The 105,379-nt window shown below is 35.9% G+C and overlaps 1 protein-coding gene across 3 annotated transcripts; it reads right to left on the bottom strand.

The window, feature by feature from the left end:
- Positions 1 to 3,136: 3,136 nt before the first annotated feature.
- PPP1R12A (protein phosphatase 1 regulatory subunit 12A) lies at positions 3,137 to 77,121 on the bottom strand. Of its 3 annotated transcripts, none has more exons than XM_026863583.1 (24): positions 76,995 to 77,121; positions 60,418 to 60,536; positions 51,708 to 51,867; positions 49,699 to 49,843; positions 47,015 to 47,089; positions 46,415 to 46,503; positions 46,127 to 46,284; positions 42,995 to 43,122; positions 39,487 to 39,702; positions 38,636 to 38,730; positions 35,535 to 35,657; positions 33,836 to 33,997; positions 33,213 to 33,389; positions 29,524 to 29,614; positions 27,712 to 27,909; positions 27,365 to 27,533; positions 25,210 to 25,328; positions 24,508 to 24,567; positions 19,300 to 19,316; positions 17,974 to 18,115; positions 17,211 to 17,315; positions 16,259 to 16,306; positions 11,642 to 11,692; positions 3,137 to 5,287 (listed from the first exon to the last, which is right to left on the bottom strand). In XM_026863583.1, the coding sequence occupies exons 1-24, from the start codon at positions 77,099 to 77,101 to the stop codon at positions 5,201 to 5,203; spliced, it is 2,841 nt and encodes a 946-aa protein (XP_026719384.1). In that variant the 5' UTR covers positions 77,102 to 77,121; the 3' UTR covers positions 3,137 to 5,200. The 3 variants fall into 3 exon arrangements, with proteins under 3 accessions (XP_026719384.1, XP_026719391.1, XP_026719398.1); XM_026863597.1 differs by lacking the exon at positions 3,137 to 5,287 and adding an exon at positions 9,422 to 9,975; XM_026863590.1 differs by lacking the exon at positions 33,213 to 33,389.
- Between the last annotated feature and the right edge of the window lie 28,258 nt (positions 77,122 to 105,379).

Genomic DNA, 105,379 nt, shown 5'->3' with positions numbered 1-105,379 from the left:
CAAAGCCGAGCCCTTTTTTTTTTTTTTTTTTCTCCAGCAAATAAAACGAAGGGAGAAGACCACACTGGAAGATGAATTGTGCTGTCTTGGCTAAGTACTGCTAAGCTTTAACAGGTTTGCAGAACAGACATGTAAAACCCAGGTAAGGTGGGTGAAATAATTAAGAGTTGGAATGTGGGGCTTTTGTCCCAGCTGTAATTATCCCTGGGCTAGATCAGAAACATTAGACATCCAACAGGTGATGTTTTCAGAGAAAAAAATGAACAGTTCCTCCTTTCTCTAAAGGCTACATACTTTTCCTATCTAATCAGTAATACAAAATGGGGAGGTGCTGACACAAGCAAGAATAGCTGATGACTTCATCAGTGTGGCAGCAGCTTTCCCTTTAAAGTGTGAGCAATTCATTGGTGATTTGGGAAAGCTTTGGTTTGTTTCGGTTTGAATTCTGTCTTCTATGCAGGAACCTGCAGTCACCTTCAGGACTGTTCTAGTCTTACTTTAAATCTGTGCAGAGGCAGAGCACAATACTCTTAACAAATGCCAACCGCTGCTCTTGCAATCAAAACAGATGTAAAGCAAATGGGTCCAGTCACGAGCAATTTTTACCCCTACTAGTGGCTTTGACCTAAGAACTCGAGGAAGCTGAATCACCATAGCAAAATGTTAACATTGTATGCATGACCAAGAGCAGCAAGGACTTCTGAAAAGCTTAAGCAAATCGTTTCTTCTGTCCCCCAACAGAGAGTAGCTATTCCTGCATGGGGAACTGTAATTTCACACAGGTGACCAGCAGAGCTGCCACAAAAGTATTCCAAGATTTAAAGTAGGTGGGAAAGTAACCCTCTACAAGGCAGTTACAACTGTTTCTCCACCCTCTTTAAAAACAGGCTTCACAAAAAATTCTGTAATGTGCATGAGGCTGTGGGGTTTTTCTTTGTTAAACTGTACGTTCTGTCATGAATTTGTGAGGTGTTTTGCTGTGACAGTCCTTCAGATTGTAGTTGGAAATTAATCTATAAAATTTTCTAACTTCCCAGTTGCACATTTAAAGTGTCAAAATTATTTACTGCCCACACTGCATCATGTCAAGTTAGAGAAGCTGGAGCTACCATGAAAAGGGGAAAAGTTACACTGAAAGTCACTAGAAATGTGGCTGCTGACACCTTCCATACTGGACAGGCTTGAGGCCAAAGCTGCCAAGAGCCCTCGGCACCCCTCACCCCACGGAGGGCCTGGGCTGCCAAAAGAGCACAAGCAACACAACAGAGACAAAAGGATGCATGTTCCTTTCCAGAGGAGCTGGTGTGCTACACAGGTGAGCAAAACCTCAAGATACCCATCCATAAGGAACTGCAAAGTGCCAGCTGTGAAGAGTCAAGCCACTTCCACGATCACCCAGATCAAGTACAAGTCAGTGTAATTATTATTTTCACAATCACTTCATTGAAAAATAAATTAATACTGGCTCTGAGCAGTATTACAAGCCAGCGGCAAAGCACAATTCATACTGTTGGTAGCTTTGGCCAGTATTTCTGTTCAGGAGTTTGGATGTTATGGCACTCTGAACTCTGACTTCAGACCAGTTTTGTTCTGATGTGTCTGTCCCCTGCCTTTCTCCATGTGAACTGTTATTTTTCTGACATGGTGTTGCCTTTCCATGTCTGGCATCGTGGCATACTTCCTCCTTACCACCTGCTCTTCTTTGTGTAGATTTCCTGTCTACTGTCACATGGATGTTTTTGGCATTAAGTGCTGCCCTCACTCTTGATTAGAAACCTCATGGTTAGGTCAGCTAGCAAGAGTAGGAGCCATCTTGTATGGAGCCCATTTCTGTATGGTAAAGGAAATAATTAAAATTTCTTCCTTGATGCACATGTCCTAAATCAGGTATCTGAATTCAGGTACTCAAAAGCATCCCTTTTTCCTCTTCAATGTCACGTGAATAGTTACCCTTTCTAAAAAAAGAAACAAGAGGACTCTTGTTCTATGACAACATATTTGCTCTTAAAAGACCACCAAATGGACAGTAGCCAGGAATATTGAACAGGTAAGATTAATACTCGTTGGTTTAATGTTCATCTGAGCACAAAGATATTTCTAAAGGAGAGAAACACCAAGACTCATGTTTTGTACTTGGTGCTTAGCAAACAAATGCACCAACCTACACAATGTGAATTATAATTGCTCCTTTTGGAATCTGGCAAGGAAATAGCGAAAGTCTGAAAGTGGTATGTAGTAGGAACTAGGGAGGTCCATAGGGAATTGTTTACCATGGAGATGAGGTGGGAAAAAAATTAAGTTCCAGCTTCTGAGGCTTTTCTTCCAGGTAACTGCTACTATCTGAAGCCCTTAAGGTCAGGCAGTCCTTACACACCATGCTGCCTCCACCCTTCCTGCACTCTGCTGCCTGGGCTGCTCTCCCACCTGCAGTCACTCCTCTTTCCCTGGTTACAGCTTCCTTCATGGCTGGGGCTGCTTCTGGGCATGACCATTGCCTCTAAGCTCTCCAGCACCAGCTACTTTCATGCCTCAGTGTGTATTGGATGTTAATTCTGGGACATAAAGATCCCTTTCCACACTGTGGCAAGTCTAAGTTGCTCTTTGAATTAGTTGCTTAAGCCATTAGTTGCTTAAGGAAGCTTGCCAGAGTCAGCAACCAGCCATAATATATTTCTTATACGCAGACTCCTAAATAATAAAATAGTCCCCCCCTACCCATTTTCTCTGGGTTAGCTGGATTTTCTGGGGATGTGTTTGATCTGCAACGTGATTAGTACGGTAAGACGGTGACACAAGTTTAGCAACTGCTTTCTGAGATTCAGTATCACATAAAAAATGGTTCTCAGATTCTGCACACAGACAGGTTTATGTAAAATATATAAACATTTGTCCAAGTTGTTACAGATTGCATAAATATGGCATTTTTTTACTGTTGCATTTACAGATGTGCGTGTACAATGATGTGCAAATAATCACAATTTGATTACAATCTATGAAAGGTATTTGAAACTTGCAACCAAGTAACGCAATGAATGAAAAATGCCCACCAAAGAATTTAAATAACAAACTTATAACATGGTTTAAAATTCATAACAAATTTCAATGTCTTCTCAGTAAAACTTTCACACATTTAAAATAGTTTGTATTCATTTTATTTGTATATGTCAAAATACATTTTTTTTTTCCAAAATAGTGGGTTTTGCAACTAGTTTCATGCAGATACAAGGTCTGCTCAGTACTACCAATAAAATCAATATAGCACAGTAGCCATTCATTTTTTTAGATATAAAGAATAAATAACCTAAATATAAAACACTAAAATATTAGAAACACGTATTTAATCATTCACAGGCACCCAAACTTTACCAAATATAATCCAGAATATGCCTAACTGTCTTGTAACAGAACTCAGTATGTTGCACCCATTCAATTCTTTATTTTATGTTAGCCTAAGTCAATGGAAGTCCTTATGGTTCAGACCCACCTCTCATACAGATCAATTACAATAAGATATCTCAAACTATCTGTGTACCTTTAAAATCAAGAATCCTGAGCTTGGTAGTAAGAGCATAACCTTACATCTTCAAAAAACCAATCAACAGAGAGAGGACATCATGTCTTCCTTACCAAAACATATCCCACCCCCATAAAACTAATCCCCACCCCCCAAGTAGGCAGTAGAACACAATGACCTTTTTAAATGAAGGGGTACAAATTCACATTTAATATAGTATACAATATAATCAATAATACAATAGCTACTACAAGCTTTACAATGTACAATTTGTTTTAATGGCTGATCTGTTCAGTGGTTTTAGGCAATAAACTATGTGCCAATAGGATGTCGTATTTTGAATGGTTTAGTGAAAATATAAAAGCTGTTTCTAACAAAAGCGATCTTCACTTAAGTACTTTTTTTGTTTTTAAAGGCCACTGAAATGTATAAAATGGTCTGACATGATGGTGTTATCAAATTGGATGCCTTCTCACATGGCAACAACAGTGCATATAAACATTAATGTGAGTGTAATGGGTTATATTTTTCAAATGATTTAGTACATTACTTTGGCTAGCACAACAGTTTTGGACAGCACTCAGATAAATACAGGTATGTGAAATGTAGTGAAGCAGTTATATTTATGCAATTTTTTATTATGGTGAACACTATCAAATGAAAAAAAAAAATGGGAGGAAAAGAGAATAAAGTATTTTATATAGTTTAGAACTTTTGTAAAGATAGGGCTCCATACAATGTACAATGTCTAAATTCTTTATACCATAAAAATTAATGAACTTTGTTAAACACACTATTCTGGAATAGCCTAATTTGCATTAACAGACATTTGCAATAGGGAAATATATTCAAGCATGCCACGTGGTGGTCTGAAAAATCAAACCGGTACACATTTATATATACAGCATCACTCAGTACCTGCTCAAATGAATGTGACGATTACAGGATCTAACATCTTTCACTACAAACTTCTTTTTTTTTTTTTTTTTAAAGTGACCAATAAAGGCAGAAAACAGGACTCTTAAAATATTCTAGTTTCAACTGACTTTTAAAGCATTTTGTATAGGAAATAAATGCATATTGCACAAACAGTGAAAGCAAATGTTCCACCAAACATCTCTGTTCCAGGTGGTTGGACAATACAACTCTAGGTAGCTACACAAATATGTAATTTAAAAGGGTGTGTGGTGTCTGCAAATGGTAAAGCTGTGAAAACACTGTACAAGCAAATCTGGTACATGAATAATTAGAATGGAAAAAAGAAATCCAAACTTAAGATTTAAGGAAAAACTGAGTATAGAAAAAACCTGGGAACTGTGGCACAACAAAAACATTATTGAGTAACTGTCTTCTGTGAGAGCTGAAAGCTTTTGTTGATGTAAAAGTGTTTATGTACAACTAAGGCTTACTGGTTAAATATCTGAGGCGTATCTGGCCTTGAACACTTTCCTTATTATGCTGTAGCTGTAAACAAGATTTCTCAGTCATTTTATCTTCTCAGCAGCTGCATTTTAACAGAAACAATGATCTTGATACAAAAAAACACAGGTAAGAGGGCGTTTGGCAGGATATCTGAAAATTACAGTCTCCAAGGGATCTTCCCACACTTCCAGTGACTGCCATACTATGGTCCACTGGAGTTACTAGTGATGTGCAATACCATTACTTGCTGCTGCAGTAAACCCTTTATTTGGAAAGTTTGCTTATAACTCTGATCAAGGCCCCATTTTCATCTTTTAGCCTCTGGTTGTCTGCCTTCAGGTCTGGTAGCATCTATGAAAAATGAAACATGATGGTTATTTGCTATTATACCCCAAGTAAAAGCAGCAAGACTAGACAAGCACTGAGATAAAAATCTTTATTCAGCTTAAGCATCTTGGCAGTTCTCCCCCTCCACGTCAGCAGTTCAGAAAAATCTCACCTTCTAGCATGATACTGTTAAGAGTTATAGATTAGTTTTCATTTGCTTGGACTAGGTGCACTAAAGCTTGGTGGTGCAGATGACAAGCCTCTAACAAAAGCATTTATAGTAGTGTGAGGAAAATAATGAAATGCTTCAAATCTCAGTGCAAAAGAAAAAAAATGCTAATTACCAACAATTTAAAGAGCTTGTCTATACTGCACTTGCACATTTTCAAGAAAACATGCTGTGGCTAAGCATATCTACCACTGTGCTCTTGGATGACTTAATCCTGATCAGATAGTGTGGTTCAGTTTGTTAGCTCATAGCATTAATCTTCCAACCACTTCCAAACCCGTGTTGAAGCACACATCCTATAATTTGAGATCATATCGCTGAACAGCATAGTTCACACAAGATCAGATCATTGAAAGAGATCACTGAAACACCAGGCTGCATACTCAGGCATTCAAGTTAGGAGATGGCAAGTTAAGGTTGCCACAGGAGACGGGTGACACACCACAAAAGCTGGAAGGCAGAAGCCAAGTGAGGTGAGAGTTGGACAGGATCAGACATGAAAGGAGGACAAGTCAGTACACAGAGGTTTGTACTAGAAGAATTTAACTTGCCAGAGAAACCAGAAGTAACTCAGCAGTTCCCTGTATCTACAGTCACACACTGATGACAAACCACCTATAATACTCATGGCTAAATTACATGTATGGTTTCTAGCAGGAGGTTTACACAGGAGTTAACAGCCTATTCCTGTACAGCAGTTACTCAGTAACCTCAAGTGCAAGTGCATGCAAGAGGTCTAAGTCCAGCTAGTGACCTATGTTAACAACTGCTACATAATTTTTCAGGATGAAATTTGCTTGCCACTTTGCTTGCCAGAAAATTTTCTTGAATGAAAGCAAAACTATACTTCCAATTCCATTATATTCAGAACATTATTATGGAAAAGAAAGAACTGAGAAGATTAAAAATGCAGGGTTAATGAACTGTGCATTACATTAAAGGCTTCATTTACACATCTCCTCTAAAGGATTCCAGTCCACACTCAGTTCACCAAACAGCAGACCCTCTCACAGAGTGAAACAATGGATGCCCGAGGTTATAGGATCTCTAGTTTATCTACTCACAAATACCAGAGTATGTGAAAGGAAGATGACAATAGTTTTAAAGAGGAAAAAAGGTGGTCCCTACAATTAGAGTAAATAAAAATCATTCTGCTAGCCTGGATTCCAGCTCTGCTCCATGGTGGAACTTAGGGCAAGCCACCTACACTGAGCTCTTCACAGAGTCAGAGGGAAGCTTCCATGATAGTCAAGTGAGAGCTGTGCTCTCAACAGAAAGCATTATAAAATGCTGATTACTTTCAAAAATCACATCAAGGTGTTTGGGCAACACTAGTAATCATTTGGCAATTTTCAAGTATTATCTGTGTTAAGTTCTCTAAGCTGTAAAAAACAACTACTGTTTTCTGAGAAACACATGCTAGGGGTTATATCCAGATAACAGGCACATGTACCATGCATTTGTGCATGCACCTGTAATACTAGGATAAATTTGGCGTTGTTCTATGACCTGTATCTGCAAACAATGAAACAGCCATTTGTTCAGACAGAGCAACTAAAACCTCTCCTTCCTCCTTCTCATTCTGTTATGGACTTCATAACAAAAATCCCGGGTGAAACCAGAACAGCCTTCATCTAGCCATGCACAAGGAAGCAAAGCAGTCTGGTTTTGTTCTTTTTAAGTGGGTACCTCAACAAGTGTTGCGTATGCTTTCCAATTAAACCTCAGAGTTAACTCCAGGAATGTCACAGTCCTCATTCAACTTACTGACTAGGGAGCTGCAGCCCATAATGCTTCATTACATACAGGGAGACCCAGAACAGTATATTTTCTGAAGAAATATTTTAACAAAAAAGCTGCTATTCAAGTTCAGAGCTTTAACATAATTCAGTACCATTATATGTCTGCAAATCTCTGTAGATAAGATTTTAATCCTGATTAAACTAATAGGTAGAATAGGTATTAAGAAAATATTTTTTCTTTTGTTGTGAGTCTGCTAAAGAAAAGGGGAGGACTAGTAGGAAACAAAAGCAGTTATGAATAACAGGAGATTGATCACGAAGGATAAGCTCAAGTAACCTAGATTACTTACGCTTCTCGTCTATACTAATCCCTACATACTTTAAACCTAACCAAAGACATTTATACAATTGTCTTGGAGCAGTACATTCCTATCGTACTCAAACTTCTCATGAGGTGACACCACACACCTTTAATGTGCAGAGGCAGGGAAAAAAAGCTTTGCAGTAAATTCAGTAAAATTACAGGTACATACTGTACTTAACACTTTGAATTCCAATTTGCTTCCCACTAAAAGAGCAAAGTATCTTCCTGTGATGAGATTCTTGAATAAGACTGCAAATGCCTACCTGTATTATATACCTAGCTAGTAACTTTACAGTGCTGTTGTTGATCTCCTAACAAATGTGGAGCCAACTCAGATCGGTACAGTAGTAATAATGTCTGTTTTTGCTGGAGGATTTAACAGTTTTTACATACAAAAAAGCTCTGTAAATTAAGATTACAAAAAGCTCATGAACTGTTAAGGTACCTGTTCAGATTAATCAGGCACACTGCTGTGGTTAAACTACCATCATTATGTCAAGCCTCCCTGTGTGTTTTCATTGCTCTTCTTTTGCTAGCCAGGGTCCTCAAGCTCAATGATCTCCTATTGAAAACTCCCCCCTACAAAAAGGAATACTGAATAGTTTTCTGTGGGTTAACACTCTGAACTGGCTTACCATGGTTCTTTAAAGGAATGCCAGTGCTAGCAAAAAAGATGGTATGGACATGTGGCTGTGGACAGCAGTCATTAGATTAGCTCAACTGTGCTGAAAAACCACACTGTTAGCTGAAGCTGATGTAAGACAGGCTGCCCTAGAGGGACAGCTCTCCCTCCTCACGCAGTAGTATGCTCCTGCTGCTTTATGCCTGTTAGTTTGGCGATTCAATAATGCTGGGGTGAGATGGATCAAGTAATATAATGAATAAAGAGATTTGTTTTCAGCCAGGTCAGTGAGCTGACTTAACTCACTCAGCAAGGGTTAACAGAAGGGAACATTGAGGAATGCAGGCCTGGACCAGGAACAACCTTTCTATCCACATCCTATTGTTAGATCAACTCTAGGAAGACAATTCTCTTTATTTCATGCCTCTTAGTGGGGAAAACCTGAGACTGGACTCTGAGCAGAATGAAAAAATGTACACTTGTTGCCTTGCTTCTATGTGGGAAGGGGGGTAGGCAAGGGGAAGCAGTTCAGCAAGAGTCACTGTGCAGAAGGAAAAATATTTTTTTTCACCTGTACATCTTAAAAGCTCACTGAAACCTCCACTCTATTCAGCTGTTATATAGGAGGAAGAAGAAAGGCATACAGATTTGGTGTGGAATGAAACCACCACATTTTGTTCCTCATAGAAATTTTGAATCTTCAGTGTGTTTCTGAAACAGCCCTGCAATAACACTAAGGACAACAAGCTGGTATTTTTTTCCAAGATGAAACTCAGAACAGTTCATACCTTTAACAGAAGGGAGCTGAAACAGATGACCTAGTAATTATGAACCAATCTGACACACTAGGCAGGGTTATTTTGTGTCTGTGTTTGTACAGTCCATGCATTATAGGATTCTGGTCCATAACTACATATATAGCAATAAAAAAATCAATAATCTTAATTCAGTGCTAAAATTGTGTATTTTAACTTGTTTAGATAAAGATAAGGATTGGCCAGAAGCACATGGGAAGTTGACATGTGAAAATATTTATCATCTGAAATTCCAATACATTTATGAAAGAAAAGACTTTGGTCCCCTCCAAACACTAAAACACACAAATATAAGAAATAAAGTTGCTAATGCAACTGTTCAGGAATGCACAGTACTGAAACCAGTTCTCAAACATTCTTTAGTTGAGACTAGATTTGTATCAACTCTATGCACTTGAATTATACTGCAGTAAGAAAGCTCAGTTCTTAATTTCAATTTCTTAGAAAACTAGACGCAAATCTATCTACTTGAGCATTTACTCAAACATCAAAACAAGGAACTGACTTCAGTGTATCCTAGTGCTAACTCAAATCCTTTCAACTGTTGCTAAGGTTTTAACATGTCAAAGGTCTCCTGGACTATTGCCAATTCACATAAGCTTCAGTGCTAGTAAGGACAATACCACACCATACCAACACATCTGCCATACCTGTAGTTGGTACACAAGAAACATGCTTTAGCCACACTTCCATAACCGAGCAGCAGTAAGTCAGTTTCTGACACACAAGTGTTAACAGTAAAATTCCACCCAAGCACAAACGGAATGTCAACACCTGCCTCGCTACACAAAGGAGAAGGAAGAAATTACAAGTCCACAGAGCGCAGTTGCCTACAGGACCCTGAGAGCTTGGCAACCACTCGGGTCAAGGCCCTATTCTCAGTCACCAGTCGCTCATTTATGTGTCTCAAAGATTGAATCTGCTTTATTTGTTGCAGGTTCTGCAGGAATCAAAGAAATAGGAGTGAAAATGAGGAAAAAAAGCCATGTACATTATGTTTAAAAGAACTAGAGATGAGCAGAATTGAAAGAAAACTTAGAAGAGACAGTCCTGTTTAAAGTTAGATAAGCTGCCATGAAAGGAAAATATCAAACAAGTGGCACATTCTTGGAAAGCAATCTCAGAACCAGCAGTGATTAGTCACAGCTTTCCAAAACAGTTCAGGATACATTAACAATGAGAGCTATTCCTGGAATTCTTTACTTAACATCCTAATTGCACAAACTAAATCTCCTATTCAAAAGTCTGTAAATAATGACACACTTATACTTTTACAAGGTGGTGCAACAAATGACAGGAAGAGTATTTAATCTTTAATTCAGAACTTTTACATATTGCTTATTGAAAGTAAGCTTTTGAAAAAAGGCAATATATTTGCATTCTCTATTTTTCTCAGAAGCCCAGCCTTCCCTAACAGGAATTCACAGGTTGATGATAGAAGCTCACATCCTGTCTTCCGCTATTAGACACAATTATTTTCCTCTACTATAGTTTGCTTTCTACATATTTCACTTCTAAAGACCCCTCAAGGAACCACAGACATTGTGTCCGCCCTTACAGCAAACTATCTTGGGCTGAATCCAAGGGAGCTAGAAGCATTGTGTTTGCCTTCTGCCTAAATCTGCCTGTCAGCTTCAATTATTTCAACAAAACTTCATGCATGTATTTTAATGAAAAGTATTTGGAAATTAATGCCATTTCCAAGCACCAGAGGGAGCTCAAAAATGAGCTTGAAAGCAAACTTTTTATTAATTGATGACAAGAATCAAATGTCAAAACAGCGGTACCTCTTTAAAATTTTGGAGTGCAAAAATGTTTTCCATTTCATCATGTTCCACTACTTTTCTAGTCAAATTTTCATATCCAAGGACATAATATGAAATAAACTTGCCACATTTCTCACCCCTCTTAATCGTATCAGAGGACTTAACACTGATAAACCAGAAAATAAGGAAAGTCATACTATGACTGGTTAAAAAAAAAGCCAGAAATGTACTAATAAAGTATTTTCTTTCTCAGATTCAGTTTACACATAGTTGAAAAACTTGGACATCAGTGCATGTGGTAAATGTTACTTTATCAATGTCTGAAATCTATCTACTTGTTTTTGGTAACTAAAACCTGACTATTATTCACTCTACATTTAAAAGCTCTTCTTTTGGTATTGGTAGCATGCTGTCTAAGACATAATTTAAAGAGCATGAGATAAAGGCTGAAGTAACATTTAATGCTTAATTATCTATGGAATTATATGCTAACATTATTTTTAAGTTAATAAAACACAGGGTATCATATCAAAATCATAGCAATTGGATCTTTACTAGATCAAGATATGTTTCACTCTATCCCTGAATGTTTCTTGTTAGCTAATATGTTATAGAAGTGTAAGTCTCAGTGATGCCTTAGAAGTCCTACATGTATGACTACTTATGCTGGCCTAACAGCTTCACTACAAGCTATATGACATGTATGATTCTTGAAACGCAGCTATAACTTAGTTATTTTCTAATCAAAGTATAGAGCCAATAATTCTGCCAGACTACATGTTGCACTGCCATAGTCATATACTTTGTTATTAATAGTTTAACATGTAATAGTTTACTTACTTTCAGTTCCTCTTCCATTTCAGATATCCTTCTTTCTAGAGCTCTTCTTTCCTAAATCAAAAGATATGTGTTAACACTGAACAATACATTTTTTTAAAAAAATTACGGCTTGTAAATACTGTGGTAACAGTGAAATACTTCAGGTTTCAAAAACCATACAACCAAAAGCACAGTGTGGACAGGAAACTTGTGATGGCAGTGATACACAGAAATTTTGTCAATATGAAATTTTAATATTTGAGGAGGAAGAGATATAGAAATTTACGTTTAAGTCCTATAAAATATACCCCTTCCTTTAGGCAAATTTAGACAGGTTGTAAGTACCATTTGTTTAGATTTATTTTTCATGAGCTAGGCTTCTGTAATAGCTTAATATACAAGAAATGCAGAAAATTATCAGAAACAAACAAGAATATTAAAAGAAACAAGCACAAAAGCATAAGCTTTCATAGACAAGCAAACGTAGCTGAAACATCTGTCTCAGCTCATTGGGATCTGTCCACACGATAAACTGCAACGTAGTCTAGATACACCCAAATTTACATTAAAGGAGTTCAGCTGAGTACCAAAGAAGTCTAGCTACGTAGACCACCTGCTTCTTGAGTAAATGTTTTCTGTATATTTTCTGCGTTTCTAGTATAGTCCTATTTCCCTTTTTTTTCCTTTTTTTCTTTTTTTTTTTTTCTTTCTTTTTACCAGAGAAGCAGGAGAAATTATCCTTTGTAGAGAACTTCAGTTTGTTTTGATTACACTGATTACAGTACCCAAGCTAGCTTATTGAAAGTTAGCTTAGGGTTCTCTATACTATGCTGCAGTCTGCAGTGCAGACACACTACCATATTTCTAAATGACATTACTTCATTTAAACCTAGTTTTCAACACATCTGACAGATGAATGGCTACTGCAATAGACTTCAGGGGTTTATAGCTTGATTGCTTGCTTTCCTGTGTCAGACAATGCAGTGTGTCTCATTTAAAAGCAGCTGCGATTATCAGTACTCTACATTCATATTTTTCCAGAGTGTGAAAGGCAAAAGCAACAGATTATTGCAAAGTGGACATATGCATCTGCATACAACAGTGTTACGCAAACAGCAAGCAGCATTGACTGAGGTGTGTAAAACTTTGGTTAGATCATACCGCCCAGTAGATACTGACTCTTGCCGGCCACCTTTCAGATATAAATCATTTGAATTTAGTTTAATCATAGTGCAGTTATACCCCAACATTTTTGCAAACAACTTTAAAGGTTATCAAAGTAATACATTACTGCAGTTGTTAGTACTTAATGTACTTAACTACTTCAAGTGAAGACTTCTCCCATAATGATACTGGCTTGACAGTAATGGGCATAGTAAGTACCAGCAAGTTAACTGCAGTAAGCGACTAACAAAAAACCCACGCCATCTTACATTACTTAGAATCTTATCAGTTACCTACTAACTTTGTAGAATAACATGTATTATCAGTGTTCTTATAGTAAGCAATACTTGACAATTCCTGTGACTAACAAGACATGAATGATCAAATAAATCTCAACATTTCAGATGGTTAGAAATTGTTAGTCCTTTTGATGCATTTGTTTAACTAGCATGTTGAGTTTCTCTACGAATAACTACTAGCAATAAAAACCAATTAAATAAAATCCTGGTTTCATTAACTTTTATACTTCACATTATAGAAAAGAAACATTTAAATGCACTGGCCTAGATATAAGATTTTTTGTAAAAACATATTGTTCTGATTAGGTGAAGCGATGTTTCTCTTTTTCCTAAACTGCTTATTCTTTTATGAACTGGTTTGAGGAATGCCAACAAAATAACACACTGCAGTTTCACTGAGAAGATTTGCGAGTGTTATTTGATTAGTCCCTGGACTCAAAGAAAGGATTTGAAATTGTGCAGTCTAAAATTTTATTATATACTTCAACAACTCTATAAGGTACACCAAGGCACATTTGTAACCCTCAAAATGAAAAAAATACATGCTAGTCTCTGAGATTATAAAATACAACAGCTCATTTGCATTTATCAAAGCAACTAGGAACCACAGGCTTGGTGCAGTGAGATTTAGGTAAGGGAAAATAATACACAGGAGAAAAATGGACACAGAGTTTTAAAATTACTAGGAAGAAAAAACAGATGTATATACCTACATATATTTGTGTATCAAGTAACACAAAAAAATACACTTCTCCACAACCCAAATTCCCAGCTGATGAATTCTAAATTTGAGGGAAAACAGTTAAGGGTACCTAGAATTCTGAATTCTAATCCAGACTGAAACTTGACAGTTTGAGTTTTATTATCACATCAGATGAAATTCTGCAAAAGACTTTTAGCATACTTTTCAGAGTGACAGGTTGTTAATGAAACCCTAATTTTTCCCTATGTATTGCTAGGACCTTCATCTGTGATACAATCAAATACCCATGGCAATAGCCCCTTTCTGGTAAACGGTACTCAAATGAACAATATTGACAATGCATCACCAAATCACACCATGGAAACTCACTTCTGAAGACTGAGTTCAAATAAAATTAAAGGGCAGAATTTTCTACCTTTTACTACTGTGCAATTCTAGGTTTAATAAATGTTCATATCTTCCTTAATCATAAGGTATGTTTCAGCTTGAAAATGTCATAGTTCAAAGATACCTTCAGGTTTTTCTCTAGCAGCCTTTTATTTCTTCCAATTTATTCTCACCATTTTACTTTTCCCCTCCAGTTTTCTCTATGCAATTTATATAAACATTTTCAATTTCATATTTTATTTTAGTGAAGTCATATACTTGGGGAAGTGTACTTAGAAAAGCTCTACAATTTGTTTCTACTTTTAAAGTTTATTTTGTTATGTTACACACTAAAAAAGTGTCTTTAAAATTATTCTTAAATTCTGAATTTGGCAAGCTTGTTTCTAGAGATTAGCTATTGATGACTAGCAGCTGAGAATCCTGCTTGATTCACTTCCAAAGTGAAAGTAACTCCAGATTTTAACAAGGGAAATACAATCACAAGTAAATTCCTGTTTTAAATTCTTGTCTGAAAAGAAGCTTAAAATTGTAAAACACAAGGAGCATCTCCTAAATTTTACGTAAATCATGTTGCAGCCATACAGCATTATCACTATATGGTTTTATCTGCTAGCTTTAATACTAATACATTTAGGAAGAGTAACAATTCTGAAAGACATTTTGCTGTTGGATTAAATGTCTTTACAAAAAAAAATATAGCCAATTGTTTTAATGCAATGGCCTATTTTGAGAAAAAGCAAAGCAATAATTTAAAACTGAAATAATGTCTAGCTATGCAGTACTGACTGCTCTGCAGTATGGAACCTATATGGTAATGGATGCAGCTAAAACTATGAAATAATTAAATGTTTACTTGTGCGGCCACAATAGCAAGCAAGAAACCAATTAAAGCTGCTGCTGAAACTCTTCCACTGATGAAATCCCTGCCTATAGCAGGATGACAAAAAGTCAAGGAAAAATAGGTGCTAAAAGGCTGCTGCAATTATCTGGAGAGATGATTAAAATAAAGATAGTGCAATTTCAGGAAGCACACAAGAGTATTTCTGTGTCTCCATGTGCTCCTATAAAAATATACCGTGTTTGTTTAGACACCGACAGGTTTGTAGAACTAAAAATTGCTTCCTAAACCTCAAATTCTGGAAAGTAAACATAAAAGGCCAGTGAATGTGAAGTTTAGCAGGGATAAATAAAGGTATACCATATCACTTACTACTGTCAAAGTCCATTCAATTTTCTTCCCACTTAATGTGTCTAATGTGTCACTCAAGGATCAGGGGAGGAGAAAGGAACATGTGGCCAGGGTCACGAAGGAAGCCAGGACCACAACAAAACCAATGTAGTTTGCTTTACATTGCTATGGAACTAAACTTTTATAGGGATGGATTTTAAACTAGCATGAAACTACAGCCTAAAAATATAATGTGTCCAACTTCTGAAATAATTCCTGTAGTCCATCTCACATATTTATTACATGACTCCTTTCCCATTCAATCTAGGGGTGTCTCTGTCCCTGATGCCCCTCTTCCCACCCTGCTTATTTATTCCTCCCCCCGGCCCCAGTATCATATTCTCACTGGAAAAAGCTACAGTACAAGGAAAGAGACAGATTATGATTAATTTTATATCATTAGCGGGTTTAAGGTCTCATGTCTGTGAGGTAGAAACAGCTACTTCATTACCAACAATAGCTGGTAAAAGAACACACATGCCTGTGGAAAGCTCCAAGGAAATTAAAGTCTCTGAATCTTGGAAATGCATTAGAAGATGAGACGCTCTGAATCTGCTTAACATCTGGAGTGCCAACATTGTTTTGGATGAGATGGAACAAGTGGCAGATCCTTGGAGGGCAGTGGGGTTTAGAAAATGGTTACCGTGAACCAACAGACAACCTGAAGGCAATTCTTAAAAGTAATCCATCTCATATTCATTACCACTTTGAAACCTAAAATCCCCACATCTTCTAAAAAATGCAAGTTATAAGAAAGGCTTTTGTTCCCACTGAAATATATCCAAGCCAGGGGTTGCAAAACAAACTAAAACAAAGCCTGAATTGGAGTACTTAACAGATCTTTGGCAGAAACTCACCCTTTTCTCCATTTCCAAGAGTGATCTGTCAGCAAATCTTTCTTGTCTCTGAAACACAAAATTAATGAAGAGATTGATATTGTTCTTAAACATAAAACATAAAACTGAGGAAAAACAATTCAATTTGACATTTTAGTATTCTGTCTGAAGCAGGTTTTCAAAACCATTTTAAAGTATGTTTAAAGTATGTTCAGGGAAGTAAAACCGAAATCAAGAATAAAGAAGGACCTGGATTTATCACGCACTTCCTCTCTGACCATCCCTAAGCAATTTAATCACTACATAGCCTTTGGCAAATAGGAGTAATACAGTATTTCTATCTAAAAGCCTTACAAACAAATATCTTTTTAATGTACTTCACCGATTTATGAGGTAGACATGGAAGACACTTAAGTACAGGTACATTGTGGAAAATATGATCTGAGAATAAGAAACACTTCCTGCAGCAATTTAAGACAAATTTAATTTTGTGAATGTATTTGGTATTACTGCAACACTGTTATCTGACAACAGTTACCTGTAACTGGAGTGCACTATTTAGTCTTCAGTTCTAAGATAAAGCTATCTAACCAAGCCAGGAAGAACTGGGAGGCTAGGCCAATCCACCAGCAGGTTTATGAATTAATCAATCAATCCTAACTGACAGTTTTGCATATAAGCTTAACAGTGTAGAAAGTGTTTATCCCCACCCTGCAAAACGTTCCAGACATGCTAGCAAGAACCACTATTACTTAAATAGGCAGGAAGCGGACTCACATATTTTGTTCACAGCTAAGACCAGAATTCTGTGCTCTTTTTCTCTTCAGAAACAGAGAGGTACTCTTCTTCACCCCCATCTCCAGATAAGAAACGAAGCTGATGCCTAGTAAAGAGCAGCCCATAGCCTGGGCTGCTTCTAGTTTGCTATCTACTTTGTCAGTTAAGTACTTTTTTTTTGTTGTTTTATACAAACCTGAGTAGTCTTCTCCAACTGTAGCTTAAGATCTGTAAGTTCCATGTTGGTATCATGTAACTGTGCTTTCAGTTTTTCATTTTCAGCTAGAATCTGTTCATAAAGCTAAGAGAAAATATTCATTTAAAAAAACACCGAATAATAAGAGATTAGCTGAAAAAATTAAAAAGCACGATTGAGCTGCATGTAAAATGAACAAATACATTAAGTCTAAGAAGTAAAAATAAGTTATATGTTTTAAAGATGTTGAGAATTAGCAAGCACTTTAAAGAACTGTTAGCAAATATTTCTAGAAACAACTTTGCATAGAGAGCACATAACTTACCTTACACGTATTAAAAAAATACTTGCCATTTTTTTATTCAGACTTCACAGATTAGACACCACAGTGAACTTTTCAACAAACTCCTCCTCTATTTTAAAGCAAGATCTAAACAAATTTTTACATTATACATATGTAAGCTAGCAAACATCTAAAATAAAAGGCTTCACATAGGTGTACAGCAGTTTTACCAATACAATCAACCAAAAAATAATACAATAGTATTTGTCAACAAATGGATCTTGGCTCCCCTGGATTTATCCCTTGCCTTGAAGAGAGAAGTGCAGAAGCCAGAAGTTGTTTTGTAATGTGCATTTTCTCCTCCACTCAGCTGAGTTGCTTTAAGCATCATTTTTGATGCAATGTGAGATTATTTCCATACAACTTATGAAAAACGGTAGTAAAGTTCTATTTTGTCACTAAAAATACTGGATCAAATACCTTCTTAAAATCAGTGCTATCTTCCTTTTCTAGTCTACTGCAGTACGGTTTTCGATCTTCAAGGTAACTCTGTGACCCGGATCGTCCCTGTGCTGAATCGTAACGATCACCTGAAGACATGCTGAGGGATCCTGTATCATATCTGTAAAAGAAAATTATTTTCTTTGCCTTTGCGTTCAAACTGAGACCACTCACTGTATCAAATGTTGTGAGTTTGCCATTACCCAACTGAAAACACCAAAATGTAATTATGTATTTTAGTTAAGCCACTGTTTTCTAATTTGATGCAAATTTAATTTTTACACTCCCCCAATACTTCAAGATTCTGTGCGAAAATGTTTTCAAATTGCTCAGTCTGCCAAGTAAGTGCCTGCCTTGTAGGCAGAGAAATCTTTAAAGTTAATTAAAATATTTAATTCAAACAAATATTTACATGTCTTAAAGGACTTTGTATTAGCTTAGATAATTTAATTTTTCATTTATAAAGAAGACCTATTTTTAAAAAATGTATTACTTTAATTGAAGGGTTTTAAGAAAGTAATCTCTAAAATATCAGCCTAGATGAATTTTCCAGGTTTTATTAGAGAAACCAAGGAGACTTCAAAACTATTTGTTGTGAATTCTAGTATTTCAACAGCAGCAGTTTATGAAACAAATCTTCAGCAAAGTCTTTATTGTGTTAATCACTAAATTACAACCAGTATTAATAAAGTTTAGAATAATTTCACACTGTTCAATCTTCAGTGATCATGTGAGGTAGTTCTATTTAACAGATTTTCAGCACAGACAGAATATAGTAAAATCCAATAATTCTAAACAATCCAAATATTCTAAATAAAAATCCAAATAGTCTAAATAATAATTCTAAATAATTAATTCTAAAGGTCTAAAACCAAATGAAAACTTTTAAAAAAATAATTGTAGTACTTTTCTTGAGATTCCTTAGAATATTTTCAGTAGAGTATTCTCAAAGAGGGGCAACAAGAACCTGTCTTCTTTGGAAAAGCTGTCTTCATACTGAAAAATCTGTAGGGAATGGTACTGTATCCACTGTGTTCAACAAAATGCACAGCCTGCCTTCAGAGCAGTACAGAGCCCAATATATTCCCCAGAATGGAGTACCCCACCCCTACATGAAAAAAAAAAATAAATTCAGTATTTTAGCTTTACAATCGTATTTCATATGTATGTTAAATATCATTAACACCTTTTAAAGCTCAACCCAGCTGATTACTGGGGTTAAACTGAGTTCTTACATAAAGAAAATGAGAATATGTGAACACAAAGTGTTACAATTTTAAATTAAATTGTTTAAATTGCACATACCTTGAAAGACTATCACTCTGAGGTGGGGAAGGGTAAAAAGAGAGAAAAAGAATAGATCAAGTCAATAATTTAATAATATACATAACAATCAAGCATACCTAAACAGTTATGTTAAATGCACATGCTATCCAACAGTATATATTATCTGAACATTGTCAAGCTTCAATTTTTGTTATGTCTAGAACAGAAAAGAAATATGTGCTAGAGTGTGCTTGCCAAAATATGATTTATAAGTACATTAACATTACACTCCAGAAGTTTGGACTGTACTAAACACTGGAGTCATTTCAGCAGTCAGTGCATTCTGCGATTTGCCTGCCTGTTATCAAAGGCATCAGAACTGTGTTCCCTGAATTCCCTACTCCTTCTTCCTCTTCTGTAACATTAGCAGTAATGTTTTGGAAAGTCAGCATAATAATGACTTCATCTCAAAATAATAATATAAGCTACAAGATCATAGTTTCAACATAGCTTAATGGGAAACAAGCTACTATACCAACAAAATAAGGAAGTACTTATTAGACTTAATTTAAATGACATAATTTCATTTTTTATATTACTTTAATTAATTCATTCATTCCAGGTGAATCCACAGGCACAAAATTCACTCATTTTACTTGACAAGCAAAATCTAATTATAAGTGATGTCTTAAGAGTGAGGGTGTGACCTCTAAGCATTACATCAGTCATTCAAACCTTTTTCCCCTCTGGGTGGTCAATACACATTCATCATTTATTCCAATTGTAGTAACAATCTTGAGTTAAGACCTTTCAGTCAAGAAACTCTACTGATATTCTCATCACCTGGACATCCTCCAACATTATTCACCTAGCAGTGGCTGAAGCCTTTGCCATAGGTGGATTTTTTGGGGGGTGGTGTGATTTGTTTGGTTTCATTTTTAGAAAGGAACTGTATTTTTTTCAACGTACATAGAGAAAAACAGCCACATTTTCCACAATACATTCAATTTCCCCTATGACACCTTGAAATGCATTTACTACACATAGGATATCAAAAGTACGTGCTGTAACCTAACCACTCCTAATAAAACACTGTTATTTTCAGTTAATAGCATGAATGCTGAGAACTTAAGAGATTTTGTAGAAAATATCAGTTAGGTGGCACACTTCTATACATGAATAGATTTTAAGCAACTGGCCACAAGAAGATTAACTTCCACCTAAGTATGAGTCTTATTTTGCATTATAGTATGTTTAAGTACAATCAGTGTGAGAATACAGAATCCCACCATGTAATTAACAACCTACAAAAATCTCTTCTCCACTGCTTCCTTCTCACCTCAGCAAACAGAGGAAGCTTTGACCATGAAGACTTTAGGTTTCTCTTTTTACCTTGAAGGAATGTTGTATGCAGAAAAATGCTAAGCTGGTCCTTTTAATCTTTACCTACAATGTAGGACAGCCACTACAAGGAAGTAAACCATTCCTGCATTATTTCTTAACAAATACACTTTCTAAAGGCTGTTTTTCTCTGCTTCTAGTGGACTCCCCATGGTGCCGTGGGAATGTGAGAGCCTCCCAGTTCTCCATTCCCCTGCTGCATTATAGCTTCCCGAATGAAAAGGCAAGTTATTAAGTCACACACAGACCATCTAGAAAAAAGACTCTGCAGCTACATAGCAGACAACAAATTAACTGGTGATACAAGAGTAGTAATTACAAGAGGGAGGAAAACACAGATGGAGCCCATTCCCATTCTCCTGGCTGAGACTGTGAACCTGAGAAGCCTGACAAGGATGCCATAATCTTCAGAAAACTGTACATCAGTGGTTTCTGTTCCCTGAAAGCTGTGAAGCCCTGCTCCTGATGCTCAAGCACCATCCAGCCTCCACACCTCACTGAAAGAACCTCACATTTCTCAAGCACATGCCTGTTCTTGTTCCCCTCACTTGTCATAAAACATGTTTGGGGTATTTTTAGTGGTCTTAGCTATTTATTTTCTTCTTCAAATTCTGTCAGTTCAGTTCAGTCAGTTTTTGACACCTGACAAAAAAAATGTGAAAAGGTGTAACTGTGAGTCTACAAACTTTGAAAAAGCTTGTCTGAGGACAAATGATGCAAAAAAAAAGATATCCCTGTGCATCCGAATCACAGGGGATGGATGTTCTTTGTACAGTCACAGAACTGAGCAGACTGAGCAGCCACAGTTACATTGGCAGCACACAAGCAGTGACAAAAAATTAAAACATACATATCCTTATCTACACAACCTGAAAAAATACTTACTTCTTACCGTATGCCATCAGTCCATACAGACCATAAAGGTGTCCCAAAAGAAACCATGTATTTATAAACGTACACCAAGCTTCTAGATAGCACATGACATTTTAGTGAGGTTAGGATAATTACCAGTAATGGAAATAAAAAACCAGTCAGGTGGAATTTTCTGTATCTATATATGAGTGTTTCTGTAAAACTGCCACAGCAGTGAAACTGAGAAACAAAATTTGAGCTGTTAATCAACACTATTAATGACAGTTTCTCATGTTTACTCCCACAGAATTTGAAGACCTAATGACATTTATTATCCTAATATTGCTAGCTTTTACCTGTCAGAAGTCACATGCTTTCACCTTTCAGAAGTCACATACCTGATCTCTCGCTAAAATAAAATTTCAGTCCATTTAATTATAACCTAGTCACAGCTGCAGTACCTATATATTTTCTAATTAATCATAGTGAAAAACAGGCTTCACAAAACCACTTTTTTCCTTAGAATCCTTCAGCTGCCAAAGTGATCTTCCAACTTCCTTATTTTCAAATGGCTATCTTACAACTTAGTTCTAAGACTATCCTTCTAGCAGGAACCCTATTTCCTCTAAGTAACACAGCATTTTTTGTGCGAATTGAAGAAATTCACGCAAATTCTCATTAGAACAACCTCCAACTGTCAAAGTGCTTAGCAAAATCTGACTTCCCTTTAATACGCAAATGTCCTTTATGGATCAGCTAAGAAGTCAAAAGACAATTCTGAAGAACTGAAGAACAAGAAATCACAAACTGAAAAATACACAAGACAGTTATCTCAGAGACCTCTGAAATGATTTTTTCTGATTCCTTAAAGATTTCAGGCTAGAAATGATTTTGTCTAAGGTCCTTTAATTTTCTTTGCAGCATGCACCCATGTGCAAGACTTGTTCTTGACCTCCTCTCTTTAGTTTAAATTCTTAAGTTATGGTCAAAGCCTTTGGAAGTTGATAGTTACCATCTTCTACCTCTGGCTTAAAAACCAACAGCAGAACCACATAAGGGTTAGTAACAGAGAATTTCAGTATTTCCAAAGTTTCTGTCTCCTGAATAGCAGTACCTCAAATAATCAGCAGAACTGAAAAAGTGTAACTATTTTCTGAATGTCTCTCATTGTAATTCTAGTTTATTCATGTCTCTTTTATCTTTCTAGAACAGAAAAGGATTTATAAGCAAATAATGATGACTTTCTACAATAAAGCATGCAAGATTTGTATCAAAGTGAAAGATTTATCAACAAAAAGGAAAAAGCCATTTCATTAGGTATGTAAAAAAATTTTTAAAATACTCTTTTTGCCATGGATTTGGGAACATATTGCCTATTAGAATATTCACTATCTATTCCATTGTTATTTTTCTAAGGTGATAAACCAGTGCATTGTCAAAAGTAATATGTTTAGTTCTCAGTTTATCACTGATAAGTGCTGAATACTTGTTTATCAAAGAGACAAAGTTACTTGACATCTAAATAATATTTTAAATCTCTGATAAACTATATGTATGCAAAGGAAAAAAACATCTTAACATGAAAACAATGAAATTATATACATACTTTAAGATATCTCACAGTTAACAGGATTATAATAATTACAAGACTAGGACATTTTCTGCAATTTTGATTTTGACTGGAAATTCCATACTAGGTTTGACAAAATTTGAAAAGAAAACTTAAAACCACATGAAATACTTATTTATTTCAGAGTTATCCATGAACTCAAATATGATATTATATTGATTTATAATGAAACCAAACTACCAAAGTCTTTGTAGGAAGTATAAAGGCTAGGAGAATGTTTTGACTCCTAAGCCAAGCTATGATTAGTCAACCAATTCTACACTTTTCCACCATCCCACCCCAACACATCCACCCTTTTAATCATAGATCATATTAGTAATTTACCTTATTTGCCATTATTATGTAGTTTTATATGAGTCTAATTCTATCAGAAGCACCACACTCACATTCTACTAAAATAAATTTCTAAAGAACAGAATACGGAGTAATTACAGATCTAAGGATAACGATGTGTACTATTGGGATGAAAGGAAACAGGACTGTGAATTTATGTTGATGTGACATGGAAATAAAAAATACAGCAAACCAAAACGGCACAGAATAAATCTATTTAAGGACTGTGTAATGGAAGCTTTTACAGAAAGGAGAGAAATATCACTTGAGTTTTATTCCCCAGTAATGAACCTGATTCTGTAGTATGTTACTCCAGGGTTTATGCCAAAAGAAATACATTCTGCTATATTATTTCATAGTTCATCTTAAGTTACTACTTCTCTTTTAACCCCTCTTCATTCCAGTGTCACACACCATTCAGTTTATAAGGACTTTTTTCATCAAATCAAGCCTATTACACTGTTTTCCACTGTTTTTTTAATGACATAGTACTTAATTAGGCCATTCAGAAATCTGTTTTTTTCAATGGAAAAATCAGGTCCATTGTGCTCCCCAACTTTCTATGCTTCATTGTAGTAACTTCTCATATTATTTGTTAATTACACTACTGACAGCACTGGGTTGAATTTTAAAAGGTTTTAATTAGTGTGCACAAGTTACTGGACATCACTTATCTGAAAATAACAGAGCAGATGGAACCAAGATTTTTTAAGGTAGAAACTGAAAGCTCCCTCCAGTAACCTGCTGCAACATGTCCATGACCTAAGTGTCAGTGGATTTTCTGGATGCTAATTTTATATAATCAGAATGGAAGAGAAAAACATCAGTTTTAGCCATTGTTAATATGTTAAGAATTGTTATTAAAGCCTGCAAAAGAAATGGCACTGAACCATAGCCACAAATTATGAATCAGAAAGCACTTGTAAGAACTCTACCGTATGTACTCTTGTAATTGTATCTAACTGCAACAGAAATTTTACGATCAAAATGCACCTGTTTGAAAGTTAATAAACATTATCTTTTAAAATTACCTGAGTTTCCTTTTTATTTGTTCCTTCTTCTGAATCAGACTGGTGTTCATTTTCATCACTCTAGTGAAAGAGGTGGGAGAGTAAAAACAAAATGTTGAAAGCTTACTGAGATTTTAGGCATTCTAGATTTTTCATATGAAAACCTAGGAGCAGTAGAATTCTACCTAACTAAAATGCATAGAGAATATAGGGGACATATGATGAAAATTTTCAAACAAGTAAATGCTTTCAGTTTTCAGAAGGAGAGGAAACAGAACTTTGCATTTGGCACATGAAAATCTTGCTTTTATAAAATTACCTACTGATCCCATGACAAAGGAAAGAGGAATGGTATCAGCAGAAAAATCAACTATAACCCTTCTAATCTGAAGGCAGTCTCATTCTTACAGCTTTGGTATGCATGCAATAGAAAAGGATTGTTCAATGATTATTTTTCCCTAGATTATGATTAATTCTTATTAAATTACGGTTATTACAGTATTCCAGAATTCTTTCTAGCATTATCAACATAACTTTGACTTAATTTTGATTTTGCTCATGAAAGCTTCAAAACAGAGAGAGAATACATAACTTGAACAAGCACCAGTTTTTCCAGAACAATTCATTATATACTGTATTACTCTAAACTCTAAACTGTTTTAAGAATACACCATACACATTCCATATTGCTACAAGCATCAGTAGTAGCAGTCATTTACTTACATCCTGAATCCAGTAAGAAACTCCTGTAGATCGTCGTTTTTCTCTTGGACGCCGCCTTTCCCTTATAGACTTAGGCTGTGACTTATCTTCTTCCTTTTCTTCCTCTTTTTTGCCTCCTTCTGTTAATAACATCTTTCTTATTCATTTAAGTATGATAGAATCTAGTTTTCTGAAAATTTTCTCAGTCTTTAAAATGCTTACATTTAGTTCTTTTACCTGAAATAAATTTACTAAAGAGCTTCTTACCACATACAGAGTTTGCTGTAATACACATTCCTCAGAATATAGCTCTAAAATACTGTAAATATTGTTCCAATTCTTGATGAGCAACAGCAAAATACTAATTCCATCTCAGACACCTAAACAAAATGTTTCAATTTAACACTAATAGACTACAAAATGGACTTAAAATTCAATTTTGAAAACTGTCACATATTTCAAACATCTGTGTCAGTAGATGTATAAAAGTACAAAATAATTCTTCACCATTCTTCATCAAACAAGGTTTTTTTGCTTACATCAAGAATTTGATATTAAAAAAACACCCTTGTAATAGTCTGTGAGGTCCTCCTTAAGAGTCCCCCTTTTCATCACAGTCCTCTCCATTTTTGCTCTAAGGAAGAATAAAATGGGATGTCCTGGATTAGATTAATACTGTATTACAGATTTCCTTTTTCTTTAAAAGAAATGCAATTGCAATTCAAAACTGACATTCTACCTCAGGATAGTGTTTGCTGTCCTATATGTTTACAAGTAATTAAAAAAAAAACCCCAAACCAAACCTGCCCAAACCAACATTATTTACCTATTGTCATGCAGTCTGCTGTTCTTTCATTAAAGAAAGAAATCACCGATTTGAGTTCAGCTACAATCATCACTAATAATTTCACTTTACTATCACTAGTCTTCAGAGGTAAATAAACATTTTAGCGTGAAGCAAAAATTAAACAGAAAAGAAGGAAATACAAATATTCATGGTGAACATATACCTTTCCTAATTAAGTAAATGATGATTTTATCTCTGGGCTTTCAGACGGTAATTTATTTCTCCTTCTAAAGTGATAATTTGAAAAAAAACCCCTACTGTAGCTAATATTTACCCATAAAAATCTTCTCCACAGAACAGTCTAGAAAGAGTTTCCTCATGCATTACTGAAGAATCTTAATCCAAATTTAAGTACATGTTAGGACAAAGGGGAAAAAATCAGAAAGCATATCCCTGAAGATTAGCCCAAATAACTTCCTTAGAAAACACCAGTTTAGGGAACATGGCAGTACTGCTATATAGTTTATGGAGATTTGATCAATGGATCATTTAATCTGATCCTTTGTATAACAAAATTGTCAATTTCAATCAGTAATCCTATTCAAGTTACTGATCAGTAACCTTTCTCCTACATCAACTGTGGCATGCCTCCAAGAGAGGACAGGAGATCATACTGTATGGCAACAGCCTCCTCCTCTGACAGGCAACTAATCAGGCACAAAATCTCTTGACAATTACAGCAGGTGATTCACCTCTGAAATGAGGGCAAAAACTCTGTGACTTCAGAGAAAAGCTTTTTTCTGACCTCTGAATCATGCATCTGATCCTCCACTTAAGATTACATAAACCAGTTAAGTATCTAGAATTATGGTTCCATTAAATATTCTGAACTACCTCTGGAAATACCCCTTTCCCTTTGTTTTCAGCTGTTCATGAAACCCTGAGAGAGCCTTAAAGCATCATTTCAATCCTTCACTGTGGAAGGACTGAAATAAAACCTCTTATTTAGCAATTATTTAATGAAGTAAAATTCCTTCTCAATACCTGCAAGTATTTAAGTTCTGAAATGTGGTATTTTATTATAGTTGCTATGTTAAAGCAGAAATGAAAGCATTAGGTGGATACTGATGGCAGTATATTTGATGTTTCTATGACCCACCAATGGAAAACACAGATTCACATACTAAACAGCTAAAGACAGTACCCAGTACAGAAAAATCTTTTTTCCTCTCTATATCCAAGTTCCAGAATTTCTTACAGAAAATGGGAGTAAGATAAATCCCCAGTGGTCTTACATATGACATCCCATTTTGAACTATCTTTTGAAACATAAGCTGTCCTTTGTCAACTAAGACAAAAAAAACACCCATTCACAAACAGCACTCCTACCTCTCTCACTTTCCTTTGTTCCACTCCGGGAATAGGCAGAAGTTATACCTATAAGGCTGTTTGGTCTGTTTAGTTGACTTGAAGTTGAAAGAGAGCTAGTGGAGGTGGAGAGCGAAGAGGTGGATGATGAAGAAGTTGAAGTTGAAGTTGGTCTATAGCGATGATATGGCTATTCAGCAGAAAAATGTCAAAATTAATTTACCAAGGTTAAACAAATATAAACCACAGGATATTAAAACATTTCAATATATAAACAATTCTTAGTATAGTACCAAAATTAAAATATTACAGTTGGAGTTAAAGATTCATATAATTTCTCTACCTAAAGACACCCATCATGAAAATACCTCTTCAACAGTTCGGGAATATCTTTGCCTATAATCATCATCTTTAGTTTCAGATTCCTTCTTTTCCTCTTGTTTTTCTTTGTCTTGCTTTTCTTTCTCTTCTTTTTCTTTTTCTTCATTCTCCTGTTCTCTGGTTCGCGTGGGACGACTTCTTCCTATAGTTTTTTCAGCTTCTTGAAGATCTGTCAGTGTTACGCCCTGAGAAAACAGCAGTCAGGAAACAATGTTTCAATATATCGTTCATATTAATGCAGATGATCACATTACATAAACACATATTTTAAAGACAAAATTCAGCTTAATAAAATTAATTCTATCTATTAAGAAATAAATTTTACCTATATATTCCACCTATAAGATTTTCTTTCGAATCTGGGAACCAAGCATCCCTTTTTTAATAGTGGCAAGTGTTTGCTGTAATGTGATCTAACACAGATTATCCAGAAACACAATTTTCAGTTTAACTAATACACAAATCACAAAGAAAATCAAATAGAAATCATTTAAGAGCCCACTAGATCCTTTTAATATCATCATAAGCATACTAAATATTTTTGAAAGAACCCTAAAACCACAATAATTATAAAATTTTCAGAAATGTTCATACTTTACAAATTCACTCACTGTAACTGGATTTTTAAGGCAACAACACATAAAAAATTGCATTGACAGCACCAGAGGAAGTTGCAACTGCCTTCTTATTTCCTTATTATTCTGAGGCTAAAAATTAGTTTTTCAATAAGGTCAGAAAACAATTTTTTGAAGACAGCTTTTCTCTACTGTACTTTTCAGCTGATGTATCTTGCTGAGATACTGCTCAAGACACTTCATAACCTATTCTTCAAAGCCAACTTTGGATCTTATCGGTTATTTAATTGATTTTTGTGTTAATAATGTTTTAGTACAGTAACTCCTGGTAACTTCTTCACTGTAAAGATTCAACAATAGTTGGCCTGTGGTTCGACCATCTCTTGGGGGTCTGAATTAGTATCAAGAGATAAAAAAAAACTCCAGTAAGATAAAGTTGTATCAAGCAGTGTGGGTGTCTCAATAGGAAAGGTCACCAGACATATTTGAAGGCTTTAAAACTGCAGCGATTTGAATGTAACATCAGTAAACAATACAGAGTTGGCCTTAAAGTAGGTAAGAACAATGGCTAGAGTATTTATTTGTGCTGTTTTATCAAGGGACTATTTGGTGATTATTCTCAGTTTGTCAGCAGACACAAGAAGAGATGGTCAGACACACTCCTTTGGATGGTGGTTGGTAATCGCTCCACTGCCTAAAGATTGTTCAAGTACAATTTAGAGATATAATCTATTTTGCTACTGTCACATCCTTCCATATGTTAGGACTGCACTGGCTGCAATTCAGTAAAGGGAGTGCTAATAGAAAATGGGAAGAACCACCACATATATCAGCATGTAAACTCAGAGAAAAGCTGAAAGGAGACGTGCAGTTATGATTCAAGATTATTATCAAGTAATAAAAACCTCTTCCTTAGTACTCTTCCCTGTCCACAGAAACTAGGTTGAATGTATTTTTTTCTATGCCATGGATCTTACGAGCTATATGTAAGTTGGTCAGTTCAATCACATTATCTTCAATAGCCCATGCACAGAAAAAGATTTAGAAATGGAAGTAAATACAGTATGCTATGCCTATTTTTCAAGTATTTTCTTCAGCCAGAAGCATACAGCTGTTAGCTCTTGAAGAATTTGAAGTCTTATATTTAAACATCTGCATTCCACTGTACTCAGGGAGCTACATGGGTATGTTTCCATAATTGTAGAAGCTTTAATAAACCTGTACCTGCGTAGATCTTCTAGACTGTCTTGCTTGCCTGGATCTAGCTTTTCTTTGGGACTCTGACTCTTCATCCCGTACAGGAGTGAGGTATGATCTAAAGAGTTAATTACAAACAAAATTGGCAAATGATAATTTTTGTACAAATGTACTAAATGGTCAGGAAAATACCCCACAACATGATATGACTGAAAACCAAAGCAGTTAGAAGAAAATCTTTAACTATAAACCAGATCACATTTTAGACAGTTTATTCATATCATAATGATCTATTCATAAAGATAGCAGCCTTAGAAGTCAATAAAAATACATGTTTCCCTACTTAACTTAGATTTCTTTCTACCATTTTCTCTAAACTTTCTTGGTATTTCACTAGTCTGCTAACATAAGAGTAGAAGACCTCAGAGATTCAGCCAGTTACACATTTATACACAAAATATGTGTGTGTGTATGAACTTTTAACATAACTTGTAGGCTTTTAGAAAAAGCTAAATGTACTGCTAGTGCAGAGAACATAACTATATAATCTACTGCACCAGAGATTAAAAATCCTTGAAGAGGTAGTTACCATACTTTCACATTAATCATCCACGCTTTGAGTAATTCAACTCCCTTTAAAAAAACTGTGCTTAATAATAAATGCTCATGAAACCCACAAAAATCCTGCAGAGTAAGCAGGTTACTATAGTAGACATACAAGATCTGGACTCTTTAAAGAAATTCTCTAATCCAGGTAACCGGGGTAAAAAAAAACCAACCCAAAAACCAGAGATACATATACATGCATGAATGTATGTATCTGTATGTATCTGTATGTATGTAACATGTATATATATATATGTATGTATATAAAACCACAAATAAATAACTCAAAAGTTTTTAATGAATTTGTTGATTTTCTATTACAGATTATTCTGGGAATTTTGTTATAATTTTACATTTTAAAAAAATCCTTAGATCAGTGAAAAATTAGAAAAATTAGAAAAAGCAAAATCAGAAGGCTGATAAAAGGTTGCTTAGAACACAAAACCTGAGCTTATTTAGATGATAAAATTAGCTACATTAAAAATAGTAGTCAGATTCTGTAATACTTTCTGATTGTCATTAGTTAAGAATAATTGGCCAATGATTTAATAATTGACTAGTGATTATGTTTAAAAAGCCATCACCTATTTACACTTAAATCATTTATCTATGGAAAGAGCAGTTCTTTGGTCACCTAATATACATGTTAGCCTTAGCAAACACTAAAAATAATTCTAAATTTAAAAAATAAATTTATTTTACACAGACATATGGATTACTACCTATGTTCTACCTTTATTAAACAAATTACCCCCAAAACACACAAAAATATTTATCATTAGTTTCTATACTTACAAATGTAGAAGCATCTCCTACCTTATGACACATCTTAAAAATCCTAATACATTAATTTGATTTCCCCACCCTGTTCTCTTGCAAACAGCAGTTTTCATAGTCTTTCCATTTTCCTAGAGTCCTAGGCCCTATCTATATTAGGAAAAGGGTGCCCATTATGTGCTTTAGCTAACATGACCTGAAATACTACCTATCTAGGAGGTTTTGATTGCAGAGCAGGTGTAATTGTTAGATCTTGTAAACTGTTGCAAATTACTCCATATAACTTGCACTTTAGTAGCTGGTGTACATACTCCTACCCTCCAATAATTCTGAAATACTTTAAACCTCACTGAGGGAAAATGAAAACTCAATTTGCCAGGTGCACACTATAGCTACTCTCAAGAGTAAAAAGTGCCCCTGTCTAGCATCCCCTGCATATGCCACTCAGGTTACCTATGCAGTATTATTAATAATACCAAGATATAAAGATTCAAGTTTGTAATTTTCTTCTCTGTTTCTCTAAACCAATCTAAAAATCAGATAAAGATACAGTTTCTTCAGCTATTCCAAAAGGCTGAACCATCACATGCTTCATTACTAAAAGTAGTTTATGCATTTACTTTTCATATATTCTTTGAAATACTATTTTAAACATACTTTCTAAATACACACTTTGTCTATAAATATGGATCAACCAACTTCATTTCTTAAGAAAACATTCAGCATATTTCATATACAGACAAGTTTTCCGTATGTATAAACATATATACACACATGCACATATATATCTGTACATATACAGATAGATATGCATGTGCTGATATTTAGAGCACTACCTTCTCACATGCATGCAATAATTAAACCAGTTTTGCTGATTTCTAAGATATAATGGACTTTAATATGCCATCAGGAATGCATCTGCAACAGTATATTACACAATCGGCCCACAGACAGATAAAAACAAGGAATTTCAGGCCAACTGCAGTTATCTAAAGCATATGTAGTATATGTGCATTAGTATACACACACTAGTGAGAGCAAATGAGACAGCAAAAGCCTTAATTCTAAATTTCCTTGCTTTTCTAGCTCATATGAGACTGAAATAGCATTTGCATTTTAAAAAATGGAATTGTTTTTGAAAAAAAATGCATTTTGTTGGTTTTGATTTGTTGGTTTCAGTCAAATTTAGCTATGGAAAATGCAGGTTCCAACTACACCTGTGGGCATCTCCTCAGTTATGGTGGGGAAGAAAAAAATAATCCCCACTGTACAGAAGTTATTTCATCACAGTTTTGAGTATGAAAGAAAGACTATGGACAACAGACTACCCTAAACAGGCCTAAAGCTATGAGGAATCTTGAAATGTTGTTGCTGTCTTAAGTGAACCAAAAGAATTCAAGTTTCTCCTGTAACAACAAATAGCTTCATCACTTCTGTGAGCATACAGAAATACACACATCTGGCACTGATACAGGAGTTACATTTCAAAACTACTACAGGAGCAACACAGAAATCTAAACCTGCATTTCACTGGAAGGGTTAAAGGATAAACATTTATACATATCCATAAGAACCACCTAAGGAAAGCTAACAGGAATTAAGAACCTTGTGAAATCTTATTTTTGCTTCCATAAATAGCAGGTAACAGCTCTTTATGGAAACATAAATATGCCCCAATCTTAACTCATCCTCCATGTAACAGAAAAAACACAATATTCTTCAGGTAAGATTTATATCAGCTTCTTCCTCATGCTTCATCCTGAATAGCTCTTAAACCATTGCATTTACAACTGGATATTATGCTTCAAGCAGAGAGACCCTAAATGATGCAATGAAACAAACAGAATGTGTTGAGTTCAGTACTCTTTTCTCAGTAGAGCCAGGCATACAAAATTAACTGAAAAAATGCTACATTAGCATACCACCAGTAGAGCAGTAGCTCAGTCAGCAGCAACGTACTCCTAGTAAGTAAGTAATTATCGATTTCCTTATTTTTAATTAAGTGATTTTACATAGTTCCATTATGGGTATTTTTAGGAGGACTCATTTAATCTACTAACAGAAACACAAATATGAAAATTCCACATACAAAATGAGAATCCAAGGCCAGTAAAAAATACACAATATCAAAGTTTAAATTTCATGAATGGTCTCTACCAGTACTAAGCTCTTACATAAACTGAGTCACGTTGCTAGTTGTTTTAATAGCAAGTGAATAAGACTGCTTTATGTACTATACTATCCAAATTTGCGGTAACCAACACATTCCTTCAAATAAGAAAAAAATATAACTTTTGTAAAAGAGCGACATTACTCTTAGGACCTTTACACACCTCCGTCTCTCCCTGACCTCTGATGTTGAGGACACAGTGCCAGAAGTAGCGGTAGTCATGGCTGTGGTAGTGGCTGTAGCATTTACAACAGATGGTGCAACAGGAACGGTCACTGCTGTAGGAACACTGTCCTTTTCTTTCTCAGTACTATCCTCAGCCCACAAACGATTTGAGGTACTACAGCATAACAAGCAGCAACACAAAAAAAGAGAAAAGGAAACAGCTAAACAATGAAAGCACTTTACTAAACAACTAGTAACATGTAAATTGAGGGATGGATTTTTTTTAATGGCAAACTGAGAAATGTCTCTACTATGAAAGCTCAACCTGAGCTATTAAAATTGAATAAATTGAGAATAGAGCAGTTCACAATAATTGAAATTTTATTCTTCATACCCTTCTAACATCGGATTTATTCTTTTATACCAACATGGCTGTCACTTTACAGCAGAAAGCCATTCACAATTTTTGAGCCAGATTGTATAAAGTCAAAACAAATTTAACAGGAAAGTGAAAAAATCCAGAGCCCCAGGATCTACTAAACAAGAACGCATGCACATACATAAGCACACAGTAGACCTGACAAAAAAAAAGGAAACAAAGAAGTGTGCTGGTACCATTACCTGCTTTGTACACCTGCTGAAGTAGAACCCGTTGTACTCTTTGTAGTAGTGTTTGCGCTGGCAGGCAGTGTTTTCTGTAGACCAGCAGAAGAGGTAACTGTTGATGCAGTACTTGGAACATTCGAACTAATCAAATCATCTTGTCTTCTACCAAAGGAGCCACTGAAGGAGAGACAAGTACAATGGATGTATCTTTTGTCATTAAAATATCACAAAGCTGTGAATGATCCATTAAATTCCTGCCCATGTATTCTGTGTCTCAGCTGAGCCTCAGAAACTTCTGGGGCAAAAGAAGTATTTTCTTCACTATTTCCTTGACTGGGACTTTTAATTTATGACTTCAGAGGGAAGCAGAAATGTCCCTTAGTCCTGACCATTCCTCCACAGGAAGAGAAGATAAAGAATGGAATCTCACTGGTTTATCTACGACTGTCTTGATCTCATCTACTGCAGTATTCATATAGGGCTCCCAATGTCCCATTTTTAAACTGCTGTTTCACCCACAATGAATACCACAGAAAATCCAGATTTTTATTCCACAGATGGTCAGAAAATGTCATCAATATCACTCCTCTTCTAATTTTCAATCAATTAAATGTACTGCTTTTTTTAAAAAAAAACACTTTAATCATTCCCAGAAAGATTATTCCCACTCAGGCTCATTTCTTCCTCTTCAAGTTGTAAAGAAGATCCAGTGGTTTTCACATTTTTATCCATTGGTTCCAGCTGAATAAATTTTCCAAAAGCTAACATGGAAAGATTCTTCTCATATATCAACTGTTGATATTTTTTATCCAGAACAGGAAATCTGTGCAACATCTTTCCTAAACCTTGTTTTCTTTTTAAGGCAGGAAGTTAACAAAGATGTTTTGTGCTGCATGCAGCAACCTGACTACATGCCACTGACAACATCAAGACTAAAAAGGTAAGCTAAGTACCCATCACTTTGTACATACTAATATGCAGCTTAGCTACCTGAATCTTTTCCTTTCATCTATAGTTTTAGGTATTTATTGCTCCACTAATTCTAATGAAGAACTTTACTCAAATAGTTACATTGAAACTACACAATGGAGCAAAGTTAATCATGTATATATTTGCATATTATGATTCCTTCTGAGAAAATCCTGCAAGATAGGAACCATGCACACCTGAAAATTATTTTCATATTAATCATAATTTACTTTGCATTCAATTTAATTTTATGTATGTATTCTGTGATGCTGATACTCAGTGTAGGTATGGCTATAATCTACTATTATGGAGAGCAGCCCAAGACCTCTGATACTGTCATGCAAAGACCGAAATTCAACAGAGACAGTATTTTTCCCCTTTTCATTTCAGATACCAAGCAGAATTACTTCTATTCCAACATTTAAAATAGGTGGGTTTGGCTACTGAACTAAGCTGGAAAGAGTCAAATGAACCTCAAACTGAAATAAATAATAGGAAAAAGGAAGCAGATAATTTCAATTATACAGCAGTTGCTGCAACACTCAAAGCTAGTAAAAATGGTGTAGCTTTAAAATCAGCATGAGCATTGCATCAACATAAGTACATACTTTGCAATTCTTATGAACATTTCAACATGTCACTGTTCAATTTTAAACTGTCCTTACGAAGTGATTCAGTACTTGATTTGTTTCTTTAAATGTATACGCTTATTTTGATTAAAAATAGATAACAGAAAATCCCACACCTTCTTTGATAACTTGTATTTAATGATGTAGGACCTTCATTCAAACTGTTCTTCTTGACATCTTCCTCCCATTTTCTCCTAGTGTATGAACTGCCACCACGTATTGAACTAGCAGACAAGTCCCTGTAAAAAAGATTTTAGTTTAGCAAACTCATATTAAACAAGGTTGTCCTTGATGTGAACTGTGAAGAAGTTTCAGATTAAAGATTAAAACCCTAGATAACACACTTAAAGTAAAAATAACTGTGCAGAACAGGAATAAAATTTCCTTTATGAACAATCATTTTCAAACTCCTGTGAAAAAATACTACATTAATACTAACACTGTTAGAAATATAATAGCAAAGTATCATCAAAAGAAAAACTGCTAAAGAGGATTTAATCAATATGAAATTAATCATCAGCTTTTATCTATGGCCATTGCTGGCTTTTTTCTTCTCAAAAAAGGAACAAGAGGCTTTTCTGTTTGCTCCTGAGATTATCCAGTGCAGTAAAGGGAAAACAACACAGGTTTTTTAGAAATTAATTTAATGGGACTTTTCATTCTTGGATGTTATAAGAAGAGTTCAAAAGCTGACTATCCTTCAGAACTCACAATACTGTAGACTAGTGTAAACAGTTCTGCAGTAGCCATTCCTGAGTGGCCTGCTGGGTATCACTAATTGACATTAGTCATAAGGAATTTTCAGCCTGTTGTTGCAGTTTATAGCAGCAGGAAACAACCTTGCAAAAATCTACTTTGTGAAATTACCCTGAAAATGGATACTGACATGCACAAAACTGAATTTCTAAAAAAAATGTCAGCTAAAGATTTGAAGTAAATTTCGGCTACAAGGAAAAAAACAATGTTTCAAAAAATTATACATAAAAGGCAACCAGGAGTGCAAGGGAAAATAAAAGTTTTGTAAAGATGTATCTTCTGTTGAGATAGCTTTGGCCTTCAGATAGTACCTCTTTTGCACAAAAATTTATGCTAGCACTTCTGCGGTCAGAAACAACTCTAGAAAATTATCAAACACAGGCCAATGCAGTGTTATTTCTTACCACCACAGAGAAGCACAAATTCTGAAATATCATCTACCACAGAAAGGTCCGGCCACATGACAAATTCTTCTAAATTACTGAAGGTTTCACTTTGCCAAGACACTACAGACTTCAGCACTTTTGCTGTAGCATTGGCTACTTGACTGAAGCTGGATGTCTCAGATTTGCTAAGCTAAAATCCAGCTGGGATTAATCTTGAAGTCCTTTTCATTACTCACAGTAAAATGTTAGCTAGATTACACTACATCATCAATAAGCTAGACAAGCAGGTGTTCAGAAAGGTGGAACAAGAACACAGCCTTAAGCTAAGCAACAAGGATCTGGGATAAAGGCAGAAACCTTAATAATTTATTAAGGTACCTGCAGGCAGACGGTTAAATTCTACACATAAAGAAGGTCAGACTCAATGTCAAAAATCTCTTATGGCTTTAAATAAACTGGGTTGTCCACCACATCATACACTAGGCAAAATACTGGTGCCTAAATAGGATGGCCTAAAAGCAGGCTTCATCTCTGGTACACCAAGGAATACAGGAAGTTTGCAGCTCAACTGGCTGGTCAGCACTGGGACTAATGCAACTGACGACCCCAGTTCACCCAATGCATATGAGGAAAAACATGCTATCGCTGATACCTACTTCTGGAACTGAGTCTGTGAATGAGCCATGATGGTTAAAGGACACAAATAAACCTCAAAACTGAAGCAAAATTTAATCTCTTTGTTACAAGCAATAACAGCTTCTAAGAAATAAAATTGCAATGAAATATCTACCCCAATCTTAAGATATCATCTAGTTAAGACACTTCTGGAGAACAAGAGCTTTTGAGAAGATCTCAAAAGAAAAAAAAATAATCTTACTTATAATCTCTTATAAACAAACAAAAACCTACAAACTCAGCTTCAAAGCATATGGTACCTCAGAGAATGATAAGCACAAGCAGAAACTCCAAACTACCCCGTTATAGACATACAGATTTAAAAAATTTGGCCAACTAAAGTAAGAGATGATAACAAACTAAGCTGAATTTAGGGGAGTGTGAGAACTGGAATATCCCTGCTTCGAAACACAATTTGTCACCCAGAGACTAAATTTAGACAACAGTATTCTGCAAGTACAGGAAAAGCCAGTATTTATCTTGTGTTTGTGCTGAAATGAACCATTCTCAAGAGCAGCAACAAACAAGTTCCTCTTCAGACATAAGGAAATTTATCAGTCTTATAGACTTATAGAGTATAATAGCACATTCTGAGCAATGACAGGATTTTCAGTTCAGGTCATCCAACATTCAGCTATCTAGATACAATCCAAGAAACAAGACATTAGGAAGACTTAAAAGTTTTGTACTATGCATTCTATAATAACTCAAGAAAATGTCCGAGTAGAACCTCAACACAGGAGAGAACTGAAAAATGGGAAGGTTCTAATAATGTAAATATGCCATGGAAGTACCTCAAATTCTAACAGGTAAGAAGCCTATGAACCTAAACCTTTTTTGGTTTTTTATACTGAAAGCTACAGAAAAAATATCAGCAAAGAAAGTAAAAATCTCCAAAAGAAGGTCAACATGTAAAGACAAAAAAAAAAAAGAAATGCTTTTGTAACTTAACTATGATTTTTGTAAATCATTGATGCTGCACAATATAGTTTTAAGCAAAGACTGTAAGAAACACAGCATTTTTGTTATTAACAAAAGTAATAATGGAGCCCAGTAGCACTACTCCATGGCTCAAGACAATGCAGTAAAATTCTTTTAGCATCCATCAGTAGCTTCAAGTTTAGGACTTTGTATTTTGTATTTTATATATTTTATCCCCCAAGAACACAAGACTCATTGCCCACTTCTGCTCTTTTCATATAATAATTTGGATTTTTAAAAGGGTCATTATAATTTACAAGATCAAAAATCTTCAGATACTGGATTGTCCTACAGATAAGCATAATCCATAGAGCAGGATAATGCTACAAATTAGCATTGTCTTAAAACCTGTAAGGTTGTCAGCCACTTTGAAAATCAAGTCATGTTATATTTAACGGAAATTTTAACTTCAGAGTCACCTGTTTTCTTTTTCATCAATGTCAGAGGTACTGGCCAGTCGTCTTGGTATTGTAGGTGCAACATATGCAAGCCGAGTTCCTTTTCCATCTTTCTCCTGAAAGACATGTATTTTTTATTATTATTATTATTATTACTTATACTGCTAATGGCTGGAAAATCATTATTATGACAACTTCATCTGTATTTATTGTAACCCAATTATACTAATGAGTTATATGATTTAGTTAAATATCGTAAGGATTACAATAGGAAAAGGAAACTGTTTTCATTCTAGTGATGCAAATTACTTGATTTCTCTTTTTTCTGCTTTGGTGCAGTATAATTTCAACAATGATTACTGAAAGCAACCATTTTAGTATTTTTTATATAGCATAGCATTATTCCTAATCTTGAAAATATTTACTCATTTGTACTTGAAACAAAACTGGAAGTTTTATGCTGTTAAGTTTCCTGGTTGAGTTAGTCCTTCACTTTGTTCAGTGCATCCATGTGTAATTACAGAACTAAATTTTTGTAAATAAAAAAAGAGTCCTTTTTTATGAGTCTTTCAACATCACTCTCCAAGTGATGCCGAAACTATCAAACTCTGATCTCCCTTAATTGTAAAAACTACTAATAGCATTGCAAATCTCAAAAAGGGAAAGCCCCAGACTTACATACCAGGTCATCAGACAATAAAGGTGCATACTACACTTATAAAGAGACTACAAAGAAGCTGCATAATTTAACTTTTCAGAATTTTGTTATAGAACAGATATGTAGTACAATCTTACTTCTACAATACATTATAAATATCTATACTAAGGTAGATCAGTTCCTCAAAGTGTTGTTTCACACTGAAAACTATTACCTTTTCTTTGTTGTCCAATGAAGAGGAAAGTCTAGGACTTGAAGCAGAACGCATAACACCTGCAGAGTCCTTTTCTTTCTGAGCTTCTTTGGAAGCAGTAATCTCTGCAAGTGCACCATAACTACCAGTTTTTCTAAGACCTAACCTCCATGAAGCAGGAGATTCATCTTTCCTCTCTTCTTCTTTGGGAGAAACCTTTGTTGTAGATGTTGGAAACTATAAAACACACGTAAATGAATTTATATTATTAATTCATGTTATCTGAGGTAATTCATGCTCCTTGTGGAGATCTGAGAACACAACTGTTTTTTAATAATCAGACATATTGAATTTGTAGGGAGGTTGTGGTGAGAGACAACCTACACACTCTTCTCTTAAATTAGTTAATGAGATGAGAAACATAAGACTCATCAAGGTATACTACTCCTCTAAAAGTTAGCTTAGAAAAACCCACACTTTGTAATACACACTGTGATCATAAGATGCAAACTTAGAAACATGCAAATCCACTATCAACATTTTGATTAAATATGTTATTTTGCAACCTGTACACAAACCTGTGCACACCAGAACCTCACCATAGATTTTTCACCCTTATTGGGCACAAGAACAATGCCAGTTTTGCGCAAGCCCTGCCTCCATGATGCAGGATCTACTGACTCCACCACAGGCATGATAGGAGGAATGAAATCATACTGAAGCCAATTAAGACAAGACAAAGATGAAGATTGAAAGAATGGAAGATAGAAACAAAGTTTTTTTTAAAACCACATTGTTTGTTCCTACATTTATGTTTTATAGCTCTTAATTACAGCACAAAATACTAAAAGGCAGTAAAAGACTTAAAACCTTAGTAACAGATACTTATTAAACACAACACAGCATGTATAGCTAATTCAGAGACAGAACTACAGTTTGCATAAAAGAAGACAGCAAAGCCTGTTGATCTAACAGGGTCCATGGCCTAAATCCTCATATGGTCGAGAATACTAGAAGATTCACACTATCTTATCATATTACATTCATATCCCTTAATCACATCCCATGCTAGCTGTTACCAGACCCATACCTTCATTCCCAAACCGGCCCTCAGTCAGAAAGCATTACTGAATGCCATACAGACTGAAGAAAACCCAAATTCAAGCTTAGTACACAGCATCTGCACCACTTGTGAGCAACATACGGTTTGGCCGTCTATGGTATAAAAGTAGATGAGTAGCTGCAGTAGCACAGATGGGGCAAACCTGAACAGGCAGGTGCAAGAGTAGGTGCAAGATCACACATACAGTGCTGTTTTACAGTTTACAGCCTTTTTGTTCATTGGTATGAGCTGTAGCTTCTTCTCTAGATCACACATACGTGCTGTTACAAGAGAATCAGCCTTAATATAAATGTGCATTTATTTTGTAGTTACAGAAGGTCCTGAATTTTTCACATATATTATTAGAAAGATAACTAGTTTACTTTTAACCTGCACCTTTTACCTTCAAGGCCAAAAGATAAGCCATTAATTACTGCATAATAAAATTAGAACAAACTATATGCCAGTGCATTAACGCTTTAAGAAATGTTATCATTCCGCTTAAAAACATACTTATTTCTTCTTCTTATAAAAAAGCCCCCTGTCCCACATACATTGTCATACCAAAAAATTATGTCTATTTGATCACTCAACTTTGGAATACCACACACCAGTTAGCAACAATTAGGTAATGTCCTATTTCTGAAGGTCATGTAGCTTAGAAGGCTTTTGCATAATATGAAATAAATTGATTGGAAGGAACAAGCTAGGAAACTTTTGACTTCAAGATGAAGTTCAGACAATTACAAGAAAAATGAAGTGTTTGAAGTGTTAGATATCTTAGAATCTCCAGTGTGCAAAGATAATTAAGCGCAGTAAAAAAACTGGGCGGATGGCACATCAGCTAAAATGCTCAATTGTCACAAATGCTTGTATTACTGAAGTGATTTCAAACAATAAAATATATAAAGTAGGCCTATTTCCTTGCAGTAAAATTCACACTATATATTTGAATTCATTCCAGTTAGGCGCAGTCAGCAAAACAGCAAATACTCACAATATCTTCCCTCCTTCACACATTTGCTACAGTTTTTGTGGAGAACTTGTGGCTCTTGAGTTCTGCACTGCTCCTGAGCAATGCAAATGCAGCTCCCACGCTAGGGAACAGTAATTCCTTAAAGAGCCAGCAGGAACTGTTTAGATTAATGTCACAAGATCACCCTGGAATCTAGCTGCCTGCCTAGCCACAAAGCTCAGTGAGGGGAAACTGCAGTCATTACTGTCGGTGAGCCATGCCCACATTATCTTTATATTTGGTGATAAATCTTGGGGACATCAGTCACAATTATTTTTGTAAAGTAAAAAAAAAAGGAAGGTTGGCCCAACCCTATAGTAGGGTATCACATAATATGATACAGTTGGGCAACACATTCCCCATATCTGTTACATTAAAGTATACTTTGTAAAATGAATCATCATTAGGTTCTATTGCAAACATGAAAATAACTCAGATAAGCTCCTGGGAGCTAAATACAATACATACTATTTGCCCAGCAGTACATGTCTCTCTACTGTAGCTTCAGTATATCATGGCTATCATTTCCCCTGAACATGCTTTTCAGAAGCATCACTTTGATTATGATGTGTATGGAACAGTTGTAATGATTGACAAAGGAAGTTTTATTGACTTACTATCCAGTTCACTTTGATATTTTAAAAGTTTGACCCGTATATCACCTTCTGACTATGTACTACTATCTACTGTAATTATTTCTCCAGGTATACATATCTTCCCTTTGACAGGCAAAACTAAAATTCATTCCAATTAACTTTTCACATCAAGCTGTAAAAAGCTTCCTGCACGCAATATGGTTTTATTGGGTGTGTCTTTGAGCTATGCATTGAATAAATCATGTGTCCCAATTCTCTAGCTCTTCCATGAGGTCTTAAGTATATTAAAATCAAGGCTGGGACACACAGTACTTTCTACTTCTTATTTCAGGTATCATTTTCAACTTCTGCACTTAAGCATGAGCCGAATGCTTCTAAGGACTCCTGAAAGTATTTTAGTCACACCTGCCTCCCTTAAGTGGATCACAAATCCAGGCACAGAGAGACACTAGAACTGTAGTTTCTAAAAATTTTGGAGGAGTCTGGCATAGAAAACACTTTCCAAAGATGAAGTTTATCTTCAGAAAAAAAAGAACTCCACTCACTGTGCAACAGATTTTTGCTTTTTTAAAAGGATCTTCTGTTCTGCTGGTTTCTAGTTCTGTATTTTAGATCCTTATTTATAATCAAAACCATACAAAATTTTTTAAAAATGAACACAGTTTCTGCAGAAAAACACAAACTATTTTAGGAACCTGTGCATATTTTCATTAATTCACTGGATAACCCAATCCACTTTTTATACAAGAATCAAAAAATGCCTGCTTACATGTAAGAACAGAAATCTGAAATCATAAGAAAGGTATTTAATTTTACCTTCTTAACAGGTGATGTAGGTGCCCCTTGGCCACCGGCTACTGAAGGCACTGTCACAGCTACTGATGCTGATTGTGTACTTGTGGTATTTGCATTATTAGTTACAGCTGCCAAGGTTTTGGTCTTATCTGCAAAATATTTAGAAGATTTTAATTTTCATTTTTAATTCAGAATTTATTCACTTCTACAAAACAGAGTTGAATTTCATTTGAACAGCATTTTATTATCTATTTCTGTGTTTTCCCCCTCACTCCCAAACTGTATCTTAGGTCCACCTTTTCTCCATAATGGTCATGCATGTGACCTTTTTTTTATCATTCAGCAAGTGTTAAACACTTAGAGATGAAGAGATAGAACCACAGAATCATGTGCTCCCACCTCGGGAGGTCACTTAATTCAACCTCCTGCTCATAGCAGGGTCAACATTGCCCAGGGCTTTGATGAATCAGGTCTTGAAAACATCTACAGACAGATTCCACTGCCTCCCCAAACAGCCAGTATTTTAGTAGATGGCTAATGACCATAAAAATTTAACAGTAGGAGGTATGTTGGCATATAATAGTCATTTTGAACTACAGAAGATGCTAATTCAAAGTAAAACATTTATTCTTGGATAACTGTGCATGTTGAATACAGAAAACTAACTGCACAGGGAACCCAGCCAGGGATTGTGGTCATTAGAATGAGCCAAAGCAGGGATTTGCCTTCCAAAGGACTTCCAGGGACTTCCCATTTGCTTCATTCCTTCTCTGTCCCTTGTTCTTCCTACCTAAGTTTCACTGTCTACCTACTTAACACTCTTCTATTTCATCCTTCCTGCCCACATTTCTTTCTCTGTCCTTCATCTGTGTACCTTAACCCCTCTTACACAAACATACAGAAAATGTCATGATTGTGATACAATTGCTGTCACTGTGCTTGCTTGAGCTTCATACTCTTAAACCTCCCTTCTATTTCACCTATTCAAATTGCACGTGCTTTGGAGTGGGATGCTACATCCTATCTGTGCAGTATGGAGCAACACGGGTTTCAGTCCCCATTGCTTTTGGCCCTACTATAAATACACCTTTATGTCTACACTACCCATATAGTATAGAGCAGTTAATTTAGAAAGCACACAATGTTTTCATAGTGTTCTGACATCTAATGTTCAAATTCAACAAAGTAGCAATCTGTGATTGGAAATCATATAATTAATGGTACTGGTGTTACACACTTGTCTTAGTTATGGACAGAGTTGAATAGATGTTTTGAATAATTACTTATGCAGTACACAAATACAAATATTAAAAAAAAAAGCTTACATGACTAACTGCACTTAATGGAAAGTTCTCTTAAACACAAGTGAAAATGATCTGCTGGAAATCTGCAAATGAGTAATAGATCTTTAAAATATACAGAAAAAGTTATCAGAAGTAAAAGCATGGAGGAAGAAAAATGGAGAAAAATGGATTTTTCACAATTCTGAAATTATTTCACGCTTCATATTCATATTTCCCTTCTTGGTCTTATGGATGGAAATGTATTTATTTTAAAACTGTATTCTCACATAATCAGTGAAACAGACTAAATTTTAGGAACATATCAAATATCCCAATGGATTAGAAATCAGATTTTACAGTATTTCAGAATATTGAGCACTGTTAAAATATTTTACAATCATAATGCTCCTTATAATCTTAAGAATTTTCACTAGACAACTACCTTAAGCTGAATAATGGGAAAAAAGGGAAAGTACAGGCTTGGAATTTAGAGATGCAGCACTACAGGGAAAAGCTTAAGTCTAGCTTGCCAAATAAAGTATGATAAAGACTTGTTGATATTAAAACCCCCAAAGTTTACATAAATTAACTCGTGTCACAGTCAGATTTTCCTGGCACAAACCATCTTCTGTTAATGAAGAAAACACAGTTATCAGAGTCATAAAGTTCAGAAGACATTACAGTTAGCTCAGTGACTGAGAAATTACTACGTTATACATGACAAGTGTTTATCAAAGCTCAGTATCTGTAAATATGGGATGCAAGTATACTAAGGTGAAAGACTAATTACAGAGCTTGACAGACGTTTTTCCAACCTAACACTGAAATTCTAGTTTATTTCAAAATAAAAAAATAACTAAACCACAATAGACAGTTTGGTTTTGCATTTTATATTTCGGCCTACATTAAGTATTTATGATATAATAGCTCTAAAATCCCTCCTTAGTCTAACCTTTTCAGGTTAAAAAATCAGAAAGGATGTTGTAAAATGAGAACTGATAGCTTACCAAAAAGGGTTACTTATTTTAAAAAGTTTAAGCATAAAATATTAACAAGGTATTTCTGGTGACATTATTGTCTATGTATTGTATTTCTGCACTGTGGTTCTAGAATTCTTTATTAGGATTGAACATACATCTTTAAACACTGATTGCCTGACATATGCTTTCTAATTTGAAAGAAAAAGATGCTATTCTGTTCTTACATTACTACTTGAAGACTCTAATTGTTCAAGAAAAAATCCTGCATAAATTCCATAGAAAAGTATAGAGTTTCTTTGCATACAACTCCAAACTTTTCAAAGAATATTCCTCTTGAAATGAGGCTGCATATGAAGTAACTGTTAACATTAATATAGTACTTCAAAAGTTTATTTCAGTACACACTGAAAATACATGCACTATTTCTTTATGAATATCCAAGCCAAGATTGCCAGATCAATTGGTAATTACTTCAAAATGGCAAGAACAAATGAAAATGTTTGCACTTCTGCTGTTCCAACCTCTATGTCAGCTCCACAACCAAACACTGCTATGAAGCCTTCATTTCTGATCTGAAGTTCTAACTTCTTCAAAGTTTTCTGATGTGTTACTTAAGGCTTATATTATACCAACTGTTTAATTAAAAGTATAAATTGTTAAGTAGTCAATCAAATAAGTAGGTTAATAGCTTTAACCTAAATAGCCACCAATAAAGATATGTTTGATCTCTCTGTTATGACATGACTTTAGACATACATAAACTTGCTTTAAAATAATTGGAAGCCTAGTGAAATGCTTAAGAATAATTGAAACTTAAGTCTGTACCATGTGATATTAAATAAGTAAATTTATAAAGTAAAAACTTAAAGACAATAGTGCAAATAATGTACCTGTCTCTGCTTCAGATTCTGAGTCATCATCCTCTTCCTCTTCACTAGAACAACTGGATTCATCCTTCTTTCCCTCTTCTTCTTCATCTGCTTTTTCTTGCTCCAAAGACTCTATGCTAGATGCATTCTTTTCTTGCTCCATAATCAGTGTCTCCTTACTGAGTTTGAAAAGAAAAATACTTACTAAGTTCTGAAAAATTTACTAAAGCCTGTCAAGTAGGGCTTTGTGACAGCTTTCAAAGTTATCTTTTTTTATAAAGAGCTTACCATTTTTCCTAGTATACTTACTTTTTGAATGTTTTCTGTGTCTGGTTATTATCCATGTTGGCTGTGGATTCAATTAGGGGAGATTTCTTTTCCCGTTTTTCACTATGAAGCTTCAAAACATATAGAAAAATGCAGTTAAACTGATAGAATAGTATCAGTGTGACAAAATTACAAATAGAGGGAAATCTTCTCTAACTAATATAAACACTAGAATGTGTATAAGCTTTCAAAGTGTTAAAGTTCGAAATTCTAAAATCTCAGAAACTGTTATTCCAAGTAAGTTGCTCATTTTCAGTGCTTCAGATCATGAAGTGCCCACGGGACAAGGCAAGCAGATAAGCACCTTCTTACTTCCAAGGCTTTCTGGTCACCATAATTGATCAAGTAAGGGCATAAAAGATCATTTGAGATGACTGTGAAATTACTTGAATTGAAGACCCAAATCAAACCTTCCATTATTCATATATACACTGATCTGAGCTGTATAGCATAATCATATGCATAATAAATTATAACATACATATCTATCTATCTATCTATCTATCTATCTATCTATCTATCTATCTATCTATCTATCTATCTCCATATATCTATCTTTCTCTTTATGTGAAAAAGGCCTACCAGATTCTGCTTCTTTTGTAACTCTTCTAAATATCCTAGAATATCTTCATCTGCCACATCAAACGCTGTCTGCCCCTGGAGAATGGGAAGAAGTAAAACACCATAATTGTACAGCAGAATTTAAATACAACAGATTACGATACCTTATCATATGATGATGTAGTTAAGGAGTACATTCAGAAAGAGAAATTAGAAAGTATAAGCCCAAGCTCTATTACAAACTGTTAGTCTGTCAGTAGTTAAAACCAGTATTGCAATGTTACTTTTTCTGGGTAACTTAAACAGAAACATCTATACCTGATGAGTAAACATATTTAAGAGACAAAAACATGACTTCAAAAAAATTTTGCTGTCATGTGAAGGAAAAAAAAAACTACCAAGAACAGCAGATTGAAAGAATAGGATTCTTACAATAGGAGTTACAAACAACTCTTCCAATAGCAGTTGTATGGATGGATCCTGAGCAGTTCAGTATCCTGTCCAGTGTAAAACCACCATACACAGCTTGATTTTTTTAAATGCTTAAATTATTTAAGCAAGCTAATATTAAACTAGTCATGCTTTCACATTTTTAGAGTAAAACTGTATTTTACATTTTACATTCCATTTTAGAAAAGATCTGCTACAACCATTTGTTCTTATTGTACCACTTCCATGGATCATGCACTTGAATAAATAGATCTTCATGTGATTCATTAACACAGAGTAATGCTGTCAGCTGGGAATTCTTCAGTTTGCCATATCTTACATCTACACAGTCACTGCAATTCTTGACCAGATGCCCACAGGATGTGAGATTGTATCTTTAAGGTCTGAATTGGTAAGGATTTCAAAAATTTCCTTTCTTCATTTCTACTTGAAGATGAGAAGGACTGAAGCTCACACAGTTTCACACAGGAAGCCTAACTTACTCTGATACTGCAATACAATGTTTTGTATTTGGAAGTTTGAATTCAAATACAAGAAGGATGAAATCCAGGCAAAGTCCTAGATCCGCTGGTATAAATGCAGCTGCATCAACGTGCTGGGTGGACATACCGAAATTTTGGGAGGATCATGACAAGATCAGTCAAGTTAAGTAATTCTGTACAATTACCAGCAATAAGAAAATTAAAGGTGTTCATATTTGTCTCTGCAAATTTCAGTTTCTCAAAATGTTAACTAGAAGCAAACATACTCCTAATTACACTGTGATGGCTACCTTAATTGGTTAGAAAGGATGGACCTCCAAACAACTAATTTTCATATCCATAAAACTTCTGACCATACAGCAGAAGCCCGTGCACCTTTCAACAGCCATTACCCAAAACTGCTTGACATCCTCTGACATTTGAACTATTCTATTTTGTGTAACACAGCACTAACCTGGAAACTAAACAACAAAATTCTATCAAGTTTGTATTTTCATTATGACTACAGTTTTTAATCTGGCCTTCTATTTTTAGGTAGCTATTAAGTGGGTTTATTTCAAAAAAATATGAGTTAGACCTACCTTGATCACAAAACATAATCAAATAAACAAGCTTATATCCCTCTGTACCTTCTTTATTCTTATTCCCCGGTTGAGTTGAACATACTTTCATGAGACTGCTCTCTGGAATACCATCCTCCACATTTTCACAGCCCCAGTAAAAAGTCTAACAGACAACTTGATAAACTGGCTTCAATTAATTGCATCAGCTTGTGATTACCTGATACAAAATACAGTTACACAGCTGATATTTAGAAGCTTTATAAGCATTATACAGAAACAGAGTTGAAGCTATTTGAAATTTAATTTCAGATTTCATTGATTTTATTATAAGCAACCTCAATTTCTAAGAAAGAAAAAGTTGACAAAGACTAAGAATATTAAGCAGCAGTAGTTTTGCTCTTATATAAACACTTACTGGTTCATGATGTGTGTCTGAATGTTTCCCTAAGCTATTTTAAAAAGTTTATGAAAAAAATTAAATGAAGAATCCATCTTAAAACTTGAGCAGGTAATTTACGTATACAGTATTGACAGAAATTGGAAGCAGATCAGAACTGATCTGCAAAATGTACTGCAAAGAGCTTCAGCACTATCACAGTTGAACAAAAAGTTTTGGATCCCTGTGATGCCTATGTGAATCATGAATATATTTATATCTGTCGAGAGCAAGATCTTGCAAAGCCACAAAGATATGCAGGCCTTTGCATAAGTTGAGGAAATACAGCTTAGGAAGAATTCAAGTTATGTATAGGGGAGTCCAGAGATGCCTACAAGTTTCTTCCAGCACGCTCAAACCAGCACATAGTGATAACTCGTCAGTATGCGAACACAAGTTGATTTTATGAGTTAAAACACTACCCAAATGCATCATCAATGTCTTCAGTGATCAAATGAAAACCTGTATGCAAGCCATCAAGTCACTAATTTTGTATCTCTAAAATGTCAGTAAACCCATTTTATTTCATTTCCGTGTCAAAGATTACATGGATCTTTTAATATAGAACTAAGCATAAAGTGGGCTTAGAAATTAATTTAGACAATTAGAGAATTTAGTTTTGAACACAAACATGCTGTTTTGACAAAACATGCATTATATAAAGCTCCACGTACAGTAAACAGCAGTTTATCATCACTTTTCTTACCCTGGCTTCTAAAGTCACTTTAGAGACCAGAACTTTGTATCTTGACAAGGATTACATAAAAATCCTACCACTTTGTTGACAGCCTCCATATCACATAGGTTTTCCACTAAAATGCGACATGCTTCTTCTTTACCCCAGTGAGCAGCAGCATGAAGTGGTGTCCAGCCATCATAATCTTTAATATTTACATCGTAGCGAGCCTGTATTAAAAGCCTAAAGAAATTAAAAGAATTAGATCTTGACACTGCTGACAGGGATAAATAAATTGTTGCAAAATTATAATATTAGTCTACAATAATATCTTTCTTCCTTTTTATCATACATATTATAGTTGGACTATTAACAATTGATTAATTTTATTTTCTCACAGAAACATTTCTCTTTTCATTGTTCAGTAGGTATATGTATTTTAATGGAAAATTCAAGAAAAATAGCCTCTTCCATTTTCTTCTTTACTCATTTGCTATTCAAAGTCCTATAAAGTTACATATTTTTCTCTACATACGCAGTAATAGAGAAAAACCCTTTTAAGGGAAGGAGAGCTGTAAAATGACAAAATTGTTAGATACAGTGTTCTTACCTAGTAAATTATTAAAACCTCTTCCTATTGTATTATGAGTTGTTTGAAACTTTCATTTCCTATGTCGTTAACATTTCATGTTGTAAAAATCTAGCGTTTATGTGCTTCAATTGCTCTCTGAGATGAAGCACAGATCCTCAAATAGAGAATCTGCTTTTCAGCCTGCATTCAACACTTAGACTCAGCATGGTTCTGACGTGAGTGTCAAAGTGACAACAGACACTTAACCTGACAGTTTTGTGTAAAAGGCTACCAGCTCTCTGAAACACTGTCCATAATTATTTAAAAACATATAATGGTGAAGTACTCTCAAAAAATTCTCTCTGCTTCTCAAGAGTCAATATACTTATGATAATATCATACATTGAGTCAACTTTCACACAAACTCAGCTGCAAAGTTTTGCAGTCATATATGCTACAGAGAGCACACATTTCTGATAATTTGAAGCTATCATGAAAGATTTCTGCATGTATTTTTCTCCTCCTAGGAAAAGTGTATGGACTGGACTACAAAAAAGACACTAACTGAGAGCTATAGATAAAATTCCGTTACAGACAAATGCTATTCCAAACCAAAAATTATTCTTTTCCAACAGAGTAATTTCTTTTCATGTTGAAGAATCAGTGTTTTTTGAGGCAGAACTCCCATTCAGTAAATTGCATGTAATGGTTATAACGATTAAAAAAGCTCTGTCACTCAACTTACATGTTGACAAAGCATTACTAGGATTGGCAGACCTCAAAGGTAGCAACACTTGAACAGTCAGGGTGTGTGCTTATTTTCATTCATGTTACAATATATAGCTAACTGTTCCTAGTACTGCTGAAGCAGTCAAAAACATTTACAATCACAGTAAAGTGATGTATTATTAAGTATGCTTTACTTCAATAAAAGCAGAGCTTTGATGAAAACCATATTAAACCTGTGTTATAATATACAGTTGTATTGTACTGATGAAAATCTACCTGTCATATAGGGGACACCAAAAGCTTGAAGCTTTCCAGAAAAGATTTCAAGAGTCATGATTTTCAACCACAAAATCAAAAAACCAAAATTAAATTCTCTGTTCTTTAGGTCTAAAAACCTTCAGGCTGGATTACAAACTGTTTTATGTATGCAAATAAATATGGTGTCTTAAAAATACACATCAACCAGAATGCTAGCTGGCATTATAAAAAGGCATTAGGCTTGTTTACACAGTTGGCTTTAGAAAACAGGGCAAGTTTTTTGTCAACTTCTTTCAAATAAGTATTCAGGCTCAATATGTACACTGTGTTCTTATTTTGAATGACAATGAGAAAGCTAACAGTGATTTATTCGTGATTTATGAGTGCTTGAAAACACAAAATCAAGCTTTGAGGAAAAGATAGTTCTAGAGATTGTTATTTTTCAAAATACAACCCCTAAAAATACAGAAGTGTCCAATCCTGTCAATTCCAAGCAACGTTACATCAAGACAATCAAACATAAAATATTTCCATTTAAACCACACTTACTTTAAGACTTCTGTATAGCCCTTAGCAGCAGCTACATGAAGTGCTGTGCCACCAGATTTTGCATGCCTGACATCATTTATATGGCCGCTGTTGAGCCATTGTCTAGCATCTCTTAGCATTATTCGTTCTTCTTCTTTTCGAGCTGCCTCTATATCAACCCCTAATTCAAATATGGAGGGTGATAGGGGAAGAGAGGACAAAAAATATTTTAGTTCAAATACTTCAATTATGTAACAAATCTTCTAACATATTTATGTAATGCAATAAAGTAACAGCTAAACAATATGAATAATGTTCACGGTTAGATATGAATATCTTTTTGAAGATAAATCCCAAGAGCTTATGGAAACATCCATTATTGGATATATACCTTGTATGCATAATGCATTTTTTTTTCCCAAAGGAAAAAAAACAAACAAAAAAACCAAGAAAGCTACTAAAACTGTCTCTTCAATTTTAAGAATGTCTACCATTACAGTAATAATTACTGAAGTGACCTATTAAAAAAAGAGAAAAAATTATATTTTAACCTTCTAAGCACCAAAATATCAGTCAGGTTATAGGTATCTGTAGAAAGTAGAAAACAGGTACAATTTTTTTACAATGATAACATCTATGGGAAGAGGAACAGCCTAGCTTCTCAATATTGATGATAAAAAAGATGGAGCTATCATTTTTATACTTTCTAAAGAATTTCTGGTTTGCCTTCTATCATTGTGAAACACAAAACTTACACTCAAATAACAAAGCCTTTGTAAATCTTCCTTCATATCTCGGGTAAAAAACATGAATACCACCAAAAATTTATATAATACATCTCACAAAAACTTATCTCACACTGATGAAAACAGAGAAACACAATGCAACATTTACACATCAGGTTAAATAGATTGAAAAAACCTCCAGACCTGGAATGGGCAAAACAAAGCATGTATTTGCAAGCATTTCTTAATTACTAACACATGGAGTGACCTACTAAACATAGTAGGAAAAGGGTCTTAAAGAGAACTATGCATGAGCATTGCGCTCTCTATGCTGACTGAACAGTGACATATTTGTGAGGAAAAGGGATTCAGGAATTGCAGTCAAAAGCACAAATTGTATCTGGGTTGAACTCTAACAGAAAATCAGTGGGCCAACCTTCCTTCAGCGAAATTATTTTATGTGTATGATTTGCCTAACTTTAGACACTGGTATGCAGGGGCGCCGGAAATATATACTGTTCTTCTGTATTCTCATTGTTTAATTTCTCGTGGAGCAAAAAAGCATTGACTTAATAAATACATAATAAAACCAAGTGAAATCTAGAAACAGGTACTGATTTACTAGATAAAACCACAAACCTTAGGAGTAGTCCTTATGGCCTATAAAGTAGAAGCCAAGATGATTTTTATAACACTTAAGAGGTAGATGCTCCTTGACTCAGATCTATTTCTGCCTTCTTTCAGTATTTCCTGCTGAAACTTCATCTGTCCCCAAACTGATTTTCTCCAGCGAACTTGTTCCTATCGCAACTGTCCAACTAACCAAAGTACAACAATATAAAGCAGACCACTAGACTGTGCAAAGCTAGAACATCTCTTTTCAAAACTACTCTACATAATTAATTTCAAATTCATTTTCAAAGTCTTTATAATGAGCAGCAATTTCAGGCACTAATGTCTTCAAAGAAGCTGTGAGCTATTAACCCTTTACAGGATGAATGAATCTCTAGAATATGGAAACCAAATGAAATCTAACTTGATCATTGTCCATTTAGACATGCAGCAGAAACTGGGATAAAGAGGCCTTCATTAAGGAAATTATTAATATCACAAAATTAAAAGACACAGAATACAGAGATGATCATATGTACTTCAATGGATCATTCTGCTGTGTAAAACATGACAAAACAGATTATAACAGAACAGACTCATCAAGCCTTTATCGATCCACTGGCAACTAAAAAGCCAGAGCAACTGGCACTGCTTAAATACGCTTAAGGCAGTGGATAGCACACTGATACACCTATTGCATTACGTATGAATTGGTATTTCACAGATACAGCAATTCCCCTATTACAGAGCAAGAAACCCCTTGAAAATGACATGTCCAAATCAAAATTTCCTGAAATGCAGAAAGAAGGAATGTAATTATGACATGCTTTTGGAAACATAACATGTCATTTGTTTGGTTTGCGGTAGCATATGACAATGCTACAACAGTGTTCACTTCTTTTTTGTTCTTCTTCTGTCAATTCACACCACAACAGATAAAAATAACTAAATAATTTAATTAAAAAAACAAAACACAAAGAAAGATCAGTTGGAGAAAATAAGTAAAAATGGTAAAACTTTATGGTAAGGACAGATGAAAAGAAAAAACTTTATGAAGTATCATAAAATAACTGACGAGGGTTATACATTAAGTGTTCTGAGCAGTGGACTGAACTACTAGACTCATCCACCTAATTGACTAACAATAATTTCAATCTTGGCAATTTAATAAAAATTAATAGAATTACATTTCATCAGAAATTGATGAAAACCCAGAAACTGTCAGAGTTATAAAGATTATTAGATATAAATTTTAATCTCTGTTCAGATATGAAGAAAGAAAACCAGGAACTTTCAAATCAATAACATATTGATAATAACATATTCCCACTCCTCCAGAAGGCTCCTACATATTGATGTGTGAACTACTCTAAACAGTAACTTCCTTGGGCCTTCACATCTGCTTGCCTTTCAGAATGACACAGCAGTGCACATCAGCAGATCCTGGGAAAATAATTCCCTAGAGTACACTCATTTACATGACAGTGTTGCCTGCAAAACACTACTACACAAATAAATAGTTCATATATCATCTGCTAGTCACATTTACGTCCATGCACTTTTTGCACGCCTGAGGTCTAACTGTGAATCCTTGTAAGCATGCGTAACCTTCTCCACCTGAAGAATCCAACGTAAACTCCTATCAGTGTAAAATTGCTCATGTGTGTGGCTGGTTGTTTTGAGGCACTTTTGTATAAAGAAAAACAGAAACAGAAAAAAAGTTTGTCCCAAACCCTGATATTGAACTTCTGACGATTAATGTTTAAGCACACCTTCCTGGTATGTCTAAAGAGAATTATGTCAAACTAGGAATGCTTTTGCAAGAAAAGTAACTAATACTGAGTATTGACTTCTATCAGTACTACGAATGATTGCATTTCTAAAGCCCAAACAAGATATGAAAGCTGCAGAGGACTAATGACAGCATCAATACATTATTTTACAAGACAGTAAATTTCTAAATATATTTCAATGGAAGTAAGTACAATAATCTTATCAACTTGAATAAAACATCACACATTAATAACTGCTATGGAATTAAACTTCGTTCATAGAAAAAAAACCTGCTCTCTGAGATAAGCTAAATACAATTCCCATTAATAACTACATTAAACAGGATGTAAACAGTCTGTATTACACCTTGTACGGACCTTTCTCCTTGCTTTTGTTTTCCAGACTGTGTTAAGATATCAGGGAAAAAGAAAACGCTCCCTTTCAAACACCTTCTCCATATGGCCCGTAGATGGCAATGTGCTGCCTCCTAGCTCAACTTCAGCGGGAGGACTCGCTCACACCACCAGTACACATTTTATGTCTCTGGCAGTCTAACAACTTCTTAAATCATTAATAATTTATTGCTAAATACTTTAGTTTTTTCTGATCAACAACTGTTATTTAACAGTTCTAAACAGGTTTGAAAACAGTGTGCTATTCAGTGAGCTTTTAATAAAATTCTGCATAAATTTAAATGCTGAATCATTGTTTTAGAACTCCTCAGCCATATAAAGGCATGTTTTATAGATACTGCAGAAGATCAACCCACTTTTTATTTCACTTAGTGAATGTTTATATACAAATGTAATAGCTCACATTTTATCCACATGAACAAAGCTGAGTTAAGCAATACATCTGAGAGCATCTTCTTACACCTACCTGTAATTAAGAATGAGGAACATTTGCTTCTCCTTGGAAAAGAAGTAAGTTCTCCAATAGTTACTGAATAGCTACCATGCCGTATCATGAACTGATTCACCTTACATCACCCCCTTTCCCCCCTAACTCACCTCCCAAGAATGTTTCCCATCATTCAAAATAACTGCTTAAGCAGTTAAAAATAATTTTAAGAGGACATCTTATGATAAACAGCTAAAAAATTATTTCAAACCATTGCACTTAACCCTACGCGATACTTGCAGAGAGGCAGTATTTAAAACTGGCCCGGGGTTGGCCATAACTAAAGCCAGATCTCTTCCAAGTCTGATAGTTTTCACCAGTGCCCATGAAAACTCTACACTACTGGCAACAGGCCACTTCCACAACTATGAAGCACTGAACCACTGCAGAGTAGAAACATAAGGGATCATATCGAGAAACTGTAAATAATAATATTTTTAACGAAGATTAAAAAAAAATATGTGGATTGCAGTGGCACCTATATACATGGGATTGGCCCATGATAAAGATATTAATATATGGAGAAACAAGAAAGCAGGTCCTAAGAGAAGTTTTTTGTATAACACACAAAATAGTTAGAACATATGGTGTGCAAAGAGTATAGTTATTCAACACTACTTTGGAATAATTCCCATAAAACATCTAGTTTTGCTATTTGTGAAGGTTTTGTAACTGTCACAAAATCTTTATACTTTACATAAGCACGTATGTAATTTATCTTCTCACAAGCTATGGCTTCACTTATAGGATAGCTAGTCCATTAGTTCAGAATTACTGCATAGTCCATTATACCACCAGGGTCCTGCTGTATGCTCACCTCACACAGGTGGCCTGGTCTGGGGATTTACGACCCACACAGTAGGACACAGGAAAAGACACCTGAATCAAGGGTCAAAATTTAGAAGTGTCACATATGGAGATCAGAGTAACTGAAGAGAGACACTGGATAATAATACTGTAAAAACGATCTTCTTTCATGTCTAACACTCTTTACAACAGAACTTCTAAACCAAGATTAATTTGGATCACTGACCATCTCTTCTCTAGACAGGTCAGATTTTGGAGTCTGAATGCTAAAATAGGGTGAACAAACACTGCAGATCCTTCTTTCTATTAAGCCTGTAATATCACACAGAGCTGAACTGTGTTATTTTCTAGAATTTATTTCTGTGATTTTAATGGCTCCAGAGGCTCCCTTTTTTTCCTGTAGTTAGACATGTCCTTAAAAAATAATTCAATACCTGTAAAAATTGGGCATAAGTACAAACAAACTAATGATCTGTAGAAGGCTGAACAGTTTCCTATAAAGACTGAAAGTCTGAAAAGGCAGCAAAAAGGGTGAGCTAATATAGTGATTCTCCTCAGATTCCTACTGGAAACAAACATCAAATGTCATTACTTAAACATATCTGAAATCACAATTGAACCTGACTGATCTCTCCAGGCAATCTTTTGCCACCAAACACTCTGATTGCTGACGTCAGTGTGTAGGAAGTCATACTCACAGCATTAACTAGGCAACACAAAAAGGAAACTATCATGAATGGAGGAATGAATACACATAAAAAGGTTGTGAGGCAAGAATGTTACAGAAAATGTTTACTTAATTTTCACACTGCACGTTTTACCTACACAGAGGTAAGATTTTCTGGCACTCAGGTTTGTTTATTTTCAAAATAAATAGGCTGATCTTCTGTTACTGGTAACACTTAGAAAAGGCTGATCTGATCATTCCACAGACCCCATAGTTAACTCGCATTACCAAAACTGCAACACTGCTTTACTTTATATGAGGAGCAATGCTAAAGCTGGAGGAATAACTACATTCAGCCAGATGTACAGTCAAAGATGAAACTGTCACAATGCGTCACTGTTAATTCCACATTAAGATAAACAATTAAGTTCCTATTTTAGAGCTATCAACTTCTCTAACCACAACATACAAACAATTAGGCACTTTCCAAGTGATCATGATAATGGCTAAATAATCATTCTGTACATAATATTAACTTTAAATGCAAGTTAAGGATGCTGTCAAAAGCACATGATTAAAACCTTACTGCTGAGACAACTGTCTCATGATTTAGTAAGGTATATGCTACAAGTTCATACCCAGATTCATATCCTTTCCATTCTATTGCCATCCACAATCACTAGATATTTCCTATGATTTCACCCCGGAGGTAAAAGCCCTTAGTTCTTACACCTTCAGACACAAATTCAGGAGGAGGGATGCTGTATGAGTTCTTCCTTGCTTCTGTGAAACTGCAACTATTAAGTGGCCTAACAGCAAAAGAAGCTAGGTAGAATACATATATATATATATATAAAAATAAATGCATTCACATATGTGTATGTGTAAATAATATATATATATATATATATATATATATATATAAAATATAGTCTATCTAGCTATATCTATATATCACCATAGGCGTTAGTGTCCTGTTACAATCAGGAAGGCAGAAATGCTGTCAGGGATGTTCATAGCGTGGTCGCTCTTCAGGACAGAACCTTCCAGTTCCTGTTCGCCACAGAGGGAGGTGAAACCACTCTGAAGCACAGCCCTAGCAAGCTTTTTCTCACCTGATCTCAGTCAAACAATGTATTTTTCAAATCACCTGAGAAAGACCAATCTTTTCAAAATCCTTTAGCTAGTCAGCAAGCCAACTGACATAAAAATGTAAGAGGAATGCTTGGAAAACAGGTTTTCCATAGCAAGTGAAATTTAGTATTTTAAAACAACCTGAATTATCCCCTTAGAAGCTAACAGCTGCAGTGTGGAAACATAAACATTCTTAGACTTATAAAGACAGTACCATAGATAGTTTACTGTAAACTTTAAATATGAAATATGCAAACCACACTGAAATTTTCAATGAATTATGGCATTTAGTTTAGGTTGCCAATGTTAATTTTACTACTGGGCTGTTCAAAATAACTAAACCTGCAAAAGAATAAAAATTAGCATGTAATCTTGAATCTCTGCATTGTAAAAATGTACATAAAATCCCCAAGCAGTAACATACAAATAAGAGATTTTGAAAGAGGAGTTCCCCAAGTAACATCAATTTTACGAAGTGTGTATAGCACATAAGTAAAGACAAATGTTTCAAAAACAACCTTAAAGAACTTAATTTAGGCTGAGGCACATTCCAGAAACAACCCTCCAGCAAAGATTGACAGTAATGCTAGAAAACACAACTTTATTTTTCCCGAATTAATTAAAATAGTCAAATGGTAGCACAGACCAAAAAAAAAAAAATCTTCACAACTACCTAATCTGAGATTCTTTGTGTGCTAACTATAAGAACGGTTAATCAAAATTCCATTAATGCTACCAAATAATTGAATCAAAGCCTCTGTCAAATCTACAGTCTACTTCTGTGTATCAGCAGGTATCTCTTTATTTCCCTGCATATCATGTCATCTACTTTCTTTTTACCATTTGCTTTGGGCATGAAAAGGGAATTAAATCAGGGCAAAGCCTGAAGCAATTACTAGTTTACTGTTATATTATGTAAATCTGTCAGATATAAATTCAACACTACAAAATAAGTAACATTTTCAAGGAGGAGGAACCCTTTCGAGAGGTAGATGGGGTATAGAAGTAATGGAAATGTAGTCCCCTAGCACACCCCCCACAAAGGCTCCATCTTCACTCTGAATATCATCTTCTTTCAACACATAATGTAACTCCGACCACATCATTCCAGTTCTTGTACTGGGAGTTCTGGGATAGCAAAGCATTTCTACTGGACTCAAGACAGTCAGTCTGCAACTGAATATTCTTTCCTCTGTGGAATGGAAACCCCAGAAACTTTCAAAGACCTCTCACTGGAAAACCCACCTGAAGACTGGAACATGGAAAATAGCAGTGTAAGGAAAGGAAAAAAAGAAGGGAAAAGTGAAACAATATGCTTTTTTCAAAGGCTAATTTCTCTTACAAAGACACCACTGCCAGTACTAGCAATTTATACAGCAGCAAGGTGCATAAATTTAGAGTATATATTGAGGTAAGATATATATTTAGGGTAAAACTCGATATCTATTTAACTGTTATATGAATGCTCACCTATATAGTGCTCTCAGAAGAGTACACAAAACTGGGAGGAGCTTAAAGGTTCACGATAGGTTCTCAGGCCTAAAACAAGTGCAATCTAAAACTCCTTCTCCCACGGAATAGTTTCAGACACTTGGCATTGTAGAAGACCATTCAAAGTTCAGAACTAGACACAAAGGGTGATTTATGGGATACAGTATAGTTGTTTTCTCTTGTTTTAGTTATTCTAGGTTTTCTTGTAGTCAACAGAAAGAAACAGTTACCTCAGGGATGAATTCACACCATCCTAAAACTGACATGTGAGTCATCTCAGACGTGCCTATTTCTCTCCTCAATAAGGCAGGAATCTCTTCAGATGTAGTCTAGAGCTGGGATATAGAAGTCTATATCCCAGATGCACTGAATACCACCTAAATTCTGTTAAGTGAATGCAGGAATCCAATCAACAATTGGGTTCATTACTTCTAACCTCTTTCTTCACAATAGGCTGGGCTGAGTAACAACACCTGGAAGACAGCTTGAGCACTGTATGTTGTACTGACAATTTTCTTTAGAAAATAAATTGAGTGACTTTAAAATACCTAATTAAGCATAAGTTTTCAAAAATATATTTAGTGTCCAATAAACAAAACCACCCTTCCATATTCAAAATTACCTTGTCTATTTACTTCATTCTGAAGCAGCTCTTCCATTGCCTCTTCTTCAGCAATATCTAATGGAGTGTCTCCTTCACTATTTACAGCTCCTACATGTGCTCCTTGACTAATTAAATACCTGCCAATACAAGAAGAAAAAGAAACTGTAAGCAACACAGTAAACCTGATGCAAAAAAAACCAGCAGCCGGATATCATATACAATAGGTACATACATGCACACGTACAATTAATAATTAATGACACCAAGTTGGTGGGAGTGATGATGTGCTCGAGGGTAGGGAGGCTCTGCAGAGAGACCTGGACAGGCTGGAGCCATGGGCTGAGGCCAACTGGAGGAGTTTCCTTAAGGCCAAATGCCGGGGGCTGCCCTTGGGCCACAACAACCCCCAGCAGCGCTACAGGCTTGGGGAGGAGTGGCCGGAGAGCTGCCAGTCAGAGAGGGACCTGGGGGTGTTGATTGACAGCCGGCTGAACAGGAGCCAGCAGTGTGCCCAGGGGGCCAAGAAGGCCAATGGCATCCTGGCTTGTGTCAGCAATAGCGTGGCCAGCAGGGACAGGGAAGGGATCTGATCCCTGGACTCGGCACTGGTGAGGCCGCCCCTCGATTCCTGTGTTCAGTTTTGGGCCCCTCACTACAAAAAGGACATTGAATGACTCGAGTGTGTCCAGAGAAGGGCAACGAAGCTGGTGCAGGGTCTGGAGCACAGGTCGTAGGGGAGCGGCTGAGGGAACTGGGGGTGTTTAGTCTGGAGAAGAGGAGGCTGAGGGGAGACCTCATCGCCCTCTACAGCTCCCTGAAAGGAGGTTGCAGAGAGCTGGAGATGAGTTTCTTTAACCAAGTAATAAGCAACAGGACCAGAGGGAATGGCCTCAAGCTGCACCAGGGAAGGTTTAGACTAGATATTAGGAAGCATTTCTTTCCAGAAGGGGTTGTTAGGCGTTGGAATGGGCTGCCCAGGGAGGTGATGGAGTCCCCATCCCTGGAGGTGTTTAAGAGTCGGGCTGACATAGCGCTGAGGGATGTGGTGTAGTTGGGAACTGTCAGTGTGAGGTTAATGGTTGGACTAGGTGATATTCAAGGTCCTTTCCAATATAGTTGATTCTGTGTAATAGAAACAACTATATTGGGTATAAGTAAAAAACCTCATGACTGTCTACAATCCCTGAAAACTTGCATGTCTTTTCATCATACTACCCATTAATGCATCAGTTTGCCACAAAGACTCTTGACGTGTTTAGACACATATTTGCAAGAATTGAAAGAAGAAAATGGTTAGATGGTGAACAAAAACAAACACAAGGTGAACAGGGATTGAAGCACCTATTCCCACGAGCTCCCCATATTAAGCCACTCTTCCTAGAACTTCCAAATGCACATTATGTTTCTATACTTTGTCAGAATGATGACTCCTGGTCTCTGAGGCAGCTTCACAGAGTTAATAAAACCAGAAATTACCTCTGCTCCTAAGTACTCATAAAGTCAGCTTTTGGTGGGGAAAAAGGCAAGGGGAAGAAAGGAAGCCGTAGTTTACACTATTCCAACCTCACTAAGTGTTTTCTTACTTAAAGTACTACTGTCTGAAGAGTCAACAATCCAGAGTCAGTGGAATTTATTTCTGAATTTCCAATTAAGTCAAATGGATCAATTCCAACAATAAGTCACAAAAGGATTAAGTTATTTCATTGTATTAAACCATAACCCGATAAAGTTACTGAGAACCTACAATTTTATATATAGTCTGTTTCTAAGTAGACAATGAACAATAAAGCATTAATACAGACCAGTCTTACACCTTCTGACCATAACATTTCCACTTCCCTAACAAACCCATCTGTTTGAGCCATGATAGGACTCAACACAAGCAAAAAATTGCAAACATACCTCCTGCCTTGCAGAGCTTAATTTATACTTTCCATATATTTGCAAAGAAAAAAAAAATAAAATCAGAAAATAATCAGACCTAAAGAACTAGTTGTCCATTTGGTAACAGGTATATGAAATCAAAAGTGCTTTCTTGGCCTCTCTACTGCAGAATGACAAATTATGCAGGAGCCAATCACAACATTAATCCAAAATTAATACAAATGCTTTAAAGTATTTCTGCTTAACAACTACCAATTAACAGCAACAGATTCCAGATCTAGGATGTTTTCCTTATCTTTATTCAGTAATTCAACATCTAGTACTCTTGTACATTTCTATTTTTTAATGTATGATTTAAATAGCACTTGTTATTAGATCTCTGTAATTATGTCAAGAAGAGGCAAGAATTGACAAATCACAAAATGGAAATTAATTCCCAAAAGTGTAACCATAACTCTTGGGATATGCATCATCAGTTGCCACCACTAACTCTGATGCCAGTATGCAGTGCTGGTTTTATGCTGTTCCTCTTAAAAGAGTGCTGCTGTGACTCATCTCTCTCCACCTTAAAGATTTAACTTTTGTAGCAATGAAAAATTAATCAAAGTAACAAAATTTCTCAACAATACCAGTTTTACCATTTTAACAGCAACACAGCTTTCCAGGTTACAGACCAGATAAATGCTATGCAGGTTTTCTGCTAAACAGGCAAAAACACCAGTGGGAAAACTAACTTTCTTATAAAGTCAAAATGTTGATTCAAAATTAAAATCAACCACGGACTAAAATATCTTTATAAAAAAATCCCAAGTCAACATTCATGTTCTTTCAACCTGTTTTGTTTTGTTTTGTTTTAATTTTAATATAGACATGAAAAAAGTGATGTTCAAAAAACCTGACTTTTACCTGTTTCCACATAATACCTACAGGGAAAAATGAAGCTGCTTTTGTAAGGAAAATATGTATCTCATTGAAGTAGTTGTAGTTGGTCATCTAGGTCAATAACTTATAGACATAAGGAGTAATATGTAAGAAAGTGTAGGGAATGAACAAAAGGCTACAGTAGCATTCCAGAAAGTTATTATTTAGATACATGAACAACTTCATGGTCAAATGATCCTTTAAAGTAGACTCCAAAAACGAAGCTGATTACAGACCAAAATCAGATCAGCAGAGCTAAAGGGATTTGCAAGGCTGGAGAAGTAGAGTTATGTGAGTTCCCCTTTGCACGTGCTTACAGGACTTTAGTTTTCCTGGGTCAGCAAAGGAAGGATGAGTGAACCTGTGCCAAGTTCACAGAATTTAAAGGGGTAGGAGAAACAGAAGAAAGATGAAAGGCAATACATTCCTCTCCAGGGAAGTGAGAATGGTCCTTTCCCAACCTGCCTTCTACCACTCCAAGCAATACTCAGTTTAAACCAAATTCCAAATCCAACTATTTTAAAGATACCTTTTAAGCCTGGTAATGAAATCCATGTTTGTTCTGCTTTCCTCATCATTCAGTAATAGATGACCCTGTCCTGAAAAATTTTTATGCATTTGCTTATCTTCATTTACAGTAAAACAGCTTCAGCAAAGCAGTGACAGGGCTCAGATGGTGCATGAAGTCACCCTGGTGCCTAGAGGATTGTACATTTTCTTAGGAAATCTAGCGCTACCAAGAGAAAGGACAGCAACCTTTTCAGATGTGTAGGTAACTTGACTATGCATCACATACAGAAAGGGAACAGATTTGGCAAACAAGACCAAGAGACCAATGCTCTGAGTTTGTAAGGCGTAGCTGAGCAGAAACAAGCACCAGAATAATCCTAAAAATCAGAAAGCTCTGTTGGGTTGTTTTTATTTTTTGGATTTTTTTTGTTTGTTTTTTGTTGGGTTTTTTTGTTTGTTTTTTTTTTTTTAGCTTATAGTATGACTTCAAATATCGGTGTATTTGACATTACAGTTATTCTGGTACCATATACTGAATTCTTTGCGTGAACAGTCTATTATTGTGTGTAGGTGTGTATGCATATTTTAAAAATCATACATGTTTTGAAAAAAAAGAAAACAACCAACACAAATAATTGCTTTTATTTTATCTTTTAAGTAGGTTACCTTCACCTTGAAATTTCATCTTTCTAAAGCAAGTAAACATAACTTCCACTTCCTCAGCTAATATCTGATACAGTTGCATGTATGCAGTGACAAAGAAATCAGAGCTGTGTAATAAAATGTCCAGAACCATGCTCTTTAATACCATGTCCAGAAAAAGGCTCTTTTTGCACACTTGGATGCAGCAGTAAAGTAAAAAAAAAAAAAAATAAAGGACTTCCACCATCACCTACTTATAAAACCTTTTGGCACAGCACTTAAATCTGTGTCTTTTGTAATCCACTTATTGCAAAATGGCCATGCTGAACGGACAGCTGCAGAAAAGTAATTCAGAAAATCCAATGATAATTTATATAATGTTCTGGTACGTGCTTATTCAAAATGTAAATAAATGAGAAGGAAACAGTAGCTTGATCCATACCATGCTTATTTTCGAAGCTAAAGCTTTCAAGTGTTGATCTTCAAGTTAAAGGTACCTCTTTTAAACAGTCTTGTGGTCTAAGTATAGAGAATTACAAGTATCCCAGGAATACTAGGAAAGATAAGAGCAGGAAAATGAAAAAAAATCATTCCTGATACTTTTGCCCTTACAAGCATTATGTAGTCCGGGTAAGACTGGAAGAACAAGTTTGCTTTGTGATACCATTTTTTATGTTGGAAAAAATACTTTTATTTGAAATTTGCTTTTTAGGAATCACTGCTGTGTATTCCTCAATAGCTACTACAGACTGAAATTAACAACCTTCAAAAAAACATGAAATATTTTTTCTGTAATTATCATGAAACTGAGATTCTCTCCCTTCATTTTATGAAAAATACATTTTAATACCTTTCATAAAAGTTTGGAATCTCAGTATCTCTGAGACAATAAATAACATCTTCTGAGATTACCATACAAAAGCCAAACAGTCCACACCAAAACCAAGCTCAGGAACTGGAAGTTAAAAATTTTAACTAGCAACTTGGCCTACATTCTGATTTAAAAAAAAAAAACCCCAAACCACCAAACAAACCAACAAAAAAGGCTTTACAGCTGTGTGTGTAAGTCTATTAACAAATGCATATACAGACACAAAGTAAACAGAGAAGAAGACACCTCTTTCTAAAGGCAGTAATACAAACTTGAGTCTTATTTGTGAATTTAAAATTTAAGAATCTGGAAGACACTCAAACATTGGCTTTCCTAAACTTTGTCAGCTGCAGACAACAAAACATGCTGCAGATAACATTTTAGTATTATTTATCTCAGCAACAGAGAGGCATCTATTTACCTTCAAACCTTGTCCCAGTTCACAGTATCTGGAAACAAGTTTGCAAAGTCATTAGGGATATAATGAACTTTAAGTACTCGCTGAACCTGAAGGTCACCAGCATGGTGGCAAGCACAAGGCAGGGCAGAGAAGCGGCCACTGAATTGATTCGGTTCATTAAACACTGCTTATTGAGCTCACTGGAGACTCCCTAATGAAACCAAGAGGTCCTTTCAGACTAGTCAGAAGACTGCAGTCTCCAACTCCTAAAACGTGAGGAAGAGGGACTCTCCTAAAAAATCTCTTGCTAAATAGAGGTTCAACATATTGTATATACATTTAAAATAAACATGTTTCAGTGTGGCCTTCCCGGGAAACATGGCTTAATTGGTAGTGGTGGCACCAAACAACAGCACAACCCGTCTCCCAACAGCTTTTAACTAATTAGCAATTTCGGCTTGACCTAGCTGTTTTTTTAAAAATCCATAGATGGTGGAGTTCAAATTAATTCCATGTCTTAAATGGATGATAATAGGGAGCCAAAGACAGAAAAAGTGTCACTGTGTTCATGCAGCTGTGCAAGCTGTCATTTGAAGAAACAATGAAAAAAATATCTGCCCCACAGTCCACAGGATGTAAAACCAAATTAAAAACTTACACACCCTTGGAATATGCATTTTAATTGACTTATTTTAAAATGCCTTTCAGAATTACTTCACTGATTTTTAAAACATATAAAGTATCAATACACTTTTAGAAGTACATCTTTGTAAATCATTCAAATTACTAATAAAAAGACATTATGTAAAATTTTAACATTGCTGTTTGCAATTTTTTTCTTAAAGTTCAATTACAGTAAAACAGATCTTCTATTGGTTTCAGTGTATGGGAATATTTCTTTAAATATTTTCTCACTGCAGAAGAGTCTTATTTTGAATTTAAATTCTTAATAATGTTGTTACTAACTCAGACAGACGTAGAAATGCTCTGTGAAGCTCCCTAACACTTCTCAAAAGTGGTTTTGGTTTGGGTCTGCTTTCGGGTTTGGTTTTTTTTGGTGTTTGTTTGGTTTTGTTGTTTGGTTGTTTTTTTTAATTTTCAGAAAAAAATAATACTTAAAAGCCAGGCAAGCAAAGTATATCTACCTGCATACTGCATCTTGGACAGACACGCGTCTTTGCTTCAAAATTGTCAAATACTCCCAAAGCTATCAAAGTTGTATGTCACAGAGATAAGAAAATAATTCTCCCTACATAAACAGCACTATCAATTCTGAATACTGTACCTAGATGATAAACATATTTATGTTTATGAAGTCAACACTCCACAATGTTCCAACACACCACTGCACTCTGCACGTATCTGGCTGTCCCTAGCCTTTACTGCAACTTGCCCAGGGAAGCACAGTAACTAGAATCACATCTGTTTTCCTTCTTGGTATGCAGGAACATAGAACAAACAGTGTAGATAACAGTATCTGGTTAGTCTTAGTCCTCCTGTGTTCCAAGAAACCTCTGAAAAAAGCCAGCAATAAGCTCTAGAAATATTTGTACGTAGGTGGCCACCTAAACATTAACAGTGCAAAGATGGAAGAAGAAAAATTCCTACTTGCAGCATATGAAAAGCAACTACGCCTTCATATTTTACCATATCCATATAGAGGAAAGTCATATGAGAGGTGGCAGAGCAATGTTTAAGTGAAAGTAAACAGTGACTGAGAAGAGGAAAGTAGGAAACATGAAGAAAGCTTTACAGGGAAACATATGCTGTATCATATTTACCAAAAAAAAACCCAAAACCAAACCCCAAAAAAACAAAGAAAGAAAAAAAAAATTCCTGGAGCCTGGTAATTCCAGGATGAATACGGGGCAAATATTCAGCAGAAAATAAATAAAACAACAAGTATTTTTAAAGTGCGTATCAAATGTTCATTTCACTATGTACTTTGTGAATAAGTGTTTCTCTCCTTTACTTTGAAGTCTGTATGCTATAGTGCAAAAATGAAGGCTGAGTTTGAAAAATATCTTGTTGCAGCTGCAGAAGAGTACATACAACTAGCTCACAACACCGTGTTCAGGATGCTTTCCTGTAGCAAGATTCCAAGCATTTGTTGTGATTCATGGAAGTGTTATCAAGGTGAGTATTTGGGATTGAGTTGCACTGCTTGAAAAGAAGAGGTAACAATAGCATGGAGGCAGAAAAGTAGGAGGAAGAAGGAAAACCATGCTGCTGCCCACCATCCTCAGCAACAAGAGGTGATCGCACCACTAGCTCGCTCTCCCTCCTGTCTTGTTCCAAAAGTAGCATTGCTATATTTGGTTATAGTAGCACCACAAATTCTGATTTTTAACTGCTGCTTTCTATTTCAGTGGAATTTATGAGTACGGACCTAACTTAACAAGCTTCTTTTCCTCCAGTAGCAACGTGTTGGCATTTGTATCAGAAAAATTATAACCAAGATCAATTCTTTTACTGTGCTTTAACAGATAATAGTATAGATATAATCACTACATCACAGAACTTATCATGTTTATTAATGAACAAATCTCTCTACGAAGCAGTACTACTATCACAGAGCAGCTTTTAGCATCACTTGGTCTGACACCTTGTTAGATATCAGCAATCTGCAATTCACAGCAGTTGTTTACCTGTCCAGTCCACTTTGAACTTCCTTGGAAACACACTGCTTCCAAAAGAAATTCTTACTCCTTCTTCAAAACTGATAAGCAGTACCTCATCTGTAATCAATAGGTGTCAATTCATTTTTTATACTTTTTTTCCTGTCACACCTGCTGTTTATAAAAAACCCCTACATTTTCGTGTCTTAGTATCTGAATTGTACCCAAATAACTCACCCACATCAATGCATAGCAGCCTTATGTCTCTAGAAATACACTGTATTTACAGATTTCAGAAAAATTCAAGCAGCTTTTATCCTGCCTCAGTCAGGGATAAGACTAGAAAAACACACACAGATTAGGATTATTTGCACTAAAATGATCTAGTTTAGGATATCCAACAAAAGACACAGCTCTAAGAAAGGATAAGTAGGCCATAAGTTGCTTTAGCATCATTAGAAAGTCTACTGTATGTGGCAGAATAGGGTCAAACACAATAGAGAAAAACGCTCAAGTAAAAACTGGAAGGAAATAAAAACTGAGATGCATAGAAGTGACAATTACACCACACCCATGTATTCTCCTACAAAACAACACTCAAATCCAACTTTACTGTCAATCAAATTTTATATCAGATAACTGAATAAATACTATATTAAATGTTTAACAGCACCAACAATTCAATAGATTCCACAGTCTTAAAAATCTATCACTGCCTCTCTCCAAAACAGGGATTTTGAATTAGTTGATGAGGCCCTCACGGGGTGACAGTACACCATACTTACCAAGCACTTGCTCAATTCAAAACCTGGTTGCTCATGCATCCAGAGCTGCTCTCCCATGTTCCAGTCACACCTAGAAAATAGGAGTCGATCGGTGGCAACAGGCAGTTACAAGCCATCTTCCAGGGGGGACCTGATGTGTTATTCTCAGAAGTCTACCCGAGCTCCCAGGCTTCCATATGTATCATTTTCTGTATGTCTTCTCTTCCATATGTATCCCATCAACTTCAGAATTCATAGGTAAGATATCTACTCTAAATTGTTCTCAGGATACCAACAAAACCAATGCTTTGTGATAAACAAGATCTTTCCTATGCACAACACTTCTCAAAGCAGGATGGTTTTTTTAGACATGACCTGCACTTTCAAATTCTTCTTCAGCCAAAAATTAAGAGTGCTCTGAGCTTTACACTGGGCATCAGTCCCTTGACTTTTCATTAGATCCAATGAACTGCTAGAGCATATTAAAAGAAAAAAGATACTTTCCACTAAATCATATGTTCCTGAAGAAGATATCTCTGAACTTAAAAGTCTAGTAGATTTACTTTTAGATGAACAGAAACACAATATACTTACTAATAAATATTTAGGGTCACAAGTGGAGATGCACACAGCAATCCAATCTGAAGCAAGCAGTTACAGAGCACACACTGTCTGTGTGCATCCTAGAGTTACCAGCTCTCATAGACTCCTTCAGCTGAACAACAGGTATCAAATCAGTTAGATCCTATAATTTCCTCTAACCCATCAACCATATCTTACTGTGTATTTCTGCCAGTTGTTTTTTATCCAAACATCAGATCACAGCTACACATTAGAAAAAATTAAAGCCTACCACATAATGATACTATTTTAAAAAAGGAATTTCACCATCAACACAAACAAGTTAATTAGTGTTTCATTATTCTTAGGACATACATACATGCAGCAAAAACATGTTGAAAACAGTACAGAGCCACTGTACATCTTCATAGAAGAAAATGCCAACTGATACAGCTCACTGTTCTCCAAGTTTCTCCATTATTTTTTGAATGGAATTTAGCTTTATCCTTGTAGCTACCTAATACAAGTTTGGAGGAGGAGGAACTTCTATGTTGCACTTTGATTTGGGGCAGGGGGAAGAGACTATCATACTAGCCTATTTTCTCTCCCATTTTTTCCTAATCTGTTCTTTCAGAAACAAACAAGGCAGCAAACAAAAATTAATTAACTGAAACAATCTTCCAAACCCTGCAGTGACCTTTTCCCGGCTCACAAAACAAAGACTGCATCTTTACCAGTGTCAACTTGTAAGAAGTCAGTCATTCTTCTAGAAGAGCTGTTCTTTGGCTGGGGATAAATCTTCTCATTTTCTGAGTGGGTTGTATCAAGTTTTATCTTTGGTCCTTTTTTCCCCTAATTATACTCCTCCAGTTAACTTTTCCTTGTGTCATTTAAATTAACAGCTTGAACCTTGACAAAAACATTTATTGACCTCGTAGCATCTCTGTCAGACCAAACCCCATATCAGTTTGCATAATCAGTTTGCATGTGGTTTACATCAGACCACCAACTTTGTCTTGACATTCACAAATCCAAACTTCTGATTATCCCCCAAAGATCCATTTCTGAATGTATCGTTAATAACACCATTTCATACTCGGTTAGTTAAAACAACTGGGAACAAAGCTAAAGGAGATGGAAGCCATCCCTGACATTTTTATCAGTCTGCTTTGCTTAAATAATATCTTGCTCTTCTAGAATTATAATGGGTTGTGGCAAAAGAGTTGAGATTAAAAACACTCCAGTAATATTTCCAGATGATCAAGTTATTGAAACCCAGAGAGAAATGGATTAGAAAGAGCTGTTTTGAAACATATTTTGCAGCAGCACCACCCTCAGATATTGTGGAAGAACATTCAACAGTACCAGCCGGGTCAGACTCAAGAGGTGGGGGATGAAGGAGAGGACTCCACCTCAGCACAGGCAGCTCTCCACAGCCAGGCTTCTGATCAGAGGTAAAAGCTATGTCTGAAACAGTGCCCAGACTTATTTTTTTTTTAATACCTGCATATCTATGCCAACTGCTACTGGCAAGCCAGATCAGCTCAGTGATTGAAAAGAGAATAAACCCTTCAAACCTCTTGAAGGCTAGACTTCTGCTAATAGTTCCCACACTGTATGATTAGGTAACGCAAGAGAGGGGGTAAGAGTCAGTGGAGGAGGGAAAACCAAGGAGAGAAGGGAATGATTGCCTATTTCTGTGCAGGTCTCAAGTTAGGTCACCTTAAGCATGTGAAACTGCACTGAATTCCCCCTTCACTAACTGTTGCCAGAAGAGCACTTGTCCTGTCTTTGTGCCATGGGCACGAAGCACCACCACCCAGCAGCTGCAGCAGTCCCCAGAAGGCAATTAGAGCTGTAAGTAAACCACCTATCACTGAACATTTGTATATTCAACTACAGGTTTACAGGACTGTCTCTCTGCCATATATCAGACAATGATCACTCACTGAGTCTTAATGGACTGTTACTAAAACAGAGAGATCCTGGGACAATGGCTTGCTGAGGCTTCAGCAAACTAGTTTTGGCTGGGTTCACTTTCAGGTGTCAGGAATCTGGAAAAACAGATGGGTGTCAGCAGCAAGGCAGTGGTTACACATGAGCCTTTTAAAAGAGGGGATAAAATACAGGAAAACTTTAGGCAGGAAGGAAAGTGAGTGAGCTGGGGTTTAAAGCAGCAAGTTGGTCACTCTGATAGTCTCTTCCTAAATGAACTGAGTGAGGAGGCTCGGAACTTAAGAAGTTGTTCTCTCTCTGTAATCATACACTTCAGCCTTTAAAACCTGTAAAATAAAGGTGTGTTTTGAAACGGTGCTGAGTCTTAGCATCTTTATGTGTAACTACATGAACCAAACATGCCTCCCAAACATAAAAGCAACCATACGGAGTTAGACCCAACATCCATTTAACATCTAGCCTGTCTCTGAAAGTGAGCACATCTTCAAGAAGAATAAAAATGGGGCAAATACATGCTACTTTTCCTGTAATATCTTTCCAGTCTCCAACTAGTTTCATGGATTTTCTGAACAAGATTCCATTTGTATGTATGTATTCTGCATTTGTATTTTATGTCTTCACCCTCAGTGGATTTCTCATCCCTTGAACCCATGAGAAATTTTAGTACCTACAGTAACATTTGGCAAACTGTTACTCATACGTAGCACCCACTGCATTGGAGGTATAAAAACCCTATTCTCCATTCAGGAGACATCTCCCTCCCCCTCTTTTTTTTTTTTTTTTTCCCCACAAAAGTGTAACTGGCATTGACTTCAAAGTTATTTTTGAAAAATGCTTTTCTTACACTTTTAGGAAGATGTACATTCTTTCAATCTGGGGAAGATGAAAAAGAATTCCTACTTAAGTAGTAAAACTGTACTGTAGTCTCTAAATAGTTGCAAAGAAGATTCAAAATACATCAACTACTCACAACTCGACATAGTACAAAGCCCCCAAGAAAATACCTTTTAACCACAAACTTTAATTCTTGAACAGAAAGGAAATTTCTACCATTTCAGATTTATTTTACATTAATCTGGTACAATGCAAAGCATTATTTCACATTAATCTGGTACAATGCAAAGCAGAGAGCAAAAAAGTAATCTTTTAAAAATAGTTACTTAAATGCCACTTTTTTCTCTATTACATTTTTTTTTTCTCTATTACAAATGCCAGTATCTTTCTCTACTACATTTTTTGCATTCTAAAAAGGAATTTGTTTATTCCCTGCTACTGAAACACTATACAAGCTTTTAAACAACAGATCAGATTTTAAAAAATTCATTATATATAGCCAAATAGTTTTACAAGTTTTACAAAGGTAAACTAAAGGGTCCTACCCCTTAAATACCATCTTGAAGAATGCACACAAAATTTCTCTTTAAGTTCTCCTGCACTAAAGTATGTTTCCACATAACTATAATTTTTCAAAACATTTGATGTTGACTTTTCAATTCATAGTAACACATTGTAGACAAAAAGGGGTCCTTTGTGTAATGCCTTCCATATATGAAAAAAATGGAGAAGAATAGCAAAAGAGAACATGCTATACAAATCCATTTATTTTGGCAATTTTGAAGAATTTTAGTTTAAAACATATTCACATTACAACTACTTGTAAGCTAATTCACATGATCATAAACTAGATGAACACTAACTTAAGTAGGCAATTCTAAAATTACACTATTCAAAGAATTTACAGTAAGCTGAAGCACTCCCAGCATTTACAGATCTCAGAAACAACAATGGAAAGAAAGGGAGCAGTTGCCTTCCATGGCAGAGTTTTTGCTTTTATAGCACAACTTTCCATCTGCAACCACCTGACACTTTATTTCACACTATGTTCTCTTGCTGTATTTCACCTGAAGTAGGCTTCTACAAGACTAATATTTCTTAAACTGGAAGATGCATTTTTTAAAGGAGATGGGAAGCATATTCAAGAGAAGGTGGCTGTTCCAAAGGAGAAGAAAATTGAAATGGAACAGGAGATAATGCTGGGAGAAGATGCCACAGGATTGGCGAACACAGTAGAGGATAACAGAGACAGGGAATACATCTGCAGTGACAAACCCACTGGCCAGACAGTGTAGTTAGTGAAAGCAAAACACAAACCCCAACAAGTGAGTGCCGTGCCACAAATTCACTCAGCCCATTAGCAATTAGCATGCAATCAGCACCAAAACATGCCTGAAGTGGTGGGTCCCCAAGATACCCAGAGTTTTTTCAGAGAAGCTCCCTACCACCTACATATCCTGTGCTTCTCCCAGATCTCTGGAACATGGGTGCATTCACTCAGGAACATCTGAGTAGCAGCAGGCACTACTTAAGAAGAAAGTGTACATAAGAGAGACATCAAGAGCATCAGATGTTCAGCAAAAGCACAACGAGATGGGAAGGTTCCTTCATTGATCCAACAGGCAGGCACCATTCTGTATTAACCCAGACTGACTCCCAGACATTCCCATTTACTGTACATAATAGGAAATGGGTGTTGTTAGCAAATGGATGGAACACACAGAAAGAACAGGTGAACTGTGAGATAATCTGTATACTAATTCAATAATAAAAGCAGTCTGAACAGAAACCTTTCTCACTCCAAAAGAAAGTAAATTAACCACCCCAAATATAATCCCATCAGGAAAAGAAAAACTACAATAGACTGTACTATAAAGGTTTGTAATGATTATACTTAAAAAAAAAAAATAAATTAAAGAACCAACATACCCCACCTCAGTTACGTTTCATAGACTCTAATCCTAGTGATGAATCATGCAGGATTTATCATGCAGTGTTAACAGAACTTCTGCTTTCTTTCCCCCTCTTTTAAGCCTAGAGGGTGATGTACACACATACATGAAGAACGTTAAAGTTGAAAGGTGAACATAGTCAACATACAGAGGACATACCTAGTGCTAAAAAGTCCCTAAATTACACTCTAAACATAGAAATGCATTTTATAACAGAAACTTATCTCCATCTCCTAGCTGTTTCTTTCTTGAACATAATTTTAGATTTTGAGACATGAAAACCTGAAGTAATTACAGTATGCTACCATGTCACATTTTTCTTATGAATTGTAAAAATATAAGCGCTGTAAACACAATCAATATATTAACTATATTTGCATATTTTGAGGATTTTACAGATTGTGCTATTTAAAGAGAAATAAATTCCAGCTATTTACATCTGAAGGAAGCCCTAAGAAGACTTAAGATGGCAGTAGAGGAAGCAGAAATTGATCGCCGAGTCTTCCAACTGGAGAAGCTCCACAAAGGTGTGCAACAGGCAGTTGCACAGGAGGAGAAAGGGAAGCACTGGTCAGACTCTCACCAGCCCTTCATTAACAAAGCTAGGAAACACCAGAACCCATTCTATAACTCCCTTCTCTCTTGCACTTTGCAAGAAAATAGGAAATGAACAGAAGATGTTCTGAACAAAAATGCCAGTACATATACAGGACAGAAGGATGACAGGCTATTAGCTGCAATCTTTTCAGAACTATATATATAAGCTCCACAATTTACCCAAATTAAGCTCACTTCCATGAACCAGAAAATTTAGTGCTAAAAATGAAACATAACAGATTCAGTCACAGACTCACACCAACACATCTTCTCATGCTTCCCAAGAAAGATGCATCCTCACTAAAGTAGATGCTGGACCCAGCATGTACTATGGGGTAAATCTAATTTCTAACCTCTGGTAATTTATTGTATCATCCTTTCGTATTCCCCCTGTTTTGCCTCAGCTGCAAATTCTGCTGTCAATTTTGTAAATATTTGAAGTTGAGCTCCTAGGAAAGCAGTCTGAAGAAAAGCTAAACTATATGGACCTCTTCAGATATAAATATTGCCCCATTCAGGTCAGGTTACCCTTCTCATCTCTATGTGGAAATCTGTTTCAACAGCTTATCTTCAAAACTCCTTGCACCTTAAAAACACTGCTCTTCCTACAGTTTAGATGTCCCACACCCCACAGGATTATACTCCAATAATGTCATTTCTTTAAAGGATATCTATAGAAAATATGCAGACAGGTCCTGTCCCAGTCTGAGACAATAAACAGATTAGAGTCTTCAGCAATATTACATATTTCAGATACTGAAGCCTATAGTCAAAAAACTGTCCTGCGGACAAGGGACATCACTCTTTCTTCCCTGAACATCTGCCTATATTAGGCTGCAATGCCAAACCAAGACCATTTATTCAACTTTTTCCTACAGGGGGAAAAAAAGGCAGGTGTTTTACCTCAACTAAACAGAAGAAAGGCTTACATTATCTCAGTTTGTAAGGAAATTCTTGTCATAGTACAGCCAACAAGTAAACACTTCCAGCGTGCATGCAAGGGACATTACAGACTCAAACATGTGTAGTGCAGAAAGGCAGATTACAGAAATTAGCAGTCATACAGTGTCCCAGTTATTAAAAGGATATACAAAACACTTCAGTCTATGAACAGCCCCCCCCCCCCATACAAGAGTCTCCAGAATTTTTTCTCAACATACAAACAATTAAACCTCTCAAACTCACAAAACAGAACATCAATAAACAATCCCCTAAACTTGTAATGTCCATCTTTCACCATTATAATTTGTACAGTAACATAATTACATGACTTTATATTTTATCCAAGTCTTACACTGGAACAGACATCACACAGAGTTTAGCAGAATTAATGAAGTTTGTGTTTACCCAAAGGGTCTTTAGAAAGACATTATTACCTTCTTTATTGAAAGAACAGCGTGCTGAACAACATATCCCACACATTTTCTCAAATCAATCATTACTCCATCTTAAAACAGACAGCCTATATAAAAATTTGATTTTAGCATATCTTTAGTGGCCCTCAAAAGGCTTCAAGAATAACAACAAAACCACTCCTGGAATTTAGTACTGAGTAAGCTTTAACTAATACCATAACAGGCATCGAAATTCAACTGCAAGATTTTGCTCCACGACCAAAATAACTAGTAAAAGTCACCGCTTCATACCACACCTGAAAAACAAAAGTTTCAAGACTGCAAATGCAATTGCAAAATTAATCTCCTACACATAGGCTTATCTCAGGATAATAATGTTTCAGCCCACTAATAAAATACAAATTTGAACTTTCTTGCCATGCTTCCCTCCATAACAACCTTCCTACAGAAGAAAATAATTAAAAAAATAGACAGTCATGGATAGTTTTAAATGTTTACATCTTACAACTGCTGAAGATGCAATGTAAGAAAGTTAGAAAGAGAAAATGCAACGCACAGCTATGCACACAGTGTACTTCACAACCAACACACAATAGAAAAGTATTCTCTTTCACTATATGACCCAGAGGCAACTAAAAGGACAATTTATGAATGCCATCTGCTTCTAGTGCCCCTCTAACAATGTATTAGCAAAATATACGTATTTCAAAAGTAGAGGAAAAAGTCTTACTCTGCTATATCAAGATATCCACAGGAAGCAGCTGCATGTAGCGGTATCCAGCCTTCATTATCTGGTTGATTAATATTTGCTCCATTTTCCACCAGAAATTTCACCATATCTACGTTATCATCTATACAAGCCTATAAAGAAAGAAAGATTTAAGAAGTAAGTTTTTATTAAAGCTGTTCTACAATACTGTGAATATTTAAGCAACATCTTCAGGAAAAAAAGTATTTTCGGGTCTGATGAAGGAGTAGGGTTCATTTGTTGGGTTTTGACAGCCAGACGGGAAGAATTTGAGAGAAAAGAAGCAGGTGTTACCTATTTGTAAAAAAATCCTTAAATAAACGAATTCAAACAGAGTTTAACAAAACCCAGCAAATATAATTTCCTCGGGCTAATCTGTCCTCATTTTCTGAGAAGCTATTTACAATCCCCACTGCAACCTTGTTCTCTAGTACAAAGTAGTTCCCTTTAGAAAGCCCGCAGGCCCTTGCTCCATCCCATGCCCAGCTCAGCCACTTGAGTGGATATTACAGTTGAATGAACAGCTATGACATGAAGTAGAATTATTTAGATCAAGAGATGGGGAGCAGTCTGGAAAACAATACTATAACGTGGGTTTAATAATACAGTGGAGACTAAGAGGTATGGAAGGGTATGCTACGTTGTATTTCAACACCTCCTGATGTTTTCTAATGCAGCATATTCTATACCACCATACATCTTTTAACAGTGCCTTAATCACTGATGTTTATAAACTTACTTGAGTATCAATTCAGCACACTGCAAAAATATTATCATTTGTGTGCAACTCTTAATTACCAAGCAAACAGTGTCGCCCAGATGCAGAACTACTGCTGTTCTTTCTCTAGATCTCCATCTTGACTGGCCCCTATTTTGCCTTTCTTCTCTGTGTTTGAGTATTTTTCTCACAGGGTGCTCAGTGAGTTCTCTTGCCAACTTCCATAGTGCTGCCCTTAAAAGGGAAGAGCAACAGAGAGAAAAGTCCCTCTGCATTTCAGGACAGCAAGGACTTAAAACAGCTAGACCCCACAAGACTAGTATTAACTTTTTAGCTTAATAAATCAACAATACTATATAACCAGAAAGTTGAAATGAGAACGTCACTACTGGGCCCCTAAATCCTTCTGGAGAATTATGCCTCTAATTAAATGCAATTAAGGTATAAATTTTACTTTTCAGAATACTTTTACAGCAATAAAGACTGAAAACAATATACTGCTTTATTATGGCAAAACCCCTGAGATTTCCTTATCTGAGCAATTGTGCCTTCCAAGATGAATCCTCAAACTTTCCTCCATTCTGTAGAGCTGAGGCAACAGCTACAGTGTGAGCAAGATGAGCTGCTGCCCGGTTTAACCAGTCAAACAAAACCAGCACCAAATTATACCTTTTTGACCCTATCTGCTTCACTTAGGTACAAACTGAAGGCTTTGTTTAGAATGCAAGACAGAACTCTTTTAACAATGAATCTCATCTGAACTTTTTCATCCATAAACTTGCAGCTAGACTGCAACTAGACTACAGTACAATGCTTGTATTATTTGTTTTTCAATTAAAACCAGAAACACATTCTTGAGTGAAAACATTCATAAACCTTCCTACCTTTTCAGGTATTCTTGAAAACTGCCTTGCAAAAGGATTTTTTTGAATTATCTTTTTAGTCATATCCACCCTAAAATCAGCAATTCTTGTATGAATAATTTATGGACTTACTCCAACAAGACTACAAATTCCTCAGGCATACTGTCTTCGATTTCTTTCAGTTATCATTAGTGTACAATGACTATATACTAGTAACAAGCTCTGAAAGAAAAAAAATTGCCTCTCTTTGCAAGGCATTTTGTTACCTGAATGAAAAGGAACTAAATACAAGACATCGTAACTCAGTTCAGAAGGAAAGCAAATTAAAGAAACAGATGTTTACACTTAGCAGCCATATTTCACACATGCCATATATGCAGTTTTCTCAATATCCAATTTGCTTGACCATTGATATCCTATGTATAACATAATATTCACCAGTTTATTATAAGGTAAAGAATTTATATCAGAAAACTTTGAAATTACCTAAGCATTTTAAGTATAGATCTTTAAATATTACATTTCAATATACTGCATAATCATGTGTCTTAAAATCCTCTAAAATTCATAATCTGAAAACAGGGTATCTTAAAATGGATTAGCACTATTAAAAAAAAAAAAAAGCCAGACCACCTGATTGTGAAACATTGTGAAACATTGACCATTTTTCAAGTATACATAAGAAAACCTGGCAAGACATACTCATAAAAATACTGTTGCTAAGTAAATCAAAAGCTTACATATGCAGCACATTAAAAGACATATGACTAAGTGGCTAAAAATATTTGACCAAATTTGGGCAGTTTATTGTGCCATACATGGCAAGAAACAGGAGAGCTCAAATACACTTCTCATGTATTATCAGAGATTGCACATTCATGGCAAGGAAAGATAAACAATCTGTGAGATTATATATATTAGGATGATAGAAGAGTAACTATTAAGGTAATAAAAGAATTTACTTGCATATGCAAATGGCAGAGTACTGGCATTACTGGTAATCACATTTGTGAGGTTTAAACAATGTTCCTCATAACTGATTATATAATCTGAACAACTGTTCTAACAATTTTATTTTGGAACAACAGGAGCCACAGAAACTGAAGTTGATGAAATGGAAGACAGTTGTATAATTTAAAAAATATTACCCTTGAGCTTCCTTAAACAAAGATTACTTAAAAATGAGCCTTGTACCTGAAATATTTTATAGAAAACCCACTGTGGCATCCAAGAAGGTTATTACCTATCTTAAAGTGAAGAAAAGCAAGTGCAATTGATCCTATTGCTGAAGAACATGTATATAATACATCCTGCTTCTCCTTGTCCCCTTTTCCCCCTTAACAGCACTGCAGGCAGGTGTTTGACCGACCCTCTCACTCTCGGCACTTTCCATATGACAGACACTTCTGACTACCACACAGGTACCTTAAATCAGAAAGCCAAGAAAAGAAATTTTATCTCAACGTTTTTTCCATTTCAACTCTGCTTGTCATTGTGCTATCTTCATAGTCACTTCTAAAAGCAATATTTATCAAGTGCCACAAGTGTCTCTGTTGTTAAAGACTGATGTCTCAACCCCCAAACCAAAGCCTGTCAGAACAGAATGATAAATTTAAAGCAACAGCCTCCAAAAAGCCTGCTCTTCTAGACCTCAGACTGAAAGTTATCACAAAAGCATAAAGCAATGTATATGCAAGATGTAAATAATAAGAGTTTCACTGATGTTACAGTGACTCAAAAAGTTAAATTTCCATGATGACTTCTGTCCCAGACTCTGCACAGAGGATAGATAGCCACAGGCCCTACTCTTCCATGTCTGCTACAAGCCTTCTAGGATTAATCTTGGTTCTTGGCATCCATCTCCCCATCCCCAGACGCTCCCTTCACAGTCCTTAGTTCCCACCTATAGCCTCAGTTACCACTTGTGAAACAACAGGTCGTCCTAAAGCTTCTTCTGAGTGCTTGCTATTCACCACATCTGCAGAGCACACACACCAGCCAGCTCCTGGGGCAAGCAGAAGAGCATGGGAGCTCATGCTGAAGATTCCCTTTATTCCATGCACTGGTTCTGTCTCAATCCCACACCCAGCCTCTGCAAACTGGTAAAGAGGCAGCATTTCTGCATGTAGCACTCACTACCCTAACAAATTTGATGGAAGTTAGCCAGCTGGCCCCAAACAGAACAACAGCTGGATGGTGCAATCATATAAACCTCATTTCCTTTGGGAAGTGATTTAGAAAGTGGGCTAATTAGTCATAAAGGAAGCAAACCAAAGCAAAATTGATAATACAAAGACTGGTTACCTTTTCTGATAAGAACAGAGATCAAATCTCAAACGAATTATATTAAGGCCCAGGACAGAGAACCGCTTTCTATTTGTACAACAACCTGAAACCTGGACTGCCAAGACCAGTAAGGATCAACAGCGCCTGACCCCCACACAGATAGACCAAGCCTCGGTAGGTCCAACTTGTCCTGGAAACAACGTTTTAAACTTTTCCCAGAAATACTTTCCGATCACTTGGAAAGGGATAATCAGATGCCTGATGAACATGGACATTTTAACTGCATTCACCATGACTTCATATCTCAGTGCAAGTGGCATGTGGTCTAGCTGGCTCTTGTTACTATCAGGTGTTAAGTACATAGGTGAAGGGTACACCTAAGTTAGTTAAGTAACCTTAAAAATAGATAGCTTTATATCTAGAGTTCTTGGTCCCTCACTGAGTAACCACCCAAAGAATTCAGAAGACAGTACTCCTCCCCAAAAGACAGGAAAAACAAGTCCGTATTAAAAAAACCCAACATATCTTGTAGGGGAAGAGGCAATCAATCAGTCTACTGTCCCATGTACACACAGCAAAGCTATACAGTATCTACCCTACACTGGACTACATTTTTATTGTCTTTCATCAATTATGAGATCTGATGAGGTCATGCCATCTAATGAGGTTTAGATGTTTGATTTTTTTTTACCAGTATTTTTCTAGAGAGAGATATTAAAACCTACCTTTAACTGCTAGCTGATTAGTATCCTGATCTACTCCACAAATTAAGATGTTTTGCCTCTAATAGGAGAAAATATACATTGTATATTTAACTTCTGTCATTTATTCTTAGTATGGAAAGCAGTCAAAAATATGAACATGGAAAGCAGTCAAAAATATCAACATGGAATAATTCATTAAGGGATAAAACAAACCAACCAACGATTTTGAATTCTTGTGAGAATCCTGGAAACAGTAGAAAGACCTCATTCAATGGCCTGGAGAATAGTTTATTCCTTCCTTTGATTTATCTAGTGAACCAAGTCCAGTGAGTCCAGTGGAAATAAGCAGGACATTAACATCTTTGTTAACATATCCAGCAATCAAATTAAGAGAGGGCATCACACCTAGGAGCAGAGCTGATTAAAGGCAGTTCCAGTTCTCTTCACCTCAGATTGCTTGTTCCCTCTGCCATCACAGACCACACCCTTACAGCTACGCTGACATACTTTGCTGAACTTGATGTAAAGTGGACAAGAAAAGCAATCAGAATTTAAAATAAAATAAAAATAAGAAAAGGACAGTAATATACTACTATTTTTATCTGATTAAAGCAGAATTATTCGCTTTGATTGTATCTTTTTTTATATTCAGAGAAGCCTTGTTCTGAAATTCATCTTCATGTCCTAATTCTACTATCAGAGATACAAAATCTTATTTTACAGTGAAATTTCACCCATTACAAATCCTGTGTTAAACCTTATTGTTTCAAATGGAAACTTTTCAAAGAACACATTTCTAAATTTGCAACCACTTCTACCACCCAAACTTTTAAATTTACAACACATTTTATCCTATTCTCTCATTTGTACAGACTTCTCTGTCCTGCCTCCCTCAGCAATTTCAACTGAAATTTGAGACAGGAATGGAGGTTGAAGATAATTCACTACTTGTCATGAAAAGGTCGTTAAAGGATGAGTCCTCTGCTATAGCGCTGCCACAGAGCAGTTCACAGTGTGAACTCAACAATCACCACTTCTATCTGGGTCCTCTTGCTGGCCCTCCAGTGAGCTCAGAACCACCAGATAATCCCCACAGTTTGAACACTGGTCTCAATCTGCAATGATTTTTGCCCTTATGAAGAAATGATTTTTTAGGATAGAGAACATTACAGTTCACAAGTCACACTGTTTATGAACATCTTCTAGTCATCTTCACTCTCCTTGTACAAAAAAAAAAAGAACAAGCTTACACATTGCAATTTTTTTTTCTTTCAATAAACTAATAACTGAGAAGGTATCAAAAGAAATTTGGTCAAAAGATCCAAAACAAGTTTGAGCAGTGCTTTTCACTTTCAGTAGGTCACATATTTATGCTGCACATTAATTAACAAGGGAACACAAACAAGTGAAGTGGAAGTAAGGTGTATGAAATGAAAACATAAGCCTTACCTAACTTCCAAGCTACAGATTCAAGGTAACCTGGCAGTTACAGGCACTAGAACAAAGGAGGATATTTTTTTGCACCTTAAATTTGTTTGTAGGTCATTAATCCAATGTTTTCATTCAAAGTATAACATCTTAAGAGTCTAGTATTAGTAATGACAATGTCCTAAGACTCACTGAATATTTGGGAACGCTATGAGGGTAAAGGGTAATAAGAATGACCAACAACTTAGGTCAAGAAATATTACTATCTAAGAAATCACTAGAAAACCATGTATTTTACATTTGCTGAGTATTCTTTTTAATATAGTACATACAGAGTGGAAAAGCTGCTGTTGATGTTCACATTTATCGCAAGAAACAGGACAGTTTTGCTGTTGTAACAGAACTTCAGGCATTAATCTATTATTACAGATGACAAATGTTACTCAATTATTAAATAATTAAGTATAATCTTTCCAGTGTTCATTAAACCAACCCACATGTCACAGCTTCTATTTTTCAGTGAGCTGGAGTAATACCGGTTATCTCCATATTGGAAAAATCTAGTTTTAGGATTGAATATTTTACTTTTTTAAAGCATGCTACAGTACAAATGCAATATTTCACCATGCAAATATTCCTCATCCACTAGTAATATTACCCTTTTGCTACACTAATGTTATTTTAATTTGTTTGTAAATACTGTGTGTATGATGCACGTGTGTGTTATTTTCAGTTAAGTTAAAATCAGTTTCAATTAAAATCCTGGAGAGCTGGCCCACACAAAATTGTTAAAATGATAGCTGCCATAACCAGTAACTCAAATTAACAAATAATTTCAAGAGCGTCTCATTACTTCTGTAAGTTCTGGCAGTTTCAAGTTCATTGTTTGTATTTCTCTCACCCCAGAAAATGAGTCAATCTTGGCTTAAACTTCAATATCAAACCCTTTCCCGCACTGCAAGGCAGCAAACTTTTCTCCAGAGAAATTTCTTGGAAATGTTTTACTTGTAAGTGCAAAGAATGTCCTTTTAGACACCTGCAAAAGCAGGTGGGCAAGACACTTTCTCCTAGGGAGAAAACACTACTTGAGGCTGATGCAACATTTCATGCCTATTCAAGTCTCATGGGGAAGGCATGCAGAGACTACTGAAACTGAGCACCCACTGACCATCATTACTTAATTCTAATGCTGCAGAGCTGTCAAACATTGACAAAAGGAGACAAACCATTCCAGAACTCAGATTTCTCTAGTTATTAATTCCACTTCATGTAAACACCTTGTCATATGCATGAGTATATCTCAACAGAAGTTTATTTAGATTTTATTTCAGTTCCAAGAGGTGGATAGAAACAGAAACTACATGAAATTGATAACTGTTTAGCTCAAATATTCAGTAAGAGCATAACGTAATTTCTGTACTACAATTTTGCCTTGGCTGTTACACTGAGCTACTAAGTTAATTACATACTCTTAAACTTTGCTAGGTTGTAATTTATAGTTAACCCTATGAATTTAATTAAGGGCATAATTCATGATAAACACTAAAATCTATCACTGTTGAGACTGATATAATCTACGTGTTATACAACTGATTTCATAGGGACTTTCCACTATTTAAACCCTAATGAATGCTTAATCATTGTTCTTAATCAGGACTGTAATAGAATACATATATTCAAGTGGTTTTAGCATTAGTTTTCAAGCAGAGATAGAATTATTCTTGTCCTCTAACCTCTGTCAGGATAAATAGGGGGAATAGGAGAGTTGGCCACAACATGTTAGTTACTATAACCAGAGATGGTACCATTCCTGTTAGCAATCCTAGTAATGGATTAAAACTCACTGATAGATGTTACATGGACAAAACAACCCAATCTAACATCTGCTTTCCCATTTTTGCTGACACACCCCACCCCCCTAACTTTTCCAGGCTACCTAGTATTAGACAAAAATTTACTTTCAAATCAATATTTGGGGTTTTAGCTGTGTGCAAATCTATTTTCAAGAACACGAAATTCCTAGACTAAAAGTTCTCTCAATTAAAACTACCATATTACAAGTTTAGTATTAAACTTTAACAGTATTCATTTATTTCAACTTAAAGAAAAATCTCCAGACAGCCTGCCAAAAAAATACCTGGAAGAAGCCTGCCAAAAACCCACAAACAATCTTGGAAAAATAAGATGTCATGGAAAAAACACTAGTCCTTACAAAATTATTTTAGAAGACACCAAACCAAACAGCATTCAAGGCCTAAAATACTGATACTGAAACAGATCTATTTGCCTGAATGTCCTTTTATCTCCTGAAGTTTGTGAAGATACTGGACATGAAGGACTCTATGAAGCAACCATTGCCTAAACTTCACACAATTGAGGCTCTCCCTTAAATTCATATGGCATCTAAGAAATAACTTCTGCTGTTCCTTCTGGTTACTTTCAATTTAAAACAAAACTAGTACATTCTGTGGAACAAGAGAACTTGCTTTTAAATGTAGATTCACATTTCTTAGCTTTATAACCACACTGCAGATGAAAGAGCCTGAGTTCACTGGACAAAACGGAGAAATGGAGATCCCTGATATTACCCTGAAGGCTTGGGCAGGTAGGTAGGTATGTACAAATCACATATGTCAGATTCTCATTTTAGCTCTATGTCGTTGAAAACTATACAATTTGTCCAGCAGCACCAAATCAGTGAATTTGGGAGTTAAATTCAGAACCGAATTTCAGACTAATTCATTTAAAAAACGGCTTTCTCACTCTTCTGGCCCATGCCTTCACTGTTTACTTTCTGAGGCAATCTCAACAGCTGTGGCTGGTGCACCATGCTGAGTAGGACACAGACATACAAGTCTCCACATCTACCTCCTGACAGGTATGGAAGCAGTCTTTATTCATTGAAAATACATGGTCTTTAAGAGTAAACAGAATTTTCATACTGTAAAAATACAATGCCATTATGCAGGTATGCCTTCATTAGGCATTTATTATTAAAAATTTGGCAGATAGTTACTAGGTTTCACAGTCAAACAAGGTGTAAATATTAAATTTGAGAAGTTAGTGACATATAGTATATGTATTTCTGTCCCAGTCAAATTTTCCAAGAATATGACAATCATATTTCAAATACTTTTTTTTTCCCCCCCAGAAGTAAACATAATCTGCTTTTAGCATATGAGCAACTAAACAAGTTCATGCACCAAAGCAGCTTTTCAACTTAAAATACCTAACATACTGATACCCTTTAATACACATTCTTAACCAAATTAATCATCTAGCAAAACAAAAAGGCACCAAGAAAATTTGCTAGAAGAATCTGTTTACATAAACAAACAGGTTCACTTTCATGTTCCTTGGAGTACATTTAAACCACCTGTGCCAAGTTTCCCTTTTTTCCTCTGCTTCTGACTATCACCTCTGCACAGCTGAGTTCTTTGGAGAGGAAAACTGCCACACCTTGGAAGAAAGCAAGCAAGACAATATCAGTACTCCATTGTGAGCTCTTACAGGCTACATTAGTGATCTACTTGTGAAATGACATTTCATCTTCTGCTTTAGCAGGATCTAGGGGAAGTTTTCATTCCTTTCTAATTTTAGCCAAGTGAAGGGGCAAAGCTGAGTAGAATAAAAGTAGTATCACTGAATTTAATAAAGTCAATGATAACCCTTCATCTCATCAAGGGGAAAAAAAAAGTGTTCATAGAGCATACTAAACTAACCAAGACAAACTTTCTGTGGGCTCCCTCTCCTACTACACACTACTGCTGATGGTAAAAAGCACCTTTAACAGAAGAAACCAAAACTACAGGTACAAACAGGCAGTAAGACACTCAAATTTGCAACTACACACCTATGAATGCTTCACTCAATTAGCACTTGCCATGTGTGGTTTTATGCTCAACATCATCCAATATATCAGTACTAAAGCATATTTTTAATAAGATGATAAGGCTGCTATCATACAGGGCCTTTTTCCTCCTTAAGTAGGGAATGCATGTAAATAAACAAGTAATTTGTATAACTCAATTTAACATAATAGAATAAAAAGTACATCTGAAGTATCAATGATGTTAGATTTATATATATTTTACATGTAAAAAATTAATATAATCATGTTGTACCTGGATGAAAACAAGAATTAAATTAGGAGTAAAAGTGGCATTTTGAATTACTTAGACATTAATCAAATTATCTTAAATGTGGTAAAAGTATTAGTTTATCAAAACTGCATTTTGTACACAAAACCAATTAAACAAAGACTTCATATAAACAGGAAACAACTAATTGTTTCTCTTCATTTTCAATTTTTAAGAAAAGAATATATTACTACTACTTTCTGTTCCTAGAATGGGAAAAGAAAAGCTATCCTTCTCTAATATAAATCCCAGTAATTTTTTCTATTTATGATCAAACTTGTGATTCACTGAATTGACTAGATAAATTGGAAAGCATTTTCAACTCTTCAGAAATACTACTGTCTTGAAGCTGATGTAGGTTGGGAATCAGCAGGTTCATGATGAAAGTGAAGTATTCTAACATTCTCACTAAAATTTTAGCAGAAAACCAAGGACTGTCTAAAAGCCAATTAAATAGAGTTTTAGTGAAATTATCCAAAAGGAAATTAGCTGAACTTGTTACAGTAAATATCAGAGTTGCTCCTTCTTAAAACTGTATTTTTTAAAATAGATTTTGTCTATTCAGACAGTAACAAGGTGAGAAACTTCAGCTTCCTGTCCCCGAAATCCTGCAAGTGTCAGACAACACTTTTACCAAGTGTACCAAAAATAACACCCCAATGCTCCTCAGGGCAGTTCTAGCTCCGAAGCAGGGCAATACAGACATGTTGATAAGCCTCCACGATAATCCTGTTAGCTACACTAAAGACAGAACAGCACAATGTGTTTTACACTCATCAGTAATGTGTATGTATTTTAACTTCAGTTTTCAACTGCTCTGTGATTTTCCTTTCTAGTGAAGACTGGCTGTGGTACACACATATATACATAACTACCTTTTAAAATAGCTCAATTTATTTCTGACTTCAGAAATATATTCAGCACAAAACCTAAGTAAACTGGGACCTGGTTTGCCTTCTGATCTGCTGAAGGTTTGAAGGAATTACCCAGGGGAGCACATAAGGTATAGACAATGCTAAAAGATTTGGTGTCAGATAATTTCCATATACATTTTCATATTCCACATTGTACATAAACTCATAGCATCACTTGGAACAACCTGTCCAAAGCCTTTATTTTTCATTTAATCTGCACAAAGAAATGTCACTGTGATCCCCAAAAGATAAGGTACTTGTAACAGACAAGGGTCACCAAGACTCAAATAAATCCTCTGCAAGAATAAAATAAACTCAGAATACACCTAAAGTCAAAATTCAAGTTAGACTAGGCACTTCAGGAATCCGTTCAAAGTTAAGTAAGGGTATACTCATGCTGTGCCTTTGTTAAATTTGCTAAACAATCTTGTAAAATAACTTAGATGACATACATTTTAGTACAGTTAACAAAAGTGTTTATACAAACAAAAAAGGAGATAATAATCAAATGCATTGCAAGCCTGTCAAGTATAAAGAATAAAAGTAAGTATTCAATACCAACCTCCCTCTCTCTCAAAGGCTAGCTACACAGCTGTTCGTCTACACAGATATGGTTTTCAACTTCTAAAAAAGGCATTTTTGCCAGTGTAACTTAATACTGTATTTTCAATAGGCTAGCCACATTATGAACTTGCCGAGCAAACCCTCACTAGCTGGAAGGAAGGGGACCTTGTGCTCACTTGCGTGTGCTTTCTCTGCCCAGTTAGCAATCCCAGTCACACCTCCAACAACTATCTTTAGACTGCATCCAAATTTTTCACTAACACAATAAAACAGCAGTGAGTACTTCCTAACAGAGGTGTCACAATTTATCTCCAGCCACGAATGTAAAAGCAACTCTGTGAACTTTCTGTCTCCCAAAAGAGCAGGACAGAAGTACCAACTTCGACACGGGAATCTCTCTGGTCTATCTAAACAGGAAATGCTTCAGTACAGTTGTCCCATTAGAACCTCATTATGACAGATTAATGAAGAAACTGAAAGTAATCGCAAATTCCTAGGAAACTGCTTACATCCCAATTACATTGAAAAATGGACAGGAAGACAACAGCTAACAAGCAAAATAATCTAAGTTTATATAGATACATCTACAACAGTATATACCACTATATAAACACAATATATGGCATTTTAAAAGGGTCAATTTTCAAGTCTTTTTTTTTTTTTTTTTTAAAACGGGTATCACACAGACCAGAAGCCATTATTCTACAAAATAATTTGATTAGGAAGTTACAGTAGTATAGAGATAAAACAAAGGAATGGCAGCAATTAAAAATAAAATGTTTAACAAATAAAACTATGAAAATCCATATAAAATCAGAATTTTTAAAATGGGTATATATAGTATAAATTTTAAGTAACAGAGAACAGAAATTTGTAAAGGAAAGCTAAGAACATCAGTGAAAAAACAGCCAGCAGGTTCAGGAATACTAAAGCATTTCTTAACTATAGTAACAATGCGGAAAAAACTATCAATGATAGGGCATATATATAAAAATAATATAAGAAAGAGAGAATTTGTCAACAAATACCTCCACTTTGTGATTTGGAAGAAGCAGAAAGGTTTATTTGTCTTGCATAGTGAGGATTATATACCTTCTAGTCTTTCAGTAATAAACACTAAACCCCTACAGATCACTATTTAACTCAGTAGATCTTGGTAATACAAATCACAAGTATGCTTAGGCAACTAAAGTCACTATTCAAGAACTTAAGGCAGCTTCAAGTTTGCCAATATTTATTTTCTAAATAGATCTTTAAATACCTGGGAAACAGCAGAGGACTGTTAACATTGTACCAGCACTGCAAAGCAGTAACACAGATGTCTCAATGAGTTAGCTTGTCAGCCATACTGGATAAGACAAATAAAAAACACAAACAAGAAAATAATTCATGTGACAAGATATCAAAGTATCTGAGGATCATTAAGCTTATTAGCAGGAAGGCAATACTGTGCCACCACAGTTACACTGCTTCAAAGGCTTGCATAGCTTCACCAACAGCACCACTGCTTTTTTTTTGCCCCATGGAACGAGACCTGATGAACACTGTAAGACCACAGCTGACACACACTCCTGAGACAAGGGCACCAGCAAACACAGTTTTGAAGCAACATGGGTCCAATGAGGCTTTTTAATAATTCATATTACTGAATGAATTAATAATAATAATAATTATTAATTAATTAATTAACAAAAGCTTATTAGCAAAGACACCTCAGGTGCAGAACCCAAACAGGCTTCCTCAGCAGAGGACACCTTTATGTATGCGTCCCCAAATCTGAGTCAAACAGATTTGTCTCTTTTTAGCCTTGGTAGCCCCTCATCACATCAAGTATCAAAGATTAACTCCATCATTTTGATACACAACGCATGAAAACCCAGCAGAAATTGAGTATTTTTGAGACACAGTTCTCTAGACTGCATCCGCAACCAGTGTTATTGTTCTTCTCAGGGCATTAAAGGGAAAAACAAACCAGATTAATCAGCTTCACATTTACTCTGATACAGGAGAAAAGGAAGAGACACTCTGACTTCTGGTCACTATATTAAGAGAGTCCAGTATACTAAGAATTTTACACCTTTCACCAGTGTATCATGAAAACAGCTTCTTTTTCTTCAAACTGTTGTGTGTGCTCCAGTACTGACAATGTCTCCAGCCTCCTTCTGGCACATTTGTTTGTCTGCTATGATTCATGCTATACCCCCTTCACCTTTGCCACTAAACACTTGGTAGATCTGCAGCATCTCACGTGGCATGACTTAAGGACTCTCCAAGTCACAGCTATAATCACTGCCCATTCTGTGTGGCATGACCTGCACTTCTGAAGAGGTCATGCTTGCCATCCCTTCATTCTCTGCAAACATCTAGGGAAGAGCTTACAAAAAGGTCAAGGATACAACTGTATTTTCCCCATCCTCTACAGAGCCTTTGGTCCGCACAAACGAAGTTACCTCTGTATGTAAAGGTAAACCTGTAGTCTAGTAACCTCTAGAATTTCCACTTCTCACTAACCTTCTGAAAAGCAATTTTATCCAAGCAAGCAAACAAGCAACAGGAAAATCCTGTACCTAGATGAGCAATTGTAACCCATAGCATACATGCCAAAATCAGCACGGCACTCGTGTCATCTGCTCCTTTGCCAGAGCACAAGGAGTTCATAAATTCTTGCACATGCTGTGGCACTTCATCTCTAGCTTCTCAGTCCTGCATGCCATATTTTAGTTGTTGCCAGACAACAGTTTTAAAGAGAAAAGGCACTAAAGAAATCTGCCAGAAAACCAAAATGTTTCTTTAAAAAGGTAGCTCACTACTCCAACAGTGTCACTTTTCAGGAAGCTTTTACCAGAGCCAAAGGAAGATACTGGCATATTTCTTCCACTGTCTTCAGCAGCACATAATACCGCTTCTAAGAATTTAGCAGAAGATACCTTTGGTAAAAGTTCTTGTAGTCAAATGCTGATAAAAACATACCCTTTAAGAAAGTATTCTAATTGACTTTATAGGATCATCTTCTGCTACACTTGATTTTAGGCAGCTGTACAAAAATAATATCCCAGTTGATAATAATTAGACCTTCACCTGAATATTCTGCATTAGAATCTCTGACATTCAGGAGATTATAATATTTCAAAGTATTCACAAATACCATCCCTATTGGATAATTTGCATTTCTATGTTTTAAGATAAGTTTTAAGCAATAGTCTGTTGCTTACAGGAAGCAGTGTTATAGTCCTTTGAGCTAACATACGCTAGTCACTCAGGGCACGATTCTACAGAAGCTCACTGTTGACAAACAGGGAGGTCCCAGTCTCCCTCCTTACTCTCAACTGCACACTCCCAGAAGCATTTGTCAGACTCTCCATTAGCCAGTTCAACTCACCAGCAAGGCAGAAACAACCCTTTCTCCCTCTCCACCCACTGAAACAAATAAATAAATAAATAAATTAAAAGGAGCAGAAGAAAACAGCATGGTGGGAGGAAGAAGCAAGAGCACGCCCTTTCAAGGCAGCAAAGTACAGTATTGCTTTAGTCACACCTGGTGCTGCAGCCACTTCTGACTTTCCTTCTCAGAAAGGATTCTAGAGAAAGAGGTAAAAGCCTGCATTTCTAATTATGTAGTAACTAATTTGTGTTGACTTCTAACTTCTGAGAGACTGGTGACATCTTTGAATTGCACCAGGACAGAAAACATGCTGGCTTTCTCTTTACCAGGACTGTGTCAGCTTGAGAAAAAACAAGAACCCAGAAGTCTGTTGTTTACCTGACCTCAGCAGTATGCACGTCATCACAAAATTAATCATAAATGTTTTAAAGTCTGCTTCTTGTACATCAGACTGCTAGTTAAAGACGATGATTATCAAAGAGCACAAAAATGAAAGCCTGCTTGAAAAGCACACTGGGGCTTCAAGGTCAGCCATAGCAATGTGACTGAATTTATTGCCTGCATTTTTTCCCCACAAATACCTAAGAACAAGTGCTAAAGTAAACAAGTGGAAAAACACAAAAACTGAAACAGATTTAATTATATGGAGAAAGTATACACACTGCCTGAGCATAGGGAAAGTCTATATGCTGCAGAACTTTGGCAGGTAACCATTCAGTGGCCCTGGCAGGGACAGAGCACCAGCAAGGGCAGGGTTAGGGTTTGACAGGGAAGGCTTCCAAGTTTCCTCATTTCAAACGGACAAAGGCCCATCTGGCTCTCTCCACCATTCATGCTGCAAACTCAAAGCTCCTGCAACGCAAACTGTTTTTAAAACTGGTTCTCAGTTTATTTTCATGATAGATGTATCTGCAAGGCTAGGGGGTATGCTCCAAATACCTCAGGGTGCCCAGTGAGAAACTGCCTCCATGTTAAACAGAAAAGAGAAACCCACTGTCTGACATGCCAAAAGACAATCTTGGCTGCCTTGAGCTTGCTTTTTTCTCGTCTATGATGCACACCTCTACAAGAATTCCTGGAGGGGAAAGCTGTTCTGCCAGCTTAATTTACACGATTAAATTAGCCAAAACGTGCTTACGCTTTATGCTTCTCTAAGGACCCTACTTTTACATTAAATATTTATTTATGCACAGAACTATATATAAGCAATAGTAAGGCTGAACACCCAAATATTCCAGGACTAGGAAGTGCTTAAATTAATGCTGCCTAAGCCAAAGCAACTGGCCTCAGAAACATATGACCCATGTACAGTCCTAAATGATCTCTACTCCCCTGTGGCCAAAGGAACTTGTTTAATTCAATTTATAAGACGAGTGCTTTCATAATGTGCAGCTATTCAAAATTATGGACTTATCTACACTGTTTAGTGTTCAGCCTGTATTACTCAAATCTTGTTCCAAACAAAACTCATTTTCTCATGCGCTCTTCTACCTATCAGCACTTACCACCATTTATGTATATAAACAGGATTTTCATAAAACCTCCACCAAAAAGTTATCATTTTACAGATGGTAAACAGACAAAAAGGTCATCATAAGCCATATCCCATCATTTAACCATAAAATCTGAAATACTATGGAACTGAGGTTTTAGGATATAAACCATTTCATATGTGTAAAGAAAACTTTCCTTACAGCCACAACTGCGTAATGTTTCTACAGATTTCCCTGCAGGCTCCTATCCCATATACCATTCTCTGCTCTTTTTCCTCACTGATAAAGCAGAAGACCCGCAAGCAACAGCCTTTTATCCAATGTCCTGAACTATCTCAAGAGCAAATCCTCTATAGGGGCCCTATAATCCAGGTATGATGACGTAATAGAGTATTACAAGGTTAACGCATGTTAAGGCCAAGGACAGATTTCACAGGAAACATTAATTACCTGATATACAATACACCAACACCCAAATTACCAAATATTTCAGTATTTCCAGTTATCAGCCTTTCTTTCCCACTTCCTTTTCCACACCACCATTCAATTTTCCCAACTCTCAGTTTCGTCTCAACAACCAGCCCACATCCGACAGCTTGCTTTTGCCTCCACTCTTCTGACTCGCTCCTACATCCCTCCTCTATTTTTACATCTTACAGCTTCCTTATCTGTGCTAGTGGAGGCAAAGAGGTCACAGCAAAGATAGTACTAGTAGATCTCTAAATGAATTTGAGAAGTTCACAGCAACCTGACATCTGTATTACTTCTATGCACTAAATTACCATATTCAAAATTAACTTAGGTATATCACTGTACAGTACTGTAGCTTTTCTTTAGGTCTTGTTAAATTCTTTTGGATATCAGCTTTTCTCTGAAACACTCTTCTCTTCTGTGAATCTGAAAATGTCTGAAAAAAAGGAGTTCTGAAAAATCCTAGCACCCTCCAAAATGCTAGAATGCAAGAAGACTTTCTCTGCTTCTACCAATCTGATTAAGTCTAAAAAAAAAAATCTATCCTCCTTTACAGCTCTCAGCTGAAAATAGTGAGAGAACAGACTTTGTAGAGATCTATGGTTTTGATCAAAGGTATGGACTATCTTCCAGAAAAAGAACTCAGTAGGCCAGAACTCTTCAGCCTAGAACAAAATGGCTTTGATGACCATACAATAAACCACTACAAAATCATGAATGATATGGAGAAAGTAAATAGGAATCAGCTGTTCACCCTTTCTGCTAGTAAAAGGAGTTGAAGTCATTACATGAAGCTATTAAGAATTAAAACCAAAAGACATAAAGAAACAAAAGCTGCTTTTCTGAAAGCTGATTGGAATGCCCCGTATCAGCAGAAGCAGAGATGACTTATTACTGAGCTCAGTAGACTGGCCGTTCCTTTTCACACAAATGAGGCACTGGAGCTATATGGTTAACTGAAAGAGTCTTAAAAGCCTTTGGCAGCCCAGATATAGGAAAAAAGTCCCTATTCACTACAAGTCAAATGGATACTACAGCATTTTTTACTGCATACTAATCTCAGCACAGTAGATAAGAGACAAAGCCCTCTGTTTTTAATTTTCTGCAATAGAAAATGTTGTGGTTTTCATTAGTATTCCAAATAAAGGTCCTGATGTTCTTGTGTTCTCAATTTATCATACTTCTTTTAAAACAAGATTCTGCATATCCGAATAAGAGACTAAGTTTAACAGTCTAGCCTCTCATTCAAGAGGGGTTTTTAAAGTATAGGTATATAAGTTACCACAAGGAGAACTACAGTGAAGTTTATGTGCATCCTAGTACTTGAGAGTAAATACAGGGTAGCTTACCTCACTGCAGACACAGTCATCTTCAATGACTGGCATTACCATACTCAGATGCTCTTTCCAGAGGAACCTGAATCAGATCTCTCTGAAGCAATCCCTTAATATGCAAGCCTCAACAGGCACATATTTAAACTGTTAGCATCTGTTCAAGCAGTTAACAAACAGGTCAAACAGAGGAAAAAAAGCATGCTGGATTATATTGACTAAAGTTTGTTTGTAACAGCTACAGGAATTATCACTAGTTTACAAGCAGCTTGGGTAAAGGCACAACAGTTTATCTGATGGCAGAAGTTTATTATGCAACAAAGCTATATTATGAATGTGCTACTATTCTTTACTAAATTAGCATTAAATCTTTAGTATACAGTCACTGACATAAAAGGATTTTCTTCTACTAGCTACATAGGCCCTTGCCACATTTTTAGTTTTAATAATTAGCTACTGTGCTACTGAAGGAGGCCAAGAAAGAGGGTATTATAGACAAAGCTAAAACCAGCTGGGCTGTTGGGTTTTTTTTTTTGTTGTTGGATGGCTGCCTTCATTTCACTGAAACACTACAAAGCAAGTTGACCATATAAGGCACTGGGATTCCCATGGAAAATGCTTACACAAATCAGATCCATGCAGTCTTTTTAGTTTACGTGTTATAGTTAATATGCACATTTGCACTACATTTATAAAAGACACTTCAGAATTAAATCTTAAAGCTACAACATTGCTTTTGCCTTAACTGAGTTCATGTAAGTAGCTTTCCAGAAGAATCTACATCTTAACATTCAAGTGAGTATATGTAATATTGGACCAGATCAATTTCAAAACTGCAGGCAGCAGTCATAAACACAACATCCTTGATCTTGGTGCAAATGAAAAGTACCAGAAAAGCCTAATTCACAATTCAGGGGTCTGATAGCAAATGAATCTCCCTGCCAGCCGCTGGCTGCAGCCTGCATTTATCAGAGGCAGCAAGTTGCTGCATGGAAAGATTATTTGTAGCCTAGATTCCAACAAGAATAACTCTAACAAGCAAGGGCTTATAAGGAGATGGTAATACACAGTCCACAGAGAAAGGACAGGGAGAACTGGAGAAAGCATCGTTCTTGAACAAGGAGGGGTGCAAAATAAAGAGGACTGCAGGGCTTCCACGTCAGAAGGGCAGGGTAGCTTTCGAGACGATGGAAGGAAAACGTCAGTCTCAAAGAAGGGGCAAGAAAGAAATATATGCAGACTTTCAGGTTAGACAGACAAATACAGGAATACAAAAAGTCTCGGTTAGAGGTATGTGCCAGCATGACAACAGTATTTTCCTAGCTCTAGAATTTATTTTTCAGAAGGAATCAAAGATTAATGTTGGGAAGCAACACTTCTAACACAGTATCAAAATTATTAGAGAATTCTGCCATTCGTTTCATATCCTACCTTCACTTACTACTTGCATTTATTAAAAGGTTAATTAATTAATTAAAGTAATATCTTTTTAGGTATAAATTTCACAACACACATCAATGCTTTATGAGAACTCAATATTGCCAATACATTTTGCAATTTGGTCAACACTGGGTTTCATTTTCAAACAGATATCTAAACCTCACAGTATTCTGTATACCAGACTACCTGATCTGTTAAAATTAACTAGGACATTTGCACCTGCTTTCCAGGGACTAGAATATCATTCTTCAGTCACCACACAGTCTACTGATTCATAAGGACAAAAAAAAATGTCTATAGTTTAATATAATCTGAACGGAACTATCACTTCCAATAAATTCCAGCTGCAGCCTGATCTAGCTGCCTTCCTGCACCTCAGAGATACTCCAAGATAGACACTAACATCCGTACCAATACTAAAAATAATAGCAATTTTTGAAAGCATCCCTACTTCCTCATTACTACATCCACTGGTTACCAGTATGAAAGGCTCGTGTAGTAAGATGCTGGAAGTTGGTATTTTCAACACAGATCTCTCCACCTAAAAATTTCTTTCCCCTAACAGAGAACTGGAATTTTAGATTGCTGCTATCTTGTCTATCACGGGAGTAAGATATGTTCAGTGAAACAACATGCAGTAATAACAAATAGTAATTAGTATCAGTCACCAACAATTCTATCCATTAAATAATGAAAATTTAAATGCTTCCTCCATTGCATATAGCTTATGGTATTCATCTTCAGTGGTTTTGGGATTCCCTCTGCAACAGCCCAACTGTTTACAAACTGAATGATGTCACCAATCTATTACTTACTTTTCCAACCACTCACATCAAAGAATCTGTAAAATAAGAGGTAGTGAGATCAACTTTATATATCCTCCATAGAAATACAGGAGTTTCTGATTAATGTATCCATTCTGCATTATATTGTCTACAAGAGCATCTGACATTTTCCTGCAAGCACACTGGAAAATCATGTTAACTATCAATACACACATGCCCCACTCTAATGGCTAACCAGCCATCACATCACTATGGCCCCCCTATATAAAGCAATTCCTGTATTTGAAAATGAAAGTCAACTTCAAAGATTTTTCTTGAATTTTACATCCCCTAGGTTTGCTCTGATTTTTTTTTTAATTTACTGAGGAAAAGAGGAAGACTATGCTTCATTTACTTTACTGTTTAAATTTTATGTAATCTTTAACTGGCATTTTTAGTTGAGACGACCATCAAAAGGCAGGATTCTGATTTGGAAAAGCAAAACCACTAACAGAAGAATAAACCTTCTACTCTAAGTACAACCTGATTTGTGTATGTATGCATAATAAAAATACAATAGCTGTAATTGATACAAGCAAACAACACTCTGCTCATTAAGAACTTTAAGCACAGACTTCTAAGTACTAAAAGAACATGTGGGTTTTTTTCCTCAATGCAAATAAACAGATTCAGAATGGGATGAGCTGACAAAATCAAAAGACAGTCTTTGAGATTTGACATAGAACATAAAATCAGCAAAGTTCAGAAATCTAACTTTTTCTGGGAAAAGGCTAGTTTGGGCATCCAAAGAACAAGCTCTGCAAGTTCTAAATCTACGAGGCAGCAGGGATGCACATCTTATGACCAAGTAAGATTGCACTGAGTAAGATTTAATACTTATGAATAGCACTATGGTCTTCTAAGCATTAAGCTTCAGAACGTATTAACAAATCCACTGCTTTCTGTTCTCATATTTATTTAATACACCCTAGTGGGAGGGATCTTTTCACAGCTATTTAATATAAAATGATGGCTACCATTTTAAGTCAGAACAGAACTTTCTGTTAAGAGACAATTTTCCTATTAAAGTATATATACATATAGGTCTCCTGAAGATACCTATTCTATTTCCATTGTGATGTAAATTGCTGGCAAAGTCTCAAAAATCAGTAAGTCCAGACATTCCAGGAATAATCTCTCACTTAATTTCCACCCCCACCCTCATACACTTGAAAGATTTTGTTCGTAACTAAAGAGGACTTAACCACATAGCATGGTTTCTCATGGTTTCACACCTACTAAGTTTAGTACAGAAGTTCAACACCAAAATCTAATTATGAGGAAACAAAGACCATTCTGGACCAATAAAGACAGAAAAACAAACGTAGAGAAAGTTTTCTGGGCCAGATCTCTACAAACTTTACATCTCATTTTTGTCTCATATATATATTAAATTTAAAAAAAAAAGTGTGATAGTTAAGATAGTCTTAAATTTCATAGTCACTAAGATTTATATGATGAATATAGTATAGGCAATTACACCAGTTAAAAAAAAAAAAAGTAGAAAAAGAAGCAGTGTGTAGCCAAATAAGACCCATAATGGGTTTTACTACAAAAAGTAATTACATATGTGACCACAGTTTAAATACATACACAAAAAGGAGAGATGACAACTACATTCATGTGTAAGATGAAATTTCAGTCTGTTCTTAAATTTGCCCCCAACAATAATCACTTTTGAAAGCTATGTGCCACAATGGGAATCAGTCATCTCTAGTCAAGTTCGGAATACTTGGCTACCGCTTCATCAAATTAAAAAGATCCCTTAAGGAGCTGAAAAGCATTTAGATTTATGTGATTTTATTCACAGAGGAGAGCTAAGACTCCAGTTCTCAAGATCTTATCACTGGGTTGTCCTAAGTAGCAATTTAATGGACTGCTCAATTAGTTCTTATACCAATATTTTAGAACCTACTGCACTCCAACTACAAGCTTGTCTACCACATGACTTGCCAAGTGGACAAATTCAACTTCTATACATGAGTGAACGGACATGGGAATATACAGGAGCTGTCAACAAGTACTGTGCTTAAGACGGCATTTAATCTGTAATAATGACAGCACTGTAGTTCAGAGTGTCTACATCGCTAGCTATCTGAAGTAAATCCACTTAGCTCAGAAAAAAAGAGTAGCATTATACCAAGCTACTTCAGATAACTATAAAGTAGCTACAACTACATTTCTGCTCTGCAAGGTATCAATTTGCTAAAAGCACATTTTATGTGGCCTTGGACTCAAAAAGCCACATACATGGGTCCTCCTTAGAAGAACTGTCTAAGGAAGTGTAGTCACCCATTTCCTATAGCCATCCCAGAGATTGGGTCTGTGGCAGCTGGGATGGTGACCTTTCATTTGGAAGGACTGTATCCAACATTGACATGCTTCTAGGATCCAACAAAGTTACTCTCTTACAACCCTGCACTAAATATATAACATCAGGTTAATATGGAAGCAATAAAGCATTAATACACTGCTGGCCTTAGGAACGGCATAGAAAATACCTAGTGCTCTGCTGAAGACTTAACTCTTGTTAGACTAAATTAGATTAGGCAAAAACCAGTACAACTGTATCATGCTGCAAACATATGAATACTATGAGCATGTCAAGTCCTCTGCAATGTGCTAGTAGGCAAGAGGGAGAGGGAAATGAGACGGCAGGTGAGATTTTGCCTTTCCAAGTTAGTGTGGAATATAGATTACTTTCTTCCCATGAAAATAACTAATGTCTGAGACAGAACAGGTTGCCAAAACAGCCGAGTACTTTGTACTTAAATAGCTTGAGCTGCAGTGCACAAGGAGTGGGATTCTACACAGACAACAGCTGATGCTGCAGAATCACTCTGGACCTTCTTATTTAGTCACTAGCAGTCATTAGCTTAGAATCAGTTCATATCTTGCACCTTCCTCATTCCCCTCCTGCTGCCTAGGAACTGTGAGAAGAGAGGGTAATATTATCCACAACACTCGGCCCATCAGTCTTTATGATCACTTTGGAAAATAATGGAAGTTCAGGTCAGTGTAAATCAAAAGTATACAGCCTTCTTAGCTTAATGAGTGACAATTCAGAAGTCTTAAGCCTTGTAATGTCACAAAGAATAACAAGCACTCTTCTTTCAAAACCTACAAACAGCTGACCTTGATCGCATGCTGGGGCAGAGCTCATCCTCATTCTTATCACAAAGTTGCATCTCACAACTGTGGAGGACAGTTGTGAATGAAGATGATGTTGCAGAATGCAACTGTTGCTTTCTAAGGTCAAAGTGAAGAAAAGTTCAAATCTACACTAGATGAACCCAGATCTAGCTCAGTCACTTTCATTGCCAAGAACCTTCCAGTAACTTTGCATCTTCATACTACACTATATTGTTAATATATTCATGAATAAAATGGCATGTGTATATATTTGCATTAAAATCAATGTAGATGCAGAGTTGCAGAAGAAAAGGCTTTGTTTTAAAAGGGTTATGAGAATCAATTCTCTTGGCCTAATGAAAAGCAACAGGACATTGGAGATACCAGTAGCACCACACTTATGAATGGATGAGGTTATTACCCAAGTAGAAGAAAGAGCTGAGTTACATCAAACTCAAAGTTCCCACATACAAAGATGGCAAGTAAAAACAGTGGTGAGACAGAAGACACTCACACCACCTTGCTGCTTTAGAGGTTTGTGTTTAACCACACTATTCCCAAAGCAGAGTATATAATTATCCAGCAGACCATAAAAAACCACTTTGATACTGTCTGCAGTAAAACAGGTTTAGGTATTACCACAGAACCTTCTGCTAAGCAATTGATTTAGTTAAAACAGATGCAAACTGTGCTTAGATAACAGTTGTTTATTGTTCTAGAGATGGGGAAAACAAAGCCTTTGCAAACTGGAAAGCTGCACTGAAGTTAAAGCTATGGTTTTGGAGAATGTAGAATATATGATTTTAAATGTGAGCATTGAAAAAGGATGCTCCAAGTATACCAACAAAGGGCTGCAGAATTCAGCCCCAGCTGGGCAAGCCTTATGGATAATTCTACTAACACTGTGGCATTTACAGGGGTTTAAGTATTTCCAGGTGTAGAAGCAACATCCAGTTCTTCAGTTTGTGCTCACTACCATCTACAACAGAACCCTATAAAGACTTGTAAATAAATTAATCATTTCTTAGACAAGCATTGATAACTGAGGTTTTCAGATGGTGTCAGACATGGATTAATAATGTTCTTAGACTTGATAATTTCTAACTTGAATCAATTTTATCACAAATAGAACAAAAAAAGGATGAATTGTATTTATTTTCCTGGTGTTTTATATCACTGCATTCAGGTGATGGTAGAGTTTAACAATGACATGAAAATATGTTGATGGACTCAAACATGGCCAAGGTAACCCAAAGCCCTTGCTTCAGAACATCCCAATTCTTACTGGGAAAGCTAATGCTATCTAGGAAAGAAGTCTATGCATGCTTGTGCCCTAAGCCACCTACATAATATAGACATCATTCATGTAGAAGCCAACATGATCCAAGACCAGATGTGGGAAGGCAAAAGGAGCATAAAACTGAGAATTATCACCTTGAAAAAAGTGATAAGAAGTTTAAGGGCAAGTTTCTCTTCAGAAACCAGGTGACAAAGCCAGTTTTCTGTAATTTGAGCTCATCTGGACATCATAAACCCAGGAGTTAGTTCCTCCCACGTTACAAGCATGTTTAGGGAGCACTGAGATAACAGAAGTGTCTATTAAATAAACATCTACCCCATTGCAACATGTATTACAACACAAGTTCCAGGTATTGTCTTGGTAGGTACATGCTATGTGTCTAACATCGCAGAATATGACTAGGTAGTTTAAGCAGAATATTCTAGTTATTAGTTTTAGTTTGGGCAATGGTACAGTTTAATCAGCTTGAATCAGAAAGGAATCCAAGGAAAGCAACACCTTCTTGTTAATTTAATACTGTTCTGTATATGAGACATCTATGAACCAGCTTCACTCATAACTATGAAGTAATGAGTGCCTAATTACAGCAATCTTCTCCATTAAAAATTTAAAATTAGCCTATACTTAAGGTCTTGAACTGAAGATATGAGGTCTAAATGAAGGTTAAATGTAGAACTGCAGTACATGACTGGTCTTGCTTATAAGGAAACGGCTTATTTCTTTCATTTGAGATTTATTAGACCTGCATCTCAGAACTCTGGCATGTAGACACAGAACTGGAGAAGCTGAACAGCTGATGGTCCTCATGGCACCAGCAGCCTCCTCATTACTCCAAAGAAGTATGCACTTACTGGCACAACCAGAGTAAGACAAGCAAACTGGCACCATCTTTATTCTTCAGGTGATGTTCTTAAGTGTGCAGCATGAACTTACGCAAACTGTACCTTAATCTCAAATGACTGCACTTGTGTTGGCATACAGTTCTTGAAATAAGGTATAATTGACCAACCCTAGAATACAAAAAGGTGAAACTGGAAAATATTAGTAAAAGTGATACAGAAACACTATGACTGAAGTGCTTGTGTAACTGGAAAACGACAAGAATAGATTGATCTTCAACCTAGTTTATGAAGTGCTTAAACTTAGCTTCTGTTTTAAGGACTACTGTTTGCCTTTTAGCTAATTTCTGTTCTCAACTTGTACTGAGTCATTTTTTCCATTACTGCAGTCAACTTTGTTTTTATTGGATGCTTTCAATCTAAGCATGTTCAGAACATCACAACTTCAGAACTATGGTTAATGCAAGATAAAATTTGCTGAAATTAACAATTAAAAGTGAGCTTGAAGCAAGAGTTACAGCCCATCTACTTAAAAAAATTCTGTACAATACTGAAATACCAAACTACACAGTGGAACCCATTCCTCCTCTGTTATCAAGGAACACATAGTAAGTTTTATCACTTTTGGGATGGATTTTAAGGACACAATATTTAGAAGTGTTTGTTTTGTTGTTTTGGTTTTTTTTTTATCACCAGGGATCTTAACTTACACCATCACAGCTGCTAGAAGATAATCAACTGTACAGTTTGAATGCATCACTTTAGGATCTTGGCTTTATAGAAATGAAAACTTAAAACTACAGACTTTTCAAAAGATCCTCTGCTTTGTCACATTGCAAATAAAGGCCCTGAACAGGAAGACTGCTTATTTGTTTAATAGCTATTGCATTAAATACATGCATACACTATTGCAAAAAACCTTAGTTTACAGGATCAGATAGTTTCACATATGACAGCATTCCAGTTTTCAAAGAAAAAAAAAAACATGTTTAAAAATTGGTGTAAAACTGCCCTAAAGAAATTCTGAATAGTTACTCCTATTCAACTACTTAAATTCCTCAGGTAAGGAAAAAACCACCAGAAAACAAAACCCAAAACAGGATAGGAACAGGGGACAATTACACCACCCCACCCCCCCCCGTATTACTATACCACCCCTCAATTCCACAAATACAGATACAAATGAAGTACAACCTACTTTTAACAGAATGGTATAATACATCAAAAATTTATTTTCCTTCAACAAGAAACTGACATTAAAATGCAACCTAGCATAATTTTATGTATTTGATTGTATTCTTCCTCTTGAAACTTCATATACATCTTCCACTATGATGCACCGTAGAGCAACGACATCTTCAGAGATCTGTACAGAGTCTAGCCCAAGTGAAGCCACTGTTTCATTAGTAATTTCTGCTGGGTCTCCATGTCAGGCAGATCATGGGAGAAAAGCTATCGAATACAGCAGTTACCACATAACTCTGTATTACTGTAACACCTAGGAGCTCTAGACACAGACCAGGATCTCCAGAAGTATCTATATTCACATCTGTAGAACAATTCAGGTTTTCTGGAAAAGGTTTCTGCTTCAAAACCCAAAATCTGCCTGAGCGTAGCAAAAAAAAGAAAAGCCTCCAAAAATGTAAAAAAAAAAAATAAATTAGATTAGCATTAGTTAGCACACCACCAAAAGTCCTGAACTCCACAAAAAATACTACTGAAGAACTATCCTGGGCATCTAAGCTCCTGTGTCCAATGCTAAGAATGATTATTCAAAGCAGACAACCTAAACCATACTTTTCATTAAAAAACCTCTCCTGTCAGAAGTAATTTCTTATCAAGCCAGTGCCCCATACCTCTTCTCTAACATATCTATTCACATTTGTCACTTTAAAAAAGTCAAAAGCCAATCTAATGCATAGATTTCTGCAAAATTTAGAAAGGCAGTGCAAGTTAACCTACGTATTAAATAAAGATTTGCTTACTTCTATAGCACTAAAGTTAAAAACTGCATTTTAAAATGCTGCTTTGTGGAACAAAGCATACTTTGCCATAACAAAAACTGTTACTTCCTTTCACATCAAACCTTTTCTGGTTTGTATGATGTTGCCATTCCTCCTCTCCACTAGTTTCTCTGCTTCCTACGTTTTACTTTTCACGAACTGAGACCACTTAAAATGAGCACAACTTCTGCCCAGAGTAACTTCAGTAAGCAGAAAGATTACAACACATGCCTACTTACCTTCCAAAGAAACAAGCTCTTAGGCCCAGGAATAGGTTGAGCAAAGACATATTCCTTCTCAACAGACTGAAGCTTGCATGCTTGCATTTAGACTGGACAAACAGATGGAAGCTTGCGTTTAGTCTAGAGAGAGAAACTCCTTGCTTTGACTGACTGAAACAGGAAAGATCACCGCACAAACTGTCAAGGTCAATATACCACCAAACAGCATTCTGAAACTGTCTACTAAATGTTCATAGTTAAAAGAAGAGAAGAATGAAGATTATCTTACTCCTCATAACCTGGGGGGGGGGGGGG

The sequence above is a fragment of the Athene cunicularia genome (genome assembly GCF_003259725.1).
Source record: "Athene cunicularia isolate RWA chromosome 1 unlocalized genomic scaffold, athCun1 chr1_part2, whole genome shotgun sequence".
NCBI classification, from domain to species: Eukaryota; Metazoa; Chordata; class Aves; order Strigiformes; family Strigidae; genus Athene; species Athene cunicularia.
The sequence above is the reverse complement of the archived record's forward strand: the minus strand, read 5'-3'. Positions and strand labels throughout refer to the sequence as shown.

Bases quoted from the DNA above. Each gene is read 5' to 3' on its own strand.
- PPP1R12A (XM_026863597.1), bottom strand. From the start codon at position 77,101: ATGGTGAAATTTCTGGTGGAAAATGGAGCAAATATTAATCAACCAGAT. The intron at 49,844-51,707 runs GTAAGTGTGGTT...TAATTTCTTTAG, and splicing joins GGCTATACAGAAGTCTTAAA to GCTTTTAATACAGGCTCGCT. The intron at 11,693-16,258 runs GTGAGTTTCTGC...CTTTTGATTTAG, and splicing joins TCTTGGAAATGGAGAAAAGG to GAAAGAAGAGCTCTAGAAAG.